At 47.6% G+C, this 134,799-nt stretch overlaps 34 protein-coding genes across 34 annotated transcripts; 13 read left to right on the top strand and 21 right to left on the bottom strand.

The window, feature by feature from the left end:
* Positions 1-1,113: 1,113 nt before the first annotated feature.
* Positions 1,114-2,505, bottom strand: FPOAC1_013914 (uncharacterized protein; the record flags this gene model as incomplete). Its single annotated transcript, XM_044858254.1, has 5 exons — positions 1,114-1,303; positions 1,354-1,522; positions 1,576-1,982; positions 2,024-2,382; positions 2,449-2,505. 5 exons carry the CDS (start codon positions 2,503-2,505, stop codon positions 1,114-1,116), a joined length of 1,182 nt encoding a protein of 393 aa, XP_044700710.1.
* A 4,362-nt stretch (positions 2,506-6,867) lies between these two features.
* On the bottom strand, positions 6,868-8,736 carry FPOAC1_013915 (uncharacterized protein; the record flags this gene model as incomplete). Its single annotated transcript, XM_044858255.1, has 4 exons — positions 6,868-7,391; positions 7,468-8,445; positions 8,502-8,561; positions 8,610-8,736. The coding sequence occupies 4 exons, from the start codon at positions 8,734-8,736 to the stop codon at positions 6,868-6,870; spliced, it is 1,689 nt and encodes a 562-aa protein (XP_044700711.1).
* Positions 8,737-18,698: 9,962 nt separating this feature from the next.
* On the top strand, positions 18,699-20,089 carry FPOAC1_013916 (uncharacterized protein; the record flags this gene model as incomplete). The annotated part of the gene is made up of 5 exons (XM_044858256.1): positions 18,699-18,755; positions 18,822-19,180; positions 19,222-19,628; positions 19,738-19,849; positions 19,900-20,089. 5 exons carry the CDS (start codon positions 18,699-18,701, stop codon positions 20,087-20,089), a joined length of 1,125 nt encoding a protein of 374 aa, XP_044700712.1.
* A 1,417-nt stretch (positions 20,090-21,506) lies between these two features.
* Positions 21,507-22,381, bottom strand: FPOAC1_013917 (uncharacterized protein; the record flags this gene model as incomplete). The annotated part of the gene is made up of 4 exons (XM_044858257.1): positions 21,507-21,579; positions 21,631-21,923; positions 21,971-22,138; positions 22,193-22,381. 4 exons carry the CDS (start codon positions 22,379-22,381, stop codon positions 21,507-21,509), a joined length of 723 nt encoding a protein of 240 aa, XP_044700713.1.
* Positions 22,382-25,607: 3,226 nt separating this feature from the next.
* FPOAC1_013918 (uncharacterized protein) lies at positions 25,608-27,048 on the top strand (the record flags this gene model as incomplete). Its single annotated transcript, XM_044858258.1, has 3 exons — positions 25,608-26,332; positions 26,388-26,730; positions 26,791-27,048. The coding sequence occupies 3 exons, from the start codon at positions 25,608-25,610 to the stop codon at positions 27,046-27,048; spliced, it is 1,326 nt and encodes a 441-aa protein (XP_044700714.1).
* A 1,838-nt stretch (positions 27,049-28,886) lies between these two features.
* On the top strand, positions 28,887-30,195 carry FPOAC1_013919 (uncharacterized protein; the record flags this gene model as incomplete). Its single annotated transcript, XM_044858259.1, has 4 exons — positions 28,887-29,005; positions 29,220-29,288; positions 29,818-29,856; positions 29,919-30,195. The coding sequence occupies 4 exons, from the start codon at positions 28,887-28,889 to the stop codon at positions 30,193-30,195; spliced, it is 504 nt and encodes a 167-aa protein (XP_044700715.1).
* A 6,362-nt stretch (positions 30,196-36,557) lies between these two features.
* On the bottom strand, positions 36,558-37,515 carry FPOAC1_013920 (uncharacterized protein; the record flags this gene model as incomplete). The annotated part of the gene is made up of 2 exons (XM_044858260.1): positions 36,558-37,410; positions 37,472-37,515. The coding sequence occupies 2 exons, from the start codon at positions 37,513-37,515 to the stop codon at positions 36,558-36,560; spliced, it is 897 nt and encodes a 298-aa protein (XP_044700716.1).
* Positions 37,516-39,311: 1,796 nt separating this feature from the next.
* On the top strand, positions 39,312-39,898 carry FPOAC1_013921 (uncharacterized protein; the record flags this gene model as incomplete). The annotated part of the gene is made up of 2 exons (XM_044858261.1): positions 39,312-39,559; positions 39,610-39,898. 2 exons carry the CDS (start codon positions 39,312-39,314, stop codon positions 39,896-39,898), a joined length of 537 nt encoding a protein of 178 aa, XP_044700717.1.
* Positions 39,899-40,965: 1,067 nt separating this feature from the next.
* FPOAC1_013922 (uncharacterized protein) lies at positions 40,966-41,653 on the bottom strand (the record flags this gene model as incomplete). Its single annotated transcript, XM_044858262.1, has 2 exons — positions 40,966-41,173; positions 41,229-41,653. The coding sequence occupies 2 exons, from the start codon at positions 41,651-41,653 to the stop codon at positions 40,966-40,968; spliced, it is 633 nt and encodes a 210-aa protein (XP_044700718.1).
* Positions 41,654-42,873: 1,220 nt separating this feature from the next.
* Positions 42,874-44,529, bottom strand: FPOAC1_013923 (uncharacterized protein; the record flags this gene model as incomplete). Its single annotated transcript, XM_044858263.1, has 1 exon — positions 42,874-44,529. One exon carries the CDS (start codon positions 44,527-44,529, stop codon positions 42,874-42,876), a length of 1,656 nt encoding a protein of 551 aa, XP_044700719.1.
* Positions 44,530-47,137: 2,608 nt separating this feature from the next.
* Positions 47,138-48,020, bottom strand: FPOAC1_013924 (uncharacterized protein; the record flags this gene model as incomplete). Its single annotated transcript, XM_044858264.1, has 2 exons — positions 47,138-47,658; positions 47,729-48,020. The coding sequence occupies 2 exons, from the start codon at positions 48,018-48,020 to the stop codon at positions 47,138-47,140; spliced, it is 813 nt and encodes a 270-aa protein (XP_044700720.1).
* A 1,028-nt stretch (positions 48,021-49,048) lies between these two features.
* Positions 49,049-49,744, bottom strand: FPOAC1_013925 (uncharacterized protein; the record flags this gene model as incomplete). The annotated part of the gene is made up of 3 exons (XM_044858265.1): positions 49,049-49,290; positions 49,505-49,564; positions 49,618-49,744. 3 exons carry the CDS (start codon positions 49,742-49,744, stop codon positions 49,049-49,051), a joined length of 429 nt encoding a protein of 142 aa, XP_044700721.1.
* Positions 49,745-51,763: 2,019 nt separating this feature from the next.
* On the bottom strand, positions 51,764-52,339 carry FPOAC1_013926 (uncharacterized protein; the record flags this gene model as incomplete). Its single annotated transcript, XM_044858266.1, has 2 exons — positions 51,764-52,182; positions 52,234-52,339. 2 exons carry the CDS (start codon positions 52,337-52,339, stop codon positions 51,764-51,766), a joined length of 525 nt encoding a protein of 174 aa, XP_044700722.1.
* Positions 52,340-57,531: 5,192 nt separating this feature from the next.
* On the top strand, positions 57,532-58,839 carry FPOAC1_013927 (uncharacterized protein; the record flags this gene model as incomplete). Its single annotated transcript, XM_044858267.1, has 1 exon — positions 57,532-58,839. One exon carries the CDS (start codon positions 57,532-57,534, stop codon positions 58,837-58,839), a length of 1,308 nt encoding a protein of 435 aa, XP_044700723.1.
* Positions 58,840-61,413: 2,574 nt separating this feature from the next.
* On the top strand, positions 61,414-62,060 carry FPOAC1_013928 (uncharacterized protein; the record flags this gene model as incomplete). Its single annotated transcript, XM_044858268.1, has 2 exons — positions 61,414-61,667; positions 61,730-62,060. The coding sequence occupies 2 exons, from the start codon at positions 61,414-61,416 to the stop codon at positions 62,058-62,060; spliced, it is 585 nt and encodes a 194-aa protein (XP_044700724.1).
* A 2,560-nt stretch (positions 62,061-64,620) lies between these two features.
* On the top strand, positions 64,621-65,557 carry FPOAC1_013929 (uncharacterized protein; the record flags this gene model as incomplete). Its single annotated transcript, XM_044858269.1, has 3 exons — positions 64,621-64,811; positions 64,922-65,388; positions 65,517-65,557. 3 exons carry the CDS (start codon positions 64,621-64,623, stop codon positions 65,555-65,557), a joined length of 699 nt encoding a protein of 232 aa, XP_044700725.1.
* A 1,740-nt stretch (positions 65,558-67,297) lies between these two features.
* FPOAC1_013930 (uncharacterized protein) lies at positions 67,298-69,021 on the bottom strand (the record flags this gene model as incomplete). The annotated part of the gene is made up of 4 exons (XM_044858270.1): positions 67,298-67,783; positions 67,843-68,334; positions 68,408-68,618; positions 68,957-69,021. 4 exons carry the CDS (start codon positions 69,019-69,021, stop codon positions 67,298-67,300), a joined length of 1,254 nt encoding a protein of 417 aa, XP_044700726.1.
* Positions 69,022-69,902: 881 nt separating this feature from the next.
* Positions 69,903-70,391, bottom strand: FPOAC1_013931 (uncharacterized protein; the record flags this gene model as incomplete). The annotated part of the gene is made up of 2 exons (XM_044858271.1): positions 69,903-70,179; positions 70,276-70,391. The coding sequence occupies 2 exons, from the start codon at positions 70,389-70,391 to the stop codon at positions 69,903-69,905; spliced, it is 393 nt and encodes a 130-aa protein (XP_044700727.1).
* Positions 70,392-70,432: 41 nt separating this feature from the next.
* On the bottom strand, positions 70,433-70,945 carry FPOAC1_013932 (uncharacterized protein; the record flags this gene model as incomplete). The annotated part of the gene is made up of 1 exon (XM_044858272.1): positions 70,433-70,945. The coding sequence occupies one exon, from the start codon at positions 70,943-70,945 to the stop codon at positions 70,433-70,435; it is 513 nt and encodes a 170-aa protein (XP_044700728.1).
* A 2,653-nt stretch (positions 70,946-73,598) lies between these two features.
* Positions 73,599-73,961, bottom strand: FPOAC1_013933 (uncharacterized protein; the record flags this gene model as incomplete). Its single annotated transcript, XM_044858273.1, has 1 exon — positions 73,599-73,961. The coding sequence occupies one exon, from the start codon at positions 73,959-73,961 to the stop codon at positions 73,599-73,601; it is 363 nt and encodes a 120-aa protein (XP_044700729.1).
* Positions 73,962-85,024: 11,063 nt separating this feature from the next.
* On the bottom strand, positions 85,025-86,176 carry FPOAC1_013934 (uncharacterized protein; the record flags this gene model as incomplete). Its single annotated transcript, XM_044858274.1, has 1 exon — positions 85,025-86,176. One exon carries the CDS (start codon positions 86,174-86,176, stop codon positions 85,025-85,027), a length of 1,152 nt encoding a protein of 383 aa, XP_044700730.1.
* Positions 86,177-89,820: 3,644 nt separating this feature from the next.
* FPOAC1_013935 (uncharacterized protein) lies at positions 89,821-90,297 on the bottom strand (the record flags this gene model as incomplete). Its single annotated transcript, XM_044858275.1, has 1 exon — positions 89,821-90,297. The coding sequence occupies one exon, from the start codon at positions 90,295-90,297 to the stop codon at positions 89,821-89,823; it is 477 nt and encodes a 158-aa protein (XP_044700731.1).
* A 1,955-nt stretch (positions 90,298-92,252) lies between these two features.
* Positions 92,253-93,628, top strand: FPOAC1_013936 (uncharacterized protein; the record flags this gene model as incomplete). Its single annotated transcript, XM_044858276.1, has 3 exons — positions 92,253-93,074; positions 93,130-93,435; positions 93,488-93,628. 3 exons carry the CDS (start codon positions 92,253-92,255, stop codon positions 93,626-93,628), a joined length of 1,269 nt encoding a protein of 422 aa, XP_044700732.1.
* Positions 93,629-98,184: 4,556 nt separating this feature from the next.
* On the bottom strand, positions 98,185-100,593 carry FPOAC1_013937 (uncharacterized protein; the record flags this gene model as incomplete). Its single annotated transcript, XM_044858277.1, has 2 exons — positions 98,185-100,391; positions 100,449-100,593. 2 exons carry the CDS (start codon positions 100,591-100,593, stop codon positions 98,185-98,187), a joined length of 2,352 nt encoding a protein of 783 aa, XP_044700733.1.
* A 3,538-nt stretch (positions 100,594-104,131) lies between these two features.
* Positions 104,132-106,432, top strand: FPOAC1_013938 (uncharacterized protein; the record flags this gene model as incomplete). Its single annotated transcript, XM_044858278.1, has 1 exon — positions 104,132-106,432. One exon carries the CDS (start codon positions 104,132-104,134, stop codon positions 106,430-106,432), a length of 2,301 nt encoding a protein of 766 aa, XP_044700734.1.
* A 1,707-nt stretch (positions 106,433-108,139) lies between these two features.
* FPOAC1_013939 (uncharacterized protein) lies at positions 108,140-109,357 on the bottom strand (the record flags this gene model as incomplete). Its single annotated transcript, XM_044858279.1, has 1 exon — positions 108,140-109,357. One exon carries the CDS (start codon positions 109,355-109,357, stop codon positions 108,140-108,142), a length of 1,218 nt encoding a protein of 405 aa, XP_044700735.1.
* A 405-nt stretch (positions 109,358-109,762) lies between these two features.
* Positions 109,763-111,514, bottom strand: FPOAC1_013940 (uncharacterized protein; the record flags this gene model as incomplete). The annotated part of the gene is made up of 4 exons (XM_044858280.1): positions 109,763-110,247; positions 110,717-110,795; positions 110,854-111,060; positions 111,110-111,514. 4 exons carry the CDS (start codon positions 111,512-111,514, stop codon positions 109,763-109,765), a joined length of 1,176 nt encoding a protein of 391 aa, XP_044700736.1.
* An 829-nt stretch (positions 111,515-112,343) lies between these two features.
* Positions 112,344-113,135, top strand: FPOAC1_013941 (uncharacterized protein; the record flags this gene model as incomplete). The annotated part of the gene is made up of 1 exon (XM_044858281.1): positions 112,344-113,135. The coding sequence occupies one exon, from the start codon at positions 112,344-112,346 to the stop codon at positions 113,133-113,135; it is 792 nt and encodes a 263-aa protein (XP_044700737.1).
* An 805-nt stretch (positions 113,136-113,940) lies between these two features.
* FPOAC1_013942 (uncharacterized protein) lies at positions 113,941-115,041 on the top strand (the record flags this gene model as incomplete). Its single annotated transcript, XM_044858282.1, has 1 exon — positions 113,941-115,041. One exon carries the CDS (start codon positions 113,941-113,943, stop codon positions 115,039-115,041), a length of 1,101 nt encoding a protein of 366 aa, XP_044700738.1.
* A 1,388-nt stretch (positions 115,042-116,429) lies between these two features.
* On the bottom strand, positions 116,430-117,741 carry FPOAC1_013943 (uncharacterized protein; the record flags this gene model as incomplete). The annotated part of the gene is made up of 2 exons (XM_044858283.1): positions 116,430-116,539; positions 116,589-117,741. The coding sequence occupies 2 exons, from the start codon at positions 117,739-117,741 to the stop codon at positions 116,430-116,432; spliced, it is 1,263 nt and encodes a 420-aa protein (XP_044700739.1).
* A 1,162-nt stretch (positions 117,742-118,903) lies between these two features.
* FPOAC1_013944 (uncharacterized protein) lies at positions 118,904-119,650 on the bottom strand (the record flags this gene model as incomplete). Its single annotated transcript, XM_044858284.1, has 1 exon — positions 118,904-119,650. The coding sequence occupies one exon, from the start codon at positions 119,648-119,650 to the stop codon at positions 118,904-118,906; it is 747 nt and encodes a 248-aa protein (XP_044700740.1).
* A 5,768-nt stretch (positions 119,651-125,418) lies between these two features.
* FPOAC1_013945 (uncharacterized protein) lies at positions 125,419-127,035 on the top strand (the record flags this gene model as incomplete). Its single annotated transcript, XM_044858285.1, has 4 exons — positions 125,419-125,428; positions 125,481-126,328; positions 126,536-126,831; positions 126,876-127,035. 4 exons carry the CDS (start codon positions 125,419-125,421, stop codon positions 127,033-127,035), a joined length of 1,314 nt encoding a protein of 437 aa, XP_044700741.1.
* Positions 127,036-128,438: 1,403 nt separating this feature from the next.
* On the top strand, positions 128,439-129,554 carry FPOAC1_013946 (uncharacterized protein; the record flags this gene model as incomplete). Its single annotated transcript, XM_044858286.1, has 1 exon — positions 128,439-129,554. The coding sequence occupies one exon, from the start codon at positions 128,439-128,441 to the stop codon at positions 129,552-129,554; it is 1,116 nt and encodes a 371-aa protein (XP_044700742.1).
* A 4,210-nt stretch (positions 129,555-133,764) lies between these two features.
* On the bottom strand, positions 133,765-134,505 carry FPOAC1_013947 (uncharacterized protein; the record flags this gene model as incomplete). The annotated part of the gene is made up of 1 exon (XM_044858287.1): positions 133,765-134,505. One exon carries the CDS (start codon positions 134,503-134,505, stop codon positions 133,765-133,767), a length of 741 nt encoding a protein of 246 aa, XP_044700743.1.
* Positions 134,506-134,799: the final 294 nt, after the last annotated feature.

The following is a 134,799-nucleotide window of genomic DNA, read 5'->3' on the forward strand; positions in this document are numbered from 1 at the left end:
CTTTCTCGGATGCCTTTGCAGGCTTTTGCCTCTTGCCTGTCGGATCCATTATGCCATTGTGGTCCGTGTACAGGTGACCCTCAGCGTTCTGCAACCCTTTGATGGCATAACTCTTTGGCCTCGGCCGCTTTTGCTTGATACAAAGGCAACACACCCATCGGCGTTCCCCCTTTTGGGCATGCTGGATATCGTAGCCGAACTGATATACCCATTGACGCACTTGGCCGTCTCTCTCCGTCAAGGTCCAGCCTTTGTAGAGCTGGAAGAGTCATTGATTATCTTCTTCTATACGTTCTGGAACGGGTGTGGTTGACTTGGTAGGATGAAGGGTGGCCATTTCGATTTGGGATAGTAAGGGCGTAAGTAATAGTAAACCGTCCTAGAATAGACTTGTTTGAACTTTGTGTACGGGTAAAACGGAGTGGAAAATTGTTGCTGTTGCGTTGTTATTGCCGATGGAAAGTACTTAGGGTATGCGCTATTTCATAAGGAAATCCAGGTATTTTCAAACCTTAGCTATATTTCCATTCCTTGCCACAGTTTCCACATGTGGAACATGTGGAAGGGATTCTGTGGCGTGTATATGGAAATGCTGAAGCCTACGTGGAATAGAATGGAATGGATATGGATCCACATTATAGATCCATATGTGGATTTTGTGGTATGGATTTGAACCCTGGCTATGTGTATTAGTCTTTGAAGGTCTTCCAGTGATTCTAGCTTGTAAGGTTGTTCGTGAGGTACTGAACTGCTTTGCAAGCTGGCGAATGCTTAATTTTTGGCTTTTGCGCTTGGCATTTATTGCAAAAATAACACGCGACTCAATATTGAGATCCGACATGATTGTGGTGGGAGTAATCGCGTGTTAAAGTTAAAGTGAATTAAATTGAGAAAGGTAGCCCGGCAGGTGATGTGGCCCGTTTAGTGATGAACTACGTTATGTATAGATTAAGTTCCATATGGGTTGAATTTTATATTCCATATTCCATAAGGTGCTGTATAGAGTATGGAGTATGGATAGAAAGCCTGCTATCGCACGCGTCTATGCGGGCATCTAATCTATCCAATGTGTATTCTATCGTCACATAGCATAGCATAGCTTCCGTCGATTCCCTACTCAGATATCTTCTTCTTGGCCCAGCGCAAGGCACCGGGAATGGCGGGGTCGTGCTCGACGTAATCGAGGCTACCAAAGATGCTCCAGAGCTGACCCAGGAAGTTACGGTCGTCGTGACAATAGTGGTCGCCGATAACGGGCTTGATGGCCTCAGTGGCCTCATCAGCCTTATAGAAAGGGATCTTACTATAATGGTATCAGATATGAAGTGATTGATGCTGATCAATTGAACTTACGGGAACAGGTGGTGAATGACATGCTTCTCAATGGCACCGTGGAAAATGTGCTTGCCAATAAAGCCGAACTCGCGGTCAACAGTAGCGAGAGCACCCTTAACGTAGGTCCAGCCTTCAGCGGTATAATGGGGGAGCTCAGTGTGATGGTGCTGGAGGTAAGTGATAGCGACTAATTTTGCATTAGTGATACTCGAGCGATCTAGCTTATCTTTAAACACTTACCGAGCCAGTGGTGGACCCAGAGGTAGGGAACGAGGTAGAGGTAGAAAACAGTAGAAACGCCAACCTTCTGGGAAGCAAAGTATAGAGCAGTTAGAGTGAGGCCGAGACCAATATCGCTGATGATGATAAAGGGAGCCTCGGCGGGACGGAAGACAGCGCTCATGGGATCGAAGTGGCTAACGCGGAGCCATTTGGCGAAAGTACTTTTAGGCTCCCATTGCTTACTGCCCTTACCAGCGCTGGCATTAAAGAAGGTATATACCTGCCATCCGAAGAGCTGGTGGAAGACGAGCTTGACGGCCTGGGCAATAGGGGTATCCTCGATCAGCTCAGCAACATCTATGCCAGCGATATAGAAGGATAGAGAAGCCTTAGGCTTAGAGCGGGGACAAAGGCCATATCGAGGTCTATATGGCCAGTGAAACGGTGGTGACGGGAATGAGAGTACTTCCAGCTAAAATAGGGGACCATAAGGAATGAGTGGAGGAACCAGCCGGTTATGTTATTGAGCTTGCTATAGGTAAATAAAGCACCGTGGCCGCACTCATGACCGAGAATCCAGATTCCGGTGCAGAAAAGACCCTGGAGGAAGCCATAGGCCATCCAGGCGGCGATACGGAGGTATTGGTCCTTAATGCCGGGGATATAGGTAAGGGCAGCCCAGGCAAGGGTGCCGATAATAGCGAAGTCGCGGATGATATAGTAGTAGGAGGTGGTAAGTGAGGGTTGGAAGCAGTGCGCGGGGATGGCATCCTTGATGGTCTTGATGTCGGGGAATTGAGGTTGAGAAGTGGCCTCGTGAGTGACCTGAGGAGATAAGATGTTAGGCGAGTCGAGAAAAGGTTTGAGCTTAAGCGAATTGACTTGACTTACCTTGGGCAGGTCCTTCTTGGCCACAACTGTGGTGGCAATTCGCTGTCTGGTAGCCATTGTGCCTAGCGATTGGGGAGATTTGCAGAGTATATGACGAAACGTAGTAAGAGGAGAAGGAGGATGGAGTTATAAAGAAGAGTAAAGGAAGAAAAATCTCGGAACTCGTTTGCGCTCCCCAACAAAGATGTAAATATTACGCTACGGGCTACGGGCTACGTGCCACTGTACTGCTTACTCTCCTTTCCATATAAACCTTCATCTCAGGATAACCCCTCCGTCTTGACCTAATCGAGCAATACTTGTCAAGGAGGAGTATGTGAATATGAGACCTTGACTCGAACAGACTTGACCCAAGCAATGATGAGAGGCGAGGAGAGGCTCCACCCTTTTGGTTGTATTGGAACGCACTAAAAAAAGGAATGTTAATTAAGTATCGACAAAAACAGTCTAATGATCATCATTTACCTATATTGTTCATTGTTGAAATAAAACGAATCTTTATAGTAAGCAGGCAATCTTTGACGTTGGATCTCTTACACTCACCCTATCGCATTCGTGCGTATTTAACAGTTCCCGATAGAAATACATGGTAGGTTTAACGAGGGAGGTCATCTTACAGACAAAACCGATAACTGGGGGGAAGCGAAGTGGGGCGTTTGCCAGACTGAGTCAACATCGTATACATAGCGTAAGCTGAAAAATAGCCTTTGTAGGATGACAATGATATGCCGTATCATATATAGCAGGTACCATTAAGAGGGTATAGGTAAGGTAACTTATCAATTAAACCAATAGGTACGTTGTGTCAAATGGCAATGTGTGTTTTTGGCAGTAGTCTCTATCACGGCCTGCCCAAAGTAGGCAAGTAGTAAAACACAGACTCTGTATGGAAATTCTTGTCTTACATCAGCTAAGACCACCTCGTATTCCTAATCGGGCATTATATAAGCGGCAATTGATATGTTATCGGCAACTTAATTTTGTATATTACATCATATTCATAAGCTAGTCTGCAACATGTCTTAAATAAAAGATGGGCCCTTGAATCTGCCGCCAGGGATAGCCATGGAGTAAAACGGAATATCCGATTGGACTGTCAGTGTAGATTCTAGACAAGACAGTGGACCACTGCTGACCGAAGCGCTCCGAGTCATAGCTTAACTATTAACGCCACTTCATACCTATTAACCTTAATAAAAAGAGCTAAGGAGATATCTAGACATATGATCTCGTGTAAGAAGACGCTACTGTACTCTTTGCTGAGACAAACACCCAGCAAGTCTCCTTTCCGGCAATCCTTTCTTTGCTCGATGCAGTCATTAGGCGACGCCCAGAAGAATCTCACTCCCTTTTCGGCGCCGGGCTGACGCATGGGGAATCCTTAAATCCCTCCATTATGTCTAAGTTACAGCGGGCCCTCGGACAGCGGAGAATTTAGCGGAAACTCAGCGGCGACTGGGGAGGGTGAGGAGAAGCACTCTGAGATGGGTGTTGATGGATATTCAGAGAGAGCCTTACCTAAAATGGCATTCCCTGCGTCGTTTAGCAACTGACGAACTAATTTTAGTGGGGAATGAAAGGACGCTAGCATGACATGGGGCAGCCGATGAAGTAAATCTGGGGTAACTGACGAACTCCAGTTTGCTTATAAGAAGTGATGTAATCTCTGTAAAAACTGGTAAGCCTATGAAATTTTGACATAAGATTCTAATTAAATACTTATGACTAATTATTAGATTTGACTGTCAATTAAAAACACACCGTGCCACCCCTGCTTCAGCTTAATTAACACCCCAGATTGACTTGATCGCCGCCTTGGCCGATTGAACCGATTTTCTGCACCCTACATGTGACGGGTGAAGGTTCCCAAGGGATAAACTAGTCCGTACTGGTTTATGTTGGCAGAGTCGTAGGGCGTTGTCACTGAGCAGTTGCGAAGTGTCACGTCTCCTAATAGTGAATAGAGCGGGTAAGGCGTATTCAGGTAAGGAAGTTTTATTGATAGCTGGTAGGCCATCGTACTATCTGGTGCTAAGCGAATGTATATATACATGAGGTTATGCAGGTCGAACGAGGTCAGTTCAACTCTGTTCGACAGGCATGCAAGGCGAACGAGGTTGGTTTGACTCTGTTCGTTATGCAAGTCGAATAGGGTCCGTTCGACTTGTATAGGGTAGGTCTATGCTAAGTGGTGGAAAAGGTGGGGTACACGTGATGTAATGACTGGGATCGTGACACTACACTCATCTGATCTGCCACAAGCCTAAATACCGATATATTGTCACGGGCTGAGTCCGGTGGTATAGGTAGACAGGGAACGCTTTAGGCGGAATAGGTTCTATTGCTACGGATAGGCACTGCAGGCAGGTCAGGCTCTATTAACAAGACGTAGCTCAAGGAGCTACGTTCAGGATCTGACTGGCGGTCTAACTAAGGTTACGGCGATAACGCTATCGCCACGTGATCTGATCCACTTGTGGCTCTAGGGTAGGTTGGTCTGACTTCGAGCTGTGACATATATGACACAGCATATCATTGTCATCCTACAAGGGTTGTTTCTCAGCTTACGCCATGCATGCTTCGACGCTGATGTTGACTCAGAAAAGCACGAGACGTCCCTTTTAGTTAGGAAAAATGCCCCTCAAAGTACAAAAGATCAGCACTATAGTGGCGGTTACAATTGCCACAGCAGCCCATCATCTCTTCAGGACCCAAAGTTGTTCCTTTTAGCGTGTTCGATGATTAAACCAATCAGTAATAAGGTACCCTGGCTTTTGTCTGGCTTAATTAGCTAGCTTGGTATTTAATATGCTTTAATACTGTGTAATAAGTAGGCTTGGTAGTTAATAGACTTTGTAAATTTGGTTTAGTACGGGTTATAGTGTGTCCACTATCTTATACTATTATAATTCATTTATATACGTTTCTAACTTAGCTAGCCTATCTTTTGAGCTTTAGGTAGGTAAATCTAGCTTTTTTTCTCTACTCCCTAAACCCATGATAATCAGCTACCTAAGGTTTAAGGTTTATATATTAGATGTACTATAGTGCTCTTATAATTCTATTATGGTGCTCTTTAACCGCCCTGATATAATTAATTGCCTCTCTTGTATATTATACTCTCTAATTAGCTAATAGTTAAATGGGTAGTTATTCCGTTAGCCTTTAAATAGTATGGTTTAGTAGGCTTTACCTTATAACTGTGTTATATAGGAGGTGAGATATTGGTGGGCCTAATTGGTAGGTAGTATAGACTGGACTATATAGAAGAGAAGAGAGAGGGCGGGGCTGCTAGAAAACCTGAATTCCTTTCTTTTCTGTTTGATCTGCTCCCTATGGCTTTTCATTCTCTTCCCCTCTATATGATTATATAATCCTTCTCTTGTTAAGCCTTGTCTTATCTACTTATCTTATTATACTTAATATCCTGCCTAAGGTACTGGCTTATATCTTTGTGCTCAAAGTGGCTAGACTATATACACTTGATCTAGGACCTACAAATGTTATACCTTAAGGGACTTTTCTATTAGCTGCTTCTTTAGAACCGGACTAAGATGATCAGGGAGAGGGAAGGGCTGCTAGATATTATAAGCAACTGACTATTATAGTTATATATTCAATCTTATATACTTAATTTAATAGTTTAGTAACTAGCTATACCTGCTGCTTACTGGCCTGTTTATTTATTAATATACTTATTATTAGATAATATACTGCTGGTTAGCTAGGGTATTTAGTAAGGCAGGCTGGCTATGATATATGGCCAAGTTACTGCTGAGTTAGAGTATCTTCTGTTTAATTAATTATATAATTTACTATATTCCTAATACTTACTTTAAGGTAAGAGGTCAGTATAAGCTGACTTATATACTCATAGACTATAGTGCTATTATTAGATTATTTAACCTGGCCTTACTTTATTATTACTAGTAAAGCTGGATTCTCTCCTTTTCTTATTAATCTACTCCCTGTAGCTTTTTATTGTCTTTCCCTCTATCTGATTATATAATGTTTTCCTTATAAGGCATTGTTTTATTTGCTTATCTTATCTTACTGTATACCCTTGCTCTGGACCTATAAATGTTATATCTTAAGGCTTTTTTTATTGGCTATAGTATAATGGTCTGTGCACCTGTCCTGCTTATACTGGACCTGAATCTTGCTCTTGCCTTCTTTGGATTGATTTCCTACGTTTTCCTTAAGCTTAAAATTGCTATACTATTGGGAATCTAGTAGTTAACTACCTGATTAGATGTTGATAAAAGAGTGTATTGAAATCTGATCTTATTTGTAATTTGGCTGAATTTCTTTGTCCTTGATCTGCTGCTGTGCTGCCTGCCTGTCTGCATAGCCAATTTCATCCTGACAATGACCCGGATGGGACTGCCTATATATATCGCGATATATACCGGGAGTTGCCTATAGTTTCGAAACAGAGGTCGGCACGTCTAGCGGGCTCTTAAGCATCTGAAGACCCTTCATGAATGATTCCCAAGACTTATCGGAGGTGATAGGGGCTGTTATGTAATCGTCTACCTCAGATGGAGTAACAGACTCTGATCTGATCTGGGCGAGGACAGCGCTATATGAGCTGCAAGACCGAGATGGCGCCCGTGCCTGGACCAAGGGCTCAAGTGCAGGTAGTGGATCTAAGTCTTCACACAGACAGATCCTCTCATACAGCGTGAGCACTCCCGAAGAGATGCCCGACTTCTCAGCCGCCTCGTAAGCCATACGATTTCCAATGGCCTCTGCTAGTAATCTGCACCGAGGCAGAATGTAGCGATCGAAGGCAGGCCCGCGATGATTGTCGTAGCCTCCGACTCTTTCAAGTCGCGATTTCATGTCTCTAATTAGATCTTCTTCGCGTTGTGCTAAGCGAGATGATCTATTCATTGCCTGTGGAAGGACCAAACTCCCCGCCAATACTTCTGGCATGAAGCCTACATAGCAAGCCGTTAGTTATCACATTATAGAGTTTCAAATTGATCAACAATGTTAAGATGCGAATGAACGTACGGATGCATAGAACCAACGTATCGCCTTCGGAGACGGTGTTCCCTTGGAATGTAAGGTCCAGCTCGCTTATCTGGTTAAACGCAAAGAAGCCTTGCCATCCACACCTCTCGGCGAGTGGCCTTAAGACTTGAGAGGCCTTGACCACCGTCGCCTTGAAAATGGTAGCCAGTGCATGCTGTGTAGGGTCAGTCAGATCTGGGCACATGTCTATAGTCCAGCGAGCGAACGCATTCAAGACTTTTTCATGCACCCATCCCTCAACAATTGGAACTTGCTGAGTGCTGAAGTCCATGATCCGTTTCCGCCCCTTACCGCCGTCGACCGATGCTACAGTCCTCCTCTCGCTGTAGACAGCTGCGATGCGTGTCCCGACTTTGATAGCCGAGATACCCAGAATAGAAAAGGACACTGTTCCCACAGGTACGCGCCGGATATGACGCAGGAACTCGATGCGTCCATTCTCTGGCTTAGAGCTAGAGCCGAGCAGTGCGGTCGAAGGCAGGGAAACGTGATTGAAAGAGGTCAAAGAATGATCCAATGGCTTTGTGCCCGGCCTTGTAGGAAGCATAAGGGATGTGACGCCAGGTCGCATACCCATTGCGTCACTCAACAACACTAGAAATGGCTTCACACCGCGGTCCTCCTCATCTACCATAAGGCGAGCAAATACTACAGCCACACGGGGCATCTCGCAGTAAGGCGTATTTGGGGGCATTGCCTTTGCAGCCCCGGCATGGGGAGTATGCAGATCGTACGAGCCATCTGGAAGTAGTGTTGCTGTTGTTTCAAGGTTCCGAGCATCCAGGCCATGAGCGACCTCAGTTAGCATAAACCCCCCACAGACCTCAAATCTCAAGAGTCTGTCCAATAGGGGCTGTAGATCGGGGCGACGTGGAATGAACGAGCATAACGTTCCGATGCAAAGATTGATGTGTATCATCGCGATGATGTACGCAGTCATATCGCGAGCAGCAATCACTTCGTTGCCAGTTTTAGCAACTATACAAACGTTTACGAAAAGTGATCGAACTCACAATCGAAATGGAAGTCCCAATATTTCGGGGTCAGGTTCATGATATCATCTTGTGACAGGCCTTGAACGTCAGCTTTTGGATCTCTCCCAATACGTGTGGTTGGCATACCACTTTGGACACAAATTGACTGTGCCCTTTTGTAGTGTATGGCGATATCATGGTTAGAGGCAGGCGGCACGATGTCGTTCCGGCTATGCCAGATGTCTTGATTCAGAATATCTTCAGAATGAGACATGACGAAAGCCTGATCTCCTGTGTGATCGAGTGGTATTCGGTTCTAGTACAGATAACGAAGGGCTTCCCGACAACAAAGAAAGCTGTCAGATATGAAGATGTATCGTGTGTATTGCTTTATGCTTTCACAATCGAAGGACTATTGAGATCTTATATACTCGACTGGCTCCTCCTAGGACTTTAAACTTTAATCATATTGTTGAGGGTGAACCCTCCAACATTCAACAAAACTTGAATCCTAAACCTTACTAAGGGGGGTTCAATCTCACCCCCCTAACCCTCGTACCTCAGGTAGGGGGGGTTGCTGAGCAGCAAAGTGTGCTTTGATTGGTAAATTACTGAGGGATACTTTGATTTTAGTGTATTTTTGGTGTAAACATAAGTAGATTCGGTGATCACATATCGACTGTTTATCTGAATTGCCAAGAGCCCACTTTTCTTTACGACTCAATTGTTATCTGCAAGTTGAAAATATAGCCGCTTCCGGTGAGGCTGGTTCATCCCTTCATACCTAAGACAATGGCCACATGCAGCCGAATGTCTCATTGTGAGAATTGATAATCTCCTGATGGCTTGATACGAGCAGCATCAATGGCATGGGAATAGTATGTTGACGCCACGTCAGGGTGATCATCTGCAAACTTCCCGGCATCTTGGAGCTTCTTGAAAAGCACATCTAGTGACTCGATAATCTCATGCAGCGAGCCATGTGATCCTTCCGAGCCAGCCCTGTTCGCCCAGCTTTACATGCCTTTTGTTAGATCCTTGAAAGGTTTGAGGATATTGAGGAAGTGGTCGAGGTCGACCCAATCCTACGCAGTCAGGATATCTTGTGAGATATCTTATCCTTCGGCGCCGATGTGGCGATAATTGAGAAAGAATAGATCAATGGCGTAGCGGAGCTTCAGGGCTCGTTCAATCATGGAATACACAGAGTGCCAGCGGATGCCCCCATCGGCAAGGACCATGGTGTAGAGGTGCTCAATACTGCCTTCGTCGTAAGCCCGCAGGATGTACTATTTCAGCCGCTCTTGTCGCTGGTCGCTTCTGTTGATCCACACGCAGAAGCTGTGGAGCTTGCCAATGCAGCTTTCCTTCCTCCAAATCTCAAACCTCTTGTCATCAGATGCAGCGCGTAGCTGTTTCTCCAGCTTGCTAACGCCCTTGCCAAAGAGAAGAGCTTTGACGATAAGGTTCAGCAGATGGCCGACGCACCGAAGGCAATTTTCGTGTCGGATTGTTGGGTACTTCTCTGCTAGCTCTTGAATGCATACGTCGTTGCTCGTGACGTTATCCATCATGAAGAAGCCAATGATTGGCGAGATGTCATAAAATTCGATTACGGTCGACAACACTTTGGCGATGTTCTTACCGAATGATCCGAAGCTGAAGGAGGCCTCGTATCTAGCTAGCCTAAAACGGTCGGCAAGCAGTGGGAAGAAGCAGCCGGCGCTTTGCCTGGCGCTTCGCCTCCCAACCCGACAATTGAGAATCTGCCTAAGATTACCTGGAAGAACCGTGGCTTCGTCTAGGAGGATTTGTTAGCTCGGAAAGGTGGAAGGGGTAGGAAGAGCTGGGTTAGGTCGCACGGGACCTTCCTAGTCGAGCTGAACTATCAGGATCTACCGATAGGTCACGTCTGGTGCTGCAATCGATGTGATATGAGAGGCGCTGCGGAGTTCTTTCGGTGCAAGCCACGTCTTCCGCAGCGGATCATCTTCGAAAGTCTGTGCTTATCCCGTTCAATCTCATTGACAAGATACCCAGCAGCTGGGGTGCTGATAGGAATGGAATATCTGTTGGAGCATTTTGAGGACTGGAATGTCCTCCATCCCATTGAGTGCAAGTGGACTGTAGTACATACACCCTCATGCTAAAAGTATGTTACCTGGCTATCGATCAGACACGGCATATCATTGTCATCCTACAAAGGCTATTTTTCAGCTTACGCTATGTATACGATGTTGACTCAGAAAAGTATGCGTCATCCCTTTTGGTTAGGAAAAATGCCCCTCAAAGCAGAAAAAGATCGGCACTGTTATAGCGGCTACAATCATCTAACCCCTCAAGTCACATAGAACTTTCAGCTTTCAGCTATCATATATTTTTCAGCTTTTCTAAGGTCGTGATCGGCGAGAAAAGTGAAAATTGAATTAACGTAAAAAAGATACATTTGACCGGCCGATGTACCTAGAAAGCCACGTTAGCCTATCCTAGCTGCGCGGCGGATTCAGCTCTGAATCCAATGGCTTTCCCATAGTAAAAAAAAAGGCGCTAATGAAATGACGACCTGAATCCATTGCACCCCAACGGATTCAGGTCACCCATAGGTTTTCATCGCTAAAATGCATTTCAAGTAGATGCATCGATTCATTACATCGAGGGAAGCTTATATCTGGCTTGCCAGCCTATCCCAGCTGCATGGCGGATACAGCTCTGAATCCAATGGCTTTCCCTGTCACAGCTCGAAGTCAGACCAACCTACCCTAGAGCCACAAGTGGATCAGATCACGTGGCGATAGCGTTATCGCCGTAACCTTAGTTAGACCGCCAGTCAGATCCTGAACGTAGCTCCTTGAGCTACGTCTTGTTAATAGAGCCTGACCTGCCTGCAGTGCCTATCCGTAGCAATAGAACCTATTACGCCCGAAGCGTTCCCTGTCCACCCGTACCGCCGGACTCAGCCCGTGACACTACGTAGCTCCTAACCGTTGGACACCGAACGCGATGTCTGCCCGCCCGCTCCCGCCCTTCCTGCCGGACAGCGTCGAGTCATTCCGTGACCATGCCCCGGAACACCTAGACGATTGGTTCGAATACTTCCGGAACGTTTATACCTACGCCGAGAACGCCCAGAACCGTATATCCCAGCTGGAGAATGAGACCCAGAACATGAAGGATAAACATCAAGGACTCCGAACAATCCCTGCAACAAATCACCACTGAGCGTAACTTTGCCCGAGCCCAGCTCGAGTACACTGAGCAACAACACGAGAAGGCCCTAAAGAGGAAGGACGACAACATCTTCGAGGCCCGCCTCGCCGAACGTCGCGCCCTCGATGCCACCCGACCTACCGTACCTACTATCCGTGAACCCCCGAGACTAGCGCTCCCGCTGAGCTTCGTGTAGCGACTCCTATGGGAACGACTCCTCCGCCTTCTTCCCGATCTACCGAATCAACCAGTCTTACCGAACGATTACCCGACCCTGACAAGTTTGAGGGCGAACGGAGCGACCTACGCCGTTTCGTCTCCCAGATACACTCAAAACTAAAAGCTAACCACGACCGATTCCCGACACGCCTCGCCCGAATGTCCTATGTAACTGGCCGTCTTAAGGGACGCGCCTATGCACAAGTCCTACCGCACATTAAAGCTGGTGAATGCCAACTCCCCGACTACCAGGATATTATCGATCTACTAGAACGCGCTTTTGGAGACCCGAACCGGATCAATAATGCCCGCGCCGAATTATTCCGCCTTCGCCAGACTCACAAGGATTTCAGCACCTTCTTCGCCGAGTTCCAACGCCTCGCGCTGGAAGGAGAAATGTCAGAAGAGGCCCTCCCTACCCTGTTGGAACAAGCTGTCTCCCGAGAACTACGCGGAATGCTTATACACAACCCACCGCCTAGCTATAAATATCACGACCTAGCCACCTTCCTACAAGAATTGGAAAACCGACGACGCCGCTTCGCAGCGGAGCCACAGCCTGCGTCACGAAAGACGAATATGCCGCTGAAGGAGTACCCCCAGACACTCCGAAAGAAGTCCCCATCGCCTCGTAGAGGGAGAAGCCCCCCCGAAAACCGCCAACCAGCCGGAGAACCTATGGACCTCAGCAATCAGCGCCGCTATAACCGCCCTAACCAACGACGGGAGAACAACCAGTGCTTCCGTTGCGGTTCAGCCAACCACTACCTCCGCGACTGTCCCGAACCTGACACACGTCCAACCAGGCTCCGTCAAGCCACCTTCGCTTATAGCCCCAACCGCACCAGCCAGCCCCCGTCTCCACACTCGCCTACATCCAGCCGCGCCAGTTCCCGCCGATCTAGACACTCCCGAGGACGCCAGGAAAACGGGGTGAGCCTGTCTTAAGTCGGCGCCAGGCTCCCCTCCCCGCACCTACTGTACCGAAGATTAAACTGTCCGCCGCCTCCGTTCATGGAATCCCGATTGAGAACGAGAACAACCAACGTTCGAACCTGATGATACTGCCTGCCAGCCTCAATGTGGCCGGAAGAGAACCAATTCCGTCTTACGCTATGACCGATAGCGGAGCGGAAGGAAAAGGGTTTATCGACGAGAGCTGGGCTAAGTCCCAGAACCTGAAGTTTAGACCCCTGAAGAGAACCTTCGAGATTGAAGTGTTCGACGGGCGACCTGCCGAGAGCGGGAAGGTCGCCTACTACGTCCGCGCCGGACTCCGCATTGCCGATCACGAGCAGAAGAGCATGATCTTCTACGTGACCCAGCTAGCCAGCTACCCTATTGTCCTGGGAATGCCTTGGCTAAAGCAACACGACCCGCAGGTGGGCTTCGCGGCCCACACGTTCACATTTAACAGCCCGTACTGCCAGAAATTCTGCAACACCCCAACCAAGCCTACAAGGATTAAGGCTTTACAGACCGTCCCGAAGAAGTTCATGCGCCAGATGAAAGGGAGTATCCCACCAGCCTTGGAGGGAAAGGATATCCTCCCGGTTTCCCTGCGAACCGCCCGAATATACAGCCAGAAGGACCGTTACCGCCTCTTCACCGTCACCCTGAAGCAACTGGACTACCTGCTTAAGCCTGAGCCAGAGGCATTCGTGCTGCCGGAAGAACTTCGAGAGTTCCAGGACGTTTTCTCGCCTAAGGAGGCAGAGAAGCTACCACCGCACCGATCTGGAGACCACCACATTGAGCTAACCCCAGGAGGAAAACTGCCGTTTGGACCCTTATATGGAATGTCCCGGAACGAACTGACAGCCCTACGAGAGTGGCTGGACGAGAATCTGCGTAAGGGATTTATCCGCCCGAGCTCATCGCCTGTAGCCTCCCCGGTACTATTCGTCAAGAAACCCGGCGGTGGCCTACGTTTCTGCGTAGACTACCGAGCCCTGAACAACATTACAGTTAAGGACCGCTACCCGCTGCCCCTGATCAAAGAATCCCTGAATAACCTGTCTGGTATGAAATACTTCTCCCGTATCGACATCGTGTCGGCCTTCAATAATCTGCGCATCAAGGAAGGCCAGGAGTACCTAACAGCATTCCGCACCCGATTCGGATTATATGAGTCACTGGTTATGCCCTTCGGCCTAACAGGAGCCCCCGCGACCTTCCAGCGGTACATTAATGACGCGCTGAGGGAATACCTGGATATATTCTGCACTGCCTACCTGGACGATATCCTGATCTATAGCCGGACCCGAGAAGAGCACGTCGAGCAATTAAAGATGGTGCTTGAAAAACTAAGAGCTGCCGGGTTATTCGCAAACCCAGCCAAATGCGAATTCATGGTTACGGAAACCAAGTTCCTAGGCCTTATCGTGGGACGAGACGGCATCCGAATGGACCCTGCAAAGATCGAAACTGTTAAGAACTGGCAAACCCCGACCTGCCTGACCGATGTACAAGCTTTCACAGGATTTGCGAACTTCTACAGGAGGTTCATCCGTGACTTCTCTAAGCTTACAGCCCCGTTGAACCACCTGACAAAGAAAGACGTACCGTTCGTCTGGGACGAAACCTGCGAAAAGGCTTTCCGAGACTTGAAGGGAGCCTTCACATCAGCACCGATCTTACGCCCCTTCGATTGGACGAAGGACGTAATCCTGGAGACAGACGCCTCTGACTATGTATCCGCCGGTGTGCTGTCGCAATACGACGATGACGGAAGGCTGCACCCGGTAGCCTTCTTCTCCAAGAAGCATACGTCCACGGAATGCAACTACGAGATCTACGATAAGGAACTCATGGCCATTATTCGCTGCTTCGAAGAATGGAGACCCGAACTGGAGGGGGCACCCTCACCGATAAAAGTGATCACGGATCACAAGAACCTGGAGTACTTCACGACGACGAAGTTACTTAACCGACGACAAGCCCGCTGGTCTGAGTTCCTGTCCCGATTTAATTTCCAGATCACATATCGACCTGGGAAACAGGGAGTTAAACCCGATGCCCTGACCAGGAGGTCAGAAGACCTCCCTAAAGAGGGGGATGAGCGCTTAGCGCACCAAAGCCAGGTGGTACTAAAGAAAGAGAACTGGCAACTTCCGCCGCTACGAGTCCAGAGAGCCCGCATCCGCCACCCACTACAACAGAACCAACCCGCACCAACACCCGAGGAGCCGTCACTCTCAATAGAGCTACCAGAAGAGATCGACCGCTTGCTGAACGAAGGATACCAGACCGATGAAGACCTGCAGTCGATACTACAAGCCCTCAGGACCGACGCACCGCGACACCCGAAGATTACGCTTGCAGAGTGCAAGATCGTCCAGGAACGACTGTTGTACCGGGACCGCATCTATATCCCGAGCCACGACGCCCTCAAGACCGCCCTGCTGAAAGCCTGCCACGAACACCCTATAGCAGGACACCCAGGTCGTGCCCGCACTTATGACCTGCTTTCCCGGGATTACTACTGGCCCGGAATGTTGGCCTACATCGAACAATGGGTTAAGAACTGCCATACGTGTCGAAGAGCCAACCCAGCCCGAGAAGCGAAGCAAGGTGTGCTGAAACCCTTGCCTATCCCCGAACGAGCCTGGCAACATGTGTCAATGGATTTTATCACACATCTGCCGCCCAGCGAAGGAAATGACGCCATCCTGATTATAGCCTGCCGCCTGACCAAGATGAGACATATCATCGCATGCAAAGGAACCTGCGATGCCGAAGACGCAGCCCATTACTACCTGAAGGAAGTGTGGAAGCTACATGGGCTCCCACAGACTATAGTATCGGACCGGGGACCCCAGTTCGTAGCGGAGTTCTGGCAGAAGCTCACCAAACAACTGTCGATCAGCTCGCTACTATCCACCGCTTACCACCCTGAGACCGACGGACAGACTGAACGCCTGAACGCTGTGTTGGAACAGTACCTGCGAGCCTACGTGTCATACCTACAGGACGACTGGAACCGATGGCTCCCCTGGCCGAGTTCGCAGCGAACTCCCTGAAATCCGAAACCACCGGCGTATCTCCGTTCTTTGCAAACTATGGATTCCACCCGCGAATGGGCTTTGAACCCACGATTACAGTCAGAGGAACCCCAGCCACTAGAGACGCAGAACAGTTCGCAAAGACGATGAACGACATCCTAGAGCACCTGAGATCAGAAAGCATTGCCGCACAAGCCCGTTACGAAGCCCAAGCGAACCGACACAGACGACCTGCCCGACGATACCAAGTAGGGGACTCAGTGTGGCTAGACGCCAGGAATATCAAGACCCTTAGGCCACAGAAGAAACTAGACTGGAAGAACATCGGCCCGTTGAAGATCGGCAAGGTCATCTCCCCGTACGCCTATCGACTGGAACTGCCCGCCAGCATGAAGATACACCCCGTGTTTCACACGAGCCTGCTAAAGCCAGCTGCCACCAATCCGCTGCCCGGTCAGAACGTAGACCCGCCACCGCCAGTAGAAGCCGAAGGAGTGGAAGAGTGGGAGGTTGAAGACATTGTGGATTCCCGATGGGACAGACGAGGCCGAGGAGGCCGCCCCAGGCTGAAGTATACTGTGAAATGGGCCGGATATGCAGACCCAACAGAAGTCCCTGCTGCTTACGTGGGGAATGCTGCAGAGATCGTGGCGAACTTCCACAGGAGATACCCTGACAAGCCCGGACCACAGTAGCCCGTCTCGGCAGAGCTCGATGCTAAAGAGGGGGCACTGTCACAGCTCGAAGTCAGACCAACCTACCCTAGAGCCACAAGTGGATCAGATCACGTGGCGATAGCGTTATCGCCGTAACCTTAGTTAGACCGCCAGTCAGATCCTGAACGTAGCTCCTTGAGCTACGTCTTGTTAATAGAGCCTGACCTGCCTGCAGTGCCTATCCGTAGCAATAGAACCTATTACGCCCGAAGCGTTCCCTGTCCACCCGTACCGCCGGACTCAGCCCGTGACATGCTGTGTCATATATCGGTATTTAGGCTTGTGGCAGATCAGATGAGTGTAGGGTGCAGAAAATCGGTTCAATCGGCCAAGGCGGCGATCAAGTCAATCTGGGGTGTTAATTAAGCTGAAGCAGGGGTGGCACGGTGTGTTTTTAATTGACAGTCAAATCTAATAATTAGTCATAAGTATTTAATTAGAATCTTATGTCAAAATTTCATAGGCTTACCAGTTTTTACAGAGATTACATCACTTCTTATAAGCAAACTGGAGTTCGTCAGTTACCCCAGATTTACTTCATCGGCTGCCCCATGTCATGCTAGCGTCCTTTCATTCCCCACTAAAATTAGTTCGTCAGTTGCTAAACGACGCAGGGAATGCCATTTTAGGTAAGGCTCTCTCTGAATATCCATCAACACCCATCTCAGAGTGCTTCTCCTCACCCTCCCCAGTCGCCGCTGAGTTTCCGCTAAATTCTCCGCTGTCCGAGGGCCCGCTGTAACTTAGACATAATGGAGGGATTTAAGGATTCCCCATGCGTCAGCCCGGCGCCGAAAAGGGAGTGAGATTCTTCTGGGCGTCGCCTAATGACTGCATCGAGCAAAGAAAGGATTGCCGGAAAGGAGACTTGCTGGGTGTTTGTCTCAGCAAAGAGTACAGTAGCGTCTTCTTACACGAGATCATATGTCTAGATATCTCCTTAGCTCTTTTTTATTAAGGTTAATAGGTATGAAGTGGCGTTAATAGTTAAGCTATGACTCGGAGCGCTTCGGTCAGCAGTGGTCCACTGTCTTGTCTAGAATCTACACTGACAGTCCAATCGGATATTCCGTTTTACTCCATGGCTATCCCTGGCGGCAGATTCAAGGGCCCATCTTTTATTTAAGACATGTTGCAGACTAGCTTATGAATATGATGTAATATACAAAATTAAGTTGCCGATAACATATCAATTGCCGCTTATATAATGCCCGATTAGGAATACGAGGTGGTCTTAGCTGATGTAAGACAAGAATTTCCATACAGAGTCTGTGTTTTACTACTTGCCTACTTTGGGCAGGCCGTGATAGAGACTACTGCCAAAAACACACATTGCCATTTGACACAACGTACCTATTGGTTTAATTGATAAGTTACCTTACCTATACCCTCTTAATGGTACCTGCTATATATGATACGGCATATCATTGTCATCCTACAAAGGCTATTTTTCAGCTTACGCTATGTATACGATGTTGACTCAGTCTGGCAAACGCCCCACTTCGCTTCCCCCCAGTTATCGGTTTTGTCTGTAAGATGACCTCCCTCGTTAAACCTACCATGTATTTCTATCGGGAACTGTTAAATACGCACGAATGCGATAGGGTGAGTGTAAGAGATCCAACGTCAAAGATTGCCTGCTTACTATAAAGATTCGTTTTATTTCAACAATGAACAATATAGGTAAATGATGATCATTAGACTGTTTTTGTCGATACTTAATTAACATTCCTTTTTTAGTGCGTTCCAATACAACCAAAAGGGTGGAGCCTCTCCTCGCCTCTCATCATTGCTTGGGTCAAGTCTGTTCGAGTCAAGGTCTCATATTCACATACTCCTCCTTGACAAGTATTGCTCGATTAGGTCAAGACGGAGGGGTTATCCTGAGATGAAGGTTTATATGGAAAGGAGAGTAAGCAGTACAGTGGCACGTAGCCCGTAGCCCGTAGCGTAATATTTACATCTTTGTTGGGGAGCGCAAACGAGTTCCGAGATTTTTCTTCCTTTACTCTTCTTTATAACTCCATCCTCCTTCTCCTCTTACTACGTTTCGTCATATACTCTGCAAATCTCCCCAATCGCTAGGCACAATGGCTACCAGACAGCGAATTGCCACCACAGTTGTGGCCAAGAAGGACCTGCCCAAGGTAAGTCAAGTCAATTCGCTTAAGCTCAAACCTTTTCTCGACTCGCCTAACATCTTATCTCCTCAGGTCACTCACGAGGCCACTTCTCAACCTCAATTCCCCGACATCAAGACCATCAAGGATGCCATCCCCGCGCACTGCTTCCAACCCTCACTTACCACCTCCTACTACTATATCATCCGCGACTTCGCTATTATCGGCACCCTTGCCTGGGCTGCCCTTACCTATATCCCCGGCATTAAGGACCAATACCTCCGTATCGCCGCCTGGATGGCCTATGGCTTCCTCCAGGGTCTTTTCTGCACCGGAATCTGGATTCTCGGTCATGAGTGCGGCCACGGTGCTTTATTTACCTATAGCAAGCTCAATAACATAACCGGCTGGTTCCTCCACTCATTCCTTATGGTCCCCTATTTTAGCTGGAAGTACTCTCATTCCCGTCACCACCGTTTCACTGGCCATATAGACCTCGATATGGCCTTTGTCCCCGCTCTAAGCCTAAGGCTTCTCTATCCTTCTATATCGCTGGCATAGATGTTGCTGAGCTGATCGAGGATACCCCTATTGCCCAGGCCGTCAAGCTCGTCTTCCACCAGCTCTTCGGATGGCAGGTATATACCTTCTTTAATGCCAGCGCTGGTAAGGGCAGTAAGCAATGGGAGCCTAAAAGTACTTTCGCCAAATGGCTCCGCGTTAGCCACTTCGATCCCATGAGCGCTGTCTTCCGTCCCGCCGAGGCTCCCTTTATCATCATCAGCGATATTGGTCTCGGCCTCACTCTAACTGCTCTATACTTTGCTTCCCAGAAGGTTGGCGTTTCTACTGTTTTCTACCTCTACCTCGTTCCCTACCTCTGGGTCCACCACTGGCTCGGTAAGTGTTTAAAGATAAGCTAGATCGCTCGAGTATCACTAATGCAAAATTAGTCGCTATCACTTACCTCCAGCACCATCACACTGAGCTCCCCATTATACCGCTGAAGGCTGGACCTACGTTAAGGGTGCTCTCGCTACTGTTGACCGCGAGTTCGGCTTTATTGGCAAGCACATTTTCCACGGTGCCATTGAGAAGCATGTCATTCACCACCTGTTCCCGTAAGTTCAATTGATCAGCATCAATCACTTCATATCTGATACCATTATAGTAAGATCCCTTTCTATAAGGCTGATGAGGCCACTGAGGCCATCAAGCCCGTTATCGGCGACCACTATTGTCACGACGACCGTAACTTCCTGGGTCAGCTCTGGAGCATCTTTGGTAGCCTCGATTACGTCGAGCACGACCCCGCCATTCCCGGTGCCTTGCGCTGGGCCAAGAAGAAGATATCTGAGTAGGGAATCGACGGAAGCTATGCTATGCTATGTGACGATAGAATACACATTGGATAGATTAGATGCCCGCATAGACGCGTGCGATAGCAGGCTTTCTATCCATACTCCATACTCTATACAGCACCTTATGGAATATGGAATATAAAATTCAACCCATATGGAACTTAATCTATACATAACGTAGTTCATCACTAAACGGGCCACATCACCTGCCGGGCTACCTTTCTCAATTTAATTCACTTTAACTTTAACACGCGATTACTCCCACCACAATCATGTCGGATCTCAATATTGAGTCGCGTGTTATTTTTGCAATAAATGCCAAGCGCAAAAGCCAAAAATTAAGCATTCGCCAGCTTGCAAAGCAGTTCAGTACCTCACGAACAACCTTACAAGCTAGAATCACTGGAAGACCTTCAAAGACTGATATACATAGCCAGGGTTCAAATCCATACCACGAAATCCACATATGGATCTATAATGTGGATCCATATCCATTCCATTCTATTCCACGTAGGCTTCAGCATTTCCATATACACGCCACAGAATCCCTTCCACATGTTCCACATGTGGAAACTGTGGCAAGGAATGGAAATATAGCTAAGGTTTGAAAATACCTGGATTTCCTTATGAAATAGCGCATACCCTAAGTACTTTCCATTGGCAATAACGCAACAGCAACAATTTTCCACTCCGTTTTACCCGTAAACAAAGTTCAAACAAGTCTATTCTAGGAGGGTTTACTATTCCTGATGCCCTTACTACCCCAAATCGAAATGGCCACCCTTCATCCTACCAAGTCAACCACACCCGTTCCATAACGTAAAGAAGAAGACAATCAACCACTCTTTCAGCTCTACAAAGACTGGAACATGGCGGAGAGAGACGGCCAAGTGCGTCAATAGGTATATCAATTCGCCATGAAGGTATTGGAGTGTTAGCCGTGGCGGCCCTACTACACGGGTCAATGATGCTATCTAAGCTCATCCGTATTCTCAGCTCGCTCAGGCAACAATAAGATAACACGTCACATGCACTGTATCAAGCTTAAGGCAAATCTACCCAGAAGTGTTACAGGAGTCTAAATTCGGCCTTAGACAGTGGGTTATAGTTTCTCTCAAGAGGGTGAAAGGTGAAATAGAGTTAACAAAACATAAGCTAATAAGATATAGAGAATTTCATTTTTTACCGAAAATGGGAGTAGGAGAGCTTCTTCTAGCACCGAGCCAGCCAGTAGGATGATCTGACTATCCAACAATCTCATAATGTTGTATCACAAAGACACATCGCCACGTGGGTGGTTCCCCGTATACAATCTGCAATCCAGCCAACCAAACCGCTTTTATGGATCCATTCCAGTTAGGTGCAAGAGGGAATGCTAGATATACATATCATCTCATCCCATCTCACTATCGTAAACCTACTTGCGGTAAGTGGTCCAAGCAGTATGCATACGGATCTTCTGACCGGCAGTAAACTCCTCATAGCAAACACTATAATACGTATTAGTAGTTAAATCTATTATATTCTTGGAAGTAACTTACTCATCAGAGTAGTCCATAAAGTTATGGATAGGGTCATCGCCAGCCTGGAAAGGGCAGCTGTCCCTTCGAGCAGGACATCCATTTGTTGCGCTAGCCTGGGCAGGGGTATCGCTAACGAGGTCTCCGTCCCTACAACCATCTTCGAATGTATGGAAGAGGTTAAACCAATGACCAACCTCATGGATAGCAGTTCCACCATGGTTAAAACGAGTTAACGATCCTCCGGGGACAGTCTCGGCGACGACGACGCAACCGTCAATAATAAAGGTATCAGAACCAGTTGAGATATTAGGCTCAGGGAAAGGGCAGTTTCAAGAGCATACCGGCCCTTAACCTTAACTGCATCAGTGAAGTACAAATTCAGAGTCTTGTAATCACCCTGACGAAGCTGTCGCTTCATAGCAACCTCTTCATTTCCGTCAGCCCAGTCAGAGTTAGTGGTAAAAGTGGTATTAGTGAGGTTAAAGGTGATATTATGGGGACGATAAGCATCATTCAAGGCTTTAAACTAAGCTTGAAGCTTGTCCCTAGAGATATACTTTGAGGGGGCCGAGGATATAACATGGAAGTAGGTGTCGATGGTGATGGAAGATGTAGCGACTCTGGAGATGGACTCTATCTTCTTGAGGTTCTGAGCGTTCTGGACTTGCTCGGGGGTAGGCTCTGTGGCACAGCGAGGAGGAATGGCACGTCCTGCGAGGCCTGCGAGTGCGTTACCGAAGAAGAGAGCGAGAGCAAGCTTGGAAACCATAGTTGTGGTGATAAGATGAGACAAGACAGATAATCTGGTGATGATAATGCCTATAGTTGGGCCACTATTACTCCATATTTATACTTCTATGTTATTCTTCTCAAGAACGATATAGACCGAGCATGATCTATTTGTCTTACTATAAAATAGCGGTCATTTATACAAATACCATATTGAAATATTAGTGGAATTGAAGCTAATGCTGCCTTGGCGAGTCAGTTGGATGAATGACGCTAAAAGATGTGGAAATATGCAAAGCAAGGGAGAAATAAAATTAGAGAGCCTGCGTTATGGGTTGAGTCCAGCTGAGCAAGTATATAATAGGTATACAAAGCAAAGAGAAAGGAGTTTTTTTAAGACTTGGGGAAAGACTTAAACTAATTGGAAGTATTTTTATAGTAGTATATTATATTTTATAGCTGCTTATAAGATAAACTGTAAGTTTTTAATATCTAAGTATTGTGCTGTAGGGTAGCTCTTAGATTTTATCTCGGTGTTGATACCAAATCACACTATGAGAGCGATTTAGTACGTTGTGGGAGCATGATTTTATTATTAGGCTGCGTTGGCTGTTGCGCCTTACGGGCACAACAGCTGACTCAGCCGGGTAAATCGGCTAAACTACGGATCAGGCATATCAATTAGCCGATCAATCCATATCCCGATGCCTTCATGCATCAGGTGTAGTGTGTATATATAGTCTAACCCGAACTCCAATATATCTATATTATAATATCCTAATACGGCAGCGAATTAAGTCCTTAACCCTGCCTCCACCTAAGCACTATACTAAAGATAACTATAGTATTTATTATCTTTTATCTATGTATTAGTTTGTTATGCTTAACTATAGCCTAATGAACCCCTATAGTTATTCCTGCCCTTGAAACCTTATCCAAGAGCTACCTGTTATGACCCCAGCGCGTTCCCTTCCACCAACCATTGTATGCACCACTAAACCAATCAGTGGCAGGACCCCGACTCACAGCTTCTCAACTGTGAGCCCGTTCATATATATATACATTTATTTAGCACTAGATAGAACACTTAGCTCACCAGCTATCAACAAGAGTTCTTTATCTGAATACGCCTAACCCGCTCTATTCACTCTTAAGAGACGTGACACTTCGCTCTGCTCAGTATCTGCGCCCTACGTCTCTGCAAACATAAACCAGTACGGACTAGTTTACCAGTTTAAAACCCCAACCGTCACATTGAAGCGCTTCTTGTAGTTTATGCCCGGTAAACCACGTCGAGTGGGGCACACCGCGATGAGATCCACACTTGACCAATCTCAGCGCGCTGTCCTCTCCAATTCCACTGTAGCTCCGCGAACCCTGAAAGCGTGCACAGACAACCACTCAACAGCATGCACGGGCCAGATTTGTTGTATTTCGTCGAATTACCACCACGACTGCGTACAGTAAGAGTGGGCTCATGGAATAACATTATAAGAGCTGAAAAATATATGATAGCTGAAAGCTGAAAGTTCTATGTGACTTGAGGGGTTAGATGATTGTCACCGCTATAATAGTGCCGATCTTTTCTGCTTTGAGGGGCATTTTTCCTGACCAAAATGGATGACGCATATTTTTCTGAGTCAACATCGTATACATAACGTAAGCTGAAAAATAGCCTTTGTAGGATGACAACAATATGCCGTGTCATATATAGCAGGCACTATTAGGAGGGGTATAGGTAAGTTAACTTATTAGTTAAACCAATAGGTGACTAGATTTAGCTTATTAATACTGACCACTGATCGATAGCTAGGTAATATATTTTTAGCATGAGGGTGTATGTACTACGGTCCACTTGCACTCAATGGGATGGAGGACATTCCAGTCCTTAAAATGCTCCAACAGATATTCCATTCCTACCAGCACCCCAGCTGCTGGGTATCTTGCCAATAAGATTGAACGGGATAAGCACAGACTTTCGAAGATGGTTCGCTGGCTATGACACCCGGGCTGGCGACGGAGTGCTAATCGGCGCGACTGGTGCTTGCCCTAGCGGGCAAGAAAATGAGCTGTAACTGCCATAACAGCATGCCTATTAGGCGATATCCACAGGTCGAACCCCAGGTGTATTTTAGTAAGGGCATCTGAGAGCTCCTGCTTGATCTCATCTTTCTTAGACTTATACGTATCATCCAGCAAACGGCCTATCAATTGCCGTCTCCATGGTATCTAGTCAGATAGGTAAGGGTCAAGCTGCCAAGCAACCTACTGAAAGAATATATCGCTGAGGAAGGAAAAGGGAACATTGGTGTTAATCAGAAGTCCCAGGCTCAATTCTCGGATCGTCTTGACTCTGGTGCGCGGCACATTACTGCACTGCAAGCGTCGTCGCACAGGCGACAGGCCCAGTAAGGACTCAGCAGACTGTCGTTAGTTTCACAGACTGTCGTTAGTTTCAATCTCAGTAAGAAAAAGTCCATGGCGCCTGATCCAGCTCTTCTAACCCTTTGAGCCCTTCCGGGATAAGGACTCTTCCAAAACATATCGTTTGTTCCTCTACACTGCTTGCGGAAGATCTGCAACTGTAGGGTGGTCCGGCAATGCCGATTGCGTTGTCAGCTCGAATTGACTCGCCAAATTCCTTGGTGGTTAGAGAAAAGAAAAGGCAGAGGGTGGAGGCGAAGAAAGCATCATGTCACCAATGGAGGGCTTGATGGATGACTTTGATTGGCTGGGGTTACTCACCAGCCAGGTTCTGGGTAAGCTGTGAAAGCGCGGTCGACGGTTTGGCAGTATGGAGGCTAGATGGCATGTTATATATCAAATCTATTAAATGTTATTTTAAATTGAGGATCTCATATTTGTTTGACTGAAATAAAATTTTGGCATATTTGTTTGATTTGTTTGGCAATTTGTTGGATTGGATTGGGGGCTGCGCTGCCGACGGATCACCGGGAAATCCCTTAACTTGGTTAGACTAACTAGATCAGATGCTGAAATAGTGGGGATGCTGGCGTGAGTTTCATGAGTTAACTCAAATTCCCAGGTATGTTAGAGTCTCAAAATATAACCGTCTAGTTGTGGCTTCTTATCCCCCCCGCTCTCCCTCCATTGACTGCCCTTTCTCAAAGCTAAACCCAAAGCTTTATTCTACCATTACCCTTGCCTGTACTCATGAGTCTCTAACCTTCATTTCCCTCAAATTTACCTATTCTGGGTGCTGCGGCATTGTAAAAGATTCTTTACGGGTCTCCCCGAACTTCATCATGGCTGCTGTTCTTCCATCAGAAGAAAACAGTTATTTTGCCACGTCTGGCCTGCGACGCTCACATTCTCATTTCAACTTCATCTCTTCGGCTCCGCCATATTTCCCCTCTTCTCACCTGAGCGAGCATTACCAGCCTGCTTCTAAGTCTTCTGCCGAACTCAACTCACCATCTACTTCCTCGTCTCCCCATACCGCCCATGCCGACTTGGTCGGCCTCTCTTATTCATCTACTCCTACTACTAACCTCTCTATTACCTATGACTACGATGCTATTGGTCTTGTTGAATTACCCGAAGGTAACTTCACGTTTCTATCCTTTGCGCAGGAGAAGCTCTGCGTTCACCCAGAGATCCGTCCTGATACGCACTACGATGACAACCTAGAGCTACCCCCAAGCCCCCGAGAAGGCAACTCTTATGCTGTCTCTCTTGCAGAACACGAGAGCTCTGAGGAGGTCTCTCATGAAACATCAGGACCCGAAACACCGGAGCACGGAAAATCCCAATACGCAGAGGACGACACTGCAGTCTCAAGTAGGCCGTCGCGCCAAGTCGATTACCTGTCCAATGAATGGAGAGAGGAAGATATCTGGTCCTCATGGAAATACGTTGTAACACGGAGGGGAGAGCTTCCCAACAGCGCTCGATTGGAAAATGCTTCTTGGAGGGCATGGATCAAGGCCAAGAACAACCTCAAGACCACCCCCCCCGAATCCATCAATTGGTTTGCCTCCCTATAGTGCTCCCTTTATCTCCATTTAAATACTTATATCTACAAGGCTCAAAGACTGTGATGTCACCTGGCTCTACGGCCCTCTGCAGCCAGGACCAAAGAACCTCCACCCTACCTACACGGAGCCCTTGAGCATGTCGCTGTCAAATACCGACCCACTCCTCAACCCCAACAAGAAATCCATTCTGAAGAAGAGAAGAATATCTGAAGTTATGTTTCAGCGATCGCTGTTCACGGCCTCATTATTAAAGCAAGCCACCACAGCTGTGAAGGCCCAGGAGACCCAAGGAATCCTCCGACTTTACCTCGGTCGTTCGTCAACAGACTGCTTCGCCTACCCATTTGCATCATGTCGATTGAGTGAAGAAAGAAAGAGCGTCGCTCCTTCGGTAGAGTTATCTACAATTGTTTCCCCCAGCTCTGAGCGAAAGCACGTTCATTTCAATTAGCAAGTTAAGCAGTGCATAGCTGTTGAAGCGAAGGATAATGAAGACATGATCAATGACCACTACAGTTTTGATAGTGACTTATATCACGGGGTTATGATAAGGCGGGTCGGGGCAAAGAAGAGGCCCATATCCCGACGCAAGACTTTGAAGCCAGAGCTAGCAACTGAAGGAAAAACACTTGCGATGCTGCCTTCCACTACCCTTAAATACCGCGAAGACACTCCTGAGTCGCAAGAGACTGCTATGAAGCATGCCTAAAGTTTACTCATCCCCCCTTCCTATCCACAAGAGACCCCACGACCTGTCAGGCAGTCAGGCAGGTTCTTTTTCGTAGAGGAAGAGATAATAGCCTCGATAAAGTCTTGTTAAACCCCCCCCCCCCCCAAAATGAGGATACCAATGGCGATCCGAGTAGGTTCCCCTCATCGGGCAACCTTTGTGAGGAGCCTATAGGGATGCGACACACTCCGTCCGGTATGTTTATGCTTTATGAGGAAAACGGAATAAAATACAGGGATGGCATATTTGGCCACGTTATTGATACGGTCAACACTGCTCGCGATATAGCCCACGTTATCTGGAACATTGGCTGGAGGAAGTAATAATCATACAGGCTTTCTACTTTCATTTAGCGATGCAGTTGACATTTGAACAAGTCGCAAGCTTGTGACTTATATTATTGAATAGTGGTGAAAATGAGACCGGCTAACCGGATGACCGAACTACCGGTCAGCGCTCATCCTGGATAGGGACAGGCGGTGGTTCAGACGTGGAGTTTTACGTCAAGGGATTCGTTGACGGTAAACCCCCATCACGCGGCCATGAGGACTATACATGCACCAAACGAGCAGTTCGTCCAGCACCTTGTGGCTGCAATACCGGATGCTCTGACATCCCCCCTCATCAGCTTGTTAGTAGCCATACATAGTAGGTTCGCGCTGTCAAACCCTCAGGCTGGGGGTGGAGGGGATACATAAATACGCGGCCGATAATCGGACCTTATTCACTTGTAGTAGACAGTGAAAAAAGATAGGCTAACCACGTGTAAACGATACTGTTGGCCGGAAGATTTGTGCTGCTGCTTAGCGATATGCATAAGATAAGATAGTCCAGGCAGTTATTGCCTGAAAACAAAGGCCCAGGTTTTACTATAAATCCGTTTAGCGACTGACGGAATATAAAATAGTTCTTTATTAAAACACCGGAGACTTGTTGTGCCAAAATCTCTTACCTCTCCTTATTGGAGTGGTAGTAAGCGTCAGTTAAGCGACAGCTTGCATTGAAACCGGTCAACTAGTTTAGTGCATAGAAGCATGGCCCTCCCTGTATGTAAACCGAAAGACGGGGAACAGTATCGGCTTACCTTGCCCATCGATGAAGGCTCTTGCCACCTGGGGGGTAGAGACGCCGACGACTAAATATCGCACAAATACAAACCGCTTCCGACACTCGGAAGTAGATCAAGAAGGAATTCTTTTGGGGTCTTGTATACAGGATATTCCAACGACGTGGACAGTAGAGTGCGTATTACGGACCAGCTCGGCGGATACTCATGTTCAGCCGATGCGGCAACCTATCCTTGATACACTACTGCCCCGACATGTTGAGTGGCAGCGACAGCGCTTGGTGGATTAAAGCCGGGGGGTTCCGTCACGATGAACGCAAGCTCGTCCAGCAACAGCACATTCCTGGCTTCTGCTGTATTCTCACCAGGAGCGTCGAGTGCAGAGAGGGAGGGAGACTTGCGGATTAAGAAGCTGCATCAGGCTCCGTATACTCCCCGTCATGTTAAGGTCGGCGTCATCGTGGCCCGGCAGGCCCAGCAGACCCAGCTGGCCTAGCGAAAAGCTGTAGCCCCTGAATAGCGTGACGCTGAAGAGTGATCGATCGCGCACGTTCGGTTTGTCTTCGTCGAACCCGCGATCCCCCTCCCCCCGCTTCCCCATACAGTCAGATGATTGCGCCGAACTGATATACATCATCCAGCAGTACGAGTACCGGCATAAAGCAATACGAATTATCCGTCGACGAATGTCATCCGGCAACTCGACCAACCGCTAGTCGCAACTGTAATGCTCGATTATCATTATCTCACGATGACCGACCGACCCCGCAACGATCGACCACCGGTAACCAATGCTTCCAAAGACGTCAGGGCTGCGGCAATCGACATTATCACCGACACTCTTGCAACCCCCGATATGACCGATACCGCGTTCATGACCGCGATAACTATAATAGCCAGGACAGCAGTGCTCGGCAGACGTCGTCGAGTAATGCTGTCCGAAAGCCGCATCGTACAAGGGAAAGTGTCTATATCGCCGCAAAGAACTGGAAACGAATGTATATTTAGAGAAAACGTGCGGGATCGTGTAGCCCTGGGACATAACTACAACGGCTCTGAGCTGACCCTATCGTTAACCGTACAGGTCTGAAGAAGTCCGGACCCTTAGCATCGGCAAGGGACATCGGCATCGTACTGGATGGGTCGTGACGAAGTACGTCGAAATTCGAGCCTTCTAACCTATATAGCAGCAAGTATAAGGGATAGTAGCTTCCCAATCTGTGCCCTGTCGTGTGAGCATGGGAGCCCCAACGCAAAGAAACTGCATCCCGTGAAGACTGAACGCTGTTACAGCTGTGCCGACAGATTTCGCGTTGCAAAACAAGCTACGCTGACACTTACTATTGTTTTCTTATGTACTTTACTGGAATAAATCCAGGTCCAAGCCTTCCAATTATCTCTATCTTCAACCAAATATCCATACGGATTAAATCTCAATGTATCAAAAATAAGTTTCTCTCAATAACTTACTTTCCCACCAAGAACATCCGCTGTGACTGACAGGGCAATAACCAAACTCTATAATGAGGGTTATATAGAAGAAGCTTCCGAGCTGTATGCACCGTAGCTGTTTCTTCCTCCTGCAACCATCGATCCACCAAAATCGTGCCGATACCAACATACTCCATACAGTCAGTCAACCGTGGTCCCTCCTTTGATCCATAGCACTAATCGTGTCGCAGATGTGGTACATCTACCCCTGATCTGCCCGGCCAGATTACGTACGCCGCCGGAGCCTGTCGATGGGAACCGACATCTTTTATGACCGCAATAATGCCGTCAGGTTAGCCGCCTTCGGTTGCCGAATTCTTCTGCTTCTGTTGGAGGAAGAAGAGTCTGACAAGGAAGCAGAGTCTGAGAGAGGTTATCTCTACAAGGAGCTAGAGGCCCTGACGAGTTTGCAAGAGAAGCTTGTATTGAACAAGCCAAGGAGCAAGGAAGAGGAAGATTTCCTCGACGCGGGGTACATCGGATTTTGGCCAATCTGCCTATCGAGGCAGGTTACTCATGTCATAGATGTCCTCAACCGAAGGGTCGAGGTCATCGATATGAGACCGTGACATGCTGGTCGTGGCCTAAGACCAGGAGTGCACGCTGACAGGTGCCGTGTGCGGAGGTGACTGGGGAATAGGGACGGGGAACCGAAGGTCAATGGGTTCTGTCGGGGTGATTTGTAACGTTAAATTGAAGCAGGGCCGAATCCAAAGGATTCGTGCAATTGATCCGGATCACGTGCGGACCCGTCATCTCAATCTGCCCTACCCTAGAGAGTAATAAGTTGTTATTAACTGTGTTATCAACTGGTTACGCTGACACTCACGGTTGGGATGCAAAGTGGCGACTAAGCGAGTCCTGTAGGGATGGATGGGTGTCTCTTTATAGTGTAATCTTTTAGGTTAATGAAGAGGAAGTGTTTAACAACTAACCTGTTAAAAGATAAAAGGCTTTTATATTAATCATTATGAATGTTACTTTATGACTTTTAGCACATACTCCTAGTCTAGACCGGACCTTTATTAGAATTCAGGTTCAGAGACTGTATTCATCGTTGCATTGATTTAATATGTACATCTTGGGATTTACTCCATGGAAAACTCTAAAACTGGAGTCCTATAAGCACTCCCAGCTGCTCCAAGGCCTTGGGATTCGATTACGATGGATTTTCATCACCAAGCTACCCTTGACGGGAGAACGCTTAACAGCATGCAAATGGCTTACCACAAGAGATCCAACCGGACAGATGATCGATATCCACTTTCAAATTCTGGCAAGCACTGATGTCATACCTAGCTGGGACTCAACCACTGTCTTGCTGTATGCAGCATTATGACCACATGTCGATAGACATACTGAACAGGTGGACCGAGCAAGTAAGTACTGGGATAGCTTCTATAGGCAGGTCAATTAGGTTAAGAAGCCATCTGCTACTCGACTTACTTGCAATGCCGCCTACGATAAGATATTGCAATAAAACAGCCGACACACAAACTCAACTTCAAGTTCATCGGACCCTAGGAGATACTATGATAAACCGGAGGCGATAACTAAGAAACTGGACTCGCCATTGAAAACCAGGATCCACGCAATGTTTCCTATTTCCTTACTCGAACTAGCAGCCGACATGATCCAAGTCGAGATCGGCAATGAACCAGAAGAAATCAATAGACGAGAAGCCAATAAAGTCAAGGAGATTAAGGATAAATAGAGAAGAACTGCCCAGTATAATAAAACGGAAATACATCGGGGCCGCCAGAACGCCGAGGCAGTACCTGTCGACTGCCAGAAGAACTTCCAGTCAACAGGCTTTTTAAGTAAGGGACCTTATTGGCGTTCTAGAGAGCATCCCAGTTAACTGGCTTTTTAAGTAAGGGATCTCATTGGTGTTCTGGAGAAGAACCCAGTCAACTGGCTTTTCAAGCAAGAGACCTCATTGGTTATTCTAGAAAAGAACCCAGTCAACTCGCTTTTTAAGCAAGAGACCTTATTAGTTGTTCTGGAGGAGAACCCAGTCAACTCGCTTCTCAAGTCAGAGACCTTATTAGTGTTCTAGAGAACAACCCGGTTAACTCGCTTCTCAAGTCAGAGACCTTATTGGTGTTCTAGAGAGCATCCCAGTTAACTGGCTTTTTAAGTAAGGGATCTTATTGGCGTTCTGGAGAGCATCCCAGTCAACTGGCTTTTCAAGTAAGGGACCTTATTGGCGTTCTGGAGAGCATCCCAGTTAACTGGCTTCTTGAGTAAGATACCTTATTGGCGTTAAAAGAGCGCCGCTTAGTTACCCTATAGGGCTTAAGGGCTATACCTTAAAGAGCGGGGAGATCGTTTTGCGACTTGACAGCCTGTCTCTGCGCAAGCGTAATATGTAAACCCCCACTATTTCCACTAATAGGTACCTAGGCAGTTATTTACTCTGCACGAGTTGGATGTATTTGACTTGTATCGATTCTACGGCAGGCATCCTTGGCCAAAACAGGTCTGCATGGATTTACCAAGTTTATTTAGAATGGTTAAGGATATTGTAATGCAGACTGGGGAGCAGACCTAGACGCAATAGGATCGACTATGGGATATATATATTTTATCTTGGAAGTGGTGTGGTTGGCTGAGGTTCAAAACGTTAAAATACATTCGCACTATCAACATGTGAAGCTGAACTTATGGCTTAGACACATGCAGCAAAGGAAGCAATGTGGCTACGGAAACTGTTACAAGATTTAGTCGTTAAAATCCGAAGAACGGACCGATCTAACTTTGACTATTGTTTTCGGAGACAACCAAGTAGCTATCGCACTCACGAAGAATCCATAACATCAAGGAAGAACAAAGCACACAGCCATCAGAGAACACTACTGCAGAGAGCTTGCTGAAGCAGGGGACGTCAAATTCACATGCATACCGACACACGAACTAGTGGCCGATGGGCTGACAGGAGGACCATCAGTCTTGAAGTTCGAAGAGTTCAGACAAGCCCTACGAGTCGTGACTGACCCAGGAATGTGAGGTTGGAACCAGTGGGAGCAGACTGACGAAGAAAACTGCTGGGACAGTATAGGGACCGCTTTTCCCAAGCTATTTTTTACCCACAACGGTGTTATTACGCTCATTTGGGCTTTTTATTCTGTACTGAGAGTAGTGTGAGATGGAAGGAGATAGGACTTGAAGCTGTATGACCTTGGATCGAGTGGGACCACCGATCACGTTGCCGCATCTGCTGACAAATTTCTACGTGATGGCAAGGCTGGCTAGCCTCGTCTCAACGAGCGGCCACAACATGATAAGTCAGCAATTCAATGGCGGTACCTAAGCAGTGGCAGTAATTATAGGGCCGATGACCCTACATCAGTACTCACGTGATTAGTGGGTTCAGCACAGCTCCTTCTGCGCCGTGCCGCGCCGTACCAATTTATCCAACACAACAACCTTCGTGGTCGGGCACACGTAGCTATTCCATCTTCAGAGCCGAACAGAAGCGTCATTACGCCGTTGCCACTTGCATTTCTCCTTCTTTTATACACAGCCGCAAGCATCTACACGCGCGAATCTCTACCTTACCTACAGCGGCCATCCCCGAATTGGCGCATCGTGCTGTGCCCATTACGTCATCGCCACATCGAACCTTCAGTGGGATCAAACCACCTGCCTACGCGTCACACATCAACAATCACCTACTTCAGTCATCTATCGCGTCAAACAATCGCATACGTTCTTCCAGTATGCATTATTATCTCCTGACTATTCCTGCGGAGATCAGGGACATCATCTAGAAGCTGGCGCTCCCTCCGCGGATACACCTATGCAGGTACTCCAACAGCCGAGCCCAGCTCCCTGGTCACTACATCGTGATCAGGGGAGTCGCCGGTTATATTCCGCATATGCTCTGGTCTCAGAGCATACGCAGAAACCAGGTTCAAGAGGCTACCTCTGCGACACCACAAGTCCGCCAACCCGTTCGACCGATCAACGCTGCCGTATACCTACTATGATCCAAGAGAAGACATGGTGGTGGTAGAGACAGCTGCAGTCAGTCCCTGGACCTTTGCCGACTTCTCGGTCATTCAACACTTTGGCCATGTCATTTTCAATATGCAGAAGTTGTCATACGATAAACTTCCCGTCACCATCAACATCACCAGCAACCCTAACAATCGACCCGTGATGGTGTACTTGTTGGTCCCTACCATGCAGTACCCACCTGCCGGTCATACCCACCTACCGGTCAGCGAAAAAAGAAATTCCCCATACAAAATGTCCAACTTCGCTTGCACAGTGCTTGGCCAAAATTGAAGTTATTTACATGGAACATATTGTGTCTTACTGAGAGTTTCATGTTGTTTCATATTGGCATGTTCATTTGTATTTTACACAAGCAGTTTGGTCGCATGGCACTAATGTAAAATTTCTCGAAATGTCTCCTTCATCACCCAGCCTCCCCGAAATTTCATCAAACTTTTATCTGTAGCAGCTTCCTTTAATCGCCTTGAAAATGCCTCAACAGTCTTATAAGAGAATGATGTCATTGAAGCTATACTGGATGTTACAGATAATCACCTCTCGCAGCACCAGGCCGCCCAGAAGCATGGAATGCCCCAAACCACTCTGTCTGACCGATTAAGAGGCCTACCGTCAGAGTCCGAGGTCACCCAACCTGCCCAGCTGTTATACAAATCCCAAGAGGCTAGATTAGTTACATGGATACTTCGACAAGAGGCCTTGGGCTATGCTCCTTCCCACAGTCAAGTTCGCGCCACCGTAGCTGCCCTGTTGAGACAGCAGGGCCGGGAAAGGCCTATCGGTGTACACTGGCTAGCCAGGTTTATTAAACGCCATCCAGAGATCGATACGAAGGTAGGAAAACGCCAGGAAGCTGCAAGGTTCAATTCTTTTACCCCAATGGCTGTCAATTGGTACTTTGATATCCGGGAGAGAGAATATGGCTGGATCAAGCCTGAGAACACGGTTAATGTTGACGAGGGCGGTATCATGGCTGGATTTGGTGAGTACTGACCACTTCTGATACAAGACTTACCAACAAACTGCAAATCTAGGTTTGGATTCCTTGGTAATTGGCAGTAGCGATCCCAGGAGGAAGGCCTTCCTCAAAGGCTCGCAGTCCCGCACTTGGACTAGTTTTATCGAAGCCGTCACTGCAGATGGCCGTCTTCTAAAGCCGGGAATTATCTTCAAGGGCAAAGAACTTCAGAAGCAGTGGTTTATTGATGAGTTTAACAAGATCGCCGACTGGTATTATATCACGTCCGATAACGGCTGGACAGACAACCATATCGCGGTCGAGTGGCTCAAAGAGGTTTATCTGCCCCAAACTCAGCCAGCAGATGAGTCAGATGCAAGGCTTATAATATTAGATGGCCATGGGAACCATGTATCTGTGGGTGTCTACCTGTTCTCGATCAGAAATACCGCTGACTGAAAATCCAGGATGAGTGGATGGCCACGTGTTTTTGAACAACGTATATTGCTGTTACCTGCCTGCACATTGCTCTCATGGCCTACAGCCACTGGATAATGGTGTTTTCAACGCATCCAAGGCTGCATATCGAAAAGAACTCCAAAAACTGGCAAGCCTGACGGATTCTGCGCCGGTGGACAAGGTCAACTTCATCAAGGTTTATGCCAAAGCCAGGGAAGTGGGTATGACGAAGAAAAACATCCTTTCGGGCTGGAGAGTGACTGGAAACTGGCCAATCTCACGACGGAAAGCGCTCATGCATCCTGAGATTCAGCCAGACAAGAAGGAAACGACGCCTGGATCAGACGGCCACAGAGACGGGCAAGTCGACTCTGATAATACGCCAAAGACCAGCCGTCACATCAGAGACCTGGGGAAGAACAAGAGCCCCTCTACCAGAAGGCGGTATTCTGTGATATCAAAGGGTTTGAAGCCCAAGAGTCCAAGATCGCCTCTTTGAGCACCAGAATAGCCAGCCTGGAGGAGGAAGTTGGCCGGTTGAGTAGAGGTAAGAAGAGAAAGGCGGTACCGAACCCCAATAAGAAATTTATGACGCTGGCAGAGGCTTTAGCGGCTGGTGACACAATTTCAGAGCCAAACGAAGCAATTGAAGGGGCGGGTGTTGTTGAGGATGTGATCGAGGTGGGAGGGATGGAAGAGGATGAGAGGTCATATTCAGGGAGGGAAGAATTAGGTGTCGTACGCACCCGCACAGGGCGTGAGGTTAAGAGACCTAGAGAATACTAAAATAGATCCAATTTTGATCTGAAATCCAGTGATTAACTTATTTTTACTATTTTTATTAATTTTTTCCCATGAGGTTACAAACGCGCATTATGTATGGGGGATTTTTTTTTTCGCTGACCGGTAGGTGGGTATGACCGGCAGGTGGGTACTGCATGGTAAGTGTTGCCTCAAAACCGCCGTGACTGCCTTTGCAAGTTGACAGGATGGAAGGACCAATCTCATTCCTTCTTCGTAAACACATGTTTGCAAGTCAATAGGCCCAAGCTTAACTCAATTAAAATGATAAAGATGAAGATAACGGATTTTCCAAGAATGCAACACGAAAGATGTCCCAGTTATCAAATCCAGAACCAAAGACAACAATCTCCAAACATTTCATTACCCAAACATTGAACAGGACTTCGCCGACCTTCACTGACCGATTTCAGTGATCCATTCCCTTCAGGATAGCATTATCCAGCGGAACACACCCAAGCCATTCTTTCTTGGAAATTAGTTTCACTCAACCCATCGGTTTTCGTGTCACTGACCTGCGTTCTTCCAGCTTTCCCCTTCAGAGATGCTTGGAAAGTTTCGTAGAGCGTGTGTTGTCGTGGTATTCCTCTGTGGTTTCGGAAATTGGTCGCTTTTTGTACCTGGCTTGCAGCCTGGAGATCACCTGATGGCGGAAATCCCTTTCAAAATCTTTATAATTATTCAAAGAATCCTCTAGCTTGTCTTCCAGATATTCAGCAAAAAGCGAAATGTACTGTGCAACAAGTTCTCTGGCCTTGTCGTCAGTTTGAGACTTTGAGTGGTATTCCTGTAAATCAAGTCAATCAATTTAGCAAGTGTGCTGAATTTGTCGCTTTCATGATCGAATTGGCGAAGTAGAAAGAACATTGTCCACAAGCAGGTATCTTCCAGTGGGTTTTCAGGCATCTGCATGTGTTGTGCGAAGATGTACAAATTGGCATGACCGATGAGGCATGCTTCACGACAAGCCGGTCTCGCGTTCGTATTCGGATATTCCACTTTGTAGGCACCCTCGGGTCTCTTTTGATAGAACTCCCAGAACGGGTCACACTTGGTCGTGGTATAGGGGCAACTGAGATTGATCCCATCACGTCGGTAATCCCGCATCTGTGTGATGAACCCTTTAACAGAGTAAGGAAACAGAATTTTAGTGTTTACTGAAGGCTCTGGAGAAGGCAAACCTTCCTGAATTGTGTCGGAAGCTACAGACTCTGATTCGTCGTTCGTGTCTGCCAAACAGGTGCTGATCGTACCTTCCGGGAAGGTGCTGGGAGATACAGACTCCATCTCTTCGTTCGTGCCACTGGTTTCTGAAGTTGCATCCGGAAAGCTGTCATATTGGCCTGTATGAACGTACTGTAACCATCTTTCTACCATTTCCTTCTTGGTACCAGGTGGGAAGTGGTATTCACATTGCATGGGCTCTTGTTGGGGGTTGCTCATGGCGTCCTCCAATACCTTTGACATACGGGCGGCAAGACACGCCGATATATAGTATTTGTGCTTTCCATCAACAAACAATGTTATCGGCGGACTTTTGTATACGCTGGATAGGTATCACTTGTTAGTCTAATTCTATTTAATGTCGCATCAAGATGAAAACTTACTCAATGTTCGATCCGAAAGTAGAACTTTTAAGTCTGCTAGACATGATAATAGAACTGTTTCAGCAACTGAGTGACCGGCATATAATCTGTGAGGCGCTCTGATTGATGTAAGGAGGATATGTAAATGTAGCGTTCTGGTGCAGATTTTCTGTCAGTGAAGTGTGGACAGGCACCAACTTTAAGTACCTAGCATCCAACGCTTGCGCTCCCCTTTTCACTTAATGCCAATCACTTCCACGCGCTCCTTCCGGCTGTGCCACCTCGCATCCTCAGCCCCTGTTTCACCCATCATGATGTGACAGATCAGGTATTAATCTCGAGTGTGATTACATGTCGCATTCGGCCAGGGATGTACCCCGTAATTGTAAACAGTATTTCATTTGATACAACTTTATTTCTAAAGATATTCTATCCTGTTGGATGATCCGATCCAAATTCTACAAACCGCCAGCGACCAGCCAGCGACCAGGAGAGGTGGAGGGAGAGTGGGATATGTGAAAGACAGACATGTTTGTAGATCATGGCGCAAACCCCGAGCTGTTAGCCATGATCCTGCGTGCGCGCTATGTTACCATGTGACTAACTAAGGTTTATGAAATGCCACTATCTGGTGAGACCTAATCGTATTAACTTTAGAAGCAACACCCTTTGGCCTGGGATAGACTAGTTCTTCTTTCTAGATACACGAAGCCCTTTAGCGAAATTGCGAGCAACATAACTTAGCGGTAAGGCAGAGGCCGAGGTGTTTTCCTGAATGACTTGTCAGCACAACCGACGGCAAGTTGCCTGTTACAGGGATACACATCCATATTCATGCGCCCGCTAGTACCGTCTCTCAATATCATATCCTCGTAGCCAAGATGCAGGGTATACCTCTTTTTCCGCCTTGATTCATCGATAGCCGACTCCGATCCAACCTATGAGAGTTACCAGCCATGACGCGTAGCCTATCCGAGATACTGCCTTGACGATTGGAGATTGCGGTGACACGAGCGGTATAACATCATGATGATAGCTTGTTTCTTTGCTTTCGAAGGCCGGCCGCCACCGGTCACTATTCGTCTGCCATAGCCAATTACATTCTTGCTGACCCTGTGGAAATGACTACGCCACCGTTGGCGTGCTGAGAAGCAGCATGGAGAAAGCCGACTAAGATCCCAGTGCTTACCCCTTTATCTCGGCCAAGCTGCTTAGTCGAAATTTAATCTTAAGTGGCAAATTCAAACTTAAGGCCAACTGCCTGCATCTCGGCTGTGGTAATAACCGTCTATTATTGCGTGTAGCAATTTGTATCAGAGAATTCGATGTAGACCAAGTTACTAACCACATGACGTTTTAGTGTGCAAAGTGGAGGTTGGTGGCGGGATATGTATGGTATATACGATTGTGAACTTCCTCATCCATCTCTTCTTGAATTTTCTCGACTTCCTGCCTGGTTCGGCCTTCATCAGATCATTTGATCTTGCTCAATTGGGAGGAGGGGGTGGAGATTGGTTTGAAAATATAGCCGGACAAAACGAAAGACTACCTATAATTACAGGGCATATCCTTGAACCCGGCCGTGACCTGAAATTAAGGAATTCTTTCACGAATCGAGATAATCGTGAATGTTTACAAAAGTGGTAGCATGCATAAATTAGGCTCGAAATTAGGAAATGATATGTGATACAGCAAAAGGAAAATAGGGGCCGAGGACGCCCAGTGGCACAGCCGGGAGGAGTACGTTGAGAGTAGTCGCGCGAACGACGACACAGAGTCTGTCACGACCGAATCATCCACCCAAGCTCAGTCTATATCCGAGGATGTTGCGGATTATCCAGATACTTCCTTGAGCTCCGCCATGTCTGAAATTTGTGAAGAAATCAACTCTTTGAAGGAGTCAGACGACAAGGAACGGGCCGACTTGACACTCCATCTGGCGAGGCTCCGGTACCTTAAAGGTTTAAACCAGGTTGGCTTCTTCGCCGATATCCGATGGTACCCGGAACATTATCCAACATCTTACTATCTCGATGGCCTTTCTAACTTGGCTGAATGTCTTTGTCTGGCAAATTATCTACAGTTCAAGGAGATGGTGATTACCATTAAGTACTAGGTACATTAAACAACTGCTCTGGCATTTTCTACCTAGACCAGAGGTTTTTAAAGAAGTTGTTAAAGCCGCTCATACCATATAAAGAAACGGAGGAGGGTGACGATACCAGGAAAATGTTTGCCGCTTACGTTGGATATCTTTGGGGCGATGAAGCAGCAGTTCTAACGCAGATATTTGAAGAGCACCCAGACTTCCACCGCGACATTCAGAGATTCCTAGAAATGGACTTCCATGCGACCAAAACACCTATTGCCGCGAGTACATTATGCAAGAGAGACTCAGAAGAGTCCTGGGAGCTAACCGGAGGAGGAAAAAGGAGAGGGTGGTACTAGAGGAGGCTTTTAAAAGTACGCACGTTACTGACAAGGGGATTCCAGTATTTATTAAGCAAAACTGATGCTAAATAGAGATAATTTAGGGCTAGCAATATTTAAAGTTAGGCAATCTAAATGGAAGAATCACATTAGAGTTTTAGCGAAAGGCAAAATTGCTAGTCCTTAATATCCTGCTGCTAGGTGTAGACAGCTGTACATTGCTTTTACTAGTGCCGTGACGTTTGTCATGCAATTGAATATTCAAATAGTTACAGACACTTGGCTAGGTCCTTGGGAACCAAACTCCTGCAAAGTTAATGTAAGTGGCTTTTGTCTGGATGGCGATAGACTGTCAGTCAAAATAGAGGAGCTTCGTCCAAAATCAAAGTAAAGTGTGAAAATAAATCCAAATCTCGAGGACCCGTTTCTCGTGATTCTCTCATGTTGCTCAAACCTTCTAGCCTAGTTAGGATGATTTGCAGCTGGGCTTCAGTTTCGGCCGAGCTCGAGACTCTGGGTGACGTTCAGTCATATGAAGTAGTGTCATATCAGGTAGTTCACAGACAACACATGCCTACCCGGACACCTCAGCCCATCGTACATATGAGTGAGCCAGTGGATAATGAGATAGCCAAAATAGGAATAGATATCACTCTCTTCAGACTCTGCTCCATTTGATTTTGATCTCAAAACGATTCCCCGTTCCTACCCCTAACTTGACTTTATGACCTAACCTTGACCGCACTGCGTCGTTTCAGCACGCGACTGATTGGGAGAAAGATCCAGAGGCGAAGGGCAGCACTCAGCGACTTGCGAGCCACTTTGTTCCAACTGAATATATCTTGTCCATTCCGCGCGCAACGCCGCTTTACACAAAACCCCCAGTAGGTTTCATATAGTTATATGTTCTGGCTCGCGTATACTTTGGTGATGACAACCTTGCGTCTGACAACACATGTCCTCTTTTGAACTGATTCGCCCAACTACGTCATCTATCCTGTTGCTTTCTTCCTTACTTTGAGGGTCACACGCAGACATGAACTTCTTCCAGTCCTGGCAGTCGATAACCCTTCGAGTAAGAGTAACTAATATCGCTTCAATAACTTGAGAGTTTGGAAGAAGTTTTGGTCTTCGCCAGCGGCATTGTCATTGGCATATTCATCGTCTGCAGAGGATGCAAGTGCTGAAGGTTGATGAGCCTTGATGCTGTTAAGATCAGCCGGTCCAATCCACAAGAAAGATCGTGCTAAAAGTTGATCAAATAGCGGGGAAGACTTTACTGCTTCTGGTGATCTGTAATAGAGTCAGAAGGAAACTTCCGGTACTTCCTATTTGAGAGAACACTGACCGACATAAATGGTTGGATACAAATCGATTCAGGACCATTACGAAACCAACCGAGGCAATGTAGACTGCCACCCCTCCAGGCAGCCCAGATGACTCTATAGCCAAGATAGCACCTAGGAAGACAGACTGGGCGTATATTGTGGCTTGAGATTGAACCTTCGTCAACCTGATTCTCTTAGAGGCGAAGATGAGAAACCTGGTGTACAGAAAAGCATGTAGTAGTTTGACGACAGCTCCATGCATCCAAGGATCCTTGCGAATGACCGTGACAACCGCGAGTACCGGTCGTATGATGGCGGGCGCCTGATAAGCCGCCCTTGTAGTTTTATTGCCCCTCAATAACGGCCTGGCAAGCTTCAGGGTTGTCAGAGAGTGGACCAGACACAGGATTGTGTCCACGATATCTGGCAGCGCGGCGTCATCCATGGAATGCAGATAGTATTTGGCCAACTCCGTTATCCCAGACAGTATATGTAGCACCAAGGTCAAAAGCCTATCCCGATGCCAACTGGAACGATAGACCGGCAAACTACGGCGTGTGTGGCAGCAAGAACATATCCTAATACCCTGGATACTATGTGAAAGGCAATCGTCCGTCGATGGTTACAATGAAGACGCATTGTATTATCGCTGCAACACTTGACTGGCAAAGCAATGCTGTCTGTTTCAGAATTCAAGTAATATTGAGCTTAATCTAAACCTGGTTGCATACCGAATTTTATCGAACACAAGTGAAAATGATGTGCATGTGCGCCGAGAAGTTACGCTAAACCGTACCCTCACTTCTGGCGTAAAGGATCCTTCCGGTCCAAAAACAACATGCTTTTTTGAAAAGTCTAGATTGGGCCCTCTGGGTACATGGCTCTACCTCATAAGCAAATGCTCTGTCATAATTTGGCTACCTTATGGGTGGATGAGCAATGTTTGACTCAGCGAGTGAAGGACTCAGAAGCACCGCTACCGCCTGGAGTTCCGGGTCGCGAATCTGGGGTAGTGGAGATAGATCGACAGTACGAGCCATAAGTACTGCGGCTTGCGTCAATGATGTAAGTACATCGAGATACTGGCTTTCTGTGGCTGGCCAGGGTGTACCCAGTGCGGGTTTATACTTAAGCCAGATATGTGAGGCTTTGTTTATAAACGAGAGTTATTGTTGGTGAGGAAGGTGCAAGTTCACTACAACATACATCGCTGACGACTATTAAGACTCCTCTTTTGACAATCATATAGGTTGCACGATATGAGAATAGAAATACAAGGTACTCTTGCTGTTAAACATTGAAATTGAAACCCTATATTGTTCTACTGATATAACCCTCAAATACAGATACTAACGTGAAGATAAAGAGAATTCTGGGACATAGAAAAAAGATCTGAAGATCAAAGCCACATAAAAACTATACAATTAAACTGTTATGACATAAGACTGAGCAGCCTTCACGAAAAAAAGAAAACGTCTGATTTGAGCATCAAAGGAGTGAAAATGGACCAAGAGAAAAAGCTTCGTCCTTGAGTTTAATGCTAACCCTGGTCAGGATTGTTGAAGTCGCAACATCGAGCTTAGTAAATGTAACGCTTGGTCTTGCAATCTCTGTGGGTCGTTATCGCCGTTGTGGATTTTAAAACCCTGCCTAGTCATTGCTTTATCAGGAGGCCATTGCTGTTGGGCGAGGTGTGAACCGAGGCTGTCTCATTCCATTGAACATTCCACTACTCCGAGGTCGCGGTGAACCATTTGGGTTCGAAGTGGTATGACGTATGCTGGGCTGTCTCGCTGATGTGTGTTTTGTCTGGGATCTACTTTGTGGAGGAGTACCAATTTGTACATCAGAGTCTGCTAGAGGACTCTCCATAGACTGGACGACCTTCGAAGACTGGTATTCATCTGGTGGGATCGTCACTTCTCTAAATCTAGCCACATCGTCGTCAACTGGCGATGGCGACTTCTTGCGATCCTCGACAACAAACGTCTGTCCAGGATGCAGGGCCTGGTAATACTTTCTCTCATACCAGAAAGCCATCTTGAAAAGTCTATAATCCTGGAAGGCATTTTTATTTTCTCGGTTCCTGCGAACAGGATCATCTTTCGTTTTATAGTAATAGTAGTATCCCTCTGGTCGCCGTGCCTGGTACGTTTCACGATCGGATGGATCCTTCGGGTCATAATTGGCGCGCCACCATCCACGGTTCACAAACGTGATTTCTCCGTTAACCCGTCTTCCTATGATGAATATAGGTTGGCGCCATTTGAATTTGTCCGGATTTTCTGGATCGAGTCTGGACAAGAAATCACTATGGTTCATCTCTTTACCAGGTGCTGCCACGCCAAGGACGGTTTCCAGATCTTGCCAACTTTCAGGGTTTTGGCTAGCTTGGTACTTCTCCTCTGATAGGTGAGGTGCTTGTGCCGCATCGAAATTGTCGCTTTTCATACCTTCAATGCGAAAGATGCATCTGTCACCAACTGTATACATATTTATGTACTTGGGGCGTCTCCCTCCCCGCACAAGCGCTATCGTTTGCATGTTTGCTGGGGGTTTTCGGTTACCCGCTAGATCGCCCATAATTTCGTTGTATTCATCGTCTTCATCAGGAGGAGGGGGAGAAGACTGTGGTGTCTGCTGCCCCTGGGGAGACTGTGTTGTCTGCTGCACCATGGGAGACTGTGTTGTCTGCTGTCCCTGGGGAGACTGTGTTGTCTGTTGCCCCTGGGGAGCAGAGGAAAAAGAATTTGCTCCTCCTGACTGGGACTTAAACCCGAACAGGCCGTTCGTAGGTTTGGTTGATGTACCAAAGAAATTGGTCATGTCGTTGTTGTTCGACTTTTGTTTCTTAGAGTTGGGCTCAGCTACGCCTGGGCTAAAACTCCTATATTCACGAGCTGCATCCGTATCTCCAGGTATCTTTACACCACGTTTGGTGGGCCCGTCTAGAATAAAATGGTTTTCATCAGATGAAGTACCGCCGTTCTGTCCAAATGAATTATTGCCGTTCTGTCCAGATGAAGTACCGCCATTCTGTCCAGATGAATCATCGCCGTTGAGTCCAAAAAAAGTACCGCCGTTCTGTCCAGGTGGAGTACCACTGGTCTGTCCAGATGGAGTACCATCGTTCTGTCCAGGTGGAGTACCATCGTTCTGTCCAGGTGGAGTACCACTGGTCTGTCCAGATGAATTGTCATCTGCCTGGGAAGAGGGGCTTTCGCTCTGTTCGTTTACTCTATTTCCTGCTTCTTGGGTATCACCCATCGGCAAATCTTCAACTGGCGATTCTACCTTGACGTTATTTTGCACAGAAGTCATGTTCACGATATTATACAAAGATGTCTGTGTCAAATTCTGAGATACTTGGGCATCCTACACAGCTTATATACATAGAGGGGTCTTACAATAATCACACAAGAGTGCCATTTCGGCCGAAAGAGAACAAATTTGACAATAACTACTTTGATCATGCCATCAATATCACGACTAAGCAAGTCAGTCTTGCAGGTCAAATTCATCCGCAACAACATAGTTATTGCCTTTCATGGCCTTCATTCGTCACTGAAGCAACAAAGTGTCCGCTGGCGGTCAAGCCTGTATGGGACGGCAACTTTTACATTGCTCAACTCACGGTCCCAGTTCAGTTGTTGCTACCCTTGCAGTCCTGGGCTCTAATTTCGGCCGCTAGCCTATTTTTCATTAAATGTAAGATAAGCTTTCGCTCACAGATCATGGCAGTGGCTCATGCAGCTTTTACAGTATGTAAAGCTAGAAATGTCGGGAACATGGCTAAGCATGCACCAGTCTCCACGAAGGCTGATTATCGACTCCAATAGGCAGATGTTATCATCCCTCTGCGACCAGAGAAGGCCTTAGTGAAAGGAAGATATTGACCTACGCTATCAATTGTTTATCCATAATGACTTCACCGAGAGCAAGGAGTTGCGCTCCGATCTGGCCTTTCTTTTGCAAGACTCATTCTGAGCATGTCTATATGTACCGTAACCAGACGATCTCTACCATTTAGAAGCTATTATTGGTAAGGTTTGGATGATAGTATGTGATAATGACAAACATTCCAAGTAGACAGTGTCAACCATCACGGCTTTTGCAGTGCTCTGTGCACTGTCGTAAGCCACAAGTGCTACGGGTCAGTCAGTTCGCGAAAGCTTATCTTAGATTCAATGAAAATAGGCTAGTGGCCTCTAATTTCGGCCGGGAATATATGAACCTATCTTCATAGTAAATTTGGGACATCAGTCACAGCTGTCACCTGATAATGTGTACACGATTTTCTTGCCTTCCATGGAGCATATTTGCTTTGACCTCAAATATGTGTCAAAAAATGTTGGAGAAAGGCTCGGTGATCTAGATTGGAACAATACAGCGGTAGGATGGATGCTGAACGAAACCATTAGTGCATGGTCTATCCATAGCCGGTATAGCTTCCATATGATAAAGTGATAAAGTATTGAGCATTTGCACCTTCCGTTCCAAAAACAAAATGCTCTTTGTAAAGTCTAGGGTGGGGTCGTTACGGTACATGTCCCTACCTCATAAGCAGTCATTTTGTCACAACTTGGCCGCGTATAAGCAACTTCTGGCTGACGGAATGAGATACTCAGAAGAACCACCGCTACCTAGAGGTTTGGGTCATAAATCCGGGGAAGTGGGGACAATGTGACAATGTGAGTCGTGAGTACTATCGCTGAAGTCCGTCAGGGAAGTCCACAAATTTGCGGGCCATCAGTCATTTGTCGAAGCGTGCACAGTGTGCATATATACCTGTCACGAGAGATGGAGGCTCTTCTTAATTAACGGGAGTTATTGTCGGAGAGGAAGGTGCAAGTGCTTAATACTGCAAGCATTGGGATCGTACGCAACACCAAGACCAGGAAATAGTACGACCTGCAACATTCTCGCGTCTATTTTGGCTTGCACATGGTGTTAGCACCATCTTTTCTTTTCTTTCTTTCTTTCATTTCTCTTTTCAGTTCCACTGATTCAAAAGACGCTCATACGGCCTGTTCTCTCGCTTTCTAGTCTTTTTTTCTTTGTTTTCTTCCGTTTCTAAACGTGACAATAAACTATACAGATACTCATGAATAATGATGTCTTTCAAATGCTTTGGCCGGCCTCACTCAGCACATGGACCCCGCTGCCTACGAGAACGTGATGAAAAAGAAATCATCCTGCCATCCATTGAGCGAGACTCTCGATGTTATCAATGGCCAAAATTTGGAATCAAAGTATGGTCTAGCAAACTCATTTCTCGGCTGTACCCAAGGGAGGTTAATCAAGATTTCGAGCGGTCTTTGGCGCCCTCGCCAGGTTTGCCTTCAGGCCCAGAGTCACATACTGAGCACTACGAAACAAATCGTCTCCGTAGTAGGAGTGTCTCTGGATAGAGCGAAACCTCTTCTTCCTATCCTTCTACACCTGACACGAAGCCGAAGAGTTACCCCATGACTTGTGCTTTGTAGGTTCAAGCTCCTCAACTCGATCAGAAGGAGTGACGTGATGTGGCCCAAGACTATTCATTATCATTATTACCTTATCTTCTTTGGAAGGGGGACTACGACAGGAGGAGAAAAATATTTCGAAAACATAGTGCATGAGCATAGATTGAAATAGTAAACCTAGTATCGTAAACCTGTGTACATACATACGAGTGTGCCTTCAAAAGCGAAACGTTGATTCCCCCCTTAGCCACTGGTCAGTTTGGTTATGTATGCCATCTTTTACGATGTTTATTCCAATCAAGATTTCCTATAGCTAATCCATTGTGGTCAGTACAACCAGAAAAGCCCTTTCATATTCCCTTGCCACTGCTTCAATGCTCCTTGTAGGGTGAGAGAGGAAGCCACAACTCTTCGATATTGTGGATGATAATCATCTGAACCAGGATAGTAATCTCGATTACCTTTTAGAGTTTTGAGTTGTATTTGCCACCGCTGGGCTGGACGAAGCAAAATAAGCCATTGGTAAAGTCATTCCACTTTTCTTCGGACACAATCGGCGCCGTTATATAATCGTCGACTGGATCACGATGAAGTGACTCTGACCTAATTTGAGCTAGGGTTGATTCGTATTGCTCGTCTAGCAGGGGGTCTCCACATCTCGCTTTGCCCATGCTTTGGGCTGACAAATAGATCAAAGGCTTGCTCGCAGATAGACGTTCATACAGTTCCAGTACGTCCGAAGAAATCCCTGCCTGCTGGGCGGCTTCGTAAGCCATGCGGTGACCGATGGCTTCGACCAGCGGTCGGCATAACGGAAGAACATGTTGATTGAAAGCTTGGCTCCGATGCTGTCTGTATCCTCCAACCTCCGTGAGACGTGATTGGATGTCGTTCATCAAGCCCTGCTCCTGCTGCGCCAGGAGCGTTAAGGCATTCTGGCATGTTGGAAGCTTCAGTTTGCCGCCAAGGAGCTCAGACACCAAACCTAAAATGTTTCAGTCAGCAAGGCACCGCCAGGCTCTGTCTTAGCAGCGAGTGAAGATTTAGGTACGTACGGATGCATAGCACCAGCGTGTCGCCTTCGGCTATGGAGTTCCCTTGGAAAGTCAAGTCCAGTTCACTGATCTGGTTGAAGGCAAAAAGTCCTTGCCAACCGCACCTTTCTGTGAGGTCCCTCAAGACCCGCGATGCTTTGATCACTGTTGCCTTGAAGATGGTGGCGCGCGCATGTTGCTCCGGGCGGGCAGGGTTGGAGCACATTCCCACAGTCCAGTGCGCAAAGGCCGTCAGAACCTTCACCTGGACCCATCCTTCGACGATAGGGCGTTGCTGGGTGCTGAAATTCATAGATGCGTATTGTTGTACAATAGTTGTATGTTGTGAGGTAGTGTTGTACAACTTTACAACAGTTGTACAACAATAAGGTCACGTGCAACGACAAAACGGGTAGAATTAAGATGCCATGGCTCTATATCTTCGTCTATAACATTTTAGTCATCTTGTAAGACTTCCGAACCCTTCCAATTTGAGTCTTGTTCTTCTCAAGAAACTCCACACGAAAGAAGCTGTAGAAGTCCCAGCCCAGCCGCTCGATGGCTGTTAATTGAGCAGATGTTGAATTAATAGGCGATGAGCTATCCATAGTCGAGATTCTCGGAATAAGTGCTTAAGCATATGGCACACTAATGGTGCCTAAAGCGTCTAGGATTTGCAGTGAGATTCATAGAATCAAAAACAATAAAGACAGGGCAGCTCGGCCATAGCATTGATTGAAAAGTCATCACTCGCATGTGGAAAACATCGAGTCGAAGAAACCTCTTAACTTCTATCTAATGAGGGACTGGGAGCTGGCTTCCTGTAGCTATGTTTCGTCATAAGCAGCATTGATGGTCTTTAGGCAGCCGTATGCTGCCTTGCGCTACCTAGTTGTGATGTGGCGTTCGTGCTGTCCGTGAAACTATTCACGACAGTTATCCTTGGCCGTGAAAGAGCTTATCCGAGGAGTAAAGAGAACATAAACTTATATGTCTGTCTGCTAACGGTGGGCGCCTAAGAGCCATAAACGTGCCACGGGCCGTAGCCATCAGTGAGGTCGCTTACTACTCAGCCGGTGGCGGATAGCTTCACGGCGTAACAAGGCCATCGTGACACGTCACGTTTCTGGTGTATACCTACGATAAAACCAATATCTGATTAGCTAACACTACCAACTTGGCCAATTATATGAAGCGCTTTATTGTTGTACAACAGTTGTTTGGGAAGTCCGGTTGTGTTGTACAGCTTCAACAAAGTAGTGTTGTACAACTATACAACAGTTGTACTCATATAACAACACTACAATACGCATGTATGCTGAAATTGATGATTGGCATAGTTTAATGTCCATCTGGTGACAGGATAGTCCTTCGTTCGCTGTAGAGAGCAGCGATGCGCGTTCCCACACGCATGGCAGATATGCCCATGATCGAGAGCGACAACGTTCCAACAGCAACCCGCCAAATCTGACGCAGAAACTCGGCACGCTCATGCTTTGGTTTGGAAGTAGAACCGAGAAGAGCACTTGGTGGTAGCTGAACATGATGAAACGTAGTGATTGCATGATCCAGCGGTTTGGTACCTGGTCTTGAAAGTAATATTCGCAACGAAACCCCAGGACGCATCGCACCCGCATCGCTAAGAAAGACAACGAATGGCTTTACCCCTTGGCTCTTTCCGTGAACTATCAAGCGAGCAAAAACTATTGCAACCCGTGGTATGCCACAGTACGGTGTCGGGGGGGCATTGCCTTTGATGCTGCTTTGTTTGGGGTGTGCAGGTCGAAGGAATCTTACTGTCGAAATGAAAATCCCAAAACTTCTCAGTAAGGGCTTCGATGTCATGCAAACTCAGGCCTAACGCGAATTAGACTTGGTCGATTTCACTCTCGAAAATATCATATACGCACCGCTATGCTGGCACATCAGCTTGGCTCTCCCATAATGCAGCGCCACCTCCTCTTCCTTCGCCGGGGGAACAAGATCATGGTGGCTTTGCCAGACCTCGTGATCGAGGATTGCCTTGGTTTGAAACATCGATTATCAGGTTATAAGAGCCACCCGATGATTTGAAAACTGATGGAAGACTCCGAATCCGCCTCAACAGATTCCTCGCTGCTATGGTTCATGCAGGGTTTGCCAATGAGACTTGAGCGACTTGATCTTGTTATGATATAACAATCTTTACCGGCTTTCTAGGAAGCTAGCAAATCTTACGAAGTTTATGAGACTCTTAGATGATACGCTAAACTACCGCCCGGTGGATAGTTGAACGGAAGCGCCATCCAACATGGGTAGAACCAGTTCGATACTAGACAATATTGAATTGAGATGCGATAATTGATGTCAAGTCTACTTGCAACGGCTTCGGCAGCCTAAATGATGGCGCCAAGTCATTTTTAAGACGCAATTTTAGGCTCACTAGACCTTTTTGAGCCTGCACGATGGTCAGGCTGACGGTGTTAAAGGCCACAAGTGGTCATTCTTGTTCAGGGTAATGGATGTCGTTGCAAGGAGACGGGGCAAGCCAGTGCAATGTCGGCACATACCGAACTTAGCCACATTAGCCGCAGAGTACCCGCTGTTGATTTTGTTCATCACTGTATTCGAGTCAGGCGTTTCAAGTCACTATCGTTGACCTGAGGCTAGTGGATGCTTCGTCCATTATTGATCGGGATGCAGACTGGTGTCAGCCTGTCAATATTTAGCGGTGTTTGGAGACAAAAATGAAGCATGTCCAGGATGAACTGTTTCGTACAAAACAGGACACGTCCCTGACTGGCTATCGCCCGACGTGTCTGTCTTTCAGCATTCATTGTGTGATGTTGACTTCGAAAAGACTGGCGTGTGACGTTTTGTGCCTTAGCAAACTCAAACTGTATGCTGTAGCATGCGGCCGTTTAGGGTTCACTGTGTCGCGTCGTGTAGATACAAATAAAGAATTGTCGCCATCTGTGGTTCCTGAGAATTGGTTGAAAGTCCTTTGCCTGGCACACGTGCACATGTGTTTGATTTTCCAATCATGAATGCAATCTCATTCAAACTTCGCGACTGCTCGCAAGATTGCCGAAGCGTGAATAATCAAGCCGATAGGGACCCTTATATTCCATATCTACCTTCGTCAAGAAAGCTGCCCACCGGTTTGATCGCAGGACTGAACGCTGAAGAGGACTGCAGTTCAGGTGCGGGAAGCCATCACTCATGGTTCCTCAGGGCCAACAGCTGCTTGATAGAATGGATCTGTCCTGATTGTGAAGGTCCAGAGCAAGGCATGTTTTTCGAATGCCACTACTGTAGACGTGTGAAATGTAGGCGATGCGTGTAAACCGAACCTTTGTACAGGTTCAGGGAACCTATATGCGAAACCTTTTCTTCTACGCATATGTTTCTTTCCGTTCTCATTCACCGCAGTGGCGATAGTAAGCTTTTACCGAAGTCGGTCGTCGAAACGCCGATAGTTCCTTCTTAAAGATCCGAGGAAAGTCTTCCGGTTTTCCTGTGATCGCAAACTAATGATCTCCCTTCTCTAATTCTCTTCAAACCCGGCGCTAGGGTCGAAAACGATCACTCTTCGCTTTTGTGTTCTCTTGGTTTGGGGATGCGAGCCTAAAAAGGAAATTGAACTAAATGTCGCTGTCCGTGGCGAATATTGTATTGAAAATTCCAATAGGACACGATATCTTAACAATGAGCTGTCAGCTGGCTTCACCAGACTTACCGGTAGCAGCCTGCCAAGGTAAAGGAAGCACAATTATCCATAACTACTGTATTGAAGATAAACCTTTTCTATCACTGCCATAGGGTAGGGTGAAAATCGATGCCCCATTTCATCCTCGCTATCCCCCATGAGTATGCACATACAAGCCATCTTGAGTCTGCAGTTTCCCTTCGCTAGAACAGTTGAGCTTGATCTTTCGGAAACATGCTGATATTGACTGTTCTAATATAGTCCTGGCGAATGTCGGAGACCGTCGCGTTCAGCTCATCTATAGCTTCCAATAGCCTGTAGAAGAAATCTCTGTGATATGTGGCGTCCTCTCGCTGCTGTTGGGTTTCTTACATGAGACGTTCGTTTTCTTGTTCCAGAGTCCAGATGTTTTCCTGCAGCTGCATTCGAGTGGTTGCGTCGTAGGCTGCACTCGTCTCCATCATAGAAACTTGATGTCCTAATAAAGCTACGTCTTCACTCGTTCCGCCCCGTTCCGTTACATCCGCATCGAATGTTGGTATGCCGTATGGCGGCGGGCTTCCCGAACGCAGGTGGCCACCAGCGAAATCACCTTTGCTGAATGTGATGGCGTGAAAGCTTCTCCCGACTTCTCTGCAAAGCTTCTGGTATGCTTCAGGTTCGTGGTCTTCAAGTTCCCTGGAAAACAGATGTGCTACTTCTTTCGTATAGGTCCAAGTGTAGGCATCGCTCTGCTTCATCACCAAGCGTACATTGCCAGGTTCTAATTTGATACCGGTCCTCCTCTCTACTCTTTGTTAGGGGACACGAGTTCGGTTATCGTGGGTCATATACTCACCAATATGTGCTGTAAGCTTGTCCCTGCATCTTCGTAAAAGCAACCTGTCCTTGCTTGTATCTCTGGCGACACCATCGACTGCTTGGTATGAACCGAGTTGCTGCATATTCGATACTGTTGACTAGATCTTGGAGATGTGCGATGGGGTGATTCTGATCGCTTTGTATCCCTTTTCACTGTCTAGTGTATTCAAAGCGCATCTGATGGAAAGTGTCGTGGTTTTTAACTCTTCAAATCGCATATCGCAAGTAATTTCACCTCAGATGGATGCAAAAGGACTTCGTGGACTGGAGTCCGAACATAGCGGTTTGCTTTACGTTTCAAATACGCCAATCGCATAGATAAACTGCTACAAAGTCTAAGAATGAAGTCGCTCTCACGTCGAGGAGACCTTCCTTGGCTGAAAGAATATACTGCAACTTTTTCTGGCCAGGCAAGGTGCTCGATTGTTATGATCTACTATCCATGACAGGGCCATTGGTGGCCATTTTCAAACTCTGTGCTCATACGGCGCCGTAACGCTGATTTCTCGTCTCTGCAGTAGCAAGAGCCTGCTTATGGCCCTATTCTGTGTGTCTTGCACGCCATGCATCCAATCAACCGTACTCTTCAGAACTTCTAGCTCCCTGCACAATTCTTTCATTTTTTCCTGCATGTCAAAATTTGAGTCGAATGAGTCGTATGTGGGAGAGACGTCCAATGCGGGCTCGTATCCACTAGAAGTGGATTCAAGCTGCTGAATGTCCGGAATGGGATCAGTTTCAGGACAGGGGAGTAAAGGGACGCTCATGGCTCGGTGGAGTGTAATAGTCAGGCAGGTCCTGCCCATGATCAATTGTCCATTTCTCGCTCTCCGATTCAAGGCCTTGGAGTTGAAATGGTTGCGGAAGCGGTGACGTCATTTTCACATCCGGCGGGTGGAAAGAACAAGACAAGGTCGCAGTCTTTCCGGGCGTTCCAAGCATACTTATAGTTATACCTGCAACGTTATTGCAAACTCCCAATGATCAGTCCTTTGAACTCCTTGACGCCTCGATTTGATCGCTCTCTGAAAATCCGTTTTTGGCTCAGACGGAAACGGGTACAGGAAGGATAAGGGGTGCGAGATACGCTACTATCATAGCCCTTGCACCATATTCAATCAATCAGACTCCCACCAAGACGTGAAACTAAGGTGTCCGGGCCACAATAGAAATAGAAAAGGGTGCGTCGAGTGCCTCCGTGGTAATTTCAGACTATATTACTCCTATGTACTGTAGTGTAGCCCGTTTGTCTGACTTTCCTCAAAACCGCAGCCACTTGTGGTCACTCCTTTTACTGTACCTATGGCGAATTCAAGCCTTGAATCTCTCCTCACAGTACTGTAACCGTGTCTACCATGTTCGTAATAGGCTGCCGTGTTCTCGGCTTTGTCGAGTCGCTATGAACCAGATCAAAATCGTGTTGTCGCCTCCAAAACTTGTTGTTACGACATTGACACGTACTGCTCCAGATAGCGGAGCATCTAAAGACAAAAAGAAATGATCAGCCTCACAAGGCACACTTGGTCGTTGTAACGAAATAAAGACGCTGATACCTTTTGAGGGCATTTCTTGCATAAAAAGTCCATCTTCTGCTTGGTTTTGTGGCCTCCGGGCCAGGTAACGTAAATCATCAAGTCTTCTATGTTGTCTCCCTGACAGCCATCGATGTGAAAACTTTCGTTCTCCCACGTGCCCCGAGGAGGCTCCCACGTCGACTTCGGTGTGCGGCTTGGGCGGGCAAGGCGATAACTCTCACTCCTCTTGCCTGGTTTGATGCTGGGATTAGTGCCTGTCGGACTTGGTCGCTTGTTCGCAGACTTTCTAGCTCTTTTCCGCCTCTTGGCGAGGCTTGCAAAATAATTCTCCACCAACGCGTCGCCTCCGATTCTGTCCCCAATAGTCAGCCCAGTGGGTAAACGGCATGAGAACCAGGTAACTGACTCAAGATTCTCCTGGGGTTCCCATGTCCATTCCTTTCTGCTCTCGTGTCCCTGCCATTTGATATGGAAGTATGTGCATCCCTTTGGCCCATTAGTATCATGTGTGCAGAGGTCGTTGGAGATGTGAATGTTTTGAGTACAGGTATTTCTCTGACGTTCATTGTCTTCTAAATGTATGAGAGGGGGGAAGTGGACAAGTCCATTGAGAAGAAGTTTTTAGTGGCACGGTAAGCGCGAAAGTTGGGGAAAGGGGTAGCCGATCGAATAGAATCATCCTTCCTACCTTTTCATCATCGAAGTAGTGATCCTGGATGGAATCTACCAAGTATCTTATTGAAGTCAATATGTATCTCACGGCCCCAACCGCAGGCTGTGGGAGAGGTGGGTGTTGTGTTATTGCCACTCACATGCCATTATTCTCCTGGCCGTCCCCTTTAGCTATGGTCATGACACACCAGGATTGGAGATATGCGCACACGATGCTAAGCGGTCTGTACACTGATTTGGCACTGGACGAATTGAGAGATTTGCGTGGATACCTGTTGCAGAGCTGAGGGTGTAGTCAAAACAGTAAAAGAAGTAGACACTGCAATTGAATAGGAAGTGGGCAGAATGAGGATATTCCTCTTTTTTGGACTAAACCGAGACGTAGGTGCAGGGAAAACAAGGGTGGACCAGACGACAAAGGCCCAGTTCTGGAACGGATGTCTGCCGATGCTTGACAGGCACAAGGGCCTGAAGCAGACCTTCAACCGTAAAGTAGTACCCACTGACAAGGAAGTCAAGGGTTGTAGGGCCATTTCAGCCGCCTTTAAATTTCACTCCCTCTCGGCATCGCGCCATCCAGCTTCAGACCTCGTTCTTGATGAAATGATAATGGCGAGAATACATAAACGGCGGCTCCCGTGCTGCGTCCTTTCCTAGAAATACCTTGATGGTGATTCTTTCTGAAAAAATAATTTTGTAGTCACCTTTTAGTCGCCGACTTCGTGTCCGCCATTAATCAATTTCTAAGTATGAATCTTAAAATCGTCTCATCGACCTTTGTACTCTTACAAGTCACCACGGCACTACCAATCACTTTGTACGAGCAACGTTGGCCAGCAACTCGAATGGTAACAAGAGTCGAAGATACGTGTGCCCAGGAAACAAATTTCCTGGAAGGCGTTTCCGACGCACTCAAGACTGTTGCCTGTATTTTGCGTGATTATTCCTTTTGAGTTAGACGTCTTGGACAGCTTACCAGGGGACATGTAGAAAAGGTGGCGGTGGGGGAAAGAATACGGAGCGGGAAAGATAAGGAAAGTACGGTAAATCGACACTTGTCGAATAAGGAATTGTATGACACAGTCTGTCTAAGGGGGAAAACACGTCTGTTACAGAGGAGCCTCTTTCTGGCTGTCATAGTTTTTTGGGATACGATTTGGCACCTTCCTGAGGTTAAAGTACCGTACAGTGTCCCGTTTCTCAGGTGCCTTTGTGAGATTGCAGAGTTTAAGATGGATTACCGGCGACAGGGCACACCACCCGCATTACAACTATAGAAAATCAAAGTTCGGACGCAGTGTTTCAAGCCTAAAACTACCGTTTGGGGTGTCATATTGGATCCCCACCTTCCAGTCATTGAAAAACTTGCACAAAAGAGACAAGGTTATTACGATGACTTCGGTTCGATCAAACCAAGAAGCAGGTAAGGCCGATTACGATAACCAGGTAACACAATAGAAGTGATGGCATCCTAGCAAGCTATTACTAGTAACTAACAAGACCCAAGGATCTACAGGGTGGTGCGGGTCCAGCGTCAGTAGTTTCTAGTTTTAATGGAAGTACCCCAAAACGGACTAAGCGTGGCGCATGCCATGTACACAGCCAGAGTCGAAATCGACCCCGCCAGGTATCAGACATAACAGAGTCCAGTTATTTCGGCGTCCGGGCTTCAAAGATCCGTAGTATAATCGACTTACAACTACTCCCTTTTCATAAGAGCCAGCTCGAACTATCCGCATCATTTCTTCCGGTCATGCATGGAGTTCAAATCCACTTGGGATCACTGATACCCATCTAAATGCTGTTAGTGAGTACGAAGGGCAGGGATCATCCCATCGTCGGCAGTACGCGGGGCATGCGCCACGTTTAGTCCATTTTGGGGCACTCTCAATAAAACTACAATAACAAGTTACTGACGCTGAACTCGCACCACTCTGTATCATTTCGTGTTTGAAAAGCTGTTTTGGAAATTCACTTCAATCTGGGTGCTTTTCTGTCACCATGAGAACTCGATCGCAGCGGAGCCCTTCCACCAGTCTCGGCACCGCTAACACTAAAAGCCATTCAGCTCGAGCAGATTCATTGCCCAGCGTGGAGTGGGATCGTGCTGATGTGGATCACATGGAATTTGATGTGTCGACGAGCACGTATTACGTTTTTCTAAGATGGCCGAATGGGGATGTGTCTGAACATTCCAGAGAGGAAGCTTACGCAAAGTGTCCACAGCAGGTCAGTCAAGGCAAACCATCGTGGCATCCGGTGATTACGGTCTAATGGCTTCACAAGATGCTTCGATTCTATATAAGACATATCAAGCTAGTTTGAAAAACGGATAGCCCTACACGACCATGAATAGAAAAGCCTCAACTACGTGTGGCCGGGTGAGGAGTAGGTGAAATATCTTGTCAAGAATCGTGCCCCATTTTTCAATAATATGGGGGTGTGGTGGTCTGGGGTAGCCACAACATGGAAGAATACTAGGCATTATTGCACCAAGTCTTTTTACTACACTCCTGATGCTAGGGCTTGGTTAGCATAACAAGAACGTTTTAAAACTTGAACAACCTGAGATTATCAATCACTCAACCGAGACTTATTTTGGCCAAGGCCTCGCTGCGTTCACGTATTTTAAATGTCATTCGAACAAAAGGATAGAAAAGGCATTTAGACGCTCAATTCGAAAGTTACGAGAATATCAACATTCTGACGACAAACATGCTATGTAGCGAGCGAATCTTGAAGATTAACGTCCTGTTTGGGGTTTTCTGGTCTATACTGGGATTGATCGTACAACCATAATCGTACGTGTCTATTTTGAATAAATGTTTGGTAATTGAAACCTTTGTCTACATCGCACTCTCTTTGTTCTCGGGTGTGACATGGATATCTTCATGCGTTGGCTGTCTCCATTCCCAAAGTTCGCAGCAGTTACGTGCAGCTTCTAGAATTTCCGAACAAGAAAAGAAGAAAAGAAGAAGAAAAAAACAGATCTTCGGTAGGTCAGCTACGAGGAGGCGCGGGGTAGCTGATCTGACATGATTTCCTTATTACCGTCGGAGCTTATTTGCATGATCACCGAGTTATGCTCTCTCGGTGCCCAGGCCTCACTAGCCCGGTCGTGTCGCGTGCTCTACAACATTTGCAAACCCATACTTTACAGAAACGACGTGATCAACCACAGATCCTCGTCCGTCTTTTACTCTATCGTCTACTGCCGAGACCGGCGCGATGCGCTGAGGATCCTTGAGGCGGCGAAGGAGGGTGGAGCTGCCTTTACAAAATGTCAAGATGCTCAAAAATGGCATCCACTATCCTTTCACCGCATCGACGCAACTCTCTATTCGCCACTTCATCTAGCAGCACGGAGAGGGCTGGACGATATTGTCGCCTATCTTATCAACCATGGTCTTGATATCGACGACAAAGAGGGTATAGACCTCTCCAGGAGAACACCGCTTATGGAAGCCATCCTCAATCACCAGGAACTGACAGCCGTGCTCATAGTCCGGCGAGGTGCTTCGAGAGGCTTGCGTCCTCCCGACTTGGAAGCATTCCAAGCCGCTATACGAGAAGGCATGACATACCTGTTAAGAGTCATGGTGGAGCGGAATGCATTAGATGTCAATTCTGAAATTGGATACGGATGTACTCCACTGGCGTTAGCTGTCTGTCACAGGAAAGGGCCGGTGATGGCAGCTTTACTGGAACTTGGCGCCCATGCACTACCTGCGATGCGGAGGTTTTGCAGTGACAACGCCTTCCTTTCTATCCTCTGGATGCTGGACTCAGCCTCATCGCATTTGTTGAAATCATTAGAGCTCGGCGGGATGCTGGAGCTTGCATTTTCGATTGCCACAGAGCGGGTGTCTTCAGTACAGACTAACCGGCAAGTCGTTGCGCTGGAGCGACTTCTGAAATTGCTTTACCGAGATGGACAAATGAATGGCAATACCGTATCACTCCCTGCCAGGGATTTTAGCGATTTCCTAGACGCTCTCCTTCAGATGGTGTTGTCAATCGATTACACAGATACACGCCTCGCCGGCCTGTTCCACAGCTGGGGTGCGACGATCCAGACAGGAGTATATCTTCGCTTAAACAAGGTCCTACGTTCTTCAGTCTTCGAGGAGAACATCCGGCTTTGCCTCCGTCGCCATCCTGGACTGCTGCACTGTTTCGACTTTGTACACAGTCATTCTTTGCACTGCCCAGCCTTGGCAGGACGCTGGGCAGTAAGGTACTTTCTTGATCACGTCCCTGGCTATATGCTATGGCTGATTCAGGAATTGAAACAACAAGGCTTTCCTTTGGATCGGCATGGCGTGGAGCAGCTGGACCTTTCCAAGTTCAAAGAAGACGGAAGCATACCAGGATAGAAGAACTAAGCCTGTCTTTGGCCATTGAGCTTGAGGTCTTTCCAGTGGTTCCTACAATGTTCCCTGTGGCGTACTAAATAGGTCAAGCTCGATCATCATGTCATAAGAACAGCAGTCAAGGTACAGAATCCTGCTTTCTGTTAGAGGACCTTGCAATATGTACCTATAGGTTAGGATCTCCATGGGATTTGTAAGGATGGCATGCTGAATTAAACCGATTACAGTTTAACGTGGTAAAACCTCATGATGGACGAGGAGTGCGCCCGCAGTTTTACTCTATCTTCCTTGACAGCTATCTTGTCCTCTAACTACACTTAAATATGCATAAGTCAATACGAATGATACCCGATGCAGTAGTAGCCCCTTGTATCAATTGTAAACCAGATGATCGACCAGAATCGAGCGTTTCGTAAAGGAAGAAGCCATCTTATTTCAATTAATTCGCGGTTTTGTTGTTCGAAAATGATCATGCTTCTTTTCATGACGTTTTCCGATGCAAATAATATTGGACTGACGATGAAATGACAAAAGAACCCTAGTTGACCTCATCCTCAGAGTCCGTCTGGTAAATTCCGCTTTCATGCACAACATGCTCGATGGTAGGTGTGCAGGTAATAACTTGTGAAGACAAGTGAGGTGATCCATCCGTCTTTGGACGTCTCCTCCTCCTCTTTTGATAGCCAATGACAGTCTCCTCGTGTGCAAGCACGGCCGATTACGATTGCTTTGAAAATATTTGTACTTCTCGCAAAGTCGGACCCGTCGGTTGAGCTTGCGGTTGTCGTCCTTTAGCTTTGTGACTTCCATCTTCAATTCCGAGTATAATCTTAAGAGTGTATCAAGCTGCCGGGACTGGCAAGAGTCTTGAGTGACTCCATGGGTTTGGAATGAGAATCGCTATTGATAAGCATTATCAATACATTGAGAAGGAGCGCTGGAGCTCGCCGCTGCACTTCTAAAATCGATATTGGACGACGGATCCCTTTGGCATGGGCATGGAGGTTCCATGTCCGGAGTGAATGGAAGGCTGGAGGACTGCGGGTAACTCATCATGGCACGAGTCGTTCGAATGTCTGGTGGCGCAAGCTTAAATGACGAAAAGAATAGTTGTAGAAGGTCTGTGAAAGACTGTATTATCAATATATGGAAAGCGGTTTCTGATTTTAATCAAGGTCGACCCTCCGCTCCCTTTTTACATACCGCGGCCAAACCTCCGTTGTATCATTACACTCACCCCTCACGGGAGCTATTGATATTGTCAAGATTGCTTGTGCATAATGCTACATTAGTAACTAGGGCTTGGGCCAGCTTACAGTTTCCATTGCATTACCCCTTGGTACATACTATGTGCTAATGGTGGTTGATATACCCACTAGTCAGGCTGAGCGCAGCCACTTGAGTCACGTTATTTTTACCGCCTGAAACAATTCCTACCTACCTAAATAAGCCAATCCCTAATAAAGATGATGGTCAGGCATAACCTGCCAGTCAGGTCTGCTCAGTGTGACTTGAGGTAAACGTAAGATCGTCCCAACTTGGTCTTTTTCCTGGAATGGTCACCGCTTCTGGCAACGACAAGGACTCCGCACGAGGCAGAACTCAGATAGGTTATGACTTGACCGGATCTTGGTATACTAGCATGTCAATTTTCGCATGGACATGTCTGTGAATAAACAACAAACCATATATACAGTAGTCGCTGCCAGGTACGATGACATCAGATCCACGACGAGTCTTGTTCCGGCCATTGATTTGACGTCGGATATAGCATGCAAAAGGACAACTTCAAAATCTTCATAGTATTTTGGCCGGGAACTGCTGATCTAGTTGCTGGTTACTGGAGCTCAATCACACATCTTCATCATTAGGGGATACTGGGCTATCAAAAACAAGTAAATCTAATAATGCGGTGCTCGGCGCTGACATTCTAGATCAGCGTGTTGGGGCATCCAGGAAGAAATAACTTTTTGCCAGTACGAGCCCCGTTAACTGCTGACCATTTAATCCTTGTTATGTGGTCTTGCCTGATGTGTCTATCAATGGTGTGAGTGATTTACATTCGTACAATGTGAAGTTGGGCGCACTCGGTCTGTGCCAACCTTGAACGAGGCGGGATTTGTCAGACATTACGTGTATTCGGTCCATTGATCCAGATTGGTATATTCATGTTGTGTTCTGTTCAACTCTCCCCTTCAAGGTTCTACCGTTTCGGTGCGTAATCTTAAAGTATCCCTGCTTGCACGTGACACCCCAGCACATGTTCAACAGGATTGTGTCAGTCGCTCCTTAAGCACGCCAGCCCCACTTGACCCCTTTCCAGATCTAGCCTAGTTGAGAGATTTGCTTATTTGCACATAAGTCAGGAGAGCAGGGTAGTTATGCATATATATATATATATCCTTGACTTCCAACTTCCAACCAGGGTGGCAATCAACATATGTATCTGGCTTTATCCTGGCGTCTCAATATTCCGAGCAATCAGATCCTATCTTTCATTCTATGAACAACATTACAAAATGCTTACCTACTACCTTCGAATTTTGGGGACCAGAATCCAACCAGCAACTTTATTATATGGATTCGATCAGCTCTTTCGGTGAGGATCTTCCAGGTCAAATTACTACACCAACATGCATCGCTCCTGGTTGGCTTCATGTTCTATCCATGACAGTAGTGGAGTATAAGTCAACCACTTACCAATGGATTCACCAGGATGATCCAATCCAGGAATTTGTTCTTGATGCAGACGTCGGGGAAGGATCTCTTATGAGTCCCCTGGATCATAAGGACATAACGCCCTGCGACTGGAAACGTTTGGGATTCAACAGGTAAGAGCTAGGCTACCACAGTTAAGACTTAGTTGAGATGAATGCTGACCAGTCAAACTCAGTTCTCACTTATCGCTATCCCCGAATAAACAGGAACTTGTCCTAGAAGCCCCTTTGGTCACATCCGGACACCGCGAAGAGACCGATGTTTGTCTTCAAAGACTCGCTTCTAACGCTACTCCTGATGGTACGAAAAAGAGGTCGACCGTGGAAGAAGGCGAACAAACCGGAGATTTAAAAAGACGTAGGCTCGATTCGACATACTCCAAGCAAGAAGACGTCAAGCTCCCCTCTAGTTCGAACTCTCAAAGCGGACATAAGGATGACTGCAGAAAGAGCGTGGTTAATGATAGTTCATCGCCTTCACGACTCCGAAGTGGATGGGAAAGATAAGGAGAGAAAGACTCTTGAGCAGGGAAATGCTGTCTATGCTATACATGAAGTGCGCAATAGGAGTCCTACGGGCTTGGAGACAGCCGATGATGTACTCGGTTCGAAGAAGGATAGAATATTAGCAACGGAACTTGGCTTTTTTTGAGTTAGACGTGGAACGATCTTCAGCATACTCGATGTCTTATGGCGCAATAATATCAACCCTGACTTTGTAGGACTTCGAAAGGAACAACGGCGCAATACGTCGACGTCCGTCCTGCACTTGCCTGTCTTTCGACGTCGATCTATTTTATTTGCTGGAAATTGACTTTATAAGAACTTAAACCTGGACCTCTTCCTTAGTTGTTGGGAGGCACTGATGTCTTCCTGTCTTGAGGATGTAACACTATAGTCCGTACCTTCAAGACCCCTTTAGCAAAAAGCGGTTTTTGGCACTGGACTGTATAGGTTGATATAACAAATTCAAAATTCATATAAAAATATCTCTAACTTTGAAACTGCAGGATAAAAAGATTTCCTATGCTGTGCACTATTTCGCAAGTATTCTTTAAATGGCTTCAAAACTGTAGAAGTTTATCCTTTTCGGTGATGATCTGGGAATGTGGAGTGACTTCTTTTCCGTCCATGACTGGAAGATGGCAATGCTCAGGCACATAGCGAGGATAAATCCAACCCAACCAAAGCACAACATGTACGAATATTGCTAAGGCCCACGAGGCGATGAGCAAAGGCCACAATTGACATTGGAACTGGTGGGATGTTATAAACGCATATGCTGTGCTTGGAAGCAAGGAAAAGAGGTAAAGGTGACTCCATCAACAGTTCGGTCATGGTGAACGGACATACGCGAGGCTGACTGGAAACGGTGAGGAGGCGTAAATGTAAGGGAATCCCGGGGATGTTTACCTGTGACGTGGATGATGGTTGATCTAGAATTTCGAGAATGATTCCCTCTGCACAACAATGGATGATGTAGAAGTGAACTGGGCTACGGAAAATTACGATTTGCGAACGATATACTATCTTTCTTTCCCATAGCAAGGTTTCCTTCGATAGTTTGACGCTTTGCAGCGATGTGGCGTTTGACTTTTTCCCTTTGCCGCCCCCCATTGGCCTAATTTCATTTCTTCCTGCAGTTCCACCAATGCTTAGGACATAGGGAAACAGCAACAGCAACGGCATGGACTACGGTTGATTTTGCGATGCAATTGGTTGGCTAACATGAATCGCTGAAATGGCCGCATTTGGCTGCTGGTGCGGCCATTCCCTCCCACGTCGGGTAATGCTTTCCTTCCTAATCTAATCCGGTACATATAACTAGTTTAAAATAGTTTGAAACTATTAAATCAGATGCCTTGTTCATCCTATCATGAAACCTAAAAGTAGCTTATTCGACCGCGACCGATCCGACAAATTGGCAACAGTCCCTTGGGACACCATATCTGCACACCTCGTACGCATGGACTGAGAGTATCCGGCCGTAAAACCACCGTAGCGTTTATTCCACCACTTGGACGTATCCTGAGGCTTCGAACTGCTTCTCTTTAGCCCGACCTTGTCGCGCACCGGGATGACCGTTGGTGCGGCGACTACTCTTGCAACACAGCCATGAAGGAGTACTTGAGCTCGCTGTTGAAGTTTTCGCTTCCAAAGTCCAGATCCCGCGACGATCCAACTCCTTTTAATTTTTATCTCTGTTCTCCCTGTTGCTTCAAGTGTCATAGCATTGGGACTATTTCGGTTCAAACAACCTTCTGATAATGATGGCGCAGAGAAATCTGCTCCTGCGTCCTCATGGGGTGTTCAAGCCATGGGGTACCTGCTGTCGCTTACACCGCAACCAGAGAATTTCTTGAGACGCCTTACGTATGTTGAAAGCTCCTTCCGCAGACCTTTACGGGTCTTTGTCACTACTCCCACCTTTACTTGACAGGCTTGACAATCGTTCCATCCTCACATCGATGACTAACCTGGCCTCCAGTCAACAGCTGCAGGGGGCTCCGGCTTACATTCCGTCGATAGGTCGGGAGATATACTTGGCCATGCCTGGCAAGCAGATCGAAGGATTGTTCAGAAGAAGTAGCAGTCTGGTACCGACGCCTAGTTTGCTTGATGCCCTGTCCATCTTCTTCGGGCTGTCAGGCCACGATGTCAAAGCTTTCAGCCATGGCCATATATCTGCTTACGAGTCCAACATAGGAGTCTACACAACTGACGCGGATGCCTTCCGGTGCTTCATGAAGCATCAGAGGCAAGACTGCGTGATCATCTTGAAGGGCGGAACTTGGTCCCTGTTGTGGAGAGATTCAAGAAAAATTTGGCATCTGAGATTTCCGCAACGACAGAGATCGGGCAGAACTGGGGCGTCGTTCCTGATCTCTTCACTTTCTTGCCAAATCCGATACTTACGGCAAATATAGAGGCTCTGTACGGAGAGCACCGGCTTAAAACTTGTCCAAATTTCCTTCGGGACTTCTGGGCCTTCTATAAAGCATTCCCCAACATTGCCAAAGGTCTGCCCCGATGGATGATGCCATCTTCTTTCCAGACCCGTGACGAAATGCTGAAAAGCTTCAGCCGTTGGCGCACCTGGTATGCTGCAAATTTTGACTGGAACAATCACGAGCTTCGCGATGTCGAGTACGAACCTATCTGGGGTACCCAGTACGTCCGTAAGATGGTTCAGCGACACGAGGCCCTCGGGCTCTCCGACAACGGAGTGACCGTGGTGATGCTGGGATACTTTTTTATGTACGTTTGTGATTACCCCCCTTTTTTCGGCCTCACTCCAAGTCTGCGCTTCAATCGTGACAGACGCGGGATTGGCAAACTGCTAAGCGGCTTTGGCTTACCCAGTATAGCACAATGGCAACCACCGTCCCCGCTGCTGTGTGGATGATCATACACATCCTACTCGATGAAGATGTGCTCCGACGGGTTTGGTACCAGATCGGTCCGGCGTTCCAGTCCACAGGGGCCGGAGAGCGACCAGATATCAAGATGTTGATGAAAGACCCACTCCTCAACTCCATCTACTACGAAACACTCAGGCTACGTGTCACGAGTACTGTTGGTCGAACATCCATCGACGAAGGGTTGAATCTCGCTGGAGGCTGGAACGTCAAGGCTGGCGAGCCCATCATGTGTACTGGCCGGCTTGCGGGACTGGATGAATCCTTTTGGAACACCGGCCAGCCCCTGTCTACTGACCAGCCTTCGCACCCTCTGGAAACCTTCTGGGCTGAGCGGTTTCTCGATTGTCCAGGCAGCACCAGTCTCAGCGGACCGATGAAGAAGAAGCACGTCCAGCCTATACGGGATTCTCCAGGTAGGCCACAAACGCAGGTGGGTTTAGAACATGCACGTTCCAAAGCCTCTGTTGCTGGCTCACGCGGTCACTTTTTCCCTTTCGGTGGAGGATCATTCCGCTGTCCGGGAGAAGCGTTGGCTAAACAGGTCATCTTTGCGTCGGTCGCGATACTGTTGCAAAATTATGATTTCACACTTATAGATCCGGAGGGGGCGAGGAAGCTACAGCCCAGCCACCAGGAACTACCTTTCGGCCTGCATAGTTTTGATGGCTTTGTTCCGGTCGAGATACGTAGGTTATAGAGAATAAAAGGTCTTTTTGGCTATATGCTGCGCATATTTACGACGGATTGTGGTTGTTCTTTTCGGTAGGAAAAGCTAGATACAGCCGATCAGGGTCGGACACGTGCTCCAAGTTTACCTATCTATCAATGACAGTACCCCTATAAGGCGAAAAGACCTAGCAAGGACGAGATTCACATGGAGGTGGCTTTGCCGTCTCTATGTTGCGAGGCACGAGGCACCATCAGGGTCTTGTAGTTGTCAAACTTATGTAATTTAAAATAGTACCTATACTACAGTGAGGCTGGAATGCAATTCAATAGTCTATACCTGTGAGGGAGCCAATGGCGAAGCATCGAACTGGCCTCTTAAAACTCAGATATATTTGATTGCTCAGATGCTTTTGGACCTTACTCGGTACTCTGTTGAACGGCATGCATCCCCATCCATCTGACCGTCAGATTTGATACCTAAAGCTCCATATCCAGGCACAACTGCGACGTCAGATCCAATCACAGAATCATCATTCAGCTGCCTGGTCATCCCAGTAAGCGATCCAGCGTTGAATGCGTAATTACATAAATCGTCCATCGATAAGTATCTGTCGGGTTTATGTTTGCTGCTTGATAAGGTTTGTACGACAGGACAATGCACTGGCCCATGATGGTCCGCTAGACCTGGACTATCAGGATAGAGCTTTGGCGATAAGGCACATCTAGGGCAACGCAACGACTCGTCGGAACATACAATCTGTTCTTTTCCTAATGGATTTCCACGTTGAACGTAAGAGTCGTGTAGCTTCCATTGCGACCGTGCCAGAATATCACAGTCCAGACAGTACGATTGCCAGCGTGGAATAAGGCATGGTCGTATTCCTAACGACATGGAAAAGTTTGTCAAACAGCTTATGAGCTCTGTTCTTGAACTGCAACTATTCCAGGACAATGGTGGAGCTCTTATAGCGTCGCAGCTCAGGGCCTCGAGTAAATCACCCGTTTTAGGCCATCCCCTTGGCTGCTAGTATTTTATTTTCTCGTCCAGTTCGGGTGCTTCTCTTGTGCAGACATATTTTGGACAGACCAGGGCTGTTGGGCTCAAAGCAAGCCTTGGAAGCTAGTGTCTGACCGGGCATTGTCTGTGGACAGTGGCCATCACATTACAGTACTTCTCTAGAAGAAAGCCGTACCTGGTTCTCCCTGTTCACCCTGATCACGGACTAAGCCAATCCATCATTCAATGCTCATGTACAGTGGCACGACAGACATATACCCTCACTATACAGCATAGCTTGAAGCCCACAATATGATTTTTAAAGAGTATAGATGGATGTAAGCTGTTGTTCTAACAACACCTCGCGCCACACCTAGTCTACCAACCACCATTAGAGCAGCCTCCTTTCCACTTTTCCAAATACCAACGTTTATGAGCCAAATGAGCACATGGGTGAGAACAGAACGCGATTCGAGTTTGTGGCCAGGATAACCATTCCGGATTACAGTCTGTTATATACATACACAACTGATAGACCTGCGCTACATCATCCTAGCAGTAGCTAAAACGGGAGCTAGTTACCTCTCAGGCTGGTTCAGGCCCAAATCGTTCAGTAATCAACAGCCTCAAGTATCCAACCTGAATTGAGACTTTCCTTATTGTACCTGGATAAGAAATTCCGCCAGGTCCACCGGCTCGTACTTGTGGCCAGTCTTTGGTTCGAGTATGCAGATTCCCGTATCTGAAATCTTGAAGAGCAATGGCCCGCTTTGCGTGTTGGGTAACACTACCCGCGCCACTTGACTTGGATACGTCCCAGAGCCTAGTCCGAGTAGAATCATCGCAAGGTCAGGCAACTTGACCCTTTCGTGGCCGTGCTGACTCTTTAAAGTGACGACTCCTTCTGACACTTTAGCGGGATCATTGCGAAGAGTGAAGGATAAGATCCATCTTGCAAGACCAGAGAAGCCATGCTCTTCCAGTCTGCCAACAGAGAAGGTGATCGCCTGAGACGTGTGGGACGGTACAGCAATAAAATCGCGAAACACATGAGCTCTGCGTAGTACATATTCTGCAGACTCTGGATCGAGGGCGATGTTGAACTGATCGTTGAAGATGTTGCCGGCAAGGTTTAAAGTTCCCTGTGGAAGATGGGAGGTCAGAAAGTGGAGACGGGCAGTCAGGGTTTTCGTATTCTTACTGCTTGAACGAGGCATTCCATCTTTGCTGCTACGGCCGAGTCATCAACGAGACGACGAAGAAGCTTGAACGATGCGCCCTCTATGAACGTGACGTCACCTGCAGCCATAATTCGCCCTTTCAACTTTTCCAAATCAAGAGAGTCGACCGAGAAGTCCATGTCGTACCGTTTCTCATCGGCTTCGCTGATACACTTTTCGTACCACTGTCTGATCTTCTCCCGCCGTTGGGGCATAGGCGACTCCATGGAACGATAGAACTCCCTAATCTCTTCAGGAGTGCGGCTGAACAGCTGTTCTTGGGCATGACACTTGAGATTTACGGGACTCGCCTTGGGCAGCCCCTCATTATCCACCAGGACAGTGAACTTGGAGTGACGCCCGGATGTTCCTGGTCGTTCGCAGAGGCACATTGCAAGGTCTCTGGCCACGAGCGAAGCATGTAGCTTCGAGTCCTCTACGGAGCCGTTGGAGTCTTTGATTGCCATATGGAGCTGGTTGTAGGTTTTCCGTTTTAGCAAACTGGCTCAATCCGAATCGAAAATACACAAAGTTTGGGAGACTCACCAAAGCCCGGTCTTCGTCGCTAATTTTCTCAACCTTGCTGATAGCCTGCTCTGTCAAAAGGCCATTTAGACGGATCTTAAGGGGACTTCCAGCACCAGAAAAGTGCTTCCTGAGCAAGCTGTCCAAATGTTCTTGGGCGTCAGGTTTCAGACTTTTCAGACTAAAGTCAACGGCACGAGGCTCAAAGATGATCACCAGTTCAACATCAGACCTTTTGTTTGCCCATTAGAACATGAGCATAAATGCTGCTATGTTGTCGGCATCTGGGCCATCGTTGCGAACGATCATCAGCTTCTTGGGTTCCTGTTCACGAGTCATTTTGGCTCTTGAGTGATTAGTGAATGGAAATTGGAAGGGTTGGAATGACAGTGGAATATGTATGTGGTAAATGTTAAAGATGGTGTTAACAGTCCGAGGAAACAAGAAGAAGACTTGCGCTTTGCGAATGTTGTGTGTGCGTAGATGGACAGACGAGCGCATACTTATACTTATATAGCTGACCTCAAACGGTGAAGTTACAGAAGCCTTCTTTCCAGGCCCCGTAATTACAGTGGCTCAGCTGTGGTCTGATCTAGCTTGCGGTATGCCTTGGTGATGATGTTGAGCTCAGCCATCGAGTGTAGGTTGCGACCCACATTACCCGGCTAGGACCAACATCCAAAAGCCTCCAAACTTGAACTGTGCGCTACCTGAAGCCTGGTGAAGTATAGTAACTCCTTCCGCTCAACGTTTTCGCAGATACCCACGGCTCGCACGATGATTCTGCCTTCGCCTGCCTCTACCTCGACATCTAGCCTCCTTTTCGTAAGACTGAAGTTGAGCAATTATGGAACAGAATAGGATCACTCTCGCCGTGGCTATAGTCATCCTTCCCTGGGTTACTCCTGCACTTCCCTTGGCTCAGACACTGTTAAAACGTGTCTCCTATAGATGGGAGGGTAGCAGGCTTCTACCAGCGGGCATATGCCTCGCTCTATCGCTCTTTTGGCCCGCCATCGTCTTACTAGATCAAGCTGTGGACATCAACATCCCGCAGCGATCCACCCACAGATATTTTGCCTGCTTATCTCGACGCAAAGATCCCAGGGCGGGAAAGCGTTAGAGGGTACGTCCCGCCAAAGCGCAATAGCCGGATTGTAGCCCAGTTTTCATATCAACCTAATGACGCGACAGTCACCAGAACACAGAGGAACAGTCTTACGATACCAAGAGTAACAATCAATCAACCCTATGCTCTCCGGGGGGTGCACTGGCTTGCCCATATAATCGGTCATCAGCTTGTGGCTGTCGTCAATTCTCTTTACTACATATGCCAGCGCGGAAAGACGCCATGGTATTTGGAATGCTTCGAGGTCCAGAAGTGAAAGTCCGAGAAAGAGATCGAGAGCTGGTGGAGATGCGGTGGATCATGAGGATGGAGGGCTGGGCTGTGGGATATCGGGTATGGATAGTGGATACGGCGACTACTCGCTATTCAGTCGTACAAAAGACGATGTTATGTAGAGCGGTCGAACGACAGCGAGAACTTGAGAGGAAAACATAGATGAGACGAGTTGACGGGTGTCTGACTCTCTCCATCAGGGTCTTCGGCTGTTGACTGAACCCGTATCTTTTCGAGAGGCAGGACGGAGCACGCGGGTCCTTTGCGTTCTTTCTCGTTGGCAGATGATCCTTCATTTTCGTGCGAAGTTTCTGTTTCCAGACGCTGAAGAGCTTGCTGAAAAACACCCTCAAAAAGGCATTCATAATGCATCCACTTCCCGTACTTCGAGCTTGTGCACCCTATCAGCATCCGGTCGATGTTCGCAGGAGTCTGGCGCTTTCATGTCCTAGGGACCGGAGAAAGGACGCGGCTGCGGCAGTTATACGCTTGACGGTAATAAAATGCATCCTTGATCTCTTCATCATCCGACCCAATCCATCGTCTGACGTCCGTTGTTTCCTTGATGCTCATTACATCAATGATATCCATATGGTTGGACATAATTAATTCGCGTGGTCCGTGGTACGGCTGGCGACCTTCTATTATCGTCCTGCCTCGTAAAGTGCCGGGGGGATATCGTGTGGCCTGTACATCCAAGATACACGCGCGTAAATGTTAAATGTATCCAAAGCTCTGATCTCAAGGACCTGCGCTATCCAATGATCATCGTGCAGCTTGGAGTTTCCGTCCTGTACGTGGTTCTCGGTACATTGCCGCTTGATGCTCTGTTCATTGGCAACGACGACAAAATCCCCGGTGGTACATGTAAATCCATTTCGAAAGTTTTTATACCGTGTCATGCCAAGCCACCGATTGCTCGGCTGTACGACGTAGTAAACATCCATGGCCTTGAAGGCACTCGTACGTGGGAAGTCAAACGTTTGGAGTTGAAAGTGCTTGGAATCATGTCGATCCCGGCGCGTGCACGTTTTTCCATTTTTTTCCTTTTCTCGTTTCTCTTCAGCGCGTGGAGGGTTGGCCTTGTAGACGATAGTGAAAGGACAATCTGCATCTATATCCTGCTCTTTGGGACACGGTCGTTTCCGGTCACTCATCGCGACAACCGGACGAAGAAATACAAATACTTATATGGTAATAGTAAAGATCGAGATACTTTTGGAATGGCAAAGGCTAGTTGTGCCAGAGCATTCGGCGTCGCATTTGGAAGGATAGACAAAGGAAACAGGCCGGATGTCGCGTTGTTTTAACGTTTTGCTAGCTATTAGTCTGTTTCGGGTTAGCATGATTCGATCAAGCAAGGAGCGCCCCGAATATTGATCCGTCATATTCTTTCCCCACCAAGGCCAATCCCGCTATCCAACAAACATTCAAGAAAAAGATCTGGAGACGAGAGTGCCGTGAAGTCATTGTTAAGAATTTCATGATTTCATGTTGATTTTCGTCAGTTTTGGAAGCATCCCTTCTATATTACTTGTTGGGAGTTTACTGTAACTACTATAACGTCCAGAATCCTGACTGTCGTCGGATGGTGCTTCTTTTGATCGTCACGAGACTCATGTCCTGCAAGTACGTGCATTGCTGTTTTCGTCTCTAAGTATTTAGAACTATCCATTTGAAAGTTTAGAGACAAGACACTATGATGAAAGACCTACTAGAGAGCAATAAAATCAATCAATTCTGGAATTACATTTAATAGCTTTGATGTTTTGGCTCCTAGCGTTTCAACATTTTCTGCTTACTTACACAATAACGTACTCTGGCCATGCAGAGATGTGTGTTTTGATTATTGGTTCAATGTGTTAGTGTCTATGTGGCTTATTTGCCCCCCCCCCCTAGCTAAATTCATCCTTTAAAACAGGACAGACGACGGGATCTGCTAATGCGGCTTGAAAATGCTCCTACAGCTATTGCCGTAGCGTATGTAGATACAGACATATCTCCAGTAGGTTCTTGGTACATCCAAAATATCATCGATAATTAAGAAATGGCCTCAGATACGTGCAACCAAAGGCTAGACGGGAGAGAGAACGTCAAATTTATAAATAACTCAAATCTACCCATCATCCGTATCGTAGTGTGCATCGTTTCCGTTGGAATGAACCTCAGTCTCGACTCAGTCATACCCGTTGATATGTTTCTTGTCAGTTTCGCGATCGCCGTCATCTTCATCGTCACAGTCGCTAAACTCACCTTCATCTCCGTCACATCCTTCGTCCGGATTCCAATCATGGTTCGTTACCTCGCGTTATAAGAGAGTAACGAGATATAGTACATGACGCGTCATAATGGTTTCATCACGTCCAAGTCATAAATTATAGATGTCTTGTTCTTGATATGTTTCAAAATGCTGAACCCTGAACACATAAGAAATGGACATTTTCCATACATCAACATATCTTTCTAAGCACTTCACAACTTTGAACTCACGGGGCCAAAAGTTATCTTTCCAGTAGGTATTCAACCAGCATCGAGATCTGTATGAAGTCCTGGCCAGCGTGAACTTGGCTCAATCAACCATGAGATCGACACCGCGGAATACGACTCATAGCTGAGCTTCCACGGCAGCCGGACTTCGGAGTGCCGTATCGTGCCATTGGCCTAACAGATAATCTTCGTTCCATGCTGTTTTGAGCTTTTTGCCGTGGCCGCGATGATGACAAGTGGTCGGTTGTGAAACAAGCGAGGCCACCCAGTGTGCTGTAACCATAGAGTTGTTTCATTCTATTCAACGTCGTGGTCAGTAATCGACGTTTTTACGTCTTCGTCAGTGGGATGTGTATGCGTAACTGCTGATAAATTTTGTATAACTAGATTTTTGGTCAGAAACGGACATTAGAATATTGCAGGTCCATCTTTAGTTGGTCGTCCATGGCTATTGCTTTCTGAATATTCAGGCGCTTACATGCATGCGCCACGCTTAATCCACTTTTGGGCATTTTTGGTAAACTTACAATGGCAGCTTACTGACGCTGGACCTGCACCTCACTGTATGATCCAGCGTCACAAACATAACGCCATGCCACGCCCGCAAAATCTAAACAGGATGCAAGACTATGGACATGAACCAATTACTTGAGTCTTGCCAAGTAAAGTAAAATCGAACACCTGCCGAGCACGGGATCGCGGCAATTTTATGATCGCCAGGCAGGGGTATGTGGCTTGGGTGGAACGTGGAGGCTGACGTACAGAAATGGCTTACTGAAGGTATCACGATCGGTGGCTCGCACTGTAGATTTAGGCTCCACTTAGCCCAGGCTTACACCCCGGCTGTTGGGTACTTGGGTTACCTCGAAGTACTTCTTTTATCGGCTAAAATTTGCTTAACCACAATAGATTAGTCTATTTTGGCCGATTTGTTTGCTTACGATGTAGCTTGATGTACTTTAAAGTACCCACCCTAGATTAAACAAAGAGCTTGTTGTTCAGGAGAGGAAGCCACCAGTGCTGAATACTGTGATATAATACAGTACCAACCCTTGATTCAGACGTCACCTTCTTTGGAGCAAAAGTACAGTATTGTCTTGTTACGAGCGTCATCACCTAACCTCACAGACGGGTGTGCATCAAGAACCTTTTTTTTTCTCAAACCTTGCGTCGCTCCAGAGACAAAATCGGACGTTTGCAGAATTCTAGAAACTGCCTGACCAGGGTGTCGTGGCTCTTTCCTTCATGAGTCAGAAATTGCACGACACTTTTCTCGCAGCCCGGAAGTTTGGTAGTGTAAAAGATCATATAGCAGCAACAATCTCACAGCTGAGCATTTAACGACATGCCGTTCCACCTCTTTCCCCTGCTGCCGCCCGACTTGCGCGTGCAAATATGGGATGTTGCTCTGCGAGACGCAGCTATGTCGGTGGTATCCCTCAACATGGACATCATGTGCCCCTCAAAGAGTGGATTGCCGTGCGCATCAGAGACAGTTCTGCCAGGTGGTTCATATCGTATTGCTTTATCATGTAAAGAGGCTTTATCTGAGTGGGAAAGGGCAGCAAGTCTCTTCTCGGAGTGGGCATCTGTTAAATTATTCGTATCCCGAACGGTGTTCTTGCTCCTCGATCTAATGCAGCTTACGTCAAACTCGTCGAGCGAGACCTTCGTAGCCTTAGACATGGTTGCGAATATACGACATGTCGCTTTCTTTGCCGAACCAGGGATCAACCTGATAGAAGCGTTGACAGTCCTGACCAATTTCAATCATGTGGAGACCATTTCCATAGTCCTTCCGGGTTGCTTTGTCGAAGATACGGTCTCATTGAATCGCCACAAAATCCTTTCCACGGCGCATTTCTTGGCTAGCTTGATGCATGAGTCGCCCGCAAGCACCGCACAGCGTACTACGACTAAACCAGCCGGACTCTATGTAGAATGCAGTACTATCGATCGTAAGGTTGAAGCATTTTATACGCGCCCAGATGCCCCTTCAGTGAGACTTGTTTCACCTTTGTGCAGTGAAGGTTGTCGACATCATCAGACGTTTACCAGCAGGTCATTGGGTTATTCTCTATTTGAATGCACCTAACTCGGAGTACCCCTACCTTTTGCGCCAATTTGTCGTCGCTCGCTAGGATATGTGTATAACCTAAGAGAGGAGAGGCCACCGCGCTCGCCTTCGGCAGTTAACGTACCGTAGACCGTATACTCGACTTCTGTACTATCAGTACTTGCCAACACGATTGGACAGCCTTAAGAGACTTCTGGTCCGAAATACGCCTGTTTTCGGCGCCCTACAACTCGAATGTTGCCCCCTCCGTCCACCGTCTTGGTGATTTCCCTTCATCGATCCAGACAACTTGACTTGTTTTATGCATAATCGGTTTCACGTGGATGGGCGACAAGGGATCACAGGTATAGCTCCATAGATGCTGCAGCAGATTCAAAGGTTACACAGCCCAGACCAGGAACTCCATGATGGTTGGCTACTGGAGCGGTAAGAGGGGTATGGAGTGACGACGTTGGGAGCGATGAGATGATGACTGCAGCACATACGCGGTTCTGACAAGTAGAATGAGGTCTATCCATCAAGAGCAAATTTGGTTTGGACTCAACCCGGCAAATCGTGTATTATTAGTCGAGTAACTAAGCTACTGTTCCAAAAAGCCGGACTCACCCAGTCACAACCTGACTGACGCACAATGGTCGATTGGTACAGGGTGGTGCGAGTCCAGCGTCAGTAACTTATTGTTGTAGTTTTATTGAGAGTGCCCCAAAACGGACTAAGCGTGGCGCATGCCATATGCACAGCCGGAGCCGAAATCAACCCTGCCAGGTATCAGTCATAACGGAATCTAGGTATTTCGGCGTCCGGGCTTCGAAGACCTGTATTATAATCGACTTACAATCACTTGATTCTTATTAGAGCCAGCTCGGACTATCCTCATCATCTTTTCCGGTCGTGCATGGAGGTTAAATTCACTTGAGATCACTGAAACCCATCTAAATGCAGTTAGTGAGTACGAAGGGCAGGGATCATACCAGCGTCGGCAGTACACTGGCCATGCGCCACGTTTAGTCCATTTTGGGGCACTCTCAATAAAAGTACAATAATAAGTTACTGACGCTGGACTCGCACCACCCTGTAGTTGATTCGTGTTTAGCCGCTCAAAAAGGCTTCTGAATGCATACTAATACTACCCCACGTCATCACTCCGCTATTTCGGTAACTCTCGTCCTCTTCCAGTCATCAAGTCGAGGCAGAATATGGACTACGTTGTCGTGTACGATCGACTTTGATGTATCTGAACCAGGATGACGTCAAACATAGACATACTCGTTGGCTAGCCGGGAGGGGGTGCCAACTAAGCAAGCTTAGTTGGCCACAAAAGTATGAGACAAGGCGAAAAGTGTGAGACATCCCGGAAGATGCCCACTTGGCGTGATTTGCACCAAAATACCATTTTTTTCAATCAAATGACACTCAAATCTTGTCAAAATAGGCTCAAACTGATGAAAAGGCGTAGTTTGAAGCTTCTATTGATTTATTGGCTATTTCAGAGTGGGAGAAATGACTGCGACGGCTCTGGTGATGCTCTGGCAAGGGAAACAGCTTCCCTGCCAAAATGTGCCGTATATCTGTTTTCTTAGCCAATAAGGCTATCTTCTTGTGCCGTTCTTATTCCCCTGATGATATCACGAAGTGACTCATGAAGCTGCGTGTGGTGTTGATAGGGACAAGGAGTTGAGGGAAGTGTAGGTAGTGATGACTCAGAGTCAGGTGCACAGGGCGGCGATGAGGGCATCTCGACTTCGCTGCCGCCGGCGACTTCAATTACAGGAAGAATCTCGTCTTCTTCATCCATTTCCTCGTGCTCGTGTGCTTGTGTGAGGTTGAAAGTGACCGTATCATCACTGTGAGGGAGGCCGGTGAGATCAACGGCGCTGAGGGGCTTCGCGGCATACTGTGCCTTGCGGATAGCTTCACGCACATCATCAGGGAGTTGTGTATCTATCATATAGCCGTCAGTCTCTTCTTTCAGTGCTTGAGTCATTTGTGAACGCTGTGTATCCATAGATAAATAGTCATATTGCTTCCCTGTGTGCTCCAACCACTGCTTGAACTGCAGCCTCTTTGGTATGCCGTTGACGATAACTTCTTTATTCTCTCGCCACTCATCCTTGAGGCGGTTCATCTCCTTGATGATGACAGATCGTGTGAATCGTATACCCTGCTTATGTTGCTTCTTCTTATCGTCGGCGATAGCCTCCTCTTGTTGATCTCGCAGATCTTGCAGCGATACTGTAGGAATAAGGTCAGAGACAGTCTTTGCGCGGCGGCCTCGCTTTCTCTCGTGATACCGCTTTTCGATGCGAGTTCTTCGATCATCCACGTACTTTTTGATAACATCCTCAAGCACCACAGCTTCATGAACGATGTTGCGAATGTGCCGGAGCCCTGCGAGCGTAGGAGAACTGAGGATATCGTGATATCGCTCGCCGATGGTCTCGGCGGTGCTGGAAGCGGCGTAAAATCGCATATCTGAGGGAAGAAGTGAGAAATGAGCAGGCGTGAAGGTCTTCTTCTTCTTGAGCTGCTTCCTGAGAAGATATTCTATGGCAGGTCGGTCTGTGGGAAGGTAGATGCCCGTTTTTTGGAAGCCCGAGATGATGTGAGCGGCAGTGAAGCCTTCATTAAAGATCTCCTGATTTTGGTGACAAAAGGGGCCTTTTTCGGTGAAGGCTGATTAAGAAGGCACATACCTGAAAAGCTCCTGCAAAGGCACGCCGGCCAAAGGTAAGATTTCCCTTCCGCAACGCCTCACGAAGCTTCTTCTGATGCGCTTCCTTCAGAAATTGAAATACGCCTACATCCATCGGCTGGAGTATATGCGTTGAATGAGGCGGAAGAAATGCTACGAGAATATTGAACTTTATCATATATTCTCGTAATTCGAATGAGCCGTGGCCTGTGAAGCCGTCGATAACGAGCAGCCGCCATACAGCCTCATCATCAGGCCTCGCCGCGGGAGGCATATCGTGAGTAACCAAGCGGTTATTTGTATCCTGAAGGTGCTCATTACACCCAAACCACTCTTCAAAATCAAGCTGACGTTGCTGTACAGTAGCAGATTTCTCCCACGAGCATCGGTTGAAGTGCTTCGCCCACTCGAGCGTTATCGCCGCACTTGAGAATGCCGAGTCTGACTGAGCGAAGCGCATATCAGGATCACCTTCAATGAACGCCCACTCAAGCGTTGGCAACGACTTGAAGATCAGCCAGGGGGGCGTTGTTGCGCCGGCTGCGTTGCCTGAGCCGATGACTGTGCAAGTCTCGCGATCTTGCGGAGAAAATACCTCTGTTGCTGACTTCTTCTTGGTGCGTACAACGAGGCATTCCATCTTATCTCGTAGCATTCCGACTCTAACTCCTGCTTCATCTGCATTCCAGGTCTCTGATGCACCGATATTGTACTTCGTCATCACATCGCTGAGGCGTTGGAACCACTCCTTCGTATCATCAACGCCGCCTTCCTCATATTCGGCACGCGAAGCTTCTCTCGACTTCAATACCGATTTCGCAAGCTCAGGATGATCATCGCGGAAGCGAGAGTACCTACCACATCTTGCTCACAGGTCTCGCATCAGGATCACGGCGGCGCCGCAGAGTAAGTGCTGCATCTTCTATTTCCCACTTGGAGGCAGGCAGGCCTGACTTTCCATCCAGATGATATAACACACGATAGCTTCTTCTTCCTCATCCGTGAGTTGCCGCGGGCGCCCTATCTTAGGATCGACAACATCCTCATAATCTACGGTATTCGCAGCCTCAATTCTCTTGACGATGCAGCCGATAGATGCACGAGCAGAGCCGGCATATCGAGCTTCAGCAGCACGAAGAGTCAGTGGCTTCTTTGGGCGGCCGGCAGCATCACGATTGAGACCGCGGCGAAGTCGCTGGCGTGAAAGAACAACGGCCTGAGCAGCTCTCAGATTTGATTGTGAGGGCATAATTTTGATGGACGTGATATATGACTTTTTTACTGATTGATGTCCTAGAAATCATTGGTTTTGGCGGGCAAAAGTCATGATTTTGCGACAGCAGCCTGTGCGGGGTTGTCTCACACTTTTCGCCTTGTCTCATACTTTTGTGGCCAACTAAGCTTGCTTAGTTGGCACCCCCTCCCGGCTAGCCAACGAGTATATTGCAATACATACCATATAATATGCCTTTTCTGGTATTGTGATAATATGATATGAAGTCTACGATATTGTGACAATATAATATGAGGATGTCCATATTGGCAATATATTATCTATATTGGGCTGTTAATTCTTGGGTGAATTAGCCCCGTGAAAGCTGCAGAACTCGGCCTTACCCTATATAAGAAGCAGGGATAGCTGGTATTTTATTGGCCATCGTTCACTTCCACGCACTTCTTTGTTGACAATTAGACCTAACACGCGATCACGCATGAAAGAAACGCGTGAGGGAGTGCAGACCATGTTGGGTTGGGCCATCTTCGCCTCTGCTCCCCCCATTTCTTTTTGTTTTTTTTTTTTTTTTTTTTTGTTTTTTGAAAATCACTCGTCGAACTCAACTTTACAAATCTAACTGCCATGCCTCAACAACGCCTCTCTTTTGCGCAATGGTCACAACGAAGAGGGTCGTCAATTTCTGGCGACCTTCTGGAGTTTTCCAGCCAGCAATCGGATGATCTGGACGTAAGCCAAAAGTCCAAGTGCCTGTCATCTCAACCTCGCACCGTCTCCACAACCTCCTCTACCAAGCCCAGAACATCATGGGTCTTCTCTCATATGCCAGACGAGGAGGTAGAGACGAGATACTACAATCAGCGGACCGGAAAGGAGGAGTGGCGCTGTAAACATTGCGACAAAACCTATGCCTCTTCAGGGGGTACTGCAGCTCCTGCAAAACATCTCATGGACCCTCCTCCTGACGGTCACGGCCTGCCAAAAGGAGCCCCGCGAACAGCGAAAGTTACAACTATACGAACTATTATCGAACAAGCTCGTGTTGCGGCAGAAGAAAATCCCCGAAAACGCCGTCGACTCAACGATCAATCCGGAGACTCGATCGAACCTGACCAGCTCGAGGCATTATACGTGAGGTTTATCACGGCCTGCTCTCTCCCATTTCGGCTCGTGGAATGCCCAGAGTTCCGAGCACTCTTGGCCTACATCAATAACGATATCGAGACTTGGCTTCCGGATACGCATGATACCGTCAAGACATGGATTATGCGCCAATATGGATGCCAGAAAGAGAGGGTCAAGCAGCGCATACAGTCGGCAAAGTCAAGAATTCACATCAGCTGCGACCTTTGGACTTCTCCCAATTCTTTGGCCATTTTAGGCGTAGTCGCACACTATGTCACGGAAGACGGTCAGCTGGAACACCATGTTTTGGCGTTGAAAGACATCGACAGTGAGCACGACGGTTCTCATCTCGCTGTGGCCATTTTGAAGGTGGTTGACGAATGGGGCTTTGCTTCCAAGCTTGGATATTTCGTGATGGACAACGCTGGCAATAACGACACCATGATGAGATCCCTTTCGCTTGGTCAGTACAACTCACTATTTCTCCTGACTGGCGGCCCTAACATCCCACAGGCCTCCTACGCCGATATGACATCCAATACGATCCCAAAGTGCACCGACTCCGCTGCCAAGGCCATATCATCAACCTCGCCGCCAAAGCCTTCCTCTTCGTCACCGATAATGAGAAGCTCGAACTCGACGATCCTGGTGTGCATAATGTGACACTAAAACATATTGAAGCGTGGCGGAAAAAGGGGCCTCTTGGCAAGATTCACAACTTCGTCGTTTTCATCCAACGAAGTGTCCAGCGCAGCCAAAAGTTTCTTACTATTAGCCATAACCGTAAGCTCGCACGGGACAACGACACAAGATGGAGTTCGTGGTATAACATGCTGCGAGTGGCCCTGAACCTCAGAGATGCGATTGACGGCTATTTCAACAAATGGATGGAATTAGATTGCGCTGGAGACGAGCTCTCTTCAGAGGACTGGATCATCTTGGAGAAAATCAAGTCTTTCTTAGAGAAGCTGAAGATGACGACCAAGGCTCTCGAGTCATCGTTTGCAACACTCGATAACGTCCTCTTGGCTATGGATTTCGTTTTGGCACAATTCGAAGCAGGGAAGGAGGCATATATTGACGATCCGATAATGGCGCCCATGTATAACTCTGGCTGGGCCAAGTTGGACAAGTACTACCGGCTCACTGATGAATCGCCTGCCTACGTTGCCGCTATCGTACTCCACCCTTTGCATAAATGGCACTACATACAGGAGAACTGGAAAAAGGAGTGGGTTGAGTCGTCAAAGAAGTTGATGGAGACGCTGTGGAATGACTATAAACCCGTGGAATCACCTCTTCCTCTCTGCGAGGTCCCATCGACGACCACGAACGAGTTCTTGAACTGGAGGAACAAGCACCTGCAGCCGTCGCTCGTCACGGATGAATATGAACGATATTGCAACTCTGAACGGGTTTACGGGTTCACAAGTGCCCTTGCATGGTGGCTAGAGGAGACACAGCAGAAAAACTACCCAAACTTGAGTAAAATGGCGGTGGACATACTGTCAATTTCCGTAATGTCTGCGGAGCCGGAGCGGCTCTTCTTTGGGGCCAAGATAACCATTGCAGATCGTCGAAATCGGCTTGGTAGTGATGTAGTTGAAGCTCTGGAGTGCCTGAAGTCATGGTTTGGGATACGAGAGCTTCAAGGTGATGTACTTTAGCTGCCGCAGTAGAATAACCCAGATCACGTGCAATATATGGGATGTATTGTCATACTGGCAATATATTGGGTTCTTGGCAATACAATACAATATAGGCCAATGTCATATGGCCTAATACAATATGCACCACTTGGCAATACAATAATATTGCGAGGCTTCCATATTGCCAATATACGTATTGTTTATATTATTCGCAACACTGAGTCCACTGGTTTAGACTGGTTTGCTTTGGAATCGATCTACGTTCATTAGGCGCCCTTGCAGCTGTAGATATGTGTTCTTGGTCTGTAGTGGTGACAGAGATATCCTTCCTCAAAGCGCTAAGGTACCTACAGCACAAATTGGCTGGGGAGCTGTTCCGCAACCCAAACAACGGCGCCTTACATCACTCAGATGGACTCGATAGTCAGTCAGACTCTCAATATAGCTTCAATTTTATTAATTTCGCTATGCCATGACCTAATTTGAGGGCATCAGTATAAAGAAATGTTAGAAAATGCCTTAGTTTACACCAAAACGGCACCCTTATGGATGTGTCACACTTTAGTGGCTAACTAAGCTTGCTTAGGTTGGCTCGGCCGGGCTCGGCCCGCATGAGTCAACGGGTAGAGTGATTCGAGTCATAATGATATTTCATGGCTTTAGCAATCTGTTTATTATATTAAAGCTCAGTCCACACATATACACTATAAAGCAGAACTTCTGTATAGTATTCAAATGGGAATAGAATTTGGTTATAATAAGTAGTTGACTACTTACCTGGAAATGGAAGTTGAGCAAGCGATTCTCAATATTTCCCTGAAGGGCTACCCTGGCAATGGAACCGAGCGAAAGTCATACCGTATTATATGCAACCCTCTCTCCATCACATCCGTATCCCTAGGTGTGCCGCCCCGGCCAGATGAGGCATTGTAGAATGGTGCTGGCTTCCGCAACTACTGCAGAGATTGCTTGAGATGTTTAATTGTGACCTCGAGGTAAGATTACACGCCATGCCTTAGTTGAAACATGAACACGGGAGTAAAGAATAGGTTTATCCGAACAGCCTAATAGCAAGGATAACCTCACCTTTCCAGACTGATGATCACTCCCTTCTGTCCTGATATTCGTCTAAGAGCTGGTGATGTGCGAGTTTCTGTAGCCTATCCGGCGTCGACACGAATTAGAACTACTAATTAGCCCGGACACCCTTACGAAACCGCCTGAATCAAACTTTATTTCAAACAAGGAACGGCTTGGCAGTGTTGATCGGGAGCTATAAAGACATCACGATATTCGGTGGCCTGAGCGAACAACCCCTGCTCGCTATCACGCAATTGGTAGGGATCATCCACGCCAAGACTCATATCAGCGAGTTTCAGCGAAAATGCTTCCCTTGGCGAGAAGGTAGAAAAGCAGTGGTAGTCCATAATGGACGGGCCGAAGACGGGGAGGTGTGCCGGCGGAGACTTTTAACGTTGATCGCCAACTAATAACCTTAGCCCGAGCGCGATGTAACAGTTGAACAATCAGCATGTATATACATACCCTCAGGGTTTAATAAGAATCCGGACTTCATAGACTCTAGACCACTATATCATGATAACTTTTTAGATAAAAGGTATTAATTATAATATCAAGAAAAATATTTCTTGGCCAAATCACATCAAGACGTCATAGGCTACGCTGGGACTTGGCCAAGAATATGGTCTATACGATATACGCGTCAACTCCATCTGCCCCCTGGTCAGCATTTATTCCCCTTTGAAGGCAGGGCCTATTAATTAGAGTTAAGTGGGTCGTGTATGAAAAAGACTTAAAAGAGAAGTGGGGCTTTCCTTTCTATAAGATTCGTTCTCCTTAGCGAAATAAACTCAATCTATAGGGTCTCCTAGATTTAGAATATATTGGGTATATTGTCACACTGCCGATATATGGTTCTTGGCAATAAATACCATATTGGGTAATACAATATACACCCCTTGACAATACAATGATATTGCGAAGGGGTCCATATTGGCAATCATTCAGGAGGTGTGGAGGCCATGCGTCGTTCCATAGATATTTTTGCGAGTTCCATGGATTACGTAGGCCTCTCACGGTTCAGACGCTGCGATGCAGCTTTTGCCAGGCTAAACTCGATGTACGATTATTGCTATGATCGGCCGGAGGATGCGCTTGACTGGCTGCCAGTCAATATGCCACGAGTGTGTTGTTCTGTAGGACAGATCGATTGGAAGGAAGCCGCTTCGCCCGGTGCCGATAATCTATGGCCCCGACAATAGCGCCGCCGGCAGGACGGACCGCGCCATGGCGTATAAGATGCCATCTTCGCGGCCTCATCAACAACATTGCGGAGCACGTCATCGTACATCGTCGAAAATGGCGCAAAACCTCACCACCCAAGCGTCCGTCGCAAGGAAAACCCCGGAAGCGTATCCATACAGCGGCAGAACGCGCAATCACGGCATCCCCATTTGGTTCCTCGTAGATCGTATAGCTGCCGGGTAACAAAACCGAGGAGGGGGGCTAATGCGGGAAACGGTGGCGGGCATTGATGGCGCAAGTGGCTATTTGAACGACTTACAGGATAGCCAGATGTGGGGTACTGAGGAATTCGTTCAGATGATCAGTGATCAGTCATGGGCGGCGGGTCATGTCCAGAATAGTTAATGTGCCGCGTAATATGTCTCTTGTTCGGAGCTGTCTAACTTGGCGTGCAGCAGTGCCAAGAGCGTGCTCCCAACCAACCGGCGGGATTGTAAGTTGGCGAATTCGCACTAGTGAAGCCGTGGCCAGCAAGACGGTCGCATGACTAAAGTGCTTGCCCACTCCTGCTCGGCCTTCCACTGGAAGTTGGACTCTTTCCGTAGTCGCATTCGTCGTGAAGGTTGGTAATGTTCCCATATACCGATTCGAGGTTACTGTGGACCTATTTGGTAAAACGCCAGATCGTACCGTATGGGGTGACGATAGCCTATATGATTGTGGCCTTCCATTCACAATATTCCGACCGCTACGAGAGGACTTGGTTTAAGGTTACGGCGGGTCTCGCCAACTTGGTGGGACAGTTTGTCATGACCTTTCCCATGACGACCTGGTGCGCATGGGAGGCCAAACAGACGATGCGTGTGCCAGCACTCAGCGCCGATATTCGAGACGCCATCGCAGGTTATCATAGCTCTTCAACGGGCGGTACCGTCGCCTTTCACAAGATCCTTGAGACGTCAAAAATCAGCCGCCACATGAGAAGTTAAGTTTCTAATATGAACTCCGATCTTCATACAGTCAGACGAGTTTTACTTGACGGCTTACCATCCCACGTCCACGGCGAGGAGCAACATCCGACTAATGCTCGGGCGCCTAAAATGGTAATTTGGATGATGTCGTTCTGCGTTCTGCGTATTCTTGTTCAACTGTTTTTGTTATGCCACCACTTCGTTCCTCCTCGTCAAGGTTGCAGCAACATCAGTCTTCGTCCTACTGGTCCAAGGCGACGTAGCTCGCAAAGACCACCAGTCACTTGAAGATATGCTCAACATCTCAAATCAAATCTTACCTCCGGAAATATTCTGACGCTTCCGTTTGTTGGAATCCCAGTGTTGATCGCTCTCAGAGTTTTTCACTACCGTTTGATGAAAAATCTGTGGCCATTTTGGGTTCTCAGTATTGCCCAAACGATTCTCAACCTTACAATTTCTGACCTATTTGGTCCGGCGGTGTTGAGATTAGCGGAGAAGTGCAGGGGGATACCCACGTTGGGGTAGTAATAATCAAAGCCGTCGGACGGAGGAGGTTCGCTCTAGTCTATTGTGGGAGGAGTCCCCGAAGAGCTGACGTATTCACTAGAAGTAGACCAGGGACAGAATGTAAAACTCCAAGCGCATTGAATAAGTTAAATAAATTATCTAACCTGTTGACTGAACCAATAGTTCTCATTCCGAAGGTCTACGATACGCAACAGATAATCCCCCGTTAACCGTCGCTTTCGGGATTCAGACACTCGCATGACTCGCTTGTTACGAGGTAAGTTCTTGATATCTGAGTCTTGAACCTTCCCCGGATATTGGCGTTAGGTTCAATCGCAACAATCATGCCGGCTTTGAATGAGCCTGCAGCAAAGCCGTCGATTGAACCTTGTTCATGCGGACCGAGTCCGACATTGTGACCGATACGGGCGGGTTTTGTGTAGCCGCGCTCCGCCAGCATCTCGCAAGCCTTTTCGTACGGAGCAGAGAGAGGTAACCCAGGTCGAATTAATTCAACGACTGCGCCACGAATCTCATTTGCGTCCGCGATTGCCGTCTTTTCTGAGTTGGACAGTTCTCCCTTCCAGACGGTGTCCTCCAATTCAACATGCCTCCCATTGATGACGCTCCAGATCAGCACTGAACCCGCCTCTCCATCTTCGAGTCTGCGCGAGGTGGGTGAGGCGGTCTGCATGAATTTTCGTTCACCAAAAAGAACCCAAACATCAAATCCGTCAAATTTGCCGCCTTCCAACGAGCCAAAGCCGTGGATGTCGGCATCGGGATAGGTTTTGCTCCACAACTTGTACATTGCGCATTTGGCGGCGAAGAATGTTTCGTACTCGCTACCCCCGGCATGGGCTCGTTCTTTCGCTGCAGCTAAGCCGGCGCCGGCGATCTTAGCAGCGATACGTGCATTCGCGATTTCATCCTCATCCTTGACGCTCCGGCATTCTTGCAGGAGGTCGTCGACTCCAACGAATTTCGCATCCGGCAGTGCGCTCGTCAAAGCATCGTAGAAATCCAGTGAAATGAACTTGCGCTCAATCCCGATCCTCTTTCCCACAGAGCTTCCCTGGGCGACGAGGATTTGCAGTGCCTCAGGCCAGTTTGACGCTGTCGGTTCAGCGCCGAACCAATGTCCGTAGAAGTGATTGATGCGAACGCCGGGAGTGTTCTCAGCTTTGTGTTTGCGGAGTGCGTTTGCAAGAAGGATAGGTTTGGCACTATCCTCTGTCAAAATCGCGAATGCGGGGTGGGACCAAATGGTCGCGTTGAAGCCAGTCAAGTAGCAAATGTGTTCGGGTTTCGACAGCACCATCACGCTGATGCCTTCTCTCGCCATGCTGACTTTAAGACGAGTTACTCGGCTTGACATTTTGATGGAGAGGCTCAAATTATATTCTGATGAGGGGAGAGGTGGCGCGTCTTTGAAGGTGAATAAAGAAAAGGGGCACTGTGCAGATATCTCTATCTATTTATGTCCCACTCCTGTTTTTGCGAACCTTGCCAGAGTCAATGACGTGGCTGATAGGATGACACCTGCTTATTCACTTGTCCATCACGCCATCTAAGAGGGGTATGTATAAATGTGGTTACATGCAGCAAGTTTGGCATTGACCCGCGGCAGAGCTCACACCAGCATCGCCCGTCCCCATTCATTTCAACGTGCTTCCGAGGTGTGGTTGGAGTTACGGGCGGTCCTTCCGTAATGCACATCGCTCGAATTAGCTCTGTACGCAATCAGTCCGGATCGTCAGTTGCCACGGCGTCTTGGCTCCGGAGAGGCTGGACGTCTGAGTTCCTGATGAACCTATAAATATTTCGCCCTCATGTACGTAGGGCCGCTTAGAATAGGTGTAGCAGCACAACATGAAAATATCAGTCTTTGGCGCTGGCCCATGCGGCATCTCTCTCGCAATACACCTTATACAATGCAACAACGAAGTGCTTCTTCACACCAATGAAGGCCATCAGCGTCACTCAACAAGCTTGGTCGCGACGGCAGGATTTCGTCGGCAGGGGAGATCGACGGCAATTTCCTCCTGAAAATCACTCAAAGCTTAATGGACGCTGTCCTGTTTGCAAAGATTCTTATTATTGCTGTGCCGACAGACGCTCACGAGACTATACTCGCCGACATAGGGGGTACGAATCAAGACCTCACTCGCCACACGATTATTGCTGTCCCGAGCAATTTCTTCCTCTACTTGCCCACCGGCGGATCAAGGCGCGAGGAATTCTCGGGGTTGCCACTTCTCCGTTTACTTCCAAGATCCAGAATGGGAAGTTAATGGTGAAGAGCATAAAAAAGGTGCTACCTATATCAGGACTTCCCGCGAACCTCAGCCAGTCGTTTTGCGATGAAATTGCAGAAATCTTTCCGCAACCCCTGGAGTGGTACCCCAATTGTTTGGCACTCGACATGGCATGCATCGGAGCGATTATGCACGTCGTGCCTACCCTCCTCAACGTGGGTTGGATTGAAAGTGCAAAGGGTGATTTGGGCCTTTATCCGGATTGTATGACTGAGAGCGTCGTCGACGTCATGACTGCACTCGATCAAGATCGATTGGAAATCGGAAGACGTCTCGATTTCCAACTCGAATCGGTCTTGGAGATGATGAACAAATATTACGGAACATCATACCGGACGTTGCGGGAATTCGCACTGAATTCCAAACCTCATAACATGACGAGATGGGCGCCCGACAGTATGGCACATCGCGTTATCACACAGGACATACCGTGTTCGCTTGTTCCTTGGTTTCAGCTTGGCCTGAAAGTTGGTTTCAATTCGCGCCTTATGGAAATATTTATTTTCTTAGGATCGAGGATCAATAACGAAGATTACCTGTTGAATGGGAGAAATTTGGCAAAACTGGGAATAGAGAATTTATCGAAGGCTGAGATAGTTAGAATTTTCTCATAAAACTTTAGATTTCTGGCGCTGGATTTGGACCCTGAGTTAGATTGTACGTTAATTCGCTTGTGCATTGCTTCCAGATGTTGTTCACAGACGATTTTACTCAAATCCTTCATATAAAATGAGTTACGGGCAGGTCTCGGTAGTAGGTACAGGTGAACGGGGAACGCTTCTGACGGAATCGGTTCTATTGCTACGGATAGGCACTGCAGGCAGGTCAGGCTCTATTGACAAGACGTAGTTTGAGGAGCTATGTTGATTGATTGATTGATTGATTGTATCCTACACGGTTGTGGCCGCTTTTTATCTGCAGCTATGCCCGGTTAACAGGACTCGGCAGACAGCCGACGCGTCCGTCTAGCAAACGCCCCACTTCGCCTTATTGTTGAAATAAGGCCAGCTGTCCCCATTACAGCTTTCACGCCATTCTCGCCAGCGCGACGTTCTAAGTCCACCTCGCCAGATTCCACTACCAAAGAGCGACAATATGAAGAATCTCTTTGGCGCCATTTCCCTGGGTTCACGTGGTCTCAAAGGGTTAGAGATACTAATTCCTGGGCCTGGGAGTATGGGTACGATATCCAGAAAGGCAACGACAGGAAGTGGGTTTGCAAAATTTGCATCCGCAAGAACACTCTTAAGCCAAAGACCTTCACATCAACGGGCATCCAGAATACTCTAAACCACCTCTATGACGATCACAGGATTTGTGCGCCTGAAGGGAAGACAAAATCAGCCTCGCAGCTAAGAGCAGAGGGCCGGAAGGCCAAGGGACAGTCAACCATCGCCGAATTGATAAAGCTTGATACCAATAAGCCTAGAGAACAAGCAATTGCGAATGGCCTCATCAAGAATTTCGACAAGAAGCATTTCCAACGACTTCTAATAGAATGGATCGTGGAGGCCAACCTCTCACACCAACTCAACGTCAATCCATTCAACGAAGGCGTTCAGTTGATCAACTCAACGAGAGGTCGGCGATTACTAAGCCAATTCACTCAATATAGGTCGTCCGTTGAGTTGGTTGAGTTGTTTGGGTCTCTGCAGCAGGAACATGAAAGCGATGAGAGGGATCGAACAAACAGGGATGATGATGGCGAACATCCCTAATCCCCACTTCCAGGTCGTTACAGACAGTACGGCCTTAGTGACATCGCCACTAACCCAGGTGTTGATGAGGTAGGGCCAGTTCAAAATGAAGGCAAAGAGCAGTCGTGACCTCACAGAGGTGAAGTCGGCAATCATAATCTCAATGGTCATGGTGGAGGTACGGTATCCCAATGCATACCTACATGGCTATATGAATATTCACACCGATTTTCTTATATTCATATTATATTCAACTTATCTACCAAAACACATATTCATATAACATATTCATGCATATTCATATAAGGGTTCACGTGATGCCAAGCTAATTACTGAGTGAAGTGAGAGGAATCTATTGGTGTAGTTATATAGCCCGAAAACTTCTCAAAAGCTCCCGTTTGGCCTGTTCGCTATTAGATATCACCCTCTATAGCCTCTGGATCACACGGGAGGCCTATCCCACCCTCAGCTGACGGTCTAATATGTCCCTCTCGCAGCCAGTTGAAGTGTATTTGTAGTTTGTCACATCCAACAGACCAAAGGTGATACATTTGGTCAAACTGGAAGGAAAGTCTTCCAGCTGTTCAAACAGGCTGCTCAGACCGGCAGTCCGGAAGTCCGGTCTTCCCGTCAGAGGTTGGTATCACCTATGTCTCCCAAAAAGCCAGTTCTTCAACACAAGGGCCCCGGAGGCCGAATTCGTCTTAGGTGTAAATAAATCGACCTATTTCCACTCATTAGATGGAAAAATCAAGAGATTCTATCCCTATGATCCAGATCCATCAGAAATTGTGACAGAGTGGTGGTAGCTCTCTAAATACCTAATGGCTGCGTCGAGACCTGTAGCTTAAGCTAATGAGACTGGATGTGACTAGTACCAATCATCTACACAGATTAGATCTAATTTGAGCCAATCAGGGACCCCTCCCTTATATGAATATGCATGAATATGGATACGCAAGTACATATTATATTCATATATTATATGGATATGAATATGAATATATTCATGCATATTCATATAAGGCCTTATTTGAATATTCATATAGCCATGTCTGTCCCAATGTCTGAAGGACAGCGCCACCTGAGAAGCTCTGAACGTCGGAAGAGAAAGTCTGAACAATGGTGCCCACGGTGAGGAACACAATAGCTACAGTGAAAACTTCAATGCGACCGAAAACGTCCATGAGTCTGGCTACGGAGGGCTGAGCAGCAGCAGCCACGACTCCGCGGATGACATTGACGGTTGCCAGGAGAGAGTGTTGTTGAAAGGAGGACGTAGCGAAGGCCGTGTAGCTGTTGCGTGTGAGAAAATCAAGACCGAGGAAGAAACTGATGAGAAACACGCTGCTGAAGAAAGCAAATCGTTTCACGTTGGTGAGCTGGGCAACAATGGCCTCCATCCGCACCACTCCACGATCTGGCAGGGGTCGAACAGGCTCATGAGCCTCTTCCTCCGGCGGTGCCTGGACAATTATTTTCATCTTCGTGGTGAAAGGTCCAGAGTCTGACAGTCGATCGGCAGCTTAGTTTAAGCAAGAGACAACTCCCTGCAAGATGAGACAAACGTTGATGAAGGCAAGGTACGTACACCAATAGAGAACCGTTGACGTGTACAGACGAGCCTCCAACTCACGGCACCATGATCGATCGGCAATTTCTTATATGCCGCCAGTCGATGGACTTACTAATGCTCAGAAGCAGAAATTCTTTCCAGTCTGGTGACCTACTACAGGGCCCCGGTCATTCCGACCACCGTCGCACCTGTCGAGATTATCTGATGATCTTATCAATCAGCTGAAAAGGGCCAAGCTTCTAGCGCGAACCTTCACCTCATAAGGGTAATATTAATCTCACGACAGCTACTTCGGGCCCATCTTTAAGGCGTGGCGTCGAGCTACCTCAAATGGAGGACATCACATTCCTTCCTTTGAGGCAGTCAACAGCAGCTTCAAAATACCTATATTGAAAGGGTAAGGGTCGGTTAACAATGAGACAAAATTGGCCTCTTTAAGCCGTAATGAAGTGAAGACAGAATGTCGCTGCCTGTAGAACTTGATTGCCAAGGACCGTTCAGCTTTTGCGCACTAATAATGCTGAACACTTAAGATCCTACGTAAGCGGAAGTTTATATCGGCACTTCTAGTCTCGACTTATGTCTAATTAGTATTAGTGCAGCTCACTCTTCCCTATCCCCCTGTTCGTGGCATCTTAAAGGGGATGGCGCCGGGATGTTAAAGTAAGCCGAGGGCCCGTTATCGGCGTCGTCTAGGCGCACAGGACCTGTGTGCTCGGGGCACAGACCCCCCCGTCAGCAGGCTAGGGGCACAACCCCCTGACTAAGCATTCATCATTTATGGGCGGCCAATACATGGGCACCCAGGTGCGCCGCCTGACTAGGCGTGGCACCAATACATAGCCTACAACAGGACGGTTAGGGCTACTTTGGAGAGCTGTTGCTGGACAGATAGGCGGGGGATGAGCTCAAAGATACAGCTGTAGCCTAACTGTGGGTTAACGGGTGATTAAAGTCTTGAACACATTATTTTGCGGTGAACACGATTCTATAGGTCCACGGAGCGTTGCAGAGTCGACAGCATGAAAACTGATCCAAAGGCCGCCCTGTGAGGAGTAAGAGCACAGCACACATGTCAATTCAGCGCGCAAAACGACTTGATTATTAGATAGGAAGTGACTATATTCTTTGGTCCAGATACGTTTAATTCCAATGCAATATCATCTCCAGGTATCAATGACGGTGTTGTAGTTGAGTAGATGAAGCAAATGTCTTAACACAATCTCAGGTGTTAGTACTGTTGTACCTGCCGTACGAGTCATGAAGGCCGGCTGAGGCTTTAGTGCTTTGTCAAAGTGTGGGGAATTTTGAGCCAATAATATTGCGTGCCCTAGGGGGGATGCCCAAGGTTATTTGGGCACCTAGGTGCCCATGTATTGGCCGCCCATAAATGATGAATGCTTAGTCAGGGGGTTGTGCCCCTAGCCTGCTGACGGGGGGGTCTGTGCCCCGAGCACACAGGTCCTGTGCGCCTAGACGACGCCGCCCGTTATCTCCCACTTATCGGACGATCTGATAAAGCTTTTCCACCTCAAGCACCACTCATAGGGCTTTCCAGCACCCTAAGATCCACATTGCTTGAGACCATTGGCCGAAGTGAGCCCCCGGCGCGAAAACAAGGTGTGTCCTATAAGGTGTTGCAAAAAGACCGAAAGACCGAACGGAAATAGGGGCTTGGATTCATGGTGTAACTGCCGCTAACGCGCCCTCCAGCTTCGGTGAATGGCCGAATCAATTGTGAATAATATATAAATGACTTATGCTGCCTTTGCATGACCAGTCGGTCCATTCGTGATTCTGGTTGTCGACTCCATTTTGCGACAGCCATCTTCTGACCAGTCAGTAGCCGCGACGAACACCAAAATGCTTCGAAAGACTGTTCTTTGGGTTCAGATTTTCGCCAGCGTGCTGGCGATGATGGCCGTCGAGGTCAGACGTCGCGCTAGGTCGATGCAAACACGTCTTTCGGGAACAGCCAAAGCCTCGGGCCCAGACAAGAACATCGTTATCGTCGGCGCCTCCTTCGCTGGATGGTGGGCAATCCAAACTCTTGCCAACTATCTCCCCCACGGAAGCGGTTATCAAATCGTGGTAATCGAGCCAAACAGCCACTTCCAATTCAGCTGGGTGATCCCTCGCTTCTGTGTCGTAGAGGGACATGAGGACAAGGCGTTCATTCCATACGATAGATGGAGGAAAGGGATGCCTCCGGGGCTTGTACAATGGGTAAAGGGCCGAGTTGTCTCGACAAGCCAAACGCATGTCAAACTCCAGGCTGGAGAGGAGATCCCATACGAGTACTTGGTTGTCGCAACTGGATCCGAAGTGGAAGAGGGCCTGCCATCTCGCGTCAATCACACAGAGAAGGGCGAGGGAGTTCGTCGCTTGCGAGAAATGCAAGCTGCTGTCAAGGCCGCAAAGTCCATAGTCGTCGTCGGCGGCGGAGCTGCAGGAGTCGAGGTCGCGACTGACGCGAAGGATCTCTACCCGGAGAAGAAGGTGACGATTGTTCATTCAAGGGATGCTTTGATGCACCGTTTCGGCAAAGATCTGCAGGAAGAAGCTCTGAAGTGGATGAAGCAGCTTGAGGTGGATGTCATCCTTGGTGAGCGTGTCGTCGCAGAGGATGCCAATACTGGAACCGTCACACTGCGATCTGGGACAGTTCTGGAGTGCGATAAGTTTGTGAGTGCACTAGATGCGATCCTAATATCGGGTGGCATAATTAACCTCTGCTCAGATCAATTGTACCGGACAGAAGCCTGCTTCCGGCATTCTCAAGGACCTATCCCCCAGCTCCATCGCACCGACTGGATATATTAGTGTCAAACCAACACTTCAAATAGCCGATGTGCAGCTCCCGAACATCTACATCTGCGGTGATGTTGCCGACGCGAAGGTGCCGACACCCAACGGTCGGGCCGCCATTCGACAAGCCTCTGTGGTGGTAGACAACATCCTCGCGTCTATTCGAGGTCAACAGCCGTTTTACTCATACCAGTATTCGTGGCCCATGGATAGCTTCATCAAGCTGACTCTTGGATTAGTATGTTGCATCAACTCATCAGTACATAGATGAGGCTAACGAAAGCTTTCAGAATCGCTCAACGACGTATATAGGCGACGGCAAGGACTGTATCCTATTCAGAAGCAAGGAGAAGATCGATCTCATGTCGAAGGATGCGTGGAAGAAGTTTGGTGCAAATCCTTTCGAAGATGACTCCTACAATGGCAAATAGACGCGATGGGAACTGTGGAATAGCGCTCATGACCTTGCTCTTTTAGATGTTTGTACTCTTAATCCACACTTAGATACTGTAGCACAAGCGACCTTAATGAGCTTTTACAAGTTGGCTGGCTCTTCCAAGGGCGTTATCATCAATCACCTGACTATATCCACATGTAGAGGGTCAAAAGAGGACTAATGCAAGCAGTACACTGCAGCTGACAGCTCTGCAATCCAGTTGTGGACAACACATTGTTGGACGAATCATCTCACAAAGCTTCCTAGATTGGTTTACGTTTCTCATTGTTTCTTTTTCTTCTCCTAGCTTCTGCATCTGCTGCCTGTTGGGCCTGCTTCCGAGGCACAAGTAGTACAAAGGCAGTGACTATAGGTGCCCCCCCACACTGCCAAATTAAGGAATTGAATAGAGCGGCTTCAGAGCCGTGAGAATGGGGTCGAGACTAAACGATCAGCAGGGCAAATTTGCGGGTCTGTTCCACGAATGAATCTTATGAAGCTCGAGCTGGAAGTTGTCAGACATTACGTGTATTCGGTCCATTGATCCAGATTGGTATATTCATGTTGTGTTCTGTTGAAATCTACCCCTTAGAGGTTTTACCATTTCGGCTGTAATCTTAAAGTATCCCTGCTTGCACGTGAGGCCCCAGCACCTGTTCAACACACCCCCCCAGACTGGCCATCGTGGCTCAGTCTGTGCAGTCCGTATTCCTACTGTCAGGTTGGCCATCCTTCCGATCCCTTATTCGGCTCTTCCTCCATCAAGATGTTCCTCTGTTCTGACAAAGTCCTCCGCAGTAAGTTCCTTGGTCCTTCTCACTTCAATCCTGTCCTTGATATCCACTAGGCCAACCTGTGTGACGAACTTCTGGAACTGCTGAGCGGGTAATGCCTTCGTTAGGCCGTCCGCAATCATCTCGGTAGTAGGAGTATGTCGGATCGAGGTCCGGTTAGTAAGTTATACTGAGGTGTTAGGGTTGGGTCTGTCTATTACAGGTGAGATTGAGTCCCACTATCGCATGTGTGATGTCACCCATAGGTTTTTATCGATAAAATGCATTTTAAGCAGATGCATCAATTCATGACATCAAGGCAAGTTTAAATCTTAGTTACTAGCCTTCAAAACTCATTTTTGCGGCATTGCGACCCGTTCAAAGTTTGAATCAATTGATCGATTGAAGTCAACAGAGTCTATAGGGCGAAATAAATCCATTCATTCAGTCATTTCTTAAATAAACGCTACATATCATATGTTGACTTACGGTCATTACCTAATAAACATCGAATTTCTACCCACTCAGACTAGACACTAAATATAATATAAAACTTATCACTATTATATAAATACTTATGCTATAGCCTTTAGACTCAAATTATTTATATTCTTATAAGACTCTCTGGCTTGTTGTTGATATATTCGTCTTGGAAGTTGATGACCTCGTCGTCGGCCTCAAGCTTTGCAGCCAATCAGAATTTCGTGGTCAGGATGTGGCATGTGGGGCTGTCAGTCAGCCAATCATGAATTTCGTGGTCAAGATCTGTCCATTTTCAGAAGCGTATCACCGCTAACTCAAATAGAGCAATAGCGCACCATTCCGAGACCTGTTAATTGTCCTTCGGTGTCTGTGTAAGTTTTCTTGTTGGCCGTGTTATTGCATGAGTTAGAACTTCAGAATACGAATCCGCCCAGGCCAATACACTACCTCCTGCGTTATAAGAGATTAGGTGTTTATATTATAAGTATGCTAACTGTAGCTAATCTAGCCCGCTGTATAAGAGGTATTTTTGTTACGACCCAACATAAACCTAGTACGGACTAGTTTATCCCTTGGGAATCACAACCGTCACACTGCAAATACTCTTGATGCTTCGGAATTGGTAGATGGAATCGTAGGGCGGCCACGAATTTTGACGGATGAAGAAGAAGAAGCTATCGTGAGCTTCGTTATATGGATGGATAGGTCAGGATTGCCTGCCGCAAAGTATGAGATTGAAGATGCAGCAAATACCTTGCGCCACCGCAGAGATCCTGAAGCAGAGCCTCTGAGCAAGATGTGGTACAGTCGCTTCCGAGATAATCATCCTGAGCTTCAGAAATCGATACTGAAGGCAAGGGAAGTTTCTCGTGCCGAATATGAAGCCGCAGGCATAGAAGAGACCAAAGAGTGGTTTCAAAGACTTCGCGAAGTCATCGCTAACTATAATATCGGTCCTTCTGAGTGTTGTAATGCTGATCAGGCCGGTATTAGAGTAGGGATACTGCGAGAACGAGTGGAATGCCTTGTTGTACGTATGAAGAAGAAGTCGGCTGCAGAAGTCGTCTCCCCTGAGGATCGTGAGACTTGTACCGTTATCGGCATGGGCAACGCAGCAGGAGCAACAACTCCTCCTTGGCTGATCTTCAAAGCCTTTCCAACCTTATAGTGGTCAAACATCGATGCCGATCCTGATATGCGATTTGCACAGTCGGATACAGCTTTTTCCAACAGTGAAATAACGCTCGAGTGGGCAAAGCATTTCAACCGCACCTCCTGGGAGAAATCTACTACTGTACAACGTCGTCAGCTTGATTTTGAAGAGTGGTTTGGGTGTAACGAGCACCTAAAGACGACTGGTGATACCTTCAGTCAGGAGGTCGATGTGCCTCCAAAGACCCTCCACAAGGATCGTGATGATCTTATATGGCGACTGCTTGTTATCGATGGCTTCTCCGGTCATGGCTCCTTTGCCTTTCGAGAATACTGCTTAAAGTTCAATATTCTCGTGGCATATCTTCTTCCTCATTCAACGCATATCCTTCAACCAATAGATGTAGGCGTATTTCAATTCCTGAAGAATGCACACCAAAAGAAGCTTCGTGATGCATTACGGAAGGGAAAGTTGACTTTTAACCGCCGTGACTTTGCAGGAGCTTTTCAGGTATGTATGAAATTAAGGATCTCTTAATTTCCCCGCTTTCCACATACTAATCTCATAAAAATCAGGAGATCTTCAATGAAGGCTTCACAACTGCACATATCATCAGAGGGTTTGAAAAGTCAGGAATCTTTCCACCAACACCCGAACCTGCAGTCACATACCTTATGAAGCAGAAGCTGAAAAAGAAGCAGGCTGTTAATCCCGCTTTTTCTTCACTTCTTCCGCCTGAAGTACGCTTCACTCTTGCATCTGATACTGCTAAACGCGTCGGCGAGCGTTATCACGATATCCTGAGCTCCCCAACAATTTAGGGCTTGAAGCATATCAAGAATATCGTTAGCGAAGCTATTCTGCTTGAACAGGTTGTTCAAAGTCATGTAGATGACCGCCGGGCCCGTATTGAGAAGAGGTATAACCAACGAAAGAGAGGCAAGCGAGGAAAAACTATAGGGGATTATTTTCTTAACATAAGCTTACAGGACCTACGAGACCAACAGACCGAATTCCTTGTTGATGGCGAGAAGAAGGATATACGGCAACAGCTCCGTTCGGCGCGAAGCCTAGCTATCTGTGAGCTTGATGCAATTAAGAAAGAATGGCGAGAGAATAGAGAAGTCACTATTGAAGGGCTTCCAAAGAGGCTACAGTTTAAGCAGTGGCTTGTGTACACAGGAAAGGATGTGGAATATTACTCTATCGATGAAAACCGTGCTGATATGTCAAGGAAGCTTAGTCAAAAGGAGGAATTCTTCACAATTGATACACAGCGAGCACCGGAAGTCAATGAGTCTATTCGCAACGCTCGATTTGCTGCAAAGCCGCTCAGCGCAGTAGATTAATCAAGGCTCAATCACAGTGATGATACTGTTGACTTCAACCTCACACAACCTCACGCTTATACCGATAGCGAGCATGAAGATAACCTTAACGAATTCTCTGATCTAGATGAAGTGGCGATGCCCTCATCGCCGCCGTGCCTGCCTGACTACGAGTCACTTCCTGAATCACTTTCTGAGTCACCCCTGCCCTACTCAACGCCGTGCCCGACTCAACACTAAGGCCGATCTGAAGATTCCCTTTACAATCTCATCACAGAAAGAAGGAATACAGGCGCCGCCAATCAAGGAAACACATCTACAGCATAATTTACGTGGGAGGCTGTTCTACAAGGCACCCGAGCCTGGCCGCCGCTGTAGCTGCCTCTGCAGCCCGAAGATAGTCAGTAGTCAATTGATATCACGAGAGACCTCAATTTTATCTCTTATGTGCAATTTCTGACCTTTCCGACAAGATTTAAGCACCGTAATATGATAATTGTTGAAAATCACACCAAAATCACACCCCCGCAGATGTCACGCGATTGTGTTGGTGTCACGCGATTTTGTGGCCAACTAAGCTTGCTTAGTTGGCCCCCCCCGGCTCGAGCCAACGGGTATTGATCTTGTGTTTCGTTAAAATCTGCCCCTTGAAGGGTTCGCCATTTTGGCGCGTAATCTTAAGCATCCCTGCTTGCATGTGATACTCCAGCACTTGTTCAACAAGACTCAGCCAACATGAATGGCACTTCGCTTCTCAGTCATTCTAATCTCCGTATGAAAACCCTGCACCTGCTGTCGTGCGATTCGAAATCGCTCAATGTAACCTTGATTCCTCTGTCTCCCGTGCTGCCTGCAATACCAGTTTCATTTTAAAGTACAGGTCCAAATCGTCAGTTTTCCACCTCTCACCGTTGGGAAATACTTTTCTCCTCAGTCTATTGACACATGGGATCAATAGCTGGTAGTGCGTACTGAAGCTCTCCTCTGCAATCTTGAGAAATATACTTTCATCGCCTATGGTACCAACCTTTGATCGCACCAGCTTGTTGTCACTCTCATAATTCCAGCTTTCAAATTCAGTTGGTCCAGTCACTTTGCCCTGCCCGTCGTAGTGGATGCATATCCAGAATAGCACCCAGAAGAATGACTCTAAATCATGCATAAAAGAATGTTGCTCACCCAGGAGCGCCCCAATTGCCATGAAAGCCCGTGTTCCGGTCTTCCCCTTTGCTCCTGACGCAGCCTCTCGCGATTCCCTGATGGCCAGGTCAAGATCAATCAAGAAGGAAGGCCAGGAGGGGTTATCATCATCCTCGTTGATCATAAGATTGTTGACTGAGATGTCTCTGTGAAGGAAGCCTGCCCTATGCAAAGATTCATGCCCTTCGATGCACCGCTCAAACGCAGCAAGCAGAGCCGACCGGGAGCTCGCCTTGTAGATAGGCATCCCGTAGTCTCGGAGAATGACACGCCGATGTACACGATTTGGTAATGAACTGGTGACCCTCGTTGAAGACACGGAACAAGATCGCTTGCTAGAAGGAAGAGGAGCGCCAGCTTGGCTGGATGACCGCTTTCTGCTGGCACTGGTGCTGCCGCGACCCTCTCTCGATGTGCCAGACACGACGTTGTTCCGCCGGATTGGTCGTTCCGGACGGTAGTTCGCAGCTTGCGTAATATCCAGCCCTCTTCGAACATTATTCCGGATGTCATCATCTGCCCCGTCAATCTGTACCGTCTCGTGGTGATAGTACCGGGCTACGTTAACGACACCCTTGTCAGTCGCCTCACGTAGTAGTTCGCCTTCTTCATCTCGTTCCGGATATTGCCACGAATCCTTAATGACAAGCAGCATCTCCGGCCGTCCTTCGGGATGGGCTTTCCAACATGTCGTCGCTCGACCAGCTATGCAAGGCGCCCGCTGCATCACCTCGTCGATGATGATCCGCTCGGTCGAACCATTCCGATCGACCTCGATGAATCGCTCCCCGTTTGCCGTCATGATTGTCGGGTCGAACCCTAGCTGCTCCTCGTTCATCCAGAGAAAGCCAAGGATCGTGGACACAAACTGACGCCCATCTTTGTTAATGTCGAACTGCTCCGATGCGATGCCCCCGAGCCGGTCAAATGCCCATACCCTCATGAGGGACCCGCAGATGGTAAAGCCCAAGACGAAGCGACGGTCATTCTGCGCAGCCAGCACCTCCCTCGCGTACCTCCCCAGATCAAGCCACGCCATTGAGGCCTTGTCGGCGGACGGGTTGCTCTTCAGCTCTCCAGGCACCAAGATCTGCGACCAGTGGCACCGCGAGTCTTTCCCAGCACTCGTATCCTTGACAAAACCGACGTCCAACTTGCGCTCTCCGGTAGAACCTTGTATTGGCTTATTGGGCTGGGCAAGAGGCCGTCGTCGATGCCGATGCGTTGGGATTGACCCGTGGCTGCCTGCGAATGTCGCTAGTTTGTCGCTGAAGTCGGCAAACCAGCTCAGCACATCATCCTGGTTCGCATCCCTGGGCCATCCCTTCCAACCGTCCTCAAAGAGTGGATCGCTGCCTTCCACGCATTGCTTGAAGAACGCCTGGGAGGCTGCGTCAAGGCCGGCCACGCCTCCAAAGTATGCATTATGAAAGTGACGGACCCCGACATACATAGATCCAAGCTCCTCCTTCAGCACATCGTCCACATATTTGCGATGCTCGGACGAGTTCGCGAAGCTGCTGGTATTGCGCAGCCATGGAGTCTGTTGGATGGAAGAAGCTACCTGTCGGGGAGGCGGGGTGGATTCGGTGACGGCGTCATAGACGAGATTCCAGATAAGCGCATCGTCGGGTTTGTCGGCGAGCGTTAGCCGTAGGAGAGGTTTAATTCGGTGGAGGTCGAAGTCGTCCAAGTTGACGGCGGCATTGAGTCTTGACAGATCGCTCAGAAGATTCTTACCACTGCCGCTAGAACGAAGTAGGCGTGATATTCGGAGGCCTTGAAGTGCCAGCAGAAGATCAATGACGAGGTTCTGGAGATCTATACGAGGGTTAGAGGAGTATTACGAAGAAGAAATGCCAGGCTACCACTTCTTACCTTCTTGGCTGAGCTGCTCGAGCGCGTCTAGGGTGCAGGGGACGCTCGCGCCTTCACATATCGATTTGAAAGAAGCTCGAAAGGCGTTAAGACCATCCCCAATTGGATTGTCTTCAATTATCCTGGACTGCGGCTGAACGCCCATGGCAGATGGGCTGAGTTCAAGATGGGAGAGATGAAAGCGCACAAGATAAGGAACAGAATCGCGTAAAGAATGAATTTATTCCGCCCGGGAGGATACGCCTCATAGGGCCCCACAGAATCGCGTACGTGGCAAGCAACCCAGCCACCACGCCGAGCTATTAACGGGAAACTTTTGTTCCGTGATTCTTAGTCAGCCTCAACCCGCAACGGGGCGCCAATAGGTGCGCACCTGGATGCGCACGTAAGTGTCACGTGCGACGGCGCCGCTTTCATCCCCTGGAGAGGAGCTGTTCTGCACGATAGACATCTCCGGAGCGGGCGACGATGACAGTAATAAGGCGCAGATTGGAGAGGTTCGACAGGCAATCGAGGCCGCTGTGAGGACAAGGAAGAAGGACGAGAGATGGAGATGTGCAGCGGTGGTGAGAGGAGCTAGGATTCACAAGGTTCCGATCAACTACACCGAAACCCACCGGTTGATCGATTGGTGTATTTGTTGAACAGTAGGATGGCCGCACGGGGTATCGTGTGACCTATCGGTCAGCTGTCGGCGACCCTAGACCCATTCAGGAAAGCATAATAAGCAGACCCCTCTCCAAGGAAGGCGGGGGAAAAAAAGTTGAACAATACACATACAATTAAGGACATCAAGGCGCACGCGATCCGTTCAACAGTATTACTCATACACTTACATCAATCAACCTGAACCCTCGACGTGATCAACTACCCTACATCGGCGACCCTGGTTGATGTAGGTGTAGTGGTGCAGCGGTGGACTTTTAGTGGGACAAGGTATCCAGTTTTGGACATCTGGATCCACCCTGTTAGGAGGTACTATCTTTTGTGCGGGCAGGGCCACACAGACTTTAGTATTTCCTAACTTATTTTCGGGCCCCCATTAGTTATAACGTACATGATAAGCGAGTGCAACACAACATCCCAACATCTAAGATAGAAATAGCGATAAAAACACAACAGACTATTAATTAAGTAAAATTAATCGCTATATTCTTCCATACACATAGCGACAACTATCTGACAGGTCCTTGCATTATGTCCTGTCTTGCCGCACGCTCCACAGCGCCTTTCCTTCATTCGCGTAGGCCCTCCTTGACCACCACTTCTCGATGGTCCAGCCACCGCCTGCGCATCAACATCCGTTTGATCAATTACTTGCCTTCCTTCCTCTACTGTCATCACCCCTCCTTTCTGTAGCCGGGTTCTTTTTGCCCTCCGCCGCCGGCTTAGTATCTTATTTGCCTGTTCAAGATCTTGGACCCTGGCCTCTAATAAGGCAACCTTATGCATAACTATCTTTGTTCCCTTGGAAGAAGACCTCAATGCTTCTAGAATCGACTCTGGAGAGCTACTTTTATGCCTTTTGATTCTCCTTTCAAGATATTCAAGCTGAGAGTCGGCTTCAAGGATAGTCTTTGGGGTCTTTGAGACCCAAGGGGTCGAGGGGCTAACTACCTCCTCCACAGGCGTTGGAGTCCGCAGCTGCACATCGAGCTTCGAGATTACACTTTCTGGGTCGAGAGGAGCAAGTCCGGCTCCTCTAAAGGCTGCTTTAATATTTTTCTCTGTCATTGTGGCCTGGTAGGCGGTGTAAAAAGCCGGCAAGAACTCGGTTTTGGAAATGTGGGTTACGGAGCATCTGATCAAATGCTCGATTTCTCGCCCGTAAGCCTTCTTAAGCAGGCCAAAGCACCCGACATCAAGAGGCTGCAGCAGATGAGACGAATGAGGCGGTATACAAAGCGTGATGATTTTATTTGCCTTGCAATATCTCTCAAAGTCGACCGAGTGGTGACTTTGGTGTCCGTCGAGGATCAGGAGACGATAGCGATTCTTTGATTGCTTGGTAGTACACCGGTCGAAGTGCTTTAGCCACTCGAGGCCTATCTCGTTATCTGTCCAGCCATTAGGACTCGTCGCAATAGCCCAATCGCCCGGGAGGTTGCTTTCTCGGTACCAGTGGGCGAGGTGATATTGGCCCGCACCTATGATGAACGGCGGGATCGCTTGGCCCTCGGCATTGATCGCCTGAATGACTGTAATCCATTCCCGGTTTCCAGGCTGCACTGATTTTGGTCTTCCACGCCTTTCAGCACCTGTGACGACCATTCCGCTCGCAATAACGCCCATCATAAAGCCAGTCTCGTCAAAGTTGTAGATTTCATCAGGTCGGATGCCATACTTCGCAATTACATTTGCTACGAGCCTAAACCAGTTGCGAATAATGGTCGGATCTTCACATTTGGCTCTCTGGTAGTCATATTTACGGGGAAAATGCGTCTTAAGTTCTTTGTGTCGCTTGACGAAGTTAGAGGCCCAGCGCTTGCCGACAGGCGGCGTCTCGCGGTCGGCGAGCAATCGGTTAGCCATCTCCTCAACATAACGCAGTCCCGGGGGAAACCCTCGCGAATCCAGATCGAGAATGAACTGAACTATGATCTGTTCTTCTAGATCAGATAGTTTGCGTGATTTTGGGATAGAATCACGCGCAGAAAGGATACCCTTCTGTCGGCGATATAAAGTCCAATAACGGACCCGATAGATGCCTGCGGCGCGTCGGAGACTTAATTTTGGGTCATTTTGAAGGGCACGAAGTGCAAGAAGAATCCTAGCCTCAATATTTTGGGTCTGACATATTTGGTGGTTGAAAATTAATTGATTAAGTTGAGAAGATGTAAATTGCGGGATTTTTTGTTGCACTCGCTTGTCTGTTGCACCCGCTTATCATGTACGTTATAGAGATTATAATAAGGATATATTACTATAAGAGGGGTTAATAGAGAGAGAGAGAGAGAGAGAGAGAGAGAGAGAGAAAAGAATAAAGGGATAGTTATACTCACTTTTATAGTAACTTATAAAAATCCGAAAAGACTTAGCAACGTCGGATCATACTGGACCGTCATTTGGCGATCGCCAGCAAATCGATTTTAACTGTATATCAATAATACTTGTTGAACGGATCGCGTGCGCCTTGATGTCCTTAATTGTATGTGTATTGTTCAACTTTTTTTCCCCCGCCTTCCTTGGAGAGGGGTCTGCTTATTATGCTTTCCTGAATGGGTCTAGGGTCGCCGACAGCTGACCGATAGGTCACACGATACCCCGTGCGGCCATCCTACTGTTCAACAAATACAGAGCTGAAGTCATCGTTAGTCGAAGGAATTGCTGGCGAGCACGTGATGATACCCCGCACAAAAAGTTGTCTCAGTTACTTACTATCAAGCTTCAACTGTATCCCTACGCTCGAGCGTTAGTAAATAGAAAATGAATCTCAGACGGGATTTCCACTTTGATCCCTTCTCAGCGGAGGCAAGACTACTCGATGAGCAAGGTCCTTCAATGCCAGACATTGACTGGTCTAACCCACAATCGTTCCTCAGCGCAATGGGGGGTCCCATGCCTGAGCTTCCCTCACCCGCCAAGGTTCGGCAACAAGCTACAGACTATTCATCCAAGATCTTTACGAGTTACAACTCCCTGAAGGGTATTCTTGAGCGACATGAGGCTACCATTCAAAAGAGATGGACAAAGAAGACTCGCCAGCAGAGACTCCAGATTCTTCTCAAAGCATGGCCGGCTATGCCAACCCCCACCGCCCAGACTTTGAGGCTTTTCGCAAAGAGTCCAAGGAGGAGCGAGAGAGGGGAACAAAATTCAAGGATCACTTTATGTGGCCCTACATCAACCAGGAGGACCTATCTCAGTCTAAGCCCATGCTTCTGTTAATAAACTCCAGAGGCCGTAGACCACCGCCGGCGTTTGCGGCAGCTGATAACGACGCGATGCACCTAGGCAGGGTAACAAAAGCACTCTTGGCCATCTTTCTCAATGAACATACGATGGTATTGAATGGTGCCACGAGGGCTGAGGAGTATGGAAAGCTTGTTGACTGGGATTCTCATCCAGATGCTTTTGAGTGGATGCATACCCGCAAGCAGTTCCTCCCAGGCGAGGGCCTTTTAATTCTTGAGGCACAATCTCGTTTGATGGTATTCCTGGTTGATTGCTGTCGTCAAATTCTGCACGAGATCCCCGAGGAAACTATCGCCAGCGATGTCTATCCGGTTCAACCTGAGCCTCAGTTGAAGGCAGATAGCGATGCGTCCGGATTTCCTTCTTTGGCAATCATGGCCGCCGAAGCTCCTTACCGACTACCAGCAGAGCTGGACCTCAGTCGACTCACCTCCTGCCTCGAGGCCAGGAAGTTGGCAGCAGAGGATCACGTCTGGTCACTCCGTGAAGATCCTGCGTACTTCGCCGACCAATTCCGCGAGATACAAGATCATCGACAGGAAATGCTACCTGATACTCAGGGAAAGCCCCATCCAGCGACTCAGAAGCTCCGCGTAAACACTCTCTGGGCGCGTGTCACTTTTTCTATGCTGATGGATGCTTACGCAAATCTCGAAACGCTTACTGAACTTCATCGCCAAGCTCAAAATCTCAGCGCCATGCAGAAAAAGTTCGAAAAGGAGATACAGGCCACGAGGGAGCTACCTAAGGAGTATATGGTTGCACTCCTTCGGTTCAGGTACTACCTACAACAGGCGTCCAAAGCACCGTTGGAGAACCTCAAAATCTCCGTGACGGCCTCGCCGCCGATGCGCAAGTTCTTTGTTCGCGACCCACCTCCCGACTCAGAAACTACCAAGATCTTGATAAGAAGCCGGGCTGGTGTCAAGATGGACAAAATTGAAACCCACCTAATCTGGCTCCTGCGAATACTCTGGGAAGATGACTACGAATTGTTTCTCGCGCACCCACCCATCGTAGTAGACGAACTGGAGCGCCTACTACAAGCCGAACCTAAAGCTGATGCGCTTATATCTGCCCATGTCGCCAAGACGATCGGAGAGTTGGCTATTCTAACGCAGTGCCAGAAGCAACTTGAACTTTACCAACCATGGGCCCAACAGTTCAAAATGGCTTCCCCGGAACATGAAGAGAGTTTCAAGAAGGATTTCACTGCCCTGCAAAAGCCAATGACACAGCTTCATGGCGCATTTCTACAAAAGCACCTAGACAGCGCCGCAAGACTAGGTGAGCCATCTGGTGCAAAGTTCACCTACCCTTACGATAAGCGACGCACAAAAGAGACAGTGGACGCGCTGCGACAGGCTGAGGCGAATCTTGATATGTTCTGGGCCAATGTGGACAATGTAACCAAAGCCAGGGTTACGGTCTTCGAAGGCACAGCGTTGTATCGCCTTCTTTCGCAACCGCGCATTTTGAGACGAACTGCGGAGTGGGTAGATCCTGTGAAGAAAAGCGAGAGTGTCGAGACCAGCTTGGAGAAAGATATCTGGGCTCTCAACCGCCCTATGTCGAATCTGTTCCTAGGACAGTTTGAGCAAACGGGGCAAACCTCTAGTTCCCGAAGCGCCCGGTCCAAGACCAAGGTCAAAACCAAGGGTGAAGGATCTCAAGTGCTCATCGACACTATCAACGCTCAACCAGTCAACGCCCCAGATTCCGAAACAGCCGCCGATAAGCAGCCCACCTTTGCAGTTAATGCACGAGTACTAAAAGTATTCCGCACACTGTTCTTCAACCCCGAAGTAACATCAACACCAGGTTCCGTTCTATGGCATGACTTTCTCTATGCTATGGCTTCTACTGGTTTTCAAATCGAGAAGCTCTACGGCTCAGTATGGCAGTTTTCTCCTACTAGTGTGAGTATGAGTGTTGAGCGGAGCATTCACTTCCACGAGCCTCATCCCAAGGGTAAGATCCCTTTTGAGGTTGCTCGACGCCATGGCCGGAGATTGACACGGGCTTATGGTTGGCATGGTAGTATGTTTGTGCTGAAAGAGAAGGAGTAAAGTGTAGTTGATAGACATATCGAGAGCATTAGAGAAGGTAGAAAAAGAAAAAGAAGTGGGCAACACTGCGCCTCGATAATACATATCAATACGCATGTAACTTTCAAGCAGTGCCTTGGTATCTGCGGCAGTCGGGTTGTTACCCTTCTCATTGAGGTCTTCTATACGAGGAGTGACGTTCTGGGTTCAAATTTCGCATCTTGCCGACGGCTATAACGTGTCATCAACTATTATTGCAGAGCTTGTAAGATTCATCTCGTGATTGGGCATTCGGATATGCAGCTACAATACAACGTAGGATTGTTCGCTGATCTACGAGTAAGTTTGATACTCCGTTTCACGAGATGTTTATTTACACACTTCTCACGACCGAAGACCAATCATGTCGAATGTTGAGGATGATCTCCTTACTCGTGACACTCAGCTCCTACAACGGATTGACATGCTGCATATTCCCTTGATTTCAGCCGTTGAATTCATCGCCACATGCCACACTGAAACTTGCCATGCTGCATGGCAATCCTTACGGGTGGTGCAGAATTATTCCGTGAAGCAGTTGGCAGCCCAGTTCGATGGTTCCATGGCTGTACAACAATAGAGACATTGTCTCCGCTCCCTTCTGAACCACATACTTGCTCGGAAATGCACCAATACCACCGAGTCCACTAACCAACAGGCTCGCTGCACCAGGATCAAACTGTGGCTGGGGAGGTAGGTGAAGGTACGGACCTAAAGTCGTCGTCTACATAGGAGAGAACAAGTTTACCCATGACCCCACACACTTTATGTACTTTATTGGCTATATGTACTGCTATCACAGTGATGGCTCTGCAGAAATGAGAAATGTGATCATAATAATAACCCGATGAAGTCCAATAGTAATCTTACTCTAGCCGCCCATTTTACATGATGTTGGAGTCCTGATCTGACACAGTCGCAGTGCAGTGCAGTGAGCAGCCGGCTGAAGATCACTGGTGATTCCATTCTTTTCGAATCTTGATATAAGATTGGTTTCTTCAACTTTATCCTCTCAACCGTAATCATTCTAGATCACTCTCGCCATTGCCTTCAAAATTTGATAACCTGGAGGCTTCTTTTGATTTTTGATTCATTGTGATAAAAGCATTTGAAAGTGTTACCGAAACCCATATATAATTATGCCTCCCTACCCGTCGAAGCACCACTGTCCAGTCTGCAAGAAAAGAACAAAGCAAATGTCCAGGAACGGCCATTGTACCAAACACCAATGGAATTGCGCTGATGGTCACACCGAGTGGGTGCAGACGAAGACCGAGTCGTGCGAGCAATGTGACAAGGCCTACGACGAAAATTGTGCAAGGTGTGACAGATAATTATCTTCCTGTACGCTTGCTCTGACCAAAGCTTTCCCCGTACTCCGTACTCTGTTTCTGACGTTTGTTCTACGAGTAGCTGCATTTTATCGATCTTGGTTATGTGTGCGATCTGATAATGTCCTGGCCTGATCATGTTTGGTGGACAGCAAGGGCGTGTGGAAGTGATTTTGATTTGTGGGGAATGTGGATGTCATCAATCAGTTGTGTTCAAATAACTTGGTTACATTATCTGGCCCAAGTACTGTCCTCTAAAGTAGGGAAGTGCGGCTATGGTCTAGTCATCATATATGTCAAATACAAAGTTATTGAAATCCATTTACAGTTATGCTTCCAGCCCTTTGTTCTCGAGTACTCAATCCCGTATTTCTTTTGTAGTTATCGGTCCAGCTGAATCCATAGGAAGTCCTTCATCCGAGTAAAACTCCGCTTTGTAGTCAAGTCTACCTGAATATGCAAGACCCGTTCCGTCTCTTAGCGACTTTAGGTAGTAAGTTGCCGACTGAATGAGGGTGTCTTCCGAACACTGCATTGTCATGAATGAATCATGAAAGCTGTTGAGGAGAAAGCATTTCGCATTAATGGCTGCAATAAAGACCTTTCGAGCCTCTGAGTCGGGCAACCCATTGAAGATCTGCGAAATGAAATGGCCCCGGAGAATCGCATTCTCAGCATACAAGTGCTTCGACCATGATACATCCTGGATGAAGATGGGGTATTCGTAAAGATAGTACAGCGGGCCGGTATGAGCAAATTCGAAATCAATCAGTCCTGTAAGCTTTGGGCCTGAACCATCAGGGGACTCCAGAAATAGCATATTCTGTGCGTCAAAGTCGGCGTGGATAAATGCAAACGGAGGCTTGAGATGGACAGCGTTTTCACGGTGTACATGGATTTCCAATTCTCTCTTAATTTGCTGGAAGAGATGTGCCAACTCGGATGATTCAACTGTGTCTGGTGATATAAAAGATTCCAGATAGGCAAGTGACGAGTCGAACGGTCCCTGGGGTTCTTTGTAGCGAGGGCTCAGAATTGGACCAAGGCCTTCCTGGGTGAGACATCCAATTCTGTCAAATCTGAGAGAAGCGAACTCGACGATAATGGATGCAATCTCAGACACGACCACTTTCTTCTTGTCAAGCGACATGTCATCCCAAGTCTTGTAAAGATGACGACCGGGGAGTCTTTCCATGAGAACAAAAGCAGCGCCAACAGTATTTTCGGGGTCCAGGTCTTGATAATAGACCTCGGGAACAGGAATGCTGGTGTGCTGCTTAAGATAGCGGATCGTGGCAACTTCACTCTCCTCTTTCGCATCATTTCCTTTGACGCGGGAGAAACGGGCAATGCAAGAGTATTTAGCGAGTTTGAGTGACTCATACGGTGTCGCATCAGTTTCCTCGAACCCAAGCGCAAAGATCTCATGCCAGGAGCCTCTCGTGAGCCGCTCAACAGTAGTGCACGTCGCGCGCATGGCCTCGGTCGCGCGGATCTTCAGCTCTTTTATATTTAGATTGAGCTCAGGTGGCTCGTCAGAGTCGTATTCATCATCGGCACTTGAGTAAGAGGACATCTTTGCTGCGTAGATGGAAAGGTGAGGAAGAAAGAAAGAAACAGGCAGTTATTAAAGTGGTATAATTGAGAACAAGGGAGCTATGATCTATGCGTTATGTGAAAATAAATCCAGCTATCAGTAGTATAGATTAAAAGGTGGTAACTTACTTAAAAGATATATGCTTCTATAAACTATATGTAAGAATGCTAAAAACCTACAAGGGATGCAGGCACTAATTGGCTGAAGCCTTGCAGTACGCCCTTGGCCTTATATTCTTTGGTAACTTTTCCATTAAGAAGACATCAACGTGATTTATACTTGTTTAACCCTTGTAATATTTCTAATAAGTTATCGTGTTAATAACTCCCTGTAACTCATAATACAGTAGTAAAATTTTACCTTATAAAATAATTTATCTACATTTCAGTGCATCAACATCTTCCAATACAATCTGTCCATCCTCAGTGTTGCCATAAACCAGTCATCTCCAACCTTTTTCCACGTCTCGTGATAATACCCGCCACCAGTCCCATGAACACCTGATTCAGCATTCTTATTGCCCGCATGGTATATAACCGACCAAATAGCCTTGATCTCGTCTGGCGCGACCTGCTCCATTTCTGGAGGGCCGATGTTGTGAATCGCCTGTATTTCTTTGTTCTCATTGTTGAAGAAGGCAGCCCATTCATCTCGCGACGACCATGAAAATGTCGTGCCGTCCCTTGTAATCACGCTTCCATCAGGGTCGTGGAACGAGTATGTCGCATTGGGGAGCATGATACTGTCAAACTTGTCCCATTGTTGAGTGTCAGCGAGACGACAGTATTTAGCCTTCTTCTGCGATATGATGGCGTAGGCCTCTGGTGAAACTGCCATTTTCTCTTTGAAGTAGATCCGAGTTACTGTTTCTTTAAACTTCAGTAATAACCGACTACTAAACAAAAATGAATATGATCGTTTTGCGAGATAGTGCGGGGTTTTTGTGAAGGAAAAAAGTGAAATGAGACGAGAGATCTTCACTCAAGTCGTGTTCATATATGGACAGATAAGTTGCATTAGTCAGGCTTGGCTTTCTCACTCACTGTAACTCCATATCCTTGCAGTTGCGGTGCTGCTTCCTCTTCTGGGTGTTTTGTTCGGACAAGTTTCTAGACCGGGATAATTTGCTGACACGACTCATACATATCACAGATAAAGTTTCACATCGTCCATTTATCATTCAATGGAAAACCCGCCTCAAATTCTGTTCTTCAGACTATGTACATGATCAACCAATTTTATGGTTATGTCACTCAATCCAATTGCCGACAATACTGTATTGCAAACCCAGCTTCTAGTTGGAACTAGCCCTGTTGTACTTGCCAAGAATGTTCATACCTCTCAACGAGGCAACAAAGAGCACCAAGGTGACAATTTCCAATAACATGACACCCAAACTTGCAGCATAGGTAAAGGTCTGCAGGAGAAGCGATTAGTACTTTGAATCTGATCAATGATGTAAATGGTTATCTCACCATTTCTGTACATAAGCTTGCCCAAGGTATGTAGCTTTGTCGCGAATTGTTCTGGCATGACCAAGACCAAAGATCCCAGTGATTGTTCTTGAGGACTTCTTTATCAACGATAAGGTAAACCGATGCTGCGATCCAACCAGCGATGACAAGTCCGGAGCTAACAAAGACAGCGACGTTGTGTACTGCTCCATCGCGCATCGAGCGGAACTATGACATAATTAGATATGGTATGACTGGAAACTCTGGGAACACTTACGAAACTGAGACGCGTGACGAGAGCGACAATTTGAACGACGGGTGCAAAAATGGCCATAGCCAGCATGAGCCACGTTGACAGCATCTTGATAGAGGGCCATCGAGTTCTCACCCAACCATCTTCGTTCCTGTCAATGGAGTTATGTGTTGTTTGCCAAACATTGACTCCATGTGCCAGTAAACCAAGAATACTCAGATTGACGAGGAGAATGAGAACTCGCAAAGCGAGGCGGATGCTATCCAGAGCACCTCCTTTCGACTTGGGCGGCGCCCGTCGCTGTTTGAGAAGAGCTTGTTCATCTGAACTCAGACGAGCTGCCTTTTCGACATGCGCATTGTCGACTTCATCATGAGGGTCAAGTCGGTTGGAGTATGACTCGTATCCGGAGGGCTCGCTCAAGTCCATGATCAAAATAGAGTTGTTGGATAATCTTATGTCTAGTGCTCCAAATAGGCTTTTGCACGCGGGGACCTTATATTCTTATTTGTTTGTCATGTGTCAAACTTCCAGTGGCGCTTGGCTTCGGGACAGAATAGAGGTAATCGGCGAAGTCAGCCTCTTGGCGTGAGATGAGACAAGCCTGACAGTCAACACTGCCTCATCGTATAACCAATAGCATTGGAGGGAATTTGAGCAAGCTTACCATCAGCCCTAGGAGAAAAATCCTCATCCAAAGTCCCAAATCTAATTGCAGAAGGATTTGATTAGTTTTGCACTTGTCCCACTGAATTGCTGATGCGTGGCGCAGTTTCATCAGCACTAAACGACCACATTACCGTTAGTGTCCCACTAAATGGAGGAACTTACCGACCCATGACCCTTGTCAGAGCTCTATTTCTGTCCGGGCTGAGTGATCCTTTCGACGTGGAGCAATTTGCACCAGTTGGTAATCGTGAAAATGTCTTTAACTTAGTTATGCATAACATGACAAGTCTGAGCAACCACAGCCTCACCGACTGAGATAAAGAAGGAAGATTTCAAATTAGATACACAGTAGTGCTGACATTAGACGGGGGCTGAAAATATTTGGTCACCGACAATCAGATATCGACTTGTCTTGACCAGAAGACGAAACATATAAGAACAATTCTATCTCTGTTGAGAAACGATCATCATCAACAATCAATTCAGCATCATCAGTCACTTACAGCAATATCTCAACAGCTTCTATTTCTTACTACAAATATTTCATTGATACCCTTTTCATATTCACCACCACTCAACAACCACTAAAATGCAGTTCACATCTATCCTCCTCCTTGCCAGCACAGCTCTCGCAGCTCCTTGGGCACCTCAGTCTTCCGCCCACCAGGCTAGAGCTGATAGCATTGATGACATGCTTCCTCCCATTGTACCAATCAACACACGAAGTGGTGACCGAGATCTCATCTCCAAGATCATCACCGCTCCTACACAAGCCGAACGAGTCAAGCTCTTGAACGAACCTGGCGATTTCGTCTTTGACTTTAGAGCCGCCACTGGAGCTGGAGAGTCCAAGGGAAAGGGTGGTAGATCCGTCTCTGCTACTTCGCTTACCATGCCTGCTCTTATTGGCAATGGTGCTTCTATGACTGTTGCTTTCCTCGGTCCATGTGGAATGAACACCGCCCACGTCCACAACAGAGCAACCGAGCTCAACATCATCGTCAAGGGCCGCCTCGTCACCAACTTTGTTGTCGAGAATGGCGTCAAGCCCATCGCCAACACCATGGACACATTCCAGATGTCAGTTTTCCCCCAGGGTGCCATTCACCAAGAGTTCAACCCTGATTGTGAGGATGCTGTCTTTGTCGCTGCTTTCGACAATGTCGACCCTGGTGTCAGTCAAGTCGCACAAAACTTCTTCTCTCTCAATGGAGATGTCGTTCAAGCTACACTGGGCGGTGTCCAGACCATCGATGGCAAGGACATTGAGTCTTTCCGTGAGCACATCCCTGCCAACATTGCTCTTGGTATCGATGTTTGCCTTAACAAGTGTGGTCTCAAGAGGAAAGCTAAGCGAGACTTGAGTGAGCTGTTGAACTAGAATGACATTGGAATGTTTATGCGGGTAGTTGTGGTTTGAGTGTCGGATACAATGCTCTTGTACATACTTATTAGTTTCATGTCTATAATTTAGCGCCTGTTATAAATTCAACTTTTTAGATTGACAATCCGTAATATCTACGCTAGCTAGTCCTGGGATCCAGAGATTCTTAATCCCATGTGAAGTATTGAAATGCGTTTCTGTCGGATATCAATTATCATTCCCACAAGCCCATGAAATAGCACAATTGAATTTACAGAGCACGCATCTAAATCTCCAAACTTTAGGCAAGCGGCCTGGCATTTAGAGCCTCCAAACCCATCCGTTTCTCCTCCTCAAGTATTACATCGGATAATCTCAGGCCCCGCTCATTGTCCGAGTCACAACCTTCGGTGGGCGGATAAACAATCGTCCTAGCGCACTACTCCACTCTCGTATTCACATCGTCACATCCATTCACGCTATCCTTCTCTATTCCTAATTACGCCAACTCTAGCTCTTCGCCATGTCTTCATCCACCTTCACACCATCATCCTTCCCTCTTTACTCCTTCAACAACCACCCGCCCTCCAAAAGAGGCGGCTAATCGCGCTACAGTCCGCTATAAAATTCCGACTTGTACCTATTGAACGCGCGCGTAAAGCCTCCTTCTTTAGAACAACCGGGGACTGTAGAAGGGGTCTGTTCTGTCTCGCAGTTTTCTCGCTGGAGGCGTTACGGACCGCCTGTCGTCGACGCTGTTCTTCTATTTGGGACCGGGTTTTGTTCACCAGGTAAGTCTCTTGTGGATATACTAACCGTAGAAATGTCGGTCGATTTGCGTCACAGCTCCAAAGCTGTTGCGGCATGGCTCCAAGACGACACGATGCGATTTTTAACAAAGGCCGATCCCAAGACGAAATCCATCATCCTTTCCGCCAAGTTCAATACAGAGGCTGCTTTCTTCGATCTAGAGGTGCCTGTCACACTCAAGGGCTTAGGAAGCAACACCAAGGCCTTTCTCCGTATTTGCGCTTCGACTATCGCGTCCCTGGTGCTGTCAAGGAGCCCAACAGCTATGCCGGCAGGGATACAAGACGAGTTTAACTCAACCCCTCTCGGCCTCGACTTTACATTAAACGATCCTCCTGCTCTTATTGTTTCCAGTCACGCTCCAGAGCCGTTGTCTGCAACTCGAAAACTCTCCAGAGATGTTCTCGATTCAATACGCGATCTATCAAAGACCACAACCTTCTCCATCTACATCGAAGCGTGCGGCGCGCCTACCAAGTTACAAGATATCAGCGATGCAGTTGGCCAAGGCCTGTTTATTTCTCATACGATACAACACAATATCAGCAGTATGTACGGCGGATTGGGAGGAAAACTCCTCGATCCCGCGGTTAGACCTTTACCACCATCATACGACGAAGCGGCAGCATCTCCTCCCCCGCCTCCCCCGATCGACCGGAGCAGTCAAAAGCGTGCTCGCCAAGACAGCGATTCCGAACGGAAAGACAATACCACCCGTCTCTGGGATGCAATCCACGCAATGTCAAACCGAGTTGAAACATTGGAGAAGGAGAACGAGATGCTGAAGCAGAAAAACACGGAATTGTTAGGTGACCTCAGCGATCTCCGAGAGAAATACAGCACGTCACAGAAGACCAATATGGAACTGGTTGAAGGCATGGGCACTCTTCAAGGGAAGTATGATGCATTGGAAGATCGTCTTACCGAACTGGCGACGAGAAATGAGACATTTGAGGACACATATGATGCCAGGTTGGTGGAGTTGCGTAACGATATGGATGACTTCGAAGGGATCGTTCAGTCCGTCGAGGCCGGGCAGATTACAGAGGAATCAATGAACAAGATCGAGAAGCGTGTTATCGAGGAGATGTTGAGACGGCTTGCCGAGGGGTAGGTCGGGAACTCTGAACTCCCCAGAATGCCGTCGACCGTTACAAGTACGCCACATCACTTCGATCCACCCACTGTTGATGGATCCCAAGATGGGCAAGTCGTTGCTCTATTAAGCATCTATGTTACTCAACCTGTCGGTATCTTGCCCCATAGACCGGGCAATTAAGCAGCGACATCTGTTCAACAAGTCGGAGCTCACCCTTACACCAAGTAACGCCCGCCCTCGACTACAGCACGCTTTCGACAATGTCAACACTGGTGCAGAATGAAACTAGAGGAGCTGCACTAGCTAGCTGGTAGGTCGCCTTGCCATCTTGCCGAGCGTTCTTTATGTCGTTTACTTATTGCCATAGCTCAGTATCCTCCTATAAACTCTTGCCATTATCTCAACCCTCTCCCCATACCGCCCCGCCCCAGCCTATTCCTCCATCTTGATCACTACTCTCCCTCGACGCTACGATCAGACCCCCGACACCACCCTTCACTGACTCGGGCACGAGTGTCATGGAACAATTTTGCTCCAGTCGCGTAGCGACCAAGCTGCTCGGTGTCTGACGTCAGTCAATAGCTGTTCGCTGCTGACGTCCACCGGATGGGGATGGGTTGCTTGCAATGGCCAGAAAGGCCGCGAAGACATGGAACTTGGTGGCAAAGCGCGATGGGACTTGTACTGCCATAGGCACTCACATTTATCTGATGCTATTTGCATGGCTGGTAAAGTGACAAAAACGCATGGATTTATGGTTGGACAGAAATGCATCGCTTGGGCTCATCTCGTTCAGCTTGCAAGATGATCAGTCGTCGAAGTCTAGCGCTTTTACAACATAATTAGGTCGTACTACTTACAGTATTAGACAATTTACCTAGATGCTACCGCTGTCTATTCGATTCTCTTAGCCCATTGTACACCATCATCTCACTATATATCCCACGTCTGAACCTATGCCGAAGTTGGTGAAGTAATTGTAGAGTATCCACTGACATCCACAACATTGTGGGGAGAATGAAACGTTCAAATAACCAAACAAATAAAAGGCTCGTAATGGAAACTGGGATTCATATGGTACGTCTTGAGATTATAAGCAAGTATTAGCAGATAGTCAAGAAAGTTATATACAGTATATCAGAGGATATGTTGCCATTGGTTGACACCTGGTGCCATCATCCAATTTAGAAATACAGAGTGTAGAACATCAGCATATGAATTTTAAGCCCAATATTGCTTGAAATGAAGCAGGTTATAAGAGAATGCAGCTCGGATTTAGATTCTGGCCATTAACCATGACTGTCTCGTCTTGGACCCTTTCGAGCCTACCTCCTCCAGCTGCTTATTGAAGGCCTGTTGTACACCAACATAGGTGACAAGCAATTCTTTACTAAAGTGATGAATCATGAGAGGATCTTGCAAAGAGCTACAAATGCTTCATCGGGAGACGATGGAAGCTCATTGTTAATACCATATTGCCGACGTTCTTTATCCGATATCGTGGCAGGGTCGACTGAGGTCAAGTCAGCTCATGATAAGGCAAAAGCAGTATACATACATACCAGTGCAGTTACTAAGAGTCAATTCTGTTTTCTCCCTTATGCCGTCTAATCCGGAACCTAGCATCGCCGCCATGTACATGTACATCTGTGCAGATGCATCCGGCAATCGCATCTCCCAGCATCCAGAGCCACGCTTCCTGATAGGTACTTCTCGATTGTCCACACCCCATGCAATGCATCGACCTGTGCACCATTGGCTGGGGCTGGTGCGGTCATAACTCTCCGGTCTGATTAAAGCAAAGGCACATAGAGCTTCAATATGGTTGATGATACCAGCAAGAAAATGGTTCTCAATTTCTTCCACGGCACGCTCACTGCTCTGCAAAGAAATGGCCGTATGTAAACCGTTAATGCTGGGTTGAGACGGATTGAACGTGACATGTATATTATTCTGGTGAGAGATCTTTCTGACCGTCTCTTTAGTTATTGTTAGAGCATCGATGGATTCCATCGGGGACAATGATCCTAACACGAGTTCGTATGAATTCGGGCTTCCTTCGCAATGGAATTGTTCAACTGGTATCCCTAGATGTTCGAGTTTGGTCGTGATGTCGCATAAGACAGGGAGCATTCGTGAATCAAGCGACCGAAAGCCAGAAGATTGATGTATTTGATCTTCCAAGTCAGGGTAAAGCTGTAGATGTGGGCTGCAAGTGAACTCTAGTTCGAACCCGACACGAAATCTTAATCCCAAACCATGCGCCTGCGCAATTGCTTGGTACAGTGTTCGCCGCGGACACATTGGAGCAACAAACCTGTGCTCGCCCGGGCTTAGTTCTTTATACACAGATGCCAAATTTCCAAAGTAGCAGAACATGACGGCATTCTGAGGGCTGTGTAGGTAGATGGAGCGAAAGTCAGGAAATAGAAGACACTGCCCTACTGGCCGTTCAGGCTCGTAGTGAGTGAAGGGCAAAGCCATGTCTATCATCGAAAGGTAGTGTCTACAAAGGCCCAGATACCGTTTTTGCTCGAGAAGTTGTTTAAAGTGTCTGATTGTCAAAACTCTGACTCTGACTGTAGAAGTATAGTCAACCCACTGAAGGTGGATAAAACGAACTGCTGGCTCCTTGTCTGTAAACATCTGGAATATTCCTTGTCCAGTGACAAGAAGTGCTTCATCAGAGTGACCCATTCTAGGCTCATTTGTCATCGAGGTTAGAATAGATTGCTAGTGGTGTTGGTTGTTTGAAGGATACAATGTAAGATAACAAGTGGAACAGAATGTTGCTGTCAAACGCAGGAATGTCGGGCAGTGACGAAGCCTCACGCCCTCGATTGAAGGATCTTTTAAACCGTGGAAGGGTTCTATTTGGGCCTGGGATGAGTTAGCTGAAGATAAAACTTCTACTTGCAGATGAGATTCACAAATCTTCATTACGTGTAAGAGAGCTGCAGAGGTCTGCTGCACGTCTAGTGGGTGCTAGTGGCACACATAACAGGGTATGGATTTACAATCTTCACAATGAAACGATGAGGCAACTGCTATCTCACACATGCACATACCTGTTTTGAGAGACTTTGTTAATAACTCAAATGTTCTTTATTTTTTATATCCAATTTCTTACAGTGAGTTCTGTATTTTGAAACCCCAGTACAGTTAAATAGGCGTGAGATTCAGTTCATTAATATTAATATATAAAATAAATAACAAATAACTAACAGTGACGTGATACATGCTCATTTCCAACTTCTTCCAGCACAGATCTTATTCTCAGTTTAGATTCAAAGTAAAGTGGGAAGTGCTAAACCCCTTCCAGAGCCTCATTCACTCTGATGATCTGACCGGTGACAAGAGATGACAGTTACATCGACGCGTCACATCATGCTGCAAGCCACGCCACGTAACCATGCACCAACTGTTGTAACCCTGGTATCCATACCAGAATCAATACAACAGCCTGAAAGCGGCGTGATGTGATACATAGTGTGTATGGGCCTCAAGGTGAATTTGGGTGCCTAGATTTCCATTGGGTAGTTCTTGCTGGTGGGCTTCAATTGTATTTTAATCTCAACAAGTGGGAATTAATTTAGACACCCCTATGCTTGAAATCTAGTGGCAGAGCACATCCATTATCAGCCAAGTTCTTGTGGACACCATGAGAATACAAATCAGGCTCGGCCGGCTACAGCCTGTTAACTATTAGTTATACATTGGGCATGTTAGTCGTACCCGTCCTTCCCTTTGCAATAGTGCATATGATCTTTGAGTTACGTGATGAGGTAATGCTTGGTCAATCCATATAGTTACGGAAGTTAACAAACTTCAAAACAAGTGCATTTTAAAAGAATGTGCTCTTTCTAGTTTGTCCTTGTTATTCAGACTTGTTGAGCTCAACTGCATCAGCTAATGCCTTTGAGTCCGATAAGAAACCCCAATTTCTGCATAAGTTGTACTCTGCACTTTGAGTTGCATAGCTGGGGCTATCAGTGGCGCAAGCGTCTCTGAGCATAATTGTATCGTATCCACGGGAATGTGCGTCTTGTAAGCTAGACATGACGCACTGGTCCGTGTTCATCCCTGCAAACAACAGGGTCCGGATGCCTGCCTGGTTCAGGTACTGGGTACAATTGCAAAACGAGTCGTATAGGCCGGAGTTTCTGTTCTTGTGGATGAGTACATCTGGCCGGGAGGCAGTCTGACCTTTTTTGAACGAAGCCCGGAAGGAGTCGTACAACTCTGCATTCCATGTACCTCTCATCAATGCTCGACCAGCGTCAACCTCATCTCCACTCTCCAGCACAACTCGACCAAGGTCGGTTCCAGGTGCCCCAGGACGAGGTACTTCGCCGCATTCTATCGTGGCCCTGCCCGCCTCATGACGCCGTGAAGACAAACCATAGTCGTTAGCGTTACAATTTGCTCTCCAACCAAACACACGCATACATGCGGGCGGTATTGATGGAAGGTCCTCCTCTGTGATACCCCAGTTCAACCAGATAATCTGGATGTTTCCTTTGCGCGCTGCTGGTATTGTGTACTGAAGGAGTACATCTTGAACAGCATTTAGAGCAGGGGGGATTAGACCAAGCAGATTCTTGGATAAAGAGTAGTTTTGCATGTCGATAATAAGTAGTGCAGTCTTGGCTGGATCAATAGTAATATTACTAATTTCACATTTCAGATGCAGTCGAGGTTGAATTGGTACTGATGTGTGGTGAGTGATGGGGATGTGTGAGATCCCAACCCGAGTTGGCAGACCAAAGCCAAAAGTTGCCCGGGCTGCCAACGACACATACTTGATCATTGCGAGGAGGGGGTGGCGATTTCGCCTTCGTTTCTGACATTTGTGATGTCTAATGCGTGGCGTGCAGCATAGAACAGCGTGTAGGAGATACACAGGAAGGTAAGACATGATAGCTTCATATAGATGTGGGCAACACCATTTTGTGACACGGCAGCTACCGTGACGGCCCTTCAGAATGAGGCTTGCAGGCAATTTACAAATCGGGCCTCACTCAGACGCCAAGAAATGTGCAAGTCAATTGTCGCAGAAATCGATAGCCTATTCTAGGGTGTGCATGACCTGCAAGTCCTTGTGTTGAATAGTGTCAAAAGGAAGCTCATGGAAGTAGCTTAAAAAGGCTATTGTCATCAAAGATGACAGTTGCCACCTATTGCCACAGGCTTAGCAAGCAGCTTCTAGTTGATTCCACATAGCACAGAAAAGACATATAGAGCTTGCTTTACACCTCAAGTAGCAGCAGAAACAACAATAATTCACATGAACATCTGACACCTTGTTGGTTGTGACTCGGGGCGCTCCCTGAAACATCTCTTAGGTACATGCATGGTATATGACATAAGCGGGTACGGAAGGCCAGTGTCCTAAAAGTTTAGATGCGATGTTTTTCTTATTAGTTTAATACTAATGTCGATATTATTATATAGTTAGCTTAAATATATAATAATTATAATTAGGACTAACGTGTATGATAAGCATGTGTCCCAGACAAGCATGTGTCCCAAAAATCCCTCACCTTATAACATTTCCATCTGATCAGATACTTCTCAACCACCAAGTATGACACAGTCTTCAAATGAAGCTAGAATCCTTCTTTCCCTTCAGGCCCTTCAAAATAACCCAAAACTAAGTACCCGACGCGCTGCTACTATTTATGAAGTTAACTACCGAACCTTACAACGCCGCCGTAATGGCATTCAATCGCGACGCGATTGGATACCGAAGTCACGGAAACTATCTGATCTAGAAGAGCAGATAATAGTCCAGTTCATCCTTGATTTAGATTCGCGAGGATTTCCCTCGCGACTGCGTTTTGTGGAAGAAATAGCCAATTCCCTGCTTGCCGACCGTAACGCGTTACCTGTCGGCAAGCGCTGGGCTCATAACTTCATCAAGCGACAACCAGAGCTAAAGATACGATTCTTTCGGAGATATGACTACCAGAGAGCTAAATGCGAAGATCCTACGATTATTCGTGGCTGGTTTCGGCTTATACAAAATACAATTGCGAAGTATGGTATTCGATCAGATGATATCTGGAACTTTGATGAGACCGGCTTTATGATGGGCATTATACAGTCCGGGATGGTTATTACAGGCGCAGAAAGGCAAGAAAGACCAAAATCAGTGCAGCCAGGAAACCGTGAATGGATTACTGCGATCCAGGCGATCAGTGCCGAAGGTCAATTGATCCCGCCGTTCATCATTGGTTCAGGTCAATATCACCTGGCGAACTGGTATCAAGAATGCGACCTCCCCGGTGTTACGATCTGAGCGGCTACGTCACGTGTACCCCACACTCACTTCCCACTACCGCACAATTTCCCCATCACCATATCCAATCAATAAAGGACCGACACTTGCAGGACCGACGGCGCTCCAGGACCGCGTCGCTCCAGGACCGACGACGACCTCAAACATCGTCGCTCCCACCACAACACCAGTAGTATATATACATTCGCTTAGCGCTAGATAGTACGATGGCCTACCAGCTATTAACAAAACTTCTTTACCTGAATACGCCTAACCCGCTCTATTCACTATTAAGAGACGTGACACTTCGCAACGCTCAGTGACAACGCCCTACGACTCTGCCAACATAAACCAGTACGGACTAGTTTATCCCTTGGGAACCTTCACCCGTCACACCCGGCGATTGGGTTATTGCAACAAGCCAAAATGGATGGACAAATAACGAGCTAGGTCTCGAGTGGCTAAAGCACTTTAATCGGTCTACAATTAACCGATCAGTTGGTTCCTATCGCCTCTTGATCCTTGATTGTGACGGGTGAAGGTTCCCAAGGATAAATATTTGTGTGGAAACTACTGGTGTTGTGGTGATGTTTGAGGTCGTCGTCGGTCCTGAGCGACGATCCTGAGCGCCGTCAGTCGGATTTATGATTGAAATGAAATTGTGCGGTAGTGGAAGTGAGTGTGGGGTACACGTGACGTAGCCGCTCAGATCGTAACACAAATGCAATTTTACAGGCTATACATTACTACAATATCGCTTACTACTGGGCCGAGTTGCTGATTGGTCAAACATCCACTTGGGGTTAGTTGGGGTTAGCATCACATTTAAGGTTTACAGCGGTCTGGCAAAAGGGGCTCTATATTATAGAATTGAGGGTTATCACAGCATTTACTACTTTATTCTGTTTTATTACTGCAATCATCTAACCACTACTGAAGAGCAATGGATGAGTATATCAAGGTTGACGATGAGCACCGTATGCTGATTTGCCAGAAATGCAAGACAGCACTCCGGCCAGACACATTCGCAGGCTGGCGGTCCATTCCATTTCCATCCACACAGCCTCTTTGAGAATGGATGGGCGTCCATGTAGGCCCACCGTGGATGGAATGGATGGAAATGGACGCTAAGAGTGGGCCCGTGGAATGGATGGACGTGGAAATGGAAATGCGTGGACGCTATAAAGGGACAGTACACGTGATCCTCCCACCTGTTGCCTCCCGGGCCTCCGCAAAGCTCATTTCAGCTAACACATCAGTCCCTGGCACCTTTATATCCTCAAGGAGCTTCTCAGTGCTCTTAATATAGCCTCCGCAATGCCATGACCTCACCGTCTGTGTCATCCCGATCGTACTAGCGTCCAGCCTGGCACGATCGTCACGAACCATTCGACCACACGTTGAGAAGAGCCTCTCAACATCGGCAGACATAGGAAGGACAGAGAGCACATCGAGAGCCATCTGTGACAGACGTGGATACTCTTCCCGTCTCTCATACCAATAGCTAATAGGATCTAGGATATTCTGGTCGGGCTTGTGGACGTCACGGAACCAATCGCTGTATTCGTCGCCAACAGCATGTGTAGAACTGCTAGCCGCGTCCTCGGCTTGCAACAAGGTAGTCAGCGATGAAGGTCATTGTAATAGAGTCAGGGCCTGACGAGATTCTTCACAATACTCGTCAAAGGGATTCCGATATATGCGCCGTTTCTTCCTGACCGGCTCGCCGCGTTCTCGATCTCGAGAGATAATTCGCGGCTCGTAGTGAGACCGGTATAGTTCTTCTACAAGGGACTTTGCAGTTTGGATCCAGTCTAGACGGTCTGCCCACACGTCCTCGAAATATCCCCAACGATACGCTGGATGAAGTGCAATGGCGGCATAATAAACCGGCGTCTCGTCAAGCCGCGAGTAGTACTTGTCAAGCTTTTTCCAACAGAGGTTAATGTTAACCTTGAAGTGCTCGGGATCGGGATATCGATGGGCAGCAGCCTTATATACCTCCATTTTGCCAAGAAGATATTCATAGCCAAGAAGGGTATCCCACGGGCACCCATATGCCCCAATGTATCCTTCCTTCCGCTTGCGCTGCTGACCGTCGCCTTCGAGAGTAATCAAGACGTGCTCGAAGTGTTGAAGGACCTCGTTAAATAAGGAGATAATAGCCCAGTCCTTCTCCTCGAGTTTGTTCTCGTCCCTGAGGCAGAGCGGCATCTCGTTGCTTGACTTCTTTCCCCTCAATACCAACCCCTCCCACTCGCTCTTCTGCTCATACTAAAGGTCCTCGAGGAAGTCCTTTAGGAGAAGGGCACGCCGAATCATATAAAGAGTGGAAAGCCAACGGGTAACCACATCAATGATAACATCAAGAGGTTTTTTCGCTCGAACCACCGGATCGTCAGACTTGCTGTACACGGTAAGCTAAAGAGACCGGAGGAGATTGGTAAGCGAGTCCGAGCGGTGGATCCAGAAGATGAGGTTATGAAGTTTCCCAACTGGTCCTTTCCGTCTCCATAGCTCGTGGGACTTCGCGTCAAGGGCCTCGTTCCCTTGGATATCGTCCTCGAAGGCCTCGGAATTATGGCCAAAAAGAAGTGCTTTAACGGCGAGATTGAGGATATGGCCAAAGCAGCGCAATCGCCGAGTTTTACCCTCGAAACCGAGCGCCTTCCCAATTTCTTCCATCGCAGTGTCGTTATTGCTGGAGTGTGAAATATCCTACCTTGTGGGTTATGCCGTAGCTTCGAAGGACCTCGACCACGTGGGTGGCGATATTGTCACCAGAATGGCGATCGACAAGTTCAGGAAGGCCAAGCACAAGCTTCCCTGGCTGGCCAAGGGTATTGAGCAAGTAGCAACAGATTCCATACAAAGCGTGGCGATTATTGGACCTCCAACCATCGAACGCAATATGAAGTAAGCCTGGAGCTGTCGCTAATACTCGCTTGATCTCAGCCTTGTTTTCCTCGTACACCTGAAGAATACGCCTGCGGACGGTATTGTGGGTAATATGCGCTTCGGTTGTCTTCACGAGTGGATTAAGATATTCGAAAGCGGCGCGGAGGTATGGATCTTCACTTTGTCGGAAAGAAGAGTTGCTGTTGATGATCCACGAGACTACCAAACGCTGGAAGTCTAGCCGATCAAAACGGCCAATGATCTGGTTTGCGATCTGCTGCTCTCGCGCGTCACGGGTATTCAACTTCATCATCTCGGCAATATTCCTCGATGGTGTCTTCTCCTTTGCTTTGCTAGGCGGCTTCCGTCTTCCGGAAGGGTCGCAGACCTTGTGGTCATTCCAGAGATGAATCTCCGCGTTCTGCGTACCGCTCGAGGCCGCCGAATGAGGGTTTGGCCTGCGACTGTCAACACAGACCTTGCAAACCCATCGCCGCTTTGTATCGTCATCGCTCTTCTCGATATCGTAGCCGAATTGCCATATCCACGACGATGTAGACGCACAGCGTCGGGGTTGCGTGTAGCCAGGGAAGTCTTTCCAAGGGAAGAGGTCCCACGAGTTCTTCTTATCCTCTTGGTCTGGCGGCTCGAGCACCATAGAGCTGATAATTGGGCTCTCAGCCATTCTACGCGGTACAGAATGCAGTTGCATGGAGATGCTCGAACGCGGCGCCATGACGCGAAATGTCCACGACCCAATAGTTGTTATGTTCTGTTTAAAAATACCTTAATTTGTATGTGAAAATGCCTGGTATATAGGTACTTGAGATCTCTACCGACCATGGCCAAGTTGGTCTACCCTGAATTACAGGGTATTTTAGGGACTAGGCTAGGGAACCCCCTACCAGTCCATCCCCCTGCTTCCATTTCCACCTATCCATTCCACGGAACCCTGGCGTGGATGGATGGATTATGTAACGGCCAGCTCCATTGAATGGATGGAAATGGATGCACGGACCATCCATTTCCACGCCGTGGATACGTGGACGGTGGACGTGGAATGGATCGCCAGCCTGCACATTCGCAAATCACTTTCGACAGATACACAGACTAACTGGCAGTATACTACGAGATATCATTGATCATCACATTGGCAGAGACGTAGTAGATCCAGTTTACTCGGAGCTTCCAAGAGATGGTAGTGCAGTTATCAGATGGCTCCCGGTGTCGAGAGGGTACAGCTGCATTAAGTGTAGGTTTCTAACGGTAGCACCAGACAATATCGTCCGCCACTGGAGAGAAGCAGAGCATGGAACAGCAGAGACTCGATGGGAAGATGTTATGCTGCAGACTTGGATGGGCGGGAGGTATGTTCGATACTGGATCGTTCGAGACGACAGCGACACCAGCATCATGCCAGATAGCGCCGATATTATGAGACGCAGTGCTATGGAGGAGATAATCGCCAGTAGTGAGGCGCGATTGAAAGAAGAGGATGCTATACGGCTCCGGAAGGGCGACTTGGAAGAAGATATTGACCGTGATTCGTCGTGGGTAAAGAGACTACGTTGGGTACGGCACTTTGGCTCCCGGGACTTGCTCAGTATCCACGACGCAGCCACATGGGTACGAGCAAGGGCAGTAACTGGCAATGGGGCCGAGAGAGGCGAGCAAGTAATTCGTGAACAACTGTTACTCGGTCGACTTGGGCAGAGCTTCGACCGCGAGGTAGACCGCTGCTGCTGGCGACTCGATAGCGTGCCGACAGAAACGCTACAGTGGCTCGCCAGTATCACAGCAACAAGTCCGAGCGGCGTGCCGTTTGGCAAAAAAGGAAAGGAGGCATCGATGACCAAATATCGTTCCGTAGGTCACCGCTACTTAAGCTTTTGCTGGAGGTCATGCCGTATCGGTCGTGGAGAGGCATTTCGACGCTGGGCTGTTCAGTTTACAGATGAGCAGTGGAGCTTGCTGCACGATGTTGATGAAGAACTTGAAGGAGATGCATTTCCCAGCAGCCGGGATAGTGGGTTCTGCAGCGGAAGAAATGTAGATACAGATGATGAGGATGAAGAAGTTGGCGAGTGCGAAGAGGAGCTTGACGATGGCGGTATAAGCAGTCCGGTGCACAATGCGCTTGATCGCGCTATATTCCGGTTTATTGTTTCTTCGATTAAAACGGAAGTTGGGGGGAATTTATATACGAACCCGCTGCTATGCTTTTGTGCAGCACTTGGTATCAGGCAACGTCCGCTGGGTTACACAGAGCCGCACTTATATACAGGCATGCTAGCTGGTATACTATGGTGAGCCCGGCTGTTTTTTCTGGAGGATGCGTTTGAGGATCAGCTGCAGGATCAGGGCGAGGTTGGGGTGAAGGCAGTACTTTCATTTAAGGAGCAACATGCCGTGTGGATGTGCGTCGGTAGTCATACCGTTATAAGCACAATTATCGGGTGGATGGCTTACGGGAAAGGACACCGCCAAAAGATGGGAGGGCAGCCGTCGATACGGTGGGCAGATGACGAAGAGGCGCTGTTTCATATGGGTGAGGAGGTCAATATCGAAAAGTTCACCCGCACGCTCCGCGGTCAAGTTACAGAGGCACAAAAGATGCTGGACCGGCTGTTCGGGGGATCATGGCAGAAAGTTAGCGGAACGATTGACATAGGGAGGATCACCGACAGCATGGTGCGGCTCGGAGCAGGTCAGTCATTTGCAAGCAATCCGAAGAACAGTTGGTTAGAGCCCGGGCCGGCAAAGGTGATGCGACTGATGGGAACGTCGATATGGGATGCAGCGCGGAATCGGTGGAAGCGGCAGAAGGTTAGAATATGGCTCCGCGATTTACGGCTGTTTCGAGAGATATTATACATACTCACACACACATGGGGCGGCCTTCCGGGTAGGGGGCCGGAGGTACGGTACTGCGACTCGTGGCATAATACGTAATGTATTTGCACTGGATGGGCAGATCATGCTCGTCACAGACCAGGACAAGATAAAGGCGATCCGTAACAATGGCCAAAAGGTAGCAAGGTTTTTGCCCGATCCGATTGGGCGGATGATCATGGCATATATATCGTGGCTGATCCCGGCAGAAAGAGTACTAAGGCGGGAGCGTCAGCTCAGGTCCGATCACAGGTGAGCCGGTAGACTGCAGAGGAAGCTATAACATCGTATGGGATCTGCAGTCGACGCACGAACAGGGATCGCAAGGCAGCACTATGCCGTACATATCGGCTTTCCGGGCAAGCTTCAACCGGAGATGATTGCGACTATCCCAGCTGCAACTCTGAGTTCATTTGCACTCCCAACATCATTGATTAACCCCTCCGACTAGACAATAGATATAATACAGAACGAGTTACTACCAAGGAATATATAACATAATAGTGTAAAATTATGGGTATTTAACTTCTTATTAGCTTCTCTTAGTTATTGTCTAGATATTATTCTTAAGAAAATGTTCATATCGTCGTCAACCTCAAATATTCCTAGCCAATTAAGATCTGGTGATATACGGGGCTCTGATTCAGCCAATCATAAAATTCAAAGTGTAGCTATCTCGGACAGATGGGGCCATCCATTTTTAGCTAGTGCACACACTGTTGCAAAAAAAAATGGGGTCATGTGTTTTCCCTGTGACCCATTGTGGCTGGTGAATATGGCGGTATGACCAGGAAAATTTCGCGTGGCGAATCGCTGCCTGAGGGGTACGGAACCACATTCTTCCGAGTCCTAGAGGGCCCCTGATGCGTGAATGCCTGTATTCATTCACCATTCACGCACGCTCTCCTCATTCACGTCACCAACATCACATCACACTCTGCTGCGTTTTCCCTTTCGCAATGTTAGTGTCTCTCTCAACATCTTCTTCTCTGTCACTATCTTTACCGGAATGTCATTTCTCAGCACCATAATATAAAACATAACGACGCGACAATACCTCAAAAAACCGCTCACCAAGAGAAACCTGTGCAACGCGCTGCAGCCGTCATAAAATTCCGGTATATACCTGCCTAACGAGTCTTGACTCCTTTGAGTCTTTGCTCCTTTTGCAGAACAGTCGGGGCTTGTAGAAGGGGCCTGTTTGGGTCTTGCGGTGCACCCGGAGTCCAACAGGTCGCCTGTCTGCCGAGTCGGGTACTTCTCTTGGTCTGTGTTGTTGAGTTTGACTCTCAAACTTTTAGGTGAGTCGTGTTCTCTTCGTAAAGCTAATGTAGTGATCGCAATGTCGAGTATACGCATCCAAAACACGACCGTCGTTATCGAATGGGATGTTGATAATACAACACGTTCACTGGCGACACCCGATCCGATCAACAGCACGATACAGTTTACACTACGACTCGATGCGCCTACCACAAAAGGCCAATGCGGTGCCCTTTTTGAGGTCATGGTACCCGTCAGATTCAAGGATAAAGGAAAACACGCGTCAATATACCTTCGCTTGAGCCCTTTGTTCATCAGCTTCTTTGACTTTACCATCAAGGCGGAACCGTCTGATGATATCAAGACCACCTTCTCCAACGCCGTGACATGCCTCGATCTTACACTAGAAAAGCACATTGCCTTCCTGGCTCCTAGGTATGTGCAAATGCCAGTCACAGCTGCTCGCCCACGCTCTGGAGCAGTGCTGGATGCACTTCGGGAGCTGTCTTGTGCACCCCGTATGCGGATATACGTCAGTGAAGAGGTCATCACCACTGCTCAGCTCACTCTTATACAAGACGCCGTATCGCAGCGCACCCTTGAGCCATTATCTGGGCCCGACACCGACATCTCTCGAATGTTCGATGGCCTTGGAGGCAAGTCAGTCCATCTTTCTCTGCCACAAACAGTCCCAGCACTCCCAACCTACGACGACGCTGCGGCCCTCCCTCCGCCAGCCCCCCCACTCGAACGCAAAAGGCCCCGGTCGGATAGTGACAACGGTGATGATGGCGACAGCGACAAAGATCGCAGTCGGCTATGGACGAAAGTACTACGGCTCGAGTCAATAATGATGACCTACGTCGAAAAGCCACGAGCACAAGTCAATGTCGGGATGGAAGAGTTGCGAACAGAGAACACGCAGCTGCGCGAGCGGGTCGCATGCTTGGAGCATAAGGTCTTAACCTTGCAGAACAAGAATGAGGAATTGGAACGAGATATAGCCATTCTAGAACAGGCGAACAAGTGTCGCGATGAAGAGGAGGACACACAATTGATATCCATAAGCGAAGGTCTTGAGTCGCTGGAAAGTCGAGTGGATTGGATTGAACGTGGAAAGGATGATGAGGCGTTTGCTGACAAGCTTAAGGGAGTCATCTTTGACGAGTTGGCGGCTCGTGTTGCCGGCGGATGAGTGTCCATGTGTGACCCGCGCCATCAAACATTCTGCTGCCTAGAGGCGATAAGGTCCTCGACACGTACAACCAAGCACGGCATGTTGCAACTTGGGCAGGTTCATGAACCAGACCAGGCAAATGTGGTTATTGACACTTGAGCAACAGACGTCGAACTGCCGATTGAGCAGGCTAACAGACGCCGATCTGTCGATTGAGCAAGGCGCCCGAATACATCACTCGACATTTTGCCACTCCCCCATTGCTTCGTCTTGCATCGGCTCTTGACTGACGATGCGGCGTACACGAAACCAACAAGGACTGGAGCAAACGGCCAATATCCTTTCATACCATAGATCCACGACTGTACTGTACTCTATAAGGGAGGAAGGAGAAGTTGTACATGACCTTTTTGGCCTGTACAATATGTCCTTCACCGCACCGATGTCAAGCTCAACATAGAACTGCACGATTATATGACGAGAGATCAACGAGTGTGCACATTGTGATGGTGTATACCCAGTCTGCTAGCGAGTTCACCTTGACTCATGTATGCGAGCTGTTGTCCCCTTGTTCCAATGTATCGCTTCTGTCGAAGGTCTTGCGAACAAACACCCGTCGGGTAGCAGGAGTTTGACTTTTAACATGTTTTGTAGGACAGTCGTATCAATTATCGCGTTACAGCAGACATCAATCAAGACATACACTTTGATCTTTTATCTCGACAGAGTCCCCAGCTCTGCCTTGTCCTCCCATCAGCTAGCAGTAAAGCCCTGGCATCACAAGTCCCTATCCTATTCACTCTAGTATTCTAGTCGGTAACGGGGCCCGTTACTGGTTTCAGGCCAATCAAAACTATCAAACTCGACATAGGCTTCTCAAACTCGTAACGGGCCTCGTTATCAGCCAAGTCGCGTTTACAAAAAACGCGGAACGGGGCCCGTTTCGAGGCATGGTGATCCGTGCCATACATGCTGAATTCACTACGTGTAGTGAAGAGCCAATCATAGATAAGTAGAATTACCTACTCTGTAACATAACTTTAATCCTGATACCTTTCGACCACCTCGTTTTTTACTCATTGCTAATGATTTGAGTGATTGTGTATGTGGCGGTCTTTTCTCCAGATAATGTACCATCTCACTATGTTTACCCAAGTATCTTCAGAATATCGCCTTCATCGGCAAAACATCACGCCAAGTCAATTTCAGTCCCTCAGGGGACTAGAGCTTTACTACGATATCTTCTTTCAAGTTATCATTTGCATACCCTGTAGCTTTGCCTTGAACACAGACAATCGTCGTGTCGAACACCACCTCGAAGAGAAGCATTGAATGCTAAAAAATCATCGGCAGAAGCTCAATACCCAGTCAATTCCCTGCATCTTCATGAGCTACCCAAGCGAGTAGATGGATCTGTACAGTGTCCGTACCTAGACCTATTCCTATATTATCTTTGCAGTCTATCTAACCGATGTACTTAGAGTTTATTGCCTGTAGGGATTATTCTTCCCTGAATTGAAAATCGTAAAATTAATACAGCTAGATAGAGATGAATTACCAAAGCCACAACAAGAGCTAAAGCTTGGTAGACTAGGTTACCATACCGTATCACACTTATAAAACTAGTCAAACGCGTACCGGCATTGCTTGGTTCGTCATGAGCCAAGGTCGAGTCGTCGAAATATAAGACTGGCTACTAAACAAAACCGACAGGGCCTACTAACCCAAGACGGAATTGTGGCAGTTCTTATCCATCGCTTATCGATGACAACTTTGTGGTCGCTGCTAGAAATAACTAAGAATAACAGTCTAGTCAGTACTATTTGGACTTATGTTTTAACTCGTCAGGTAGAGACTCTATTAATTTGTCTTAGCGGCTATGTGAAGGATTACTACAGTTAGAATATGTATGTATGTATGTGTATTTTTCGTCCGGGGGGCCATAGGCCCCGAAAGTCCCCTATAGGGGCACAGGACGTGCTGAGCTAGAGAAATCGGTATCTATGTACACCCCCATTACAGAAATACTGATGGCCATATTCCCCATGGCGTCCAATTTCCGCAAACGCGTCAGTGAACCGCACTCAATCCAGCATATCATCGGCACAAATGGCGCATCCTATCGAGCCTGTTACCCGTCAGCGGGATGACAAGACGCGGCTGGCATATCGAAGCCGCTTATGGAGCCTGGTGTCAGGAGGGCTGAGATCAGCCTATGCATACGGCAGTCCGAGACTACCTCAAAATAGTCACGGCCAGGTGGAGGGCGTGATAGCGCCCTTTATCTGGTCGAGCACAGGTGAGAGAAAGACAAAGAAAGTAATAGAATGTGTACAAGAGAGATGCGAAAAAAAAGAAAAAGGAGAGGGGGAGAGAGTCGGAAGTGCTTCTCTGGTCGCTGTTGTCTAATGTCAAGGGTAAACCTTTCTGAAGAACGCGCTGTTCTTAGACATGCCGATAAACTTGGTAAAGTCTTTCCCTATTGCCAGATTGATAGCCGCATTTGGCGAGGGTGCTAGCCTTATCTAATGATACGGCAGTACCCTTCTACAGTAGAAGATGTGGTCCGGTACTTTATATTAGCTATATAAGCAGACCAGTTATATATTAATATAGTTAAATCTTTTGTAATATGTAGCGAAGTTCCTGTAAAGGGACCTTGCTGCTAGTAGATGGTGCAATGCTACACGCGGGAGTGAGAGCTCCGGCGGATAACCTATAGTTGCTGTGAGGTTAAGTCTCTTGTACTGCTCGGGAGCGGAGGTAGACCACTATGCCTTAAACGCTTCTTTTGGTTTCTGTCTTGCGATTCTTCGCAGATAAGCCAGCGTCGGCTGAGCGCCTTCGGGCTCGGGGAGTGATGATGCTGCTTTTGCCAGCTTGTCGGCCTGTTCGTTGCCGGGGATGTCGCAGTGTACCCAACGGACCTGTACGGCTCCATGCGATGTCGTCAGAGCCTGGAACTCGAGAAAGACGTCTTGAGAAGAGTCAGATGGTGTGCCTCGCATGCACGTGGCAGCTGCGAGGTTGTCTAGGCAGATGAAGATGTTCTGTGTTGCTGCGTCTCGCAGGTTCAGAGCAGCCTTGAGGCCCTCCAAGGCCCCGGCAGCCTCAGCGTCGAAGACCTCAGCAGGTCCAAGACGACCTGATCTGTCAGAGATGGCAATTTTGTTCTGATGAATGGTGAAGCCATAGCTGGCCGCTCCTTCCGAGGACAGAGAGCCATCGGAGTATACAACTTATGTAAGTCGAATGGCGTGCGTTCGACCGTTACAGGGTAGGTAGCTGTTGATTGGGAGAAAAGGTAGGGCACTCATTCACGTGCGTCAGAACGTGTCGGGCCGTAACACTTTCCTGCATGAGGCAAAATCGTCGGCACATGTTTTCGACTAAGATACCATTTATATCTTGGGAAAGAGGCAACTTGTACATCTTCTCTACCTTCTCTTGCAACTCAGTAGTGGTTTTGGATTCATATGTGGCTTCGATGAATGAGCCGGATCGTCGAAAGCTTTCTGATGCCTCATGCGATAGGCCATTACTAGAATTCGATAAAATGTTGCTGACGAACTTGTTCTCGCCGTTATATGCTAGTTGATTGGTATCATTCCCGACTTTAGCGATAGATTCACGGTCCTTCAGCCACCGGTGGACTTCTGAGGCGTATTTTCCCAAGGATTCTATCATGAATGTCTCTGGGTCAGGTTGCTCACATAATTTGGTGAGGTTGATGTTGGGCGCCATTCCCATTGAGTCGATGATACCAACAAGCTTGCCACGGATTCTCAGAGCCAGCTTGTTCATCAACCGTAGCTTGCAGTGAGGACTTATGGGCTGTATGTAAAAGGGCCCAGTTTAGTAAACCAAGCCAGTGGTACATGGCATTGCACTGCAGCCATCTAGAAGGGGAACAATAGAGGTTTCTGTTGAGTCTTATTGGCTGTATAGTTTTAGCTATGCGCATAATAACATTAGGACGATGGCTTCTTTTATAGATACTTTAATTATGGAGTCTGGCCACTCTACTATATAGTAGAGTTTACCTATATAGAAAAAATAAATGAATTCCTGCACATTCTTATGCTTTCACTGCTGGCAGCCGCAACATAAGTCTTTACTTAATATACCTACTGTACCTCTTCTACATAAAAGAAACGAGAACAAGTGTTGTCCGGAATGGCATTCCAACACAAACCAGAGGATTTTGCATCTTGTTGCAAAGCATGAATTAACTCTTAACGGCTGAGATCAGAAGATATACCGGCCTTTCCAATACTCGGCGCCATCCACATTTTGCCAACTCTTCTGGCGTGGGATACCATTCATCAAATTCTCGTATCTGAAATCCTGCCTTGATAAGAATGTTGACATAACTAGCGATAGTTCTGTGCTGTTTCTGAACTCCCTCCGCTAGCCAGTCAGTTACCCGAAGGCCCTCCTTCTGATAGCTATCAAGTGGCCAGTATTCTCGTCCTGACTCCGCATCAGTTACAAATTCGGCTTTGCTTGGCGCCGTGTATATAGGGTGCTCAATTGAAAAGACAAAAGTCCCTCCTGGTTTGAGAACAGCCTGCACTTGTTGAATGAGCGCGGGTAGGTTGGCAAGATAGTGAAGCGTCAGCGAGCTAAAAACCACGTCGTATATGCCGCTACAATGTTTAGAAAGGTTGGTGTTGTCGAGGTCGGCTTGTTGATAGATGATCTTTGTGTCATTGGTCATGGATCGTGCTTGATTGAGCATGTTTTCGGAAATCTCGAGCGCTCGAACCGAGTTTGCTCCAGTGCTTCGTGCCCAGCGAGCAAACCATCCGAAGCCGCAGCCGAGATCAAGAACGTCAAGGCCTTTTAGGTCTGGGATGTAAGATCTCAACCGAGGCCATTCTGGGGCCCCAGCGAGACCCTTGATGGATCGGTCAAGCGAGGAATATTCAGCGAAAAACTTGGCATTGTCGTAAATGTTTTGAGACATATGGAATACTAGTAAGATGCCAAGTCTAGTGCTGGGCTGTGATTTCTTCTTTGGCGGCTAATTTAATAACGCAAGTATTGAAAGTTAATATATCCATATTGCGGCTTTTTTATTTCTCAGCCACCCCACTTTTATCGGCATGACTCATCGGAATTCGTAGACTGGCCACTGCCAATGATGCGATTGCTAACCTTAATTCGTAAGTTGCAACTAACCCTATATATCCCTTGGATCCGAAGGAGCACCGCTTAGGTATCTTTGTAAGGTCCTGCTAGTATTAAAGGTACTTGACTA

This window comes from Fusarium poae, assembly GCF_019609905.1.
Source record: "Fusarium poae strain DAOMC 252244 chromosome Unknown contig_4, whole genome shotgun sequence".
Taxonomy (NCBI): domain Eukaryota; kingdom Fungi; phylum Ascomycota; class Sordariomycetes; order Hypocreales; family Nectriaceae; genus Fusarium; species Fusarium poae.